Here is a 117,646-nt window from a genome sequence, read left to right as displayed (position 1 = left end):
TATCTCTCTTTTCTCCATTTGGAATAAAATTTCGGATTAAATACATCTTCGAGAAGTTACATATAATTTGCATATAAGGTAAAGTACACAGAAAAATATGCGATCAAAAATTTCTAGATATAATGAGTGAAAATTAAAAACAAATAAGATTTATTAATTTTTTCTGGATCAAATGGCATTTTTTTATTCAAGAAATTGGCTTGTTAAAAAAGCTTTAATTTAAAATATATAAACATATTAATATTCGATAAATCTATAAATTCTCTCTCTCTCTCTCTCTCTCTCTCTCTCTCTCTCTCGTTTAAAAAAAGGCTTATTTTGTAAAAGGAAATACCCTCCTCCCGAAAAGGGGTTTGTAAGAAGCTTTCCCCGGTAATCGTTGCGCAATTTTCTTTTTTTTTCTCACAGCCCCTTAACCCGACTCGTCTTTCCACCCTCGCTGTCCAGGTGCTTGCTTTTTAATTGGATATCTCGGATACGCTAGGGAGACATCCAAGAGACGATAAAGAAAACTCGAAAAGTGAGGTCGGGCGGCTCGTCAAACTGCGAATTACCAGCCTTATTATTATCGTCCGCGGTTCTAACGCGCCACTTTTTTTCCTTACAGCCTCTTCACGACTTGCCCCCTCAAACGACGAGAGATTAAAAAAAAAAAAAAGGAAGAAGGAGGAAAGTCCTCCCTCCCGGATAATAATTCGCGCCGCATTCAGTTTTTCAACCAAAAGTAGCAGTTATGAAGAGTCGGTATTATTTATCGTATTAAACCGCCGCATTCAAAGAAACGTCCCGCCTTCACTCGCTGCGAGACAATAGGGGGATATTTGAAACTAGGAAAACGGAATACGAAAATACTCGCGAAACGTGATATCAGCGGATTATATAAAGTAAGTAAATGTACGCAGAAACAAACAAATAATAACGTAGATAAGACAAATTAAGTTTTGTATAAGTTATAAAGACTCTTTCCTCTTTCTCACACATTTGTATGACGTATTTATATTCGAATCAACACCTGAAATTACTTGGTACAATTTTACAATGGCTACTACGGCACAGCTATCTATAATTATTGCAATATCCAAGAGATAAATGGACAAAATATCATGAAATGTTATGGAATGCGAAAAAAAAGTATAAAATCTAAATTGAAATGTAAAGAATTGTTTTTTCCTTAATTTGATTATAAGAAAGAAATTTTATGACCAATTCTCGTGCATTCCGCGAGATGACTTTCACGACAATTTTGCAAAATTCTACGGAAGAAAAGCGGCCGGCCATAACATTTTCATAAGGGTCCACATTTTCGTCCATTATAAATTCCCATTCGCCTCGTCTCGAGTATAACGAAGAGCTCGAAGTAATTAGCAGCGAAGCCTCGGATATGGCGGACCGCTGCCGCGGCGGGATTCATTTATATATACGAAACATCTGGAGCGACAAATGCGGACGGACACGGGATGCATGCAGTTCCGTTTATTCCGGCAATTCCGTTTAAATTAGCTGAACGCGACTGTTTTTATGATGACGCCGAGCGGTTCACACGTACTTCCCCTTCATCCGTTCCCGCGAGTAATCATCCAGATTCGTAAATTACTCGTTGGCACCCGTCCGCGCGCGTCGCTGCACGAAAATCCACTTTGCTCGCGAGAGAGTTCGCTCTCGTGCTTGATTAAAATTAAAAATTGCCGCGCGATTATATACGCCAGAAAATAAATGTCAAAAGTGGCGAATTGATCGCGTTATGACGGCGGTTTGATTAAAACTAAAAATGCGCTCTGACAATTGTGCTTTACGAGCGCAAATTTTTAAATAGCTTCGCAAAGATAATAATTGATGCGTGCTTGTCTGAGTTTTCGATTGGAGAGTCATCAAATTGATATAATTAGGTATTTTTTATGGCTCGCGCAATAATAGTTTTTCAAACTCAATTTTAATATTATACCGTATTGTAATTTTTTCGGGGTAAATGATATTCTTTGTATGTGTAAATTTTGTTTTTAAATATTTTTTCCCGATTAATTATAGGTATCATAATTTGATAATAGGTAACGGAATGAGATAAAATTAATATAAATATTTATTGGAATTTGATTTCGATATAAGGTTTGTATAAATAAAATTATCACCGCGCGATCTCAGAAAGTATCCGATACGCGTTTCGCAGCAATATGCGCAAACAATGTGGCTTCGGTACGACTTGCGGGCTGTGGATGTACGTCCGCTCGTAAAACAGACATGTCTCGGGCCACAAATTGGAGCGTGCTCCGAGAATATAAGAAAGCAGACATACATCCACTGACATACGTTCGCCCAGCAAAGAATGGACGGGACAATAGATCCACTTGGAATCTTCGTTTAAAACTCACGAATGCTGTTGTTCGCTCAAGGGAAATGTTTTGCTGCTGTACTTGTAACAATAATATATGTCTTTTCTCCCCCAATGCTGTCTTCGTTTTCCTCAATCACTTATTTGGGATTGATCAAAAACTATCGATTGATACAAAGATAACAAGAGTATCCTTGTATCGTTTGGATAAATAAAAGTAATGAAAATCTCTCCTCCAATTTTAAAGTCGACCAGACTGGCAATAATTTATTTTAAATAATTAGTTAAATTACAACGTTTCGACTGTCATTGCAGCCCTTTTCAAGTAATCAGATTAATACAATAAATCATATTTACAGCAAACCCCCGACAAAATTAACCATTGTTTTGATGAACAATGTATAACTGACAGAAGTAAGCACGAAATAAATAGATGTTGACTGTTAGCAGGAAACTTAGTCACGGGTGACTAGAAAAGGGCTGCAATGACAGCCGAAACGTTGTAATTTAACTAATTATTTAAAATAAATTATTGCCAGTCTGGTCGACTTTAAAATTGGAGGAGAGATTTTCATTATTTATTACTGGCGACTCTTAAGGATTATCATTTATTAAATAAAAGTAATTAATTACACATATGTAAATAAGCATAAAAGGAAAATCCTGTTATTTTTAAATTTCAGATAAAAATATTGAAGTAATTTATCAATCGAACAATTTTTAATTTACATCGTAATTTAAAACTCATCGAACATAACTAGAGACCATTTTTATTATTATTGAAAATTGTACGAATTGCAAGAAAAAATTCCAGCGCGAAATCCATTTTACGAGAATAGTGGAGTTTGAAAAAAATCCGAGGAAACAACTCTCGAAAGCAATTTCTCTTTGTCTCTCTCCCTCTTTCTCGAGCCGGAGCTTTTCCTGGGCGGTTCAAAATCCTCGAGCCCGGCGATAACGAGAGCAGGCGATATCATCTTGCTCGCGCTTAATTAAAACGAGGAACGAGACGCCCGGGGTATCATCGGCCACCGCATATCGCATAACGGCGGTGTTTCCATAATTCGGCCGAAAACCCAGCCCATAGACAACGGCGGTCAGCATCAGCGTTCGGTCGGTCAGCGATGGACGCCGACCACCGGGTTATTAACTGACCGGGATATGTACGAGACACCGGGGACCAAGTTGAATGGTGAACACACGAACCCGGCGGGGCAGGTATCGCATCGCGCGCGCGAGAGCTCCTACGGGCTGTGTTGCCGAAAGGATTGATGGGGACCGGTCACCCGGTTATATATCCCGGCGAAACACGCTTCGAACACGCTGCTCGCTGCACGCGGGCCCCCGCAGACACAATTGCGCTTCCCGTTCTCCCCCAATTGAATTATCGGGGATGCATGCGCCGCGCTTTTCGCGATTCATTACGCCTTGGACCGCAAATTCGTGAATTCGTAATTGACCGACGTTTTTACGTCCTCCGCGATTACGAAAAATCTTGCCGCACCCGTTTCCGCGTCTGTCTCCCGGTTTTTTCCTTTTTTCTTTTTTTTTTTTTTATGGACGGACGGTTATTAATTGGAGTACATCCATAAAGCAAACGCGTGCTGGAATATGGTTGACGCGGAAAGTAATAGCGGTGTATGTTTATGGGTATATGAAGGTTTTAGAAAAAAATTATCTGACATCTGACAGTGAATGAAATATTATCGCTGAAAAATTAATTTGCCATTTTTACAACGACTGTTAATTACAATGTTCTTCGGACTGATATACACATCCAAAAGCGAAAAAAATTCATACTTGAAAAATAAAATTCATATCTGAAAAACGGCTCGAAGCGTAACATAATTCCATAATATTCTCGGGCCAGAATCTCCCAAAAAATAATCATACTTAAATCGACGATGATCGATCCCTTCTCTAATAAACAGGAAAGAAAAAACCAGAAAAAACTGGAAAGAAAGAAAAGAAAGAGAAGCCGTAGATATAGAGTCGAGAGAGAAACCGCCCCGAGCGAAGTCAACCGAGGATCTATCGTCCTCCGGGGACTAACTGCAGGTCGGGAGATAAAGAGACTAGGAAAAAAAAAAAAAAAAAAAAAAAAAACGGGAGAGCGGCGACGGAGAAGGAGAAGACAAGCGGCGGAATTGAATCGAATTGGACCAGCTTGGCGCTGGCGTGTTCGCAGGCAGTTCGTCCAAGGATATTTGTTCCGCATACGTACGTAAACGTAGCCTTCGGAGACCCTGCTCTCGGAAGGAGAAAAGGAGGGCGGTGTAATGGCAGGCGAAGGATCGGCGGGGGAGGAAAGGCCGCATAAAGCACCGTCGTCGGGCATCGCATCGGAGCACGTGGTGCATGCGGGGCGTATTAAGTCCACGTAGAAGAGAGAGTCACGCGCGTCTCCTGGGATCGCCGGCAGAAGCCGAAGAGATGGGCGCGACCGCTCCCTGGAGAGGATGGGTGTGTGTGTACGCGTGTGTGTACACATACATACGTGCGTATATATCTACCCCCGTACGGCTAATTGTTTAAAATCTGATCGTACGTAAACGCGCGATACGGCGACTAATTAGGCAATGGTGGGCTCCGCGCTTACTCTGGATACCGGGCGCGATTTAATGATCCCACGTGAGGAGGCATTAATTACCGGCTTGCGCGCTCGCGCGGATAATTATGAATAGGTGCGGTGCAAAATTGCCATAAAGGTTCAGGTTCAGGTTAATTATTTGCGTCGCTGGGGGGTGTGCGTCGAGCTGATAAGGAATGATTGCTTCGCGACGATGAGTTAAGTAATTTGTCGCGGGTAATTGGTGGATGATGAAGGTTAGTTGGAGCTAACAATAAGTCTGTATAGGTGAACGGGTAATGTTTATAGAGTGCATGCTGTGGATCACGTTACAATATATCAATTATGTCATTGGAGGAAATTTCTTAAACATAACGTAACGCAATTCCTATCTTGAAAATAAAATAATTTTAACGTTTCTGTTATTGATATTTCTATACGTAGGTTGTGTTTAACATACTTTTTATCCAAGTACTAAATGTCTCGAATGAATTCCCACACGTGTTGCGACAGAACTTTGAGAGAAGACAACAAGGCGAATAATCGCGTAAAATCTGATCCCGTATAGGTTCGTCGACATTAATTAACCGATGGAACTAATTATGACCAACTATGCTGGTTTCAGAGATACAAACTACTGATTCCATGATGAACAGGATCTGATGACATTGGCTCATTGATCACGGCGATGAGCTCACGCGCTAGAATAGTAGTAGTAAAGATTTATGCGCAGACTTAATCGGCCGCGATTTCGTAGCTTAATTATTGGTTTCAATATCGTGGAATCGGTATCTAATATGAAAATACAATTACTGGGTAGGGAAATTATATTTTTTTCTCCCCTTCTTTCTCTCGCGGATGAAGCTTGTATAAAAGAAGTCAAGTATAGTCGTCATAAAAAATAATACTATTTTATAATGATAATGATTACAGATAAAAAGAATGTAATATATACATGTATATATATGTACATGATAAATCCACTGCCAATTGTTATCAGCAATCTAATCAAACGTTTAAATATTGCAAATACGAGTAATATTAAACCATTTGTATTTATATCAATGAATTCATTATCGATTATCATAGCAGATCAATCAAGTAAAAATTGCGACATGTCACCACACTTCTGCACTGATTAACTTATATTCAACAAATAAAAGATTTATTTGAATAAAATTTTTACAAATTTAATTGCGGCAAATTATTTTAAACAATATATAAAATATAACTATAACTAATTTACAAATTTACAATATATATCTGCAATTAATTGATCGCGATTATAATATATTCGCAGTACTTAGTCTATCGCTTTTTCTCCAAAGATAATATACAATGAGCCGCGTGATAAAAATGAAGATAAAAATATCGAAAGAGGCACAATGGGGGATCCAGCAGTTCCAGCAACGGGTAGAGCACACCCGCGAATTCCGGCGCACCCCCGCAATGTAGCCACTACCCTTCACCTTTGATTTATCCTCTTATCATATGCGGAGCTCGTAGGTGGACGGGAGTGCGAGCGCGCGCGCGAGTGCGGGGGCTGCCGACAATATCGCCAACCCCTGGTAGCGGGGGCGCGATGAAAATGGGATTGAAAACCACCAGACTAATCTTCTACCTCTCTCGCGTGTACTCGTAACATCCACGTCCGTGCACGCGCGCACGTACACACACACACACGAATACTCGCATATGCACGAAATCGTCCACCTGCACGATTAACCCCCTTTTCACCCCACCGCCCACGCGGCACTTTTCTGCGCGAGTGCGCACTCGCGTGCGATGCCCACGCGCATACACGCAACGAGCGTGTATTAAATGCCTGTACATATCGCGGCGACGGTGTGCGTGGTGCTAGTCGCGCTCAGAAACGGCGCTGCCATTTAAATAAATGTTTAATCTCGCTCGCGTACCCTCGTCCTCCCCGTCGCGTTTCCTCTTCGTTTTTTTTTTTCCCCCCGTTTCGCCCGACGAACCGGGAAAGGACGGAAAATTGCTAGACGGAATAGAGAAACGAGAGGAAGAGATAGAGAGACTGGGTCCGAAAAGCGCGAGATTGCACCGCGAGAGGATGAAGATGAAGCGAGAGGAACGACAGCCGGGAAGAGCGACAAGTAAAAAACCAATCGAGTCTGTGCAGTGCGGCGGTGCTGAATCCCTACCCAACCCCTGGACCATTCAAGAGAGACCGAGCCCCGCAGCCATTTAACCTCTGCATTGCAAATGCCACCCTCTATCCGCCGCGACCATCCGGTATAAGGGCAGGGCGCATAGGGCCGTCGACTCAGGCCGAGACTGTTATTTTAACGAAATATCTTTAAACGTCGGCACACGAGGAGCGAAACGGGGTGGACGGAAGAGTAGGAGTAGGACGAACCCCCGCCAGAGTTAGCCCGGAGGGAGCGAATGGGGTGTAACGCGGGGGTGGATGAGAGAAGAGACGAGACGGGAGAAGCGAGACGGCGCGGAGAGATGAAAGGATACCTAGTTACGGGACGAGAGAGCGCGCCCGGTTTAAAGGATTACCGGCCTGCCCATTATTCAAATGTATGCTAAACGCGCGGGGCGGTGTGCGCGATAGCCCTTATCAACCCTCTTGCGAGGCGCACCGCGCCGTGCGGATATTTCACGGCGGTTCGCCACAATAGCGCTTTCCCCAGCTACGCTCTGCCCCGACAACGCTTTTACGCCCGCTTTCGCTGCTTCCACGCTGATGACCGGAAATTCGCCCCTCGGCTAACTCTGTTTGATTTGGTAAAAGATAACACGATCGTTTCAAAAGATATATTAATACTCGTAATAATGATATTCCAGCCTTTAGATTCTTCATTCATCCGCGCAATGATTCAGGTTGCACAAAATTATCCTTTTGCTTCTTTAATTTCCTTCTTGTAATTTTAATCGCTATTTATTTAACTTTACTCGCTGTTCTAAGAATAAAGTTGGAATTTTATAAGGAGGTCTTAGACTCACGTGTGCTCCTAATTATCGAGACGGATCTCGATCAAAGTTTTTTCGTGAGTGTCAAGATGCGTTGGACTTGCCCTCGCAAGATTAATTTCCTTCTTATTTGGCTGAAGGTCGATAATACCCCTATAGACACTTGCCAGGAACTTGTCGAATTTGAAAGGAGAGCGCGATACCGCCGGCTAGCCGCAGACGCGTTGGACGTATTCGAAGAGGAGCCCTCGCGAAGATTTGCGCGAAGCGTGAATGGAATAGGGCGTGGGAAACGGCGAAGTACGCGGATAGTATGTGCTGACTTGCGACCGGTCCGGTAATTGCCGTAATTGTGCCGAGTGATTCACACATCAGGATCGACGCTCCCGCCGCGCCACCCCCGACGCGACGTCTCTCTTTCGCGCGAACATTCACGCAGCAACCAACGCGGCGGTGTCGGGAGAGCGCGAGCGCATCTGCGCGGGATTTCGGAAACAATTGCCGACAATTCTCGCCACTTGACTCGCGACCAGCGATTGACGTGAGAATCCGCTTAGACGGCCGTACAACTCCGCCGCGGAGCGTATGAGGTCATCTTCATTAAATCGTTCTCCGCTTAATGACTGATCTAATTTTTTCCTTTGTCTCTCTTTCTCCACCGCCGACGGAGACGACGCATGTCCGTCCGCTCGCGTTACACTCCCTGGATCCACCGATCGGTCTAACGTCCGCTCTTTTACCTCTCGTGCGCTTTTTCTCCACTTCTGCCAGCGGAAACGTGCTTCATGGAAAGTTCGTGGTCGCTTTCTTCTCACACGATGCTCGTCAGCAAACTCGCAAGCAAACAAGCTTCGTGGAATGCGAGTGAATTAAGGGGAGAATTTGGATTCGCGAGCGATTAGTATCAGCAGAATTATCTCTTCCGGTATACGTCAAGTATCTCGAGTACTCGCTCTTCGGGTGAAGTGTTTTTTCCTTTTTTGGAAAATAATATTGCTTATTATTTAAGATGGAATTTTAAAATATTTCTAATAAATATATGATCAATTATAATTTTTATTTATGGTCGATGCTGGATATAATCGGATTATTCTTAATTCTTTGCAGCATCGCAAGATTATTTTTAAAAGTTTATCGTGACACATATACACTCGATATATTACCTATAATTGACTATAAAAAAACAAGAAACATATATATATATATATATACATATACAGATACACAATGTTACAAATCCTTTGTGTGCACACATTAGCTCTTATCAGAGTTGGCGGCGCTTTGTAGTGCTAGAATAGCATCCCGCGAAGCCACTTTGTCTCCGCATCCGCTTCCGTGCACTTAGCCTTCCATAAACTGACAATGAGAAGACACGCTAAGTTCATGCAGCCATTCGCGTTTGCAAAATGTGATCTGCTATATCGAAACTTTTGACATGAACCAATTTGATGGCTTCCGTTAACTATCACATAATGATGCATGCAATTCAAAAATAATTAGAACTGTTAATCCATCTGCTGATTGAAAGTTATCGCATTATCAATTTAAATTTCGAATTGGAAAAAAACAATTTTTGATTTTATTTTTTATTGTGTGTGTGAGAACACATGTTTAACAAAAATTATTGTAAATTAGCACTTAATACGTATCCACAAACCATCATTTTGCAGACACCAGAAACGTCAGGCCACATTCAGCGAAATGTAATCGGGGCTGTTTTCGGAACTCATAGAGTCATATTCTTTCACAGAACTCCTGTATCCTGTATGAAAGAAATCAATTCAGATCCCTCGGTCCCGCAGGAGCTGACATTTGACACCTTGCTGGCATATTTGCCACCCCGCCAGTGATTGGCTGATTATGATCTCGCTAATCCACCGGGTGCCGGGTGGACTTGGACCACCCCGACGTGATTGCCGAGCTCAAAGACAAATACGTATCGCGCACCCTTCGGAGTCGCGAGACGAGGCACGCACGACCCCAATTTTCGTGCACGCGTTTGTGCGTGCGTGTCGCGCGTGCGGCGCGATTACACGCGATTCCGCTGGGCATACGTTCGCCAATGAAAATCGCTGCCCACTCACGCTTATAATATTTCGTTCGCGCGCTTAATTTCCGATTTCTACTCTCGTCTTTTTTTGGGACGGGATCATCTAAACATGTCTATCAGACGCAATGAAAAAAATGTCCTGACTGTTTCAGATTTTCCAAGACCAGAAATTAATTTTTCCCCTGACTTTTTAGTATTATTTTTTCCAAATATATAATTTGCATACGTCTATGTGATAAATCAATTAAATATTAACTCATGAAATCCTTGAGATAGTTTTGTCAACAATGGAAAAGTTTGGAAGTTAAAACAAAAATTTAAATCAATTATGTATACAATCTGCATTATGTACGATAATCGAAACAAACATGTCACTATAGATTATTTAAATAATCACTTTTTTGTTTATATTATATTGATTTTTTTAGTCTCTATCAAATTCAACATTGAAATAAAATATAACACGACGATAAAAACATAAATTAAGGAACATCCTGAAGATAAATCGATTTTGAACACAGAAAATTAGCGTGCTGGGAGTCAAGGAAAAGTTTATATTTATTTGATAAAAAATTTCAAATTATTGAGACAAATGTAGAATAATGTGAAAAAATCAAGATAAATAGTAAAATGCCCGGTTTTCCAGGTTTCCCTGACTGCTAGACACCTTATAAAAGCATCGGCTCTTTTTCACCACATCTCTTGTAATTATCCGAGGACAACAACTGTGACTAGAGATAGATACTATAATTTAGAATTACAGCTATTTTATATAAAGATTGATACGAAAGACTAGTCTATGTTATATAAAAAAAATCAGCATTTTATAACGAAGCGGCAGTATAAAATATGGAACATTGTAAGTGCAATATATCAAAGTATTTGAATAATTTCGTTAGGTTTTACATTTTCCTTTTTATATAAATTTTTAAAGTTTAATTATTAATATGTATTATTACAAGAACTTGTATGAAAGAGAGAGGCTGCGCGCGTTTTTAATTCTCGCGTAATACGAATATAAATTGCTCTATAAATAAAGTTTTAGTAATTTGACTTCAAAGCGGCGAAGAAATGCAATTTCAGGATTTCACCCTCCAATTGACGTCTAAAACGTCACGTTAACGAGATACGAACGATGTAACAGTTTCTACGGAAGAAAGGACATCCGGCGCGACTCTTCCGACCCTTCGTACGCGAAATACGCGAAATGTTCTCCTCTGTGGAAAATTTCAATTACTCCGCTATACCATACGAAAGTAACGGATGTAATGGAAATCAGCCGGAGTGTAATTTCGGAGCGGAAATCGCGCGATTACTTCCGCCTCTCGAGATACGCGACTTTACGGATGTTATAACGCGCCGATAAAGACGCCCGGCTCTTTCGCACAATCAAAATGCTAATCGCCTCAAGAGCAAGAGGTGTAAGTCCATAGAAATTGGATGTAAGGGACTTAATATCGAACGCGCGGATCGCTAAAGAGTATTACGGGGGATTACCGAAGTAAAGTGACACCGTTGGCCTGGGGGCTGCGGTGACGCGCCGCGCGCAGTCTTAACAAAACACCGGGGGTTGGCGGAGCCTTCCGTAAATATTGTTACTGCCACCCCGCTGGCAATTTCGCCGGCCATATGTCAAGCCACCGATGTGCTTTTTAGCGTATACGCACGTCGGTCGCTCTCGACTTGAAAAGCTCGAGCTCTATCAGAATAGGAACACTCCGAGTATCAAGATGGAAAATTAAATCAACTAAGAATTCATTAGATAAATTAGATGTTTCTAAGAAGTATTACATATTTAAATACTTGGAAAAAATTCGTAAACGTTTAAAATGTTCTCTTTTCTCATATACATATAATACATATAATATTGAGGAATTGAAAAATATTATTCGTTATATGGTACATATTCAATTGCAAAATTGCCGTTTTTCTCCGAAGGAAATCGGGCATAACGTCTGACAGATACTTCTGATTATGGTAATGTACAAAGCGGAATATAAAGCAATAAGTACGGGGGTCAGCGAGGGTGAATTGGAAAGATCGTAAATTAGAAAGCAGAGCGAGGAGACGAATTAGCATCGCTTTCAAGTAGTCGCTTTCTAATCTCGGTAACTGGACAAATTGGTACTGAATGATCAGTAACGAACCGACGGAAGGCTCAAGTGGGTTTGCGGCTGTACGTACGAAGGATGTGTCTCGAGAATCGGGGTGGGAAGAGGAGGGAGAGACGCCGGGCGTCGCGTTGCGTCACGTCGTCTCGTGTCGCTGTACTGCGGTGTATCGCGCGACCGACACGTGGCACGGATTACGCACATGTTACACGGCCAATTTCGGACGTCCGGCTAACGTGCATGCTTGGAAGGGATCCCTAATTGACGAATTAAATCCTTTACGTGACGACTTAACGCATTTCCAACTACGAGACGTTGCGCAAGGCCATATCAAATATAATACTATAATTCGAGAAAAGGAACAGCGTTATTTTATCTATCAGAATTATTGTGAGCTGTGTCGTAAGTGTAGATATCGAATAAAATATACAAAGATATAAGCAGAGTTGGATAATAGCGAATTCGATTGGATGCACCAGGATGCAATGACACGAGTAATTAAAGAAGGAAAATAATTAATAGTAAGGGCTTTATTATTATTCTTCTTCAATATGAATAATGATATTGATAGATTTTACTATTAATTTTCCTTTTTTAATTACTTGTGTCATTGTGAATTCGTATGTGATCAACCTTTATACGCACTCAGTGCGCACTGGTGCATCCAATCGAATTCGCTATAAGTTAATGATTTTTTAAAAATTGAGTTAAAGTTAGTTACTTATTAAAATAATTTAGTTAAGTTAAAAGTTGCATCAACAAAAAATTAACTCATTGTCAGTTAAAGTTAAGTTAAGTTAAGATGAAATTAATGGAAGTTAAATCAAAAGTTAATTTTTAGAAACACTATTTATATTAAATTCGAATTTTGTTTGTTCATTCTTTTAAAATTTATAATGGCAAAGAAAGTTTGATTTTTATATAGAAATATATTATTTGGTAATTACAATTAATGACAAACGAACATGAAAATTAATATAATACTCTATATTAAAAATAATACATTTATAACTTATAAAAAAACAATAATGGTATTCAGAGATTAAAAAATGTTAACAAGTTTACGGTCAAAAATAACTAGTTGAAGTTAAAAATTAATACATTTAACAAATAAACTAAGCTAAGTTAAAAGCTATTAAGTTTTTTTTAACTTTTAACTGATTAACTAGTTATTATCCAATTTCCTATCATTGTTTTTACTAATTCAAGAGATTTGTAGGAAACGAAAATGTTGCTTTCGCGAAACGGGACACAAACGGATTGTCAACTGCTCAACAATCAAGATCGATCGACAGCTGCGACGGATTTCACGTTGCCGAATCACGTTGCCGTCGAAATAGAACGAGGGAAGGGCGGCTTTTTCTCTCCTCGGCCGTGGTAAATACGCGCATGGCTCTCGCCGTAAACATAAATTCCCCGTATGTACCATAGTATATCCCATAGTAGCCACGATTTATTACCCGTGAATCGAGCCGGAGGGGGCGGTTTACAATGGGCCAGCAAATTGCGGCCCGTTTATACCGATGGAGACGTTATAGCGAGTTTCGGCGATGCGGACGAACAAGTGTGAAATCAGGTGCATCCCTAATGCAAAGGGGTGGGCGCGAGGTTCATCCCCGGGTGCTCACGCTCCCGCGTTGTAACCTTCCCCCTCCCTCGTTTTTCAACCCGCCCCTACCTCCGTCCGCATCCCCCTAGCGCACGCTGCAAATCAATTAGACACGCGGCGAAACGTTACGTTTATTGCCGATGTATCGAAAAACAGAACGCCTCCCCTCCGTCGCCGACCCTCCGGAAATATCGCGGATTTCGCAACGAACGAGCGCGCGTAGGTGGGTGGCGTGATGAAACGCCAAATCCACTCGTGGTCAATTTTTCCGAGTGTTTACGAATTAATCGACTAACGGCTCTCGCCGACTTTTATAGGGAGGAGAAAATTACTTTTATTTGGGAAACGAAAAATGACATCGAACTCTTACGAATTTACAAGAATTCAATAATTTTATATGAAGAGAGAGAGAGAGAGAGAGAGAGAGATATGCTTTTGTGTTTTTGGTGTATGTACTTTATATGTATAAGTAGAGCGGATTAAATCGAAAAAGTCCTCAACATTCTGCTGTCTTCGCTTATAGGTGGGACGATTATTACCAGGCACTCTGTATATATTTTCGTTTACAAGAGAGTGACTTTCTTATTTTATAGATATAGCGGACAACAAATCAACTTCTGAAAAGTTTGATCATACCGTAATTGTACTTTTCACGTCATCTTAACTGTAGCTGATTCTTAGTTCAATACTTAACTTTAGGCGTGGTACTGAACAAAGTGCAAAGTGGTGCAAATCGTTGGGGATGGCCTTAACTTGGTAAGAATTAAAGCGAACGGCTCGAGAGGGTAGATAAGGGTCGTAGCCTTCAACGATTATACTAATAGTCGGGGCGTAGATAAGCTAACGGGAGGTGCAGAGAACAGCTAAGACTACTAATTGTTTTACCGGAGAAACTTTGTTCAGATGATTCCCTTTTCCTCTTGCCTTTGCGTTTTAATCCATGTATATTCTAAAAATACATTAAAATCGATCATTACGAAATATTAACCTATCTTCATATTATCGCGACGACAAACAAAATAAACGTATATCAAAGTGAGATTAACTCGTTTCGTAATTAATCTTTTTCGAGAAATGTAAAGTCTTCGTTTATCAACAACGGATTGTATTGGTAGATATGCTTGATCAGTTATTTCTTACATTCTTGATTTTATTAATACCGTTGTTAAATTTTCTTTACGAAAACGTTCTCCATATTTAATTATATTTTCATATAAACGAGATGGTTAACTATTTAAATATAATGTTGTGAAACGATAAAAATATCATTTGTTGTTAATCCTTTATAGATTGCTATTCCCCAAAAAATTGTTGGAGAAAATTTAAATATCAATTTCCTGCCAGATCATTAATAAAAGCGCATCATTCTTTCGAACCGATTGAGATAAATCTATATTTTCACGGAATCGTTTTTGCATTCCCAAAAATATTCTACATATTTAACGCTCAGGCAAAGTGGCAACAAAAAGCCCTATGTATCTTGATAACCAGGTATGATGGCGTATCGTCGATGCGGAAGGAAAGCCCGAGGCGTAAGAGCGAACAATGGCCTCCTTCTTGGCAGGTTGATCCTGCTTGAGTAATGTTGAAATCTGGGGCGTTCCTGGGAAAGACCACCTGACCTCCTCATCCTTCCATCACTGCTGGACCCTCGTGAACGAGTCACGCTTATAACAAAGATCGAAGGCGCCACTAATGACGCTCTTATCATAATGACTATTAAGTCGATGTACGAATAATGGTTGTTGTTCTAAAATCTCTAATAACGATTCCTCGAAGAAATATATAGTTTACTTGGAAAAATTAAATATAAACGGTCCGGAGCAGCTGTCTTTTTTTATGCAAAAAAATATATAAAAAAAATAATTTTTTGTTGATAAAAAATTAATATTTTTTTTCTTTTGAAGTGAATTACGTTACTAGTGAGAGTTTAAGACATTTTATCGATATAATCAAGTTTTTATAAAAGTTTTTCCACTGTTAAAGGAAAAACTCATCACCAATATTGTTTTCAAAGTAACACATTACTGATCTGATGTACTATTTTTCAAAAGAGACTCTTTCTCTTCCAAGGATCGAGAGACGTATCATGCTTTATAGTAAGAAAACTACCAGCGTGAAGATGACTTACACGATTACAACGTCGTGACATCGATTCTGAGAAATTGCAGGCGTTACATCAACGCGAGCTACTCCTGAATATCATCCCCAGCTCGGTAAATTTTTCTGCGCCGGAAGTGAAATTAAACCGATAGTCACACATTTGCGAATGCGATGCCGCATTGCGCTATTCTCGCAGAATTGAGGAATGAAAAAAGGAAACCTGCAACGAAAAATGGAAAACCATAGAGAATCCACGGTTTGTTCTCTGTCCCCCTCGGTGTCCCCATTCGAAAGTCAGGGATACATATCGGAATTTCGCGCGGCAAGCGTGCGAATGGGGATCCCGGAAAAAGTCGTTCTAGGATGGACACGCGGCCGGGTAATGGAAGATGTGATAATTTAGTATGCACGGTCGGAGTTTATTTGAATTTTATTGGCGGACTCGCGCTGTCACGTGGGTCATGTGGCCGTAGGAGAGTGGCGGCGGCGATGCCGCAGGGGGTTCCTTTTTCGCTTTATCGGATCGGGGACGAGACGACGCTCCTCCCGTTTTCCCGAGGGGACACTTCCGTCCGACCAATATCGCCTCCTCTTCCTCCGTCGCTCGAGCCTTCTCGCTTCCGACCCGTTTCAACCCTCCTCCCCCCCCTCTCTCTCTCTCTCTCTATCTTTCTCCATCTTTTACTCTCTCTCCCGGGGCGCTTCCAATATCTTTCTAAGTTCTCGGAGCCGGCCATGAATAAACTATTCCCCGACTTTGAATATCTGAGCGTTTTGCGCGGGAATGGGACCGCCATCGAGGGACCGACCACAGAAAGGACGAGGATGAGCGATATCGATTGATCGACATCGTTCGTGGAAGGAGGAAACGCCGTTCCCGAAAGTGCGACCCTTCAATTTTTGGAAAACGGTTATTTTGAAGAGGGAAAAGGGAGACGCGATATGCTGGTAGCTTCAACCCTTAATAGCTCCAATTTTCCGACAACTATGTAAAAGATTAGTAACTTTCTTCAATTATTCGCTAGTTTCACAGCAATGCATTTTGCGCGTTTATAATTTATTCTTAAAGAAAATATATTTATGTTAATAGGTATTAATTTACATTTTCAGGATGTGCATCCTATATGACTATTCATATGCGGAATTGTGCATCGCCGATACGATTCAATCCCCGAAGATAATCCGGGAAAACATTTTTTATATGTAAGTATTTCTTCATATATATATAAATATATGTTCCATTCAAATATATGTTTACATATAATTATATATAAAAAATTTTGTCCCGCGGACAAAAGCTTGAAAAAAGCCCGTCGTTAACGTATTAACAAAGTATCTTGTTTATGGTTCGCGTCAGCCATCGGGCGAATGGCGTCATTAATACCCGACGGGATATCCTTTATTCTTGATCTCGATAGCGCGGCGATTAATTTTTCGTGCCGTCGAGGATGATGAAATCAAGCAGTCAGCATAATGAGTAGCGTTGTCTGCCGCGCAATTCATCGGGTGTCGCGGGAATAAGGGGGTGGCGGAGAACGGGGTTATTAATATTCAGAACGAGAAGCGGGAGAGTCGGAGAGCAGTGCCGAGTGACAAATACCTAGCGCCCTGTCCCAACCCCGGCACAGCTCAACTCTGTAATTAACGCTAATCTCCAGGCCGTTTCTGCGACACCGCACCACCCACTTCGTCTTCTCTCCTGTCTCTCTGTACTTACGGGATGGAGGGTGGCTTTAAGCGGGAGTTCGCCAGTCGATTCTCAGACAATGGCGCTATGATGCGCTTTCCTGCTAAAAACTGAGCTCACTGTTTGCTGTTTTTCCTTTATTTATATTTTATTATGCACCGCGCTTTTTCGTAAAAAAAAAAAATAATTATTATATTTTTTATAACTGTTTTCTTTGTGTATATGTTATTATTTTTAAAAAAGTTTGTACAATATTTATTGAAAGATATATTTATCTTTAACAATTTTATAACAATTAGCAAGGATTTAATAATTGTGAAATATTGTGTAAGATATATTTATATCAAAGATAAAAAAAAACTGGCTAGATAAAAATACAAGGAACACTGGATTACTTTTAAACTGGCTAGAAAAATTTACATACCACATATAGATCTCGTATTGTGTGAAGGAAAAGTCAGGGAAACTACTCTATTGTTTGCGCATTCCTTTTTCCAGTAAAACGGAAAAAAGAATGCCACATGGGCGCGGCATCTCGTCGCGGTTCCTGAATATTTTTGTGAACATTACCGTCTCTTCTGTTCATTCGTCATGTGCGGTACGTATTTAAATTTACAAAACTGTATACTGTATTATACTAAGTGCATATTTGAACATACATAAATTTCTTTCGCAGAGCTCATAGAACTTTGGAACAAATTCTCTCATGCATATGCCTTTTGTTATAAATTACAACAATAAAAAAATAATAAGAAAAGTCCATCAATATTTCTTGATATTACAAAATCTTTAGGGGTATATTTGTGTCGCATTATTTATAATAGCTTTAAATTGTTACTGCTTAAGATAAAATATACATAACATCTTTTATCGTTAATAAACAAAGTTTTAAGATTTTTTCAGAAATATATGAAAAAAGTAGTCTGTCGAATGATGTCTAATAAGCTCATTTAATTTTGCAGATCTCCAAGCGTTTCCTCAAAGCCCTGCATCACGCACAAGGAGCAAAATTTGATTGAAGTGCGGAAGTAGTTAATTAAAGATACACACATTCAACGACATAAGATCCTCAAACGAGCTAGTGTATCTCTTATCGCGAGAGATTACTTTGGACAGTATACAACAATTTACGTGAAGGGACGAGTGCGGACGCGCGTGCCCAGGTACTTCTAGCTGTCGCAAGCTGCTCTAATCGAGTCCCCCAAGTGTCCTGAAACCGCTGGTGTTTCTTCCGTCGAGCTGGAAGAGAGTAAGAGAGAGAAGAGAGAGAAGCGTAGCTAGGGGTGGGATACGAGCGAGAGAAAAGACGGCCAATCCAATTCCGTGCTCAAGCCCGACTGTCGTGATGGTGGAGGGTGGCGAAAAAACGCAGCCACCGACCGGGGCGCAAGGCGAGCGGTAGGTCTCCGGGCTTTTTTGCGTTTAATCAAGGATATTCGCGGTCGGCTGGCTCGCTATTTCAGCCCGCCGAGTGTTAACTGAGGCGCGCAACCACCACCGAGTATCATACCGCAGGAAGTGGATGAAGGAATCTTCGTCCTTTGACCTCCCAGAGACGACTCCTGCCTCGCAATCATCCATAACAGTCCTCGTTGTAAATTGCAACGTCCATGACGTTTTCGCTTACCGCGTCTTACTGTGCTATATTTTTCAGCTTCTTACGACAATCAATTAAACCAGCGTCTGCTATTTATAGACATATAGACGGCCGTAAAAAATAAGCCATTATAAGAGAAAGAGAGAGAGAGAGAGAGAGAGAGAGAGAGAAAATTATGCGCTATATCTTTATCAAAATATTATCTCATGATTTGAATAGTGTATCAAACATATCCTACTGAATTGATGTTTTAGGTGTTTAGATTCATTTTTATAACTTGCATTTATCAAAGGAGATATATAAATCATATATATGTTTAACTCATCGCACCCCCATCAGCACTATATCAATAATGAGAATCGAAATCGGATTAATTCTGATCAATTGGATAAAAATCTCGTTGTTGAAACGCCAAGGAATTATTCGTAGAATTTAATAAAATCGATTAGAGACGCAACACCTCTATCATCAAAATAGTCTAGACGTGATGTAGCAGGAGACGACAGCTCTAATTTTGTCCTTAAGTATCAAGTATTTCCGCTGTCACTCTCGTAAATTACTTCATTCCGATGACGCGTTGATCGCCGAAAACACCCTCTGAATTTCGAGTGGGTCACTCGATTGGGGTTACTGACATCTTTTCTACAAGAAAGTAGTCTTCCATATAATCGCGGTGACTGCGCAACCCATCAAAATTATCCAAAAATTTATATGTTTGTCGCGCGTAATCCAAAGAAAAGTCTACATTTTATTACATGCACATTAAAACATTATAATTAGAATTAATTATGATATATTTACACCAGCAATAATTTATGATAATTTTCAATGCATTATATTTAATTTAAAATATATTAGAATATTCATATTAAAAAATGAAAAATTACTGATTATATAAAGCTTTATTAAATAACTTAGTTGAACTTTAGTGCAACCAGAAATAAATAGCAATAATATCCGGTTCCCAGGAGTATATCAATGCTCTCTTGAATTACGGCGCAAACAGCGGAAGAGTTGTTCCTTCAAGGATTAAAGCCGTGATAATCATGAATGACGCTGGTCGAAACAATGCACCCGGCAACCGTTGCCACGACAGGGCGTGAGTTTCGTCTAACCGGTTGGGGGTGAAGAGTGGAGGCGATGTCAGAGTACGGTGATGTATGGCTAAAGCGAGCTCGGGAAATACCACGTGCCCCGCCACCTAGCATACAACAGCCCCGTAAGGATTAGGGTGGCGACCTACTATATTCTGCAACGCAGCATTTCGTGATGCAATTGGATTCCTTAGGCAGTCAGCACCCTTCCTTTCACGCATCCCCAAAATCCATCGTCACCGACCATCGCTTTAACTACAGGATCATTGATCTCATATTTATGGAATTTTTTCTATTTCTATTTATATGTGCTTTCTATGGAAAGATCTCATTAATTTGAGGAGTCAATGCAATATATAGCTTTTACGATATAATGATTTAATCGGATATTAACGCATAATATACCAAGTTTAACAATTGCAATTCTTAATATTTAAATAATTTTTAAGCAGATTATATTTAACAATTATTGTAGCAATTATAATGTAATAAAATTTATGCATGCAGAGTAGCACGTTTGCAGGGAAGTTAGAAACAAACTTATGCGACACTTAAGTCTCATTAAGAATCGCCATTTTTTTAAATTTTAAATATTTCATAGAATTAATGTAAGTAAATTTATTTTTCGACATTTTCATAAATTGCTATTTGATGCATGTCGATACATTCATAAATTATGAATGAACAAAACGTTCTATCTCTGAACTTATAATTGTATACAATATATATTTTATTGACTTCATAATTTTTTTTTAATTATGAGTTTTGCTAAAAAAAACTCTAATGGGGAGTAATGATAATTGTACAAATCGCGATTGTTTGCGTTTTAGAGTAATACATATTTAAATGTTTTTCTAACTCTCGTATTAAAGCCAAAACAAGAAAGCTACGCAAGTGGATATTACAATTTCGAGACGAGAAGAAAGGTCCTACTCAGACTTCGTTTTACGTAACTTTTATTTAATTTTTTTCTTGTACTTACCCTTCTCCATGCTGCAGTTACAACATTGAATTTTTCTGTTTACATTATATATATATATATATACATTTCTTGTGACGAAATTTATTTTTCGTGACGGAATTAATTATTCGAATATAAATAAAATAGCATATTTTTTCCTGAGTAATAATGAATTGCACAAATCGAGATAAAAAGAATATTTTACTTCGCGTAGGTATTTAATATTAAAACATTAAGTTATAACGTGAAAGTAATTTTCTTTCAAGAATTAATATTTTTTTTTATTAAATTGCTCGACAATCAGTTCCAAATTAATCAATTAAAGATAAAATTAATCTTATAATCAAAGAGATTTTAATCACATATACATATCATATACATGTCATATGTATATGATGATATTTGGATTCTTTATTTTAATAAATAAAATCGAGATGCACGAATCATCGTATGCACGAGAGAATGAATTGAAGATTCGATCTCGTATATTACTCGATTTTTGATGTCGATTTTTGATGTCGTTTTTTATGTTGTATTTCTGTGAAATTTTATTATACCACCTAAATTATAAATATAAAGTTATTATCTATGTTTAAAATTTATAAATGAATTGTCGCATGCAAAAGTGCGAGGAGTGAAAAATAGGTAGCTATTTTTTATTTATTATAATGCATTTGCATGAGGCGCGCGATTACGCTGCGCCGATGCTTAATTAATTATGATACTTTTATTTTGATTATCGATATTCCACAGAATGTCATAAATTTACCGTGTTTTTCAAATATTATAATTTTATATTTATATTATACACGAAGAGAATTTTCTCTTAGATTTTACCTTGAAAATCAGGGTAATCATGGGACAAAATAGTATTGAAAGTATTTTATAAGAGTTTTTTTAATTAATATTTATCACAATAAAAAATATTAATATATATGTACATAGTAACATTTACTATGTACATAGTACAATTAATCACATTTATTTTATATCTTATTGTGATTATTATTAGAATATTAATATTTTTATCGTGGTAAATATTAATTAGAAAAACTTATAAAATTTTTCCAATACCATATTGACTCACAATTACCATGATTTTCAGCATAAACTCTAAGAGAAAATTCTCTCTCTGTATAGTTTATATATTTATAATTCTGAATATTTACAAGACATTAATAATCGAAGCTTTTTTTTTTATTAGATGAACAATTAATTTTTGATGCAAAAATTTTTGATAAATTTTTCTACATTTTCAGTATATTTTGATCAAAAAAACACACAAAAAATTTTTTAATTGATATTTGAATAAACAATGGCGTGTATTTTTCGTAATATAAACAATGCGCACATCGAACAAATTTGTCAATTTCATTGTAACGTGCACAATTAAAATCTTTGTGTTTATCTGCTAGTGACAATAATCAGCCAGCAGTATAAGAAGTTTTTCCTTTTTTGATCTTTGTCTTAAAATCGAGTCAAAATATAGTTAAGAACAATAAAGGAATAGATCTAATATTGACCCGAAAAATAGAATAAACTTATATGTAACCAATATACTGACAATATTAGATATCAAAATTAAGATATACATACCTTCGAGAGATATTTTTCGCATTTTTTATTTTATGCATGTATAATAATATGTAATTGGGATGCTGTAAATCACAATTAGGGTACATTACAAGTATTTAAGTAATTGCATGTTGCCTGGTTGAGGTAGCAAATAGAACAGCTAATTGTAAAATTACTTGAATTACTATTAAGATATTGAAACGCAAGAAATAATTTTGTTTTAATTATAATTTTTTCTTTTGTTGAAAACTATTTTTAAAAAGAGCCAACTAATTATAAATTTAATTATACATATAGACAATTAAATCTTTGGATTTTTATTTCATAAATTATAAAAAATTGAAATTAAAATATTAAAAATTTTTAAATAAAATTTATTTGTAAAAAAATTAAAATTAAAAATCAGAAAATTAAAATTAATTACAAAAATGCCACAAATAATGTATACACATGTATATATTATACATTATTTTATAAATTAGTTTATTATATTGTTAAATTATATATATTTAACATATAAATTCAAATGTGACTGCTGTTTGTATTTAATATTTTCGTAAATATTTAAAGTAGATTTAAACAAATAAATAATTTCTTGCATTTTATATATCTAATTTAGGTAATACTGAAGGTTAAATAGGAAAAATATTACGATAGGTTCCCTCTCCTCATCTCGTAGAGAGGCTAGATTTTAATTTACATATTCGTATTCAATGCACGAAATTGCACAATATTGTAAACATATTATATTGATGAGTTTATCTTGACACGATTTTCGGTCAATACTTAGATGTATACTTTCCTGTCGTTTTATTAAAAAATGAAACAAAATAATTCGACTCACAATTTCGACTATTCTTATTCTTCTCGGTGTACTCCAGATTCCTGGCCGACACGCTGTTTTTCCTCCAGGAAGCCAACCTCTGCACCAGGAACTGTCCTCGTATATTAGAAGAAGCTTTGGAACACTTGCACTCGCGTTTTTGGATTTAGACACTACATTTCACTACGTTTTATTTTGCACTGAATATTCAACGATGAAGAACTCGCGAAAAGCGCGCGAATGTTAATACAAACAATAACTCGAAAGTATACTAGATAGCAGCATTCTGTTATAGATTGTGTACGAAAATATATTCACCAAAATGCAAAATTTGATCGACCAATCGGAGACCGAGAATCTCTCTGCCCTGATTGGTCAATCGAGCGTTTCACCTTAAGTGAATATATTTTCGAATACAATCTAGAATGCTGCTATTTAGTGCATTTTCAAGTTGTTTAGAATCAACATTTGCACGCTCTCTCCGTAATTTCTTCGTTGTTAAATATTCAGTGAAATATTCGCGAAAGTACACGTACGTAAATATTAATTAGTGTCTTTACGTCGTTAATTATCGTATGAATCTAATCGCGTCGCGCGTTTATCGACTGCTATCGATATATATCGTAATCGCAATCGCGCGCGCGAAATCGATCTCGTCGGCGCGAATCTCGTTCGTTCCCTCGAAACCGCATGACGTCACAGCTCCGGCTCGAGCCGCCGAAAGTTTGCGCGCGCGAATTTACGAGGGCGAATCGCGAAAATTACGGAGCGCCTTCGACGCGAAAATCTCCGGAGTTTTTCGACGTTGTCGATCGTATTCGAAGTAGGCGATTGCGCGTTTTCGCTCGTACTTTTGTGTCGTTACGCGACAAACCAGGTTAGTAATTCTCGTAAAAATCGCGTCGCGAACGAAAGAAAACAACGCGAGTGCAAGTATGTGTTTCGAAGCTGCTACGAGGACCGTTCCCGACACAATAAGGATCCTACAGGAAAAATAACCGGCGAGGAATCTGGAGAAGAATATTCGAAATGTGAGTCGAATTTATTAATGAAAAGTGATCGATAGAAAAATATACGCCTATATAAATATTGGCCTATTGACCGCGAATATATCGTATTCGATAAACTTAATGTTTTTTTATCCCATGGATAAAAATATTTAACTTCTTTCTATTTTCTCTCATAAAAGTCTATTCCAAAAATAATATATTAATATCCATGATTAAAATTTAAAAAATCACGACTAATATAAAATTAAATCACGGGAAGAACGTATATTTTCGTGATTCTTATAAATTACGAATGTATAGTATGGATATGCACCGAAACAGAGTATAATTTTATCGGCAGAATCAAAAAAATTGATTTAGCCATGTAATTCTAAATAGTTTCTGAAATGGATGCAGATGGTGATACCTAACAAAGTTTGATAAATTTCCTACACATATATTTTTTACGAAAAACACCAATTATTCTTAGGCTTCTCTCTCTGTTACATGTTTTTGTAGATTTAAAACATATATGTATATATATATATATATTAGCTCACAGAGAATGTTTACAGAAGAAAAATATAAATTTAACAGAGAAATTTGAACCATTTGTCGATAATGCTGAATTACATTCTTATCGGTGTGATTTGAAGATATATCTTATTTTATTTTCGCAATGTAGCGCTTCACGAAATGTATTGTGAAATATGTTATTCCTTTCTTTAGACTTTGCATTTCGCTTTCCCTCTCTTTTTATCTCAAGCATTTAATTATGTATCTGTCTCATTTTGGATACACAAAGTGTTCAGCTCGGATATATATTGTGCAGTTGTAAACAGCTGATCTCAGATTAGGAGTCAGTGTCAAAAGTAGTGCAAGAAATAATGACAAGTACAAATTCTGTGATACATATTTACTTATTTTTAATCTCTTTATTATCGTACAATGAAGCACAATCATATCACGCCGTAGTCATCATTCATGGAGTCCTTACGGGAAGTGATACCATGGATCTAATCAGTAATAGAATTCAAGAGGTAAGCTAACTAATAATAGAATAAAAGCGGACATCTCAATATATTATTTTAGTGCATAAATATAACACAATGATTTTGTATGATTATAACAATATATTTTTACAGATGCACCCTGGGACTCCAGTTTATAATACTCCCAGGTTTGCAGGCTGGAGCAGCCTGGAACCAATGTGGCAACAGGTAGACGAGATTGGTATGGATGTGCTTTCTATCGGTGCTGCATTTCCTGAAGGAATCAATTTAATAGGTTACAGTCAGGGTGGTTTACTAGCTAGAGCAATATTACAAAGATTTCCCATGCATAATGTGAGAAATTTTATTTCTCTAAGTTCGCCACAGGCAGGGCAATATGGAAGTATGTAAAATTATGATGTCCTAAAAGAGGAGAAAACAGAAATTTTACTACAATTATGAAATCTTATTTCCAGCACGTTTCCTGCGTTTGATTTTTCCAGATCTAGTTTGTGAAACTGCTTATGAACTTTTTTATTCACGAATTGGGCAACATACTAGTGTTGGAAATTACTGGAATGATCCTCACCATCAAGTAAATATTACTTATCTTAATATAATATATCTTAATATAATGTATGAATATAACTTATCTATATTTCATATATTGTAATATGTTATAATCGATTTTTTGTTTTTTCAGAAACTATATCTTAAATATAGCAGGTTCTTGCCATATGTGAATGACGAAATAAATACTTACAATAATTCTGATTACAAAACAGGTCTAATTAAATTAAAACGTATGATACTTATTGGAGGACCAGATGATGGAGTTATCACTCCTTGGCAAAGTAGCCATTTTGGATACTATGATAATAACAGCACTGTGATAGAAATGCGTGAGAGATCTATTTATAAAAATGATACAATTGGTTTGAAAACATTAGATAAACAGAAAAAATTAGAACTCATTACTGTGCCAGGAATTCCCCATGCTGAATGGCATAAAAATATCTCAATAGTAGATCATTATTTATTACCATATTTAGATTAAATTTAATTCAATGTAGATGAAATAGAATTGAAATTTGCCAAATATATTATAATAGAAAATCCAAAGAATTTATATGTATATTATTACATAATAAGAAATTATAACTTTATTTTTATCATGACTATTTTTTTCTCACATTTTATATTAATACATTCATATAAATTAAAAAAGAAAGGACACAAAACATGAACATGCATATCTATAATACTGAGATTATTTTATATCTTATATATAGATAATTTTAATTGTATATAACAAGAATGTAAATTTTTATCAGGAATTGTAAACTGTGCTATAAGGAATCAAATTATTTCAAGAAATAGAATCTATATTATGGATCTCTGTATATAAAATATTTTAAGTTATATATATAATCTGTATGATAAGAAAATTCTTTACACATAATTTTTTAAATAAATTTATTAATTTCTATTATAAATCTATTGTGTTCATTTTTTACTGTGACTTAAGCTTTTTAGAGCATTTTACATATTATTGTGATACATTGTCTTATATTTATATATTAAATGTCTAGATATATATATATATATAAAATATACATTTGCAACCTATATCACATATCTCTTATGTTATAAGTAATTATTTAAAATTTTTTATTATGAGTGAAACGGGTAATTAGGTCTAATGCCCATTTTGGTTGATCATAAGGAACCATGTGGCCTGCATTTCGTACCAGAACCTCTGTTAAATTGTCAACATTTTTTGTGTAACCTGCTAATTCTTTACCGACCATCCAGAATTTTCTCTGTGCTTTCGCATATTTATCTGCTCCAGACCATTCCATCTTTTGTATATAGTTCTCTGTGAGTGGATATGCCACAATAATATCCAATTGTCCATTATAGATAAGCACTCTATAGTGTTTCAGAAGATCCTTTAAAAGAACTATTATAGATTGCATAACGTCTTCTTTTAGATACTCTTCAACATTGGAGGCTTCGTAGTTAAAAGTATTGTTACCTACATGTATAGCATATCTTACATCGACTCTCTGAATCCACTCGGACATCCAATTAGAATCATTGTTGTCTTTAGTAGTTAAATAGTTGTAATAATAATCAAAACCAGTTAAATTGTGAAATAAAGATGGAGCATTAGTTAAATCACCATTAAGGAGTAAATCAAAAATCTCATAAGCCTTGACAAATTGTTTCTCTTTAATAAATTCGCGAGCTTTTTGTTCATATTTTTGCATTATGGCCTTTCCATTTAGATCTATTAACCCAATTTGATACAAATAATCACTATATAGCAATTGATTTTCTGGATCACATAATCCATTACCAATGGCTAGACCTTTCAAATTTATTTTTGTTTCTGCTTTGATATTATAATCTTTAATAGCATGAGACACTGCTGGCACATACTTCCCACCATATGATTCACCGGTGACAAAGAAATCATTATTTTGTAATTCTGGGAATAACAGGAAAAATTGTACCAGGGCAGTATGAAGATCTCTTCCTACGTCTGTTTCATTCCTGGCATATCCCTTCTCATTATCAGTAAAACTGTAGCCTGTACCAACTGGATTATCAATGTATATTACATTATGTGCCAAGGTCCATGAGTATTTCCGCATTTGTAAAGTTTTATTAGCAGTTACACTGAATGGGCCATTTTCCATAAAAAGACCGAACATTGAAGTTGCACCTGGTCCACCTTGTAGCCATAATATTACTGGTGCAGTCTTTGGATTATGCTGTAATATATCAAAATTATTTCTAAGTAATTTTAATCTTAATTTATAAATCATTTTAATTTATATCATAAAACAATATACATATACATATATTATAATTTGTAAAATTTTAAAAATTATTTTACACATAATTAGATAATAAGACTGTAGTAGGATAATTGCAGAAAATGCTTATAAAGATTGTATCAAATGTATAAAATTTGCATGGCAAGAGGCATTTATTATGTGCAACCAGCTGTTTCAAAAATCTTTTACAACAGCTAAACTATTTATATAGAACGATTACTTTAAAATGCTCACCGTAGCTGGGAAGAACCAGAAGAAAAGATTGGAATTGTACTTTTTATTAACTGTGAAATAACCAGAGTAACTGCTAACATCACCCATCTCTTTATGTTGGACGTTAGCCATTGTTCGTGCTTCTTCGATTTTTCCATTTTCTATCAAAGGAGTCAGGAAAAGCGGTGTGCCTGCATCCTCTCCATCAGTGAGGCTAAATTCCTTCAGTTTTGGATATACGTTCAAAAATCCTGTACTTTCGTACGGTAATACGAGGCACAATAAGCTCAGAACGAAGACACCGTTCATGTTGCTGGCTGAATCGCGATTAATTTCACTTCCTCGCGTTGCGAACTGCGAGATCGGTAAATGCGCCGAATTCTGATTTTATCGCCAATGATTTATTTATATCAAGCTTTATATCATGCGTATTCAGCATGACCATTTATTTTTTTTATTCGCTTTAGGCGTGTGTATGTTCAATCGAGCCAATAATCGTAGGCTCTTTGTTTTGTTTACCACTCTCTCCGCTGTATCTGACATCTGACTATATCGATCAGCTGATCAAACAACCTAACCGCAACGTTTTCTTATGAACTTATTTCATGCTTTCTTTCACTTTCACGCTCCAAGGACGTGTTAAGAATTAAAACAAAGTTAGTACGAGAATTGCTGTACATATTTATTTTTTTTAATTATTTACGGCATTTATAAATTTATAAATATTTATTTAGGTTTGTAACACTAACAATTTATTAAGTTTTTTTTTTAAATATGTTTTACTCATATTGTTTTTATAATAGCAAGATATTTTTTTTTAAGTATTAATATGTTAAATTATGTAAAAAAAAAAAAGAAAATTTTCTATCTGTTAGGCGTCAAAAAATGCATTATTAATATTTTATGTGTATATTTTTACAGTTGCTGTGGTACATTTATTCTATATCAAATCAAGTATTTGCACACAGCCATATAAATATTCAAAATGAATGATTCTTTCTTGGAAGAGCTAGAGATCTGGAATGGCTCTACACTAAAACAATCAAAGAAGACAACTGAGGAACAAGTGGATCGTCATGTAACTACCAGGCATGCTACTTCATCTCCGTTACTTGAATTCTCAGAGCAAGATGAGAAAGATAATATTACGCAACCAGAGAAGAAATATTCTATAACAGGTTCAACTACATCTAATATGAAGACTATAATCAGTAAAGATTCTTCAAAAATCTCTAAAAAACAAGCTGATCAAAATATAAAAAAGCTTTCTGTGAATATAAAAGAAGAGAAAATTGAGAAGATTGTAGATAATAAAGGGAAATCTGCAGATATAAAAATAAAAATTGAACCTAGCCAGAGCATTAGCGGAGAACACAAAATAAAATTGCAAGATACAAGATATCATAAGGTACCTGAAAATAAAATTGCGAATAAAGATCGTGTTCGGCGTTCCGGATCACACAAGGAAACTATTCATTCCTTAAATACTTCTAGTAAGGAGAATAGACGTTCTTCTGATTCTTCCAATTCTTGTGATACTTCCAGTAAAGAGAATAATCGTCCTTCAGATCCTTCTTCCAGAGAGGTTGGTTTTCATTTGATTAAAGAGAAAGGAAAGTTGCTTGATAAATCGAAGAAATCGACTTTTAAAATACAAGATCAAGATCCAGTTGGTTTGCTTACAGCTATTAAAGAATTAATAAGTACGTATACTAAGCAAGAAAGTACAAAGATTCTACGTGCTATGCAGGACCTACATATAAACACCCAAGCTGCCTTGATAAAAAATCTCTTGAATCAGACAGATGATCTGGTCAAAGAAATGCATCCCAGTAAAGATTCTGCTAGAATGAAAGCCTTGATTGAGGAGAATGAGCGGTTACAGCAAGAATTGATTGCTTTGCGGGTGCAAAATGAAAGTCTGCAGAATAAATTAGAAGAATTTGAATTTTTAAAACAAGAAAACACTGTCTTAAAATTGAAGTGCCATGAATTAACACAATCATAACATCAAATGGTTGCAAGAAAATAAAATATTCATTTTTTTTATTATGCACAAAGTGCCAATTGCATTTTAATTGCTTATTATTTTAAAAATCATATTTTGTATTGATAAGCTTTTGTATTGTCAGCTAAGAAAAGTATTTGTAAGATCTACTAAAAAAAAGATTTTTAATCTAATATTTATAACTATGATATTTCCATGTCTCTCTAATACAAAATAATGCATAAAAATAATAGCATTCTGCCATTTAAGTATTAATACACTACATAATGTGGTAAAATATAATAGAATCTTTACACTCTTATTAAAACATAATTTTGATTAAATCATCGTTAAAATAACTTATTTTTTATTAAAAAAATAGATATAAGATATAATGTTAGATATTAATTATTATATAATGTTAGATATTACATATATCCGTATTATTTTAAGAAAAATACAAGACTCTGATGTGCCTTTTATAATGAAACAATGTAATAAATAAATTTATATATTTGCTTATAAAAATTTGCATTTTTGATATCTTTAATTTTCATGTTTTCTATAATAAATTATTTAATTTGTAATACTTTTATTTTTATATTAATTGTTGATGAAATAATTAATCGATATATTTTAAATTTACTAATTATAGAACAGCTAAAGATATTTGATATATTAAAAACTAATAGTTTCTGATCTTTAAAAAATATTTATCTATGTATATACAAGTAAATAGTTGAAAATAATGTCTTAGAGGATTTTTTTTACATCACAATAAATATATTTTCATATATATGTATATATGTACAAACATTTTTTGCAATACATTTCTCATTTAAATATTTAAAATGTAAATTTCAAAATTATCCAAACTGCATGACGATATGCATTTATAATGAAAAAAATGTATAAAAAACTGAAATGCCATTAATATCATTAATTTGTGATTATCTCATCATAACTTTTTTTTAATACCTTTAAATTATAATCTAAAAACATGATACATATTAAACTTTGGCGACGTAAGCATTTTAAGACAATTGCACTCTCTGTTTTTTCAATTACATTTATTTTTAAGAATTTATTTATTTCTCTATATCATTGATATCATTTTCTGTATCAATGATATCAGTGTTAACATTTTGCATAAACTTTTCAAAAAAGAAAATTTTTATGCATAATAGAAATTGACTTTTATAATTAATGAATTATTTTTATACTTATTTATTAATGATCAAATATATATTTTTTTCTTTAATCTTTATAACTAAGTTATACTTATTTCCGATCGGATATATTTTAAGCACTTAAATTACTTAAATGCTAAATAATTATATTTTTATGCATTTTTTTCATACATGTAGCTACATCCAATATATAATTATTTTGATATATACTTTTGTGAAATAAGAATAATCACTTTATTACTTTTTGTTTTATAACAAATAGGCTCTATATAATTAAATTCCTGAATTCTTTTTTAGATAAAATTGTTTGTTTTTTTTTTCAAGTTTGAAAATATGTGCGTAATATATGTTACTTGAAAATATGTTCTATAACATTATTTATAATTAGAAGGTACTCTAAATTATTACAATGAGATATCTTTCTCCCTTTCTCTCTTTTTTCTAGATGTATTAATTCTTTATATATTTTTTTAACAGATAATGCGACATTTTTGCAGAATGTCAGGCTCACAAAACTTTGGTCGAATATAGTTGATTTTCTAGCAACATCTAGTAATTGAGCTTTTTTCAAATTTCATTTCCGAGAGACTTATTGTTAGTGATTTTCTAACAAAGAATATTCATGAAACAAAATTGAAAGCTATATGAAAAACAAAATGCTAGCATGCGCGAACAACAAATTTATTATAAAATAATGCAAATTTATGTATCTTTTAATATCTAATTTTTTGGCAATCTTAAACAGAAAGTGTGCGTCTATTTGTTTGTATTTTTTAATAATGCAATTTCTGGAAATAGCCCTCACGATAACTTTTTGTTGTCTTGCTTATAATTATTTTACAAAAAAATCCATTTTGCAGAAAGATCTATTTGCGAAAGATTAATTATTTAAGAATCTGTTTTTCTGACAATTCAATTGCGATGGGATGGTGCTGCTTGTCTTCTTTCTACTTCTTGTCCCTCTTCTTCTTCCTCTTGATCTTCATTATCAGTTCGCTCCCCTTCTTCAGGTGGTCTTGTCCATCTAATAAATTTATTTTTTGCAATTGTATTCTTAGTTATAGTTAAAAATAAAGTGTTTAGTAAGTCGATTAATCGATCATCAAATTAATCAATTATTAGTTATGTCGAGTCATTGCTTTATACATATATGCGTATCTTACAATTGACAAATAACTTTTACAAATAAAAAAGTGCAATAATATTATAATAATACACAAAATTTAATATTACAGTAAAATTTAAAATTAATAAACATAAGATCATGATTTTACCTGATGAGTGTTTCTGGCGATCTATAGAGGAAGATTAATTTGGCAAACAGATCTTCTTCGAGGCATAAGTCGCCACTTTCGCGAACCAAATAAATATCTAAACAGAGACGAAGGATTCTGTCGACATAGGGTAAATCGTCGAACATGATCTTGGGTGCCATATCACTGACGATTTTCCGCATCATTTGGCTTATGACTATTACTGCTGTAGTGTATAATCCGAGGATCCTGTGTGTTATACATTTATTAGATTGCAATTATACAAAATGTTATTAAATAATGACAATGACAAATTATAATGACTAATTATAATAAGCCTATTTTTTCATTATTTTCCTAAGATTACACATACATATATTATATATACATATATGTATATGCATGTACATATAAGGCTATTTTTATTTTTACTATTAAACTTACCCAAAGCCGCTTATAAAGCTTAATTCCTTGGGGAAAGCCTTGTCGTTGAATAGAAACATCATTATGTATTTATTACAATCGTTTAGTGGCACCTGGTTCAAAGTAACATTGTATAGATAGTCGGTGCATGTCTCATGAATCATCCACCATTGTTGATGAGCGCAACAATCTTTGTCTGTCGATAATTGAAGACTAATATTTCTATAGAGATAGCTGTCATCATCATCATTTTCATCTCTTTGCGCTAGAAGCATATAAATAATTAATAATTTTATTTTTCTTAATATTAATCTTCAAGTAACTTTTAATGTTATATGATCGTCTAATTAAACACCCAATTATGCTTACGTAAACGCATTAATTGTGAAACAACGTTAGTGCTTCTAGCGGTGACTTTGAGAAATTTTGGAAAAGCGCTTTGGAATAATATTGTTGCATTTATTGCATTAGGATCTTCATTTAGTATATCCACCAATGTTTGTCTTGCAGGATCTAAAGGCTGCAGTTTTACATTACGAATTGTCGTAGTGACTCCAGTAGCATCCTTGGCGTCCGTTTTTCTTGAAACTGTCCATTCCACATGTACAATCACTGTCGTAGTATTAGAAGCTAATTCTGTTTTCAATCTGAGAAAAAAATTACAATGATATATATGCTAAATATATTTTAAATGTTTTTACATCGAAAAGTAATAACACGTGAGATTTTATCTCTCAACATTATTTAACATTATAATTTTTTCAAGAAAAGTATATATAAATATTTCTAATTTTCCATTGCTCAATTTGACGTTTTTAACAATATTTCTAAATTTTTAATTAATTATTTTATAGATTTTAAACATTTATGATCTTTTTCTCAATAGAACAAACCTGTCTTTGTCGGGTGGAGAGATACTCCACAGTTTTTTCGAGAAAGTGCTGAATCTCACTGCAGCTACATCAGAATAAATATAATTTTCGAAGAAAGTGACTGCCGATCTGTCCGTCGAATTTATATTTGTAAGAGTTTTATATTGTTCTTCTGTGTATTCGATGATAGAGCTGCCTTGCGCCGACATGGAATAGATGGGCTCATATGGACCGATACGTATTTTCATAGACACATCGTAAGGTAAATTCGACATGCCAACTGTACTACCAAGCGCAAATAAGAGTAGTGGGAACCAAATTAATCCGATTATGAGGAAAAGAGCACTTCCGCCTACTAAATACTTGCTCATTTGCTTTTTCTTTTCTCCACGTGGCTGAGGAAAATCTGACTCGACTCCTCGCATGCACTATATATTTTATAGAAAATATTAGATACAATTTTTATACATATTTGCAAAATATTGACATAATTTAGTCTTTTTCCATATGCTGAGAAAAAATATTAATTAATTACGTACTTTTTACATAAAAATATACAAAAATTTTAATATAATTAAATATTTAAATTAAGATTGAAGAAGTAGTACTTTTTATACAAATATCTAATATTATATATTATAATAACATTCTTATATAGAACTTACTTTGATTTGATAAATACTAGCAAAAATATCTTCCATCTTAAACCAATCCATTATGGTCATAGATGTATCAGTCCAGATCCAATCCATGACTGCGCGAAGTTCAAAAAGAAATGGAACCAACATAAATCTGCAGGATAATTCTAGGTCAATATAAAAATAATTTTTATATACATTTTTGTAATAAATATTTTACCGACCCTTTGAATAAGACGTAATTTATAATGCTGTATTTTTTGCATAGAAAGTTACCCAGTATTCGAGTTGGGTAACCTTGTCGTAATTGATACGCTGCTAATAAAAGATAGAAGCATTTTACCATGTACCAAATTTGCGGTGCAACATTATCATTGAATTGTCTGCAATTATTATAATATGTTATACATAATATAAATATATTTAGAGAAGATATTATATATTAATATAAAATTATAATTTCACCTTTCTGTTACGCTCGGTAAAATGAAAAACATCCAGAGATGAACACCAAATACTAAGCAATATTGGAAAATTAATTTTCCTACAATATATTTTCTGAGAAAAAGGGCTCTATCGATGACAATTAGGGCAAATTGCAATAGCAACATTAATAGAAAAGGCATAGGAACTCGATTTTCCTGAAAATAAGCCGTCACTCCACCATCGCCTTGTTGAGTCTAAAATTGGAGAACATAATCTTATACATATAATACCTATTATTATTTATATAAATAGCTTTTACAAATATTATTATAAATATAAATAACTACAAATTTTGCAACTCAATATACTTACTCCAAATGCAGAGAATCCGAAGATGAGTAAAAGGAAATTGAAAAAATCGCAAAGAAACATATAAGCGTAAACATTTGTTTTCTCTTTGCCTGCCGGATTGATAATTATCTCGAAGAAATTTTTTATTGGTCCGGCATATTTAGTAACGCTGTCAAATTAAAAGAGATAATTTAATTTAATGAGACAAAGAACAACCTGAAGATAAAGTTTCTTAAAATATTATTTCTATTTAATCTATTGCGTAAATATAAGATGTCAGAAGTAAATATATATAAATTTTCACAAATTTATATATATATATATACATATAATATGTGTGCTTATATAAGATTATATATTAATTATTACTTACGTTACATCCATTGTTTTAGAAAAAGATTCACCGTGAGGATGCACTTCTTCTTGCACCATGATCCTCTGGTTATCGTCTGTTGTCGGTGGACTATCGTGTGTGTCCGTTGCATAGTTCGAAGATTGCTCTTGAAGTGTCTCTGCATGAGAACTACAACACATTAAGGTAAGTATATAATAATTAAAAATTCACATATCGTGAAATTAAAATATTTTTAGTACTAATTGTTATACGTACTCGGTTTCTTTCTTTGAGCCAGATTCTTCTGGTTCTTTGTCTGAAGAAGGTAAGTTTGACGTTACAGTTAATTGAGAAGGTATAACTTTCCGTTGTTTTAAAGATGAAGTCCATTGGCCCAAAGATTTTAACATAAATCTATAAATCAATTACATGACATTATATTTTATGAAATATTTTTATATAAGTTGTTAAGCATATCTTTTTACATATATACCTATGAAAGAATAACATAAGAAGCAGTAATAAATCCCAAAGAGCATAATTAGGTCTCTTTAAAATTCCCATAATTCTCGGCACGTATAATGGATTACTTGGTGGGACTCGTGGTGAAGAAATCAATTCCAATTGAAAAATACATTTTATTATGACAATAGCCTGAAAATTTTTATATTTTTGATTATATTAAAAATAAGTTTATTATTTAGAAATAAATTATCAAATGTATTTCTCACCTCGACGTATGCAATCAATGTTACCCAGAAAGTCTTAGAGGGTCGCGGAATTGTTAAAGAACCCCACAAAAACACCATAAGCGGGAGTGGTGTCGACAGTACAGATGCGTTCTTAATTTGATGAAGAAATACCATGAAGTAACAGAGTAAACTAGAATGAGCCAGGATTCCAAACCAGATAGATGCTGCCAGTTGTACGATGGGAGGTTGATCCACTTCTGAGAGTTCTTTAATTTCTTCGTCTTGTTGGGCTGCTAAATCTTGCGCGAAAAGTGTGCTGCATACATAAAATTGTTCAGTCAGTTATATTTTGTAATACTAAATAATTTATTTAACATAAAGAATCCATAGAAGAAAGATGATGTTATATGAAGTATGGATCTTGCGCCCTTATAGAAATTTATCACTTAAATTACTATATATCAGTAATTTAAGTTCTCGAAATAAGTGATTAATTGGACTTACTATATTTCTATAAGGGCGTAACATACAAATAAATTATTTAAAATATAGAAACCTTTAATAAAAGATAAAAAATATAAATATAAAATTTTAATTTAAATTAAAACATGTTATACATATAAAACGAAATTTAGGGAAGTATTTTTTTTTGTATTTTATATAATACATAAACATATTTTCAAATGTTAAAATTAAACAATATATAAACTAAAATATTCGCATCTTTCTTCTGTGAGAACTCGATATCAAAAGCACATTTAAAGCTCAGAAACTATCCCTGTGGAAATAGAGTTAAAGACATCAGAAATATTAAGGCGTTCACCCGCAGTGAACATTATTTGTTTCTGTCACTGTGCATAATAGTTAAAGGAATACATAGATCATTTATCTTAAGACAGTTTTCTTGCTCATTACATTATTCTCATTGCACAGTGATTTTATTTTATTTTATTTTATCTTTTTTAAGAATTTGTCACGAAAATAGGCACGCAAAATAGGTGATAGGAAAATAGATAAAAGGATTTTCACTGATGTATCGCATGCAAGGACAGGCGTGCAAATAGTGCGTTTAAAATAATAAAAAGGCCGAGCACATATCGAGGTGCCTGGATTTCACGACACACTTTCGGTACCTGGAGGAGGACATGTCCAATCCTCGCTCCAAACTCGGCGCCAGAATTCGGATATGCGGCACTGCTAGCGAGCTCTCCTTCCTGACACAAACAACACCATGCTCTTTCTACGTTTACTTCGTACGTGTGTATTTCGAACACAAAAAATTCTAATTAAGATCCAAAAATTACTACATTATCAATCATACACAATGATAGAGAAAAAATGATGATAAAGAAATTCTAATAATAAAAGAACAGATTAAAATAAATCAATATATAAATATAACATCAGAATATTTAATCAAAGAATTTGATTTGCATTTGTTATGTTATTCGTTTTGTTATTGGAATATAAGAACAAGATTCTTATAGCGACTAATTCGATTCATCATCTATAAATCGCTTCTTATATTTTTGATATTGCATAATAGCTATATATTATATGCTGTCAAGTTAGAAGAAACATTATCGATCTCGAATTTTGTGATTTTTTATAATTTTCAATAGAGCACGAATCTTTTAGTCGCGGATTAATATAGATCATATATTAATATTCGAATTTGATAATCAAATTCATAACATACATACTATTTTTTAAATTCGTATATTTTTTTTTAATTTTGTTTAATATCGGTTTATAAACCATTCTTTAAAAATAAAATAATAATTCACGAAATAATTTAATATATATAAGAGAATATAATATATAAGATTTTTTGAACTTTTTAGTAAAATTCAAACAAAATTTAGAAAGCAAAAATGCAAATGTACATACATAATCATGCGAGGAATAGACGATTCATCATATTTTCATAATATGCATGATCATATTTTTGCATAACCAAGCATGCACAGATAAGATTAAAATGCAAATTAATTGTAGTTGTCAAAAGTTAGTTACTCTATTTGAAATTACTATAAAGATAAAACTTTAAATGGAGTTAGTATTACTTTAGCCAAAAAGATCAGCTTACAATTAGTCATAGGCATTATAAACTATAATTTAATTTAAAGCATTTTACAGCAACATAAAAACCCTTACTTTTTATCTTGTGAGCGCGGTTGACTGGGACCTTCGCCAGGATCAAATGATTCCTCCGTATTCCCATTTGTAGTCAATCTGTTACAGCGAGCACACTTACTACTAGCATCTACTTTTTTTAAAATTCTGAAATCGCTAAAACTACTTTGTATACTTACAACTTCTTTAAATACCGGGTTTAAGACTTTTTATTAATTTATGCTCTAATGGGACATCAGGGAAGCATGAATTAACTACAAATTTTAACGCCAACTAATATTTTAAAGTATGCGTTGCAACATTAAAGAGCTACAAGTTAATTCTTTACCGCAGTTTTTTATTATTTATTAAAACAATTTATTGTTATAATTATAAATAAAAATATTCTTAATTACTTAATTTAGATTATAAATATATATGCGGTAAAGTATTAAAAAGATATATAAAATAAATATAAGAAAATCAAAGTGTTATATTGCATAATATATTTACAGGAAATTAGCGTCTTATAAAAATATACTTGTATCTATTTAAACAAACATATGCAAACAGCAGCTATATAAATTATAAATAATTTACGCAACTATTTACAAGCTGGCGTTTGAAAAGCCGGAAGAGCACAGTGTGAGATTAATTAATAGTCTCTATTTATGAAACCAGAATTTCATAATTATAAACAATAAGTAATATATCAATTTTCCTAAGTAGCAGAAGGATAATTTTTTAGTGGACACTAAAATTTTTATGGAGTTAATGATAATGGATATATATATTTACAGTTTCTTAATTATATAATAAACGACTATAAATGCAACTTAATTCTATAATTTGATACTATTTGATATAATATATATGAAACTTACCGTTCTTGTATTAGAGGTATTGGCTGCCACATTTGATTGATTCCTAATCGTGTTCCCATTCTAAAATCTGGTTTCGCCTAAATACATAATATAATCATCAATTATTAAAAATACTAATTCCTGCTAGCTGCTATTTTATTTGTGCAAATTAATATATTTTTCTTTTAATAATAATTTCATACCTTTAGAGTTTTTTTCTCTCTTGCTAAAACTTTGCGGATATATCTGTAATCGTAGGAGAATCGATTTAGATATTTCGTCATCGATGTTAGAGTACTGTTGATCATCACTATAAGAAACTTGAAATATGTGAAGAACGAAGTTTTCTTCTGATCTTCCTTTTCTTTGTCATCTGTTTCGTCTTCTGATTTATCTTCTTCTTCGTCCGAAGATTCCGGTGTTTTATCCGAGTCTGTAGCTTCTTTGTCTGTTTTCATTTCTACCGAAGTGAGACTAGTTCGATCGGGACCCTAATTAATTTTAACAATAAATTTTATATATCAAAAAATATTACAGTGCTTAAATTAATTGTAAACTTGAAAATAATTAAATCTGTCGAGAAAAATGCAAAAGTGCCTATAAAATATATTGAACGATGTATTAATTGAATAATTATTACATTCTTATAAAAATGTATTAACAATTTTATTTGTTAATTTTTGTGAGCTGTAACACTTTTTATTCTATAATTTTCAATTTAAATATTTGTATAATTATATACTTTTAATATCGACAGTTTTTAATCATAATCAAGATTCTAATTTTTACAGTTAATTATATTTAATATTTTTTATATAAATGTATTCATATTGTACATAATAAGAATACAATCAGTATATAATTACACGAGTGGACAATAGATTTCAAAATACAAAGTATAAGCTGATTTTTATACAAAACTTGTATACATAAACGATGAAATATTTCGTCAAAATTGTGTGTGATTACAACATACAAATTAATTAAACTTAAATACGATGTTAGACGATGTGAAGACAATAAAGACCACAGCAAGATTTTGCTTTCTATAATTTTCCGCTACGAAGCCGAGAGCTCAGGAAAGAAGAAAGAAATATCGACAAGTAAAAGCGTTGTACAAACGCTATTTAGAATATATATATACATAGATTTAGTCATTATTTTGTAGAAGAATACGCTGCGCACCGATTACTTCATATTATTGTGTGTTAAATTATATTTAGTAAAAAATATAGCATATAAATAAAAATATTACAGTGCATATAATATAAATTAAACTACAGAATATTTTATTAAACATATTGGAAAGAAAAAGAAAATTATATAGAAGAGAAAATATAATAATAATGTTAATACGATAAATTAATAATTTTTCGTAAAAATAAAACATCAATAAAATAAAAATGCACAAAGGCAGAGTAGAATAGATTGCTTTATCGACAAACGAAGAAGCAGTGATACAGAAGAATGTATTAGCACAGAAATGTGCAATAGGACTTTTCATGGAAAGCAATAGGCAGTAATTGAATCTTATTGATAAAGTGATCTGCAGTTGATTTTTCTAAAACAAGAAGATTTTAAAAGAAAAAAAATTTAGCATTTGTAATAATAAATCTAATAATATACTTTAGAATATTAATGTATATTTCTCTGTATAAAATATAAGATTCAATCTTCCTGAAGAAAGAGTCAACTGCACAATGAGATCCAATAGTGAGATCTATCTCGTCTGCTTAGCAGGCCTTTGGAGACAATATTATACAAGGATAAAAATTGACGATTATAGCCAAATGAGTGCCTGCAGCGATCATGCAGCCTTTTAAAGGGAAAAGGGATGTCTCACATCGGTAGCCATGGCAGTGTCGGTCTCGGAGCGTGCGCTCAGATAAGACATGGATGATTTCTTCCGAGTCAAGGGTACGCTTCTACGTCGGAGTCTCAGCGCGTCCTTTTCGGTCCCTCCATACATGGCGACGTGCGTCGCGATTTCAATGTCTGTCTTAATCAGCGTGTTCATCAACTGCAAGGAGACTTACGCGTCAGTTCTCACGATTCCCTATATTTACATTCGATTTCGTGCGTCGTTTTTGGCCCGGACGTATTGCGTGGTCTTTCATCCTCGAGGAGGAGAGAGAAAGAGCGAAAGGAAGAGTGGAAGTTGACAGTGCGATCGGTGGACTTACAGAGCGAAAAAAGAGTAGTAATGATGGCATACATGAGAAGATTTTGATTGCAATCTTTGTATGAGAAAAAAATTTGCTGCTTGGCTATAAAGTAATCTGTCAAATCGAAATGCTCTCTTTTACAATATTTTTCAAAAAAATTTCAAAATATTATATATTTTTATATATATAATAAAAGATTCCATATGTATGTAAATATGTAAATAATAAGATAACAATATTATTAAATATTTGGACTTTTTCAGGCTTTGATAAACTATATACAATAACTATACATAACTAATATAATTTTATTGGGAGATTAGTGAAATGTAGCATAAAAACCTTAATTGTGAATCAAAATTTCACAGCGTAATTGCACTCAATTGCTTTCATTCCAAAATTCTTGAAAAAACAAAATAATCTGATACATATATAAATTTTCTTATTTACATACCTCCGAAACAGTCATTCTCCTTCTTCGTCGTTCTTTTTCGTGCTCTTGAAAGCGTTTCTTTTCTTTGTTCTCAGCTTCACTGTCAGGAATCAAATCGGTAACATCATCGTCATCGAGATCGTCAAACATGTAATAGTCACCCGATCTGATAGCTAATTGTAAAAAAGAAATTATCGATTTTTAATCAGTTATTTGTTATACGAAGTTTTAACAAAAGCCATGCATATGGATGGTGACAATATAATTAAAAGAAAGTGCAAAAACATTTGAGGCAATTGACTATTAGATTGTAATTTTAGTATAGTCATTATACATTTCAATGCTAAGAATACAAAAATGTACACGTAAAGATGTGAATAGATAATTACAGAATTTATGGATACAATAGCCACTTTAAATTATACACAAGCTTTTATGTTTATAGACTGTACATTTTATATACAAGTTAGACTCTCTATATGGAATAAATCTAGAATCATTGGGATCGGTTAGTAGAGCAATGCACAGATAGCTGTAATATACATTTACCCTCTCTGTTAGTCTTCGGCGTACGATATTTGTATAATGGCCGTGTTCCTGGATAGAGTTCATCTAATAAAAAGACACAAAAAATAAAATAAAGATAGAAAAGCTACAAAAAGTTAGCAATATCAGTATAGAACACATAATATATTACAATATGTATATCAAGTAATTGAATTCTTCGATTCTGCTGTTGATGAGATTGCTGTATAAAAAATTGTAATTTATTAATAAAATAAAGATTTATACATATATATAAAAGCTAAGAAAAAATATATTAATAAGAATACACAATAAATCATAAATTATACATGTATGCTAAGAAATTTATTAAATTTTATTATAAGATTTATCATTATATAAATGATAACAGATACGATGGATAACTATGATAAAAGAAATAAGAAATAATAGAGAGAATGATAAAAAAAAAACAAATATGCATAAAACCTGCAAATATAAAAATTTATATACATTAATATTAATTCTGTTGAGTCATATCGTACGTCTCATCAAATAGTATGTTTGAACTACGTAAAAAAAAAAGAAGGAAATACTCCTACCGCTCCTAACAAGACGAGACCAACATCAGACAATGTAAAGTGTTTCGTGAAAGATCTAGTGCAGGCGTGAAGAAGCGTATGTATAAGACATCGTAGCACACTGGCGACGAAGAGATTGTTGCAGATGAGCGATTACAGGTATGATGCGAGTGCGGGGAACGAGAGACCGTCGAGATGATCGATTGACGCGGAGTCTGCAGCTCGTTCATCCACGGTGGACCGCTCGGGAAGCTGGATTGACGCCGATGCCGTATGGAAGACGTTAGCGATCGATCGGTCGGAGCTCGATCGTAAGGCGGGGGCGAGAAGACCGGAAACGTCTCGTCTGGCGACGGTCCCCGAGGATTCAACTCGCTACTGGGTGGTGAACCGAACGAGATACGGGTCGGTTCGAGATAGCCCTCGAGGCTGACCGTCATAACGGCGGAATTTGGCGTGGGAGCCTGCAATAGAGACGCCGCTCGTGGCGTCAGCGGAGGTGGCTCTTCGTCATCCTCGTCCAGAGGCGTCTGATATCCTTGCGGAGGCGTATGATCCGATACGCAAGAGCTCACGCTGGAAGATCTCGCCAGCGGCGCCTGTCCCTCTTTTTCACGCATCAAAGATACAGATACATTGGATATTATATTTCTGCCGCATATGTAATGAATACGTTGCAGCAACGAAAGGGAGATCATGACATTGCGGAAAGTTATAAATTTGATATTAAGGAATTATTTGTTAGCGTAGAACTGAAGATAATTGATATTTATGTAGAGAATGTTGATTCTTGAAAAATTGTTTATAACTTATCTAGTTTAAAAGTTAGAACATTTGTAATTATTAAAATAGAATATGGAGTTTAGGAGCTTTTTAAAATTAGAATTACTTCTTGATAAAATATATTTTCTATATAAATGTTATTTAAAATTATTATTAAGAAAGAATTGCCTTACCGACTTTGTGAGCCTGAAGTTCTCTGTAAGCTGGTCTCTGTATTCTTTGCTGATTAGCCTTAATCTTGTCCATTTTAAATTTCAGTTTTTCTAAAACTGTTTTCTCCACATTCTCTTGAATATGTATACGCTTCTGATGAAGCTCTTCGAGAAGTTCAGCGCCACGAGACGCTAGAATGCTCATGGCTTTTGTCTCATCGACTATATGGAAAAAATAGTAGCTTTTAAAGAGTCGTTTCTGTATTAAAAGAAAACAAAGACATAGTCCATCCCAGACCATGCCAATATCTTCTCCAGCAACGGTACACTCTGCTGGATCCAGCAGTTCGCTGGAGCTCTTGAACTTTTTCAGACACGCGATACCAAGCAACTGCACCAGCCAACAGACTGAGGTTTCGAGCTAATCATAAAATAATTTAATAATTTTTATACACTCTTTTTATGTATTTTTAATTTTTGTAAATTATATTTTCAACGATTTTAATTATTATCTTAATTGATTTCAAAATTTTCTTTGATATAAAGAAACATGCTACTTTTACAAAAATACAATTAAAATTTATACAAAAAATTTACCTCTTTGATGAGGACGCAACCCACACCTTGAAGTAAAGCTTTCAAAAAAATAACAATGACGTTGTATCCGATCAGTAGATTCCACCATTTTAAGATAGTTCTCATCGGTCTCAAATAAAAATCGCTTCCTTGCCAAAGAAATATGAATGCTCCTATGAGATAACCGAGCGAGAAAAGATTCGTTCTTTTCGTTCCAGCCAGAAACATGATCGACAACGTCACCCACATGAGACTCATCATGCAACCGCGTTTAATTATGTCCAGCCATGATTGAATATGCGACACATAATCCTTGATAGGATTGACAAAATTTGGTTTTTCCATATCTTGGAAGACTGAGTAATTGTGACCAGCTACGAAATCTCTGCCAGATTGTAAGCTTTGTTGTTCGATATAAAAGACTAGACTTTGCCGTACGATCATCATTAATAAGATAAAATCACCTGAGTGCAAAATAAAGAGAGACACATATGTAACAATGTTGCCTTTTCGATCAATTTGAAGAATAAAATTAATAAAACTTACAAATTAATTTTTTGGAATTCGGTGGATAATCTGGATCAGGAAGATACATCCATTCCTGCAACCTTCTCATTACGTCAGACTCGCTCCACGGATATTCTAAGACAAATAAAAAAATAAAATATTTACTTATTTTATTTAATTCGAAGAATTTATATTTATCATCATATATTACCTATACAAAGCCATGAAGGTGGAGCCACAACAATAGCATATTGAATAGGTAGAAGAATAATGGCAAACATTCTAAAACAAGGCCAGATACGCGCGACTGTTTTTCTCTTTAATGGGAAAAATAGTAACAGCCACACGCTATATAAAACAGAATAAAAGTCTAGTCTCGTGCCGATTAGCGTAACAATCCCGATGAGACACATCTCAAGACCGAATTTATAAAAACCGTAGTTGAAAAGGAACTTTAAGCACTCTGGCACCCCCTTATCAGCATCCGCTCTAGTAATTGTCGGAAACATTACTTGAGGAGTTTCCAATGATTCTCCCTTACTATGACGATAAAACCATTGACGAATTCTAATAATTTTTCTGAAAGTTGTCACAGTAACGATGCCAATATAGCCTTTTAATAGATCTGGAAGTCTACCCGGCCCCGCTTTTTTCATCCCGAACCATTCGGCTATGTTGTAGACAGTAGTATTATTGTTTGCATATTGCTGATTGCTCTCTTCTCCGTATCTCTAAAATTATTCAAAATAATATGTAAAATTAAACTAAAAGAAAAAAAATATCTTTTGTTGTAATAAAGTATATGTAATAGTTTTAATTTTTACAGTGCAGTTAACGTTCCAGTTATCATGATTGATGTATTTGATTTGATATAACATTTTGGTGACCACTAATAGTGATATTATCACAGACATAACATTAATTGCATTTATTTGGATGTTTCTTTTGAAATTGATCATCACAACTACGGCGACGATGAAGAAAAAATTTATTGCGCATACCTGGAACACACGCATACAAATTTATTTATGCAATAAATTTATTATTTACTTATAAATTAATATATAATTTAATCTTACAATATCGTAATAAATTATAGAAAATTTTACTTACATCATTGATACACAAGAGTACGAATGAAATAAAAATAATTTTCTGCATGTGAATTTCCAGAAAGAGCCAAGTGTAATTGTAAAAATTTTCTATATGTTCCGCTATTCTTCGAAATAGCTCAATTCTTTCTAGTTTTGACATATCTGTAAGAAATTTTGAACGCATTTGATAAAATTTCATAATGTTAAAAAGATGATAATAATCGGTAAAGAAAATAAATGATAAGCATATATACGTTTCAACTGCTTCAATGTATATATCGTATGATTTTCGTTTTCAGTAAGCGTAACATCAGACGGTGAAGTTATTGGAATATTTAAGCTAGGCGAGTGTCCTAGACTGGAACGCCTAAATGAACTTTCAGGCCTATGATGAAAAATATATTTGTAGATGTTGTCATTATATATAATCACAAATACATTATGATATAATGATATAATATTATATAATTTTATTGTTTTTTACGCGTACTGTAATCTGTCAATATTGGTGACATTGAGGAAATCCTTATGGAAATAATGAATCTGAAGTACTGTGATGATGACGAAAAACGTTGGCGTCAGCAATCTCACGAATAAGTCTTTGGTCTCGTAGATCTCCAATCCAATATCCATTTGTCTAAAATAATAACCGAATAAATGCGTTCATTGAGAAGAAGATCTAAATGAGTAATAAATGGGATAATAATTACTCACAAATCTTGATCTATACCGAGATAATCCCAATATTTCGGAAAATTTTGGAACTGATAAGTATAAACGAGAATCAGCATGGCAATCGAATATCCAATGACAGTTAACCAGAATACATACATCATTCTTCTCCACGCTATCCACGATATCTGAAATTTTACGCATCATTTATTTATAATATATCTTAATAAATTTTAAATGTATATTTATAAGCATAGGAATCAAATGAGACACCTGGAATGTGATGACAAAGATGAGGAACAGCGACATGTAAACAATTCTAAAGACCGTCATACGTTCGCCCGTTATGCCGCAAATAAATAACATAATTGCTACCACGGCAATCCAGAATTTTGTCAAGAGATTTTTCAATAATTTTCCAACATTTTTCATAAATTTGCTCTTGATTTCTGGCTCATCGTGACTCATGGCAGTTGTGGCTGTCGAAACAGACACGTGTAACGGCGCTACCATATCCCTCAGAGTGGAAGATCTCTGTTGCCGTTTTCGTTCTGCCATATATTGTCTCATAGTAATCCAAAACATGGATATAAATAGACACTATAAATGAATAAATAAAATTCTGCCTTATATATTTTACATTTTTATACGTATAATATACGACTTATAAAATATGTAAAATGTAAATTTATAAGAATTTTAATCTATATTTTATAAGATGTAAAATTTTTAAATAATTGCAAATTATTAATTAAACGAATTTTTATTTGTGGAAGATATACCTTAACTATTAGATGCCAACGACTTTGCTCATCGGCTTTGCTGAAGCCAATTTCAGAAATTTCTACACCACTTACGACTCTTGGCAATTCTTCGTCGTTTAAATCCATACTATACACATATTGTCCGAGGAGTAGAAGAGTTGCATAAAACACAATGAAGGGAGAGCACTTCATCATGGAAGCACGTTTATCAGGAACCATCCATAAAATTAATGCCCATAGAAGTAGAACGAATGTCGCCCAGCTGTGATACATTATACTCCATGTCTGAAAGACGACAAAAATGACAAGACAATTCTTCAATTTATTTTTGTTCGTAATCTTGATTTTTTGATTATTCAAAAATGCTCACCATCATTATTATGTTTGTAGCTAAATATGATGAATTGACTATTAATTGAAAGATGGAATATACTGCCATAATTATTTGTTCGACGATACCTGGCATCTCATCAGGCACTCCTAATTTATGAAATCATTAATTAATAATTTTTAATTGTTTATGCATTTTATCGTATATTTTAATATTTATATCATTACCTTCACTGAGACTTTGCATTTGTATGCTGTCGTCCTGATGACCGTCCTGGACAATGATACTTCCAGTAGTAGAATCTTGAAGAAGACCCGTTCTTCCAGATCCAAACCGCATCAACTGAATAGATAAAATCATTTTATTTCTTTTTTGAATATTTTTCAATATAACCAAAATACTATTTTATATTTCTATATCATATATTTTATATTACCATGTATATTCTCTCTTTCTTACTTCTTACACTAAACTAACATATTTTTAATAAGTTATCGTGCGAATAAATGCAGGCTCATACAAAGTGTAACAATATATGCATTTACCTTTACCAGTTTATTAAATTATTAATAATGATGATCGCGTGTGTAAAAATTAATCTCAAAAGATTAATTCGCGCAAATGTACGCTGGATTTCACGATTATTTGCACGAATAAAATCTTGAATTGTTTAACCGAGTTTATTTGTGTCACATGCACCAGAAAAGTGAATTGTTAGTAAATAATTAAGCATGCATATTCAATTGATATACGTACAGGTGTTCGCTCATCGATTGTTGGTAACGACGAATCTACGACCGGCTTCTAAAACAATGGCAAACTAAACATAGCAGCATCCAAACGGAAAAGAATTTTGCTCAGCATTAAATAACAACCGCACATCTGGAAGGCGATAGCAAATAAGAACACAAAAAGTATTTAAAAATATAGGCGAAACATTTTTTTACATAGAATAGTTTTTAGCAAAAACTTAGGCAGAGATTTTTGAAGCTACGTGAACCTGTCAGTACCTTCCCGAATCGAAATTATTTATATAAGTGCAACATTGTTGGATATATGTTCAATACAATATAAAAAATGCATTAAAAGATATGTTATATATAATTAGTAGGAATTAAATAAAAATGCATAACAGAAGTATTATAGAATCATGAAATATAAATGAAGATATTATCAAGAAAAGATTGAATAATTATACATATAAAAATGGTATCAAAAATGAATGAAATAATTAAAAAAAGAATTCAAATATACCAAACATACTTGAAAGATATATTTAAAAATTTGGCAGTGAAAATTTCGAGAAGTTAGTGACGTCCTTACAGAAATAGGCAAGATTTGGAAAAATAGATTTACAATAGAAAACTATACAATTTTGACATTCAATGTCATATCAGCGAGAACAAATCTGAAATAAAATATAGCTGACAAAAAGAAAAAGTTGCATAATCACAGATACATAGAAGCACCAATTGTATATTAAATCGATTCATGTGAGACGAATCCTTACGCGAGCCTTACGTCGCGCTGATTGCCATCTTTGGGAAGGTGTTCTGCGTCTGATGGACACGTGTCTGGACAATGCAGTGTCCAGATTTTCCAGACTGCCACTTAATTGGTTCGTTTTCTTCGCCTGTAATGCCTCGTTAGTAGAAGCAAGATACTTTCAACAAAGTTTTCCACAAATCACAATCGGCAAAATCGCCAAAATTATAATTATAAATTTGGAAACTTGCATTTTTTTTAAATATTGAATTATATCTGCTCTATGAATAAGTCATACCTTTCTTTTTTTATTTACAGAAACATTGTATCGAATTAAAATTAACCATAATTATAATAATAATTTTGATGTTATATTTATCCTGATTGTAATATTTAAATTAAATAGTTATTGTAAAGACATTAACTTTGTAAAAAATTCATATTTTGCAAAGAAAATATAAACGATTTCATATTTGGCGAATTATTATAATTAGTAAATTATTTATAATTAGTAAATTCTCAGTTACATAGACATAAGTTAGTTTAAAGTTTTGTTAGATGATCAGCTGTTATTTGCTAATGTTAATGCTAATGTTAATTATTCCTTTTCCACAAACAGGTTAATTATGTATACACGCAACAGAGAGATAACGTATAGTTTGGAACAGTAAAGGGCTTTAAATTTAAAATATACCCAAGTTGCAGAAAAAATTTTGATATAAAGAGGAAACACCACTTGACGTAATACTTCTAATAAAAGATTTAATATATTGTATAGAGAGATATTTAATCACATTGCTATTTTTCTAATTAAATATCATTAATCACAATACGAAATTTTTATTGATCTAGACTAACATTATAGCTTTTTCTATAGAAGTTATAAATTTGAATCTAAATATATGTATAACTTGTATTTATTATATTCTTTTTAATATTAAAATAAAAAAATTTGTTAATAATACATTAATTTAAATAGTTCTAATGTAATTTGCATTAAAAATACAACTATTTCGCACTAAATAACCAAAGCTCTAAGTAACAAAAAATACATTAAAAATATTGCAATCTATAATATTATCGATCTAGTAATATGATATAATAGCAATATTATGATCTTTATATACACTATATTCTAATCTTTTCTCTGATTAGCAGTATTAATAATTTAAAAGAAATAATCATTCTTTACAATATGATAATTATCTAATTAAATTGAAAAAATATTTGAACTCACCGGTTTCCTATTGAGAAACTGCGATTGCAATGCGAGGACGTAATACAGCCAGAAGAGTCTCAAAGCGTATCCATAAATTAACCAATCAGCATCATCTGTATATTTCACATCCCTCGGATCGGTAGTGCAGTTTGTGTGATAAACTGCAACAAGGGCCAAGTAACGTGACCAAGCGCTTGATACGGGAATAATTTCCTGAGGCCACTCGTTTTGATAGGCGAGTAACGCGACGATATGAATGATTACGATAACCATGATAATTCTACAAATCACGGCAAATTTTTTTTGCAATTCTTTATTGCAAGCCCAGCATGTGGCGGCGCCGAGAAACACCAGGAAGTAGAAAGCCGCTTCTATTGATGGTCTCAAGGCCGCGACACAGCACAAGGACGCCAGGACGACGTAGGTTCCGATACCTCCCAGGAAGTTGATTATCTAAATCATGGATGTGCGTAGGCGTAAGTTATCTTCGGTCAGATATTGATTTCTTTTTCGCCGAGTTCAATGTCGGAAATACAATTTAGACTAAAGGATTTAGAGTAATTTTGATTGAAAAATTTGCATAACGCAAATACAATATAACACTTTAAATATATTAATTATATTAATTAAGAAATTCTCTTTAGATTAAATATATAATTTTTCTTCCCGTCACGGGAATATAATTACCTTCGTGGTGCTATCTTCCGTTTTTTTCTGCTTATTTTCCTGGCGAAGAGAAGGATCATCTTCCTCCTCGCTAACACGTTTTTGCGTAAGAAAACGACATATAAAATATATGATGAGTACAGTCGGTAAGACTATAAATTCCGGCGTCAGCCAGTAAAATACTTCCCATACAGATGCGCTATCTAATCTGACAAAGCCTATGTGTCTGAAAATCTTCTCTAGAAATTCGCCTGAAAGTGAGAATTTATTTATAGTGTTTGGAATTTAAGATGCGTGCGTATTTTTAAATCTCATGTAATTCGATTTCTTGAGTGAAATGATGTATAGATTTATTTGTTCATTTAGGAAATTTATAGATTTATTTTCTAAATATATGTAAAGAGAGAGATAATATATTTTTGCATCAGAGTGTAGCTTACAGTTTTGCAGGAAGTGTCCGTAGGGCGGTAATGACAGGAGAACAATGTGAAAGGTGATCTGAGCTATGGCTATAATAAAAGCTAAGCAGATGCAACTCTTCAGATATATTCCCGTGTGACCTGCCATAGTTCTGTGTGTCGGTATTGGGACCATAGGAGAATATAGCATCAATCCCAGATAGATGATCGACAGTCCCACTGGTCTCCATATCGTACCTATAAAATTCAAACTTATTTCTATCAAATTTGCATTTTTTAATTGCGATATAATTAATAGAATATTTGATGCTATGATACATATACACAAACATGTAATTTAAACTAAGAGTTTCTAGAGTTGAAACAAAATCTAAAGGAGATATTAAATTTAAAAATAAGGATTTTAAAATAAATGCCAGCTTTAAGTTTTGTTATATAAAAAGAAGAGAGAAAGAAAATTAAATATTTTTTTAAATTTAATCTCAAAATAATAAAAATATTGACAAATCTTTTGTTGAAACTTATACTATCTTATTTCAATTATAGCATAATTTATTTTACATTGTTTCGCTTTCATAACTTTATAAGAGAGACCTTCCTTCGACGGATGAGATATATAACAGCACATATATAAAAACACGTGCAGCTGTTGATATGATTGTTCCACATTTACGAAAAGGTCATTTATGATGAGATAGGAATTATTCGTCACACAAGCAATAACAATGAGCTAGAAAGTGACATTTCAACCCCTCCGAGTATTTTCACATGATTTTTTCATTTTTATTTATTCGTATTTAAATCAAATTTCGTATTTTTTTAAACGATATTTGATTTAAGAAATTTATATGTTTAAGAAAATATTAAATATTTTATTATAGATATGTATTACATTAAGTTGATGAGCTAAACGAATCAGTTTTTCTAGATATAAATGTATTATATTTTTCTAGCATACATATTGTATTTATAATCTATAATTGATTTAATGAGCACCCGGTATATATCAGTATAGCAAACATATATGCGATAATTAATGCGAATCATTGTAGGGAGTTTAGTCTGCCGACGATAATTACTTTTGCATCATGGAGTGTTACAAATGTTTCACAAATGAGTGCGAGTTATTTGTTCATTCAAATGTGTTATATATTATAATATAACTTCCTGGCATTTGTGTTATCTGAATTCTTCCAAATATTTGTACGAATACCATATCATTTTCGTCAGCAGCTCTCTAGAAACTTACTCGTTCTATTCGTGGCACATGTTAAATTTGCCCGACACACCTAAATAACTACATTGTGTAGTTGCCAAGCGAAATTTTTCAACTTGTGCACAAAATTCGGCTAATTATTGCAACAACTTCACTGTGATTTTTTTTAAATCAATATTTTTATGACGTAGAAAATTCCAGTCTTTTTCTCTTTTTATAATCTATAATAATTATTCTTATATTTTTAATATTATGCGACATTTTTAAGAAAAAAATTTTTATTACTCCATCGATTTAAATATTTATTATTATCTACTTTTTAAGGAGTTAACACATATATAGAATTGCTAATATAAAAAATATACTAATTATTAATTTTTTTAGCTTACAACAATGATATATTAAACTAACAAATATAGTTTAATTCCCGATTATCAAGAAATATAAGATATTAATTTTTACTTTCAGCAGTTCGTACGTACATCATGGATAATAATCGCAGAAAAGATATTAAAATCGTTGTAGGCTACTTCTGTCATATGTATACATATAATTTATATATTTAGTGAACGAAGTCAAAGGTTTATAAGACTAATTTCTTTCACAGCACAAAACCCACTTCGGAAATAAGGCTACGTTATGTTAATAATCTTTTTGAATATTCTTATGAAACACAAAGTCATGGTTAAGTGTTATTAAAATCTGATGTTGCGTGCTTCTTTACATTATATTTAATTAGTCCGTGTAATGTTTACTTTGCACACAAATGAAGAAATAAAAATAATTTTTTTTTGTATTATTTCGATAACATTGTTAAACATTTTTTATTTTTACGCAAAAATTAAAATCTAATCTTAAAAAATAGATAAATTATAGCACATTATCTCTTTGTAATTTAATATAAATTATCATATTATTTGGATCTTTGGCATTCTTATTTTCTCTTATATTTTTATGAAATAATTAAAAATATATTAGGTATTCAATATTACAATAAATGCTATCGTGTTTTTATTAAACAATAAATTTGTTTTAATAAACTTAAATTATCGAATAATATCCTATTTTTAATAAGAAAACATACTTAGAGCTTTTTTCGTATATTTGTACTTTGATATGTCATTAAATGTTTGTTTTAACAAAATTAGAAAATCTTACTTTGGTATGATATGGGTAGACGAGTTCAAGCGCTTATCTCTAATTATAGAATACTCTTCAAGCCGCTTAGACACATATGTTCAGGATGCCAATGTGAAACAATGTAGAACGAAAATATCTCGTTTTTCTTTATCTATTTATTTTTTGAAGCATATTATATATATTTACATATTTATAGTAAGATAAAAGTGAGTTAAAATATATAATTAAAATTAGAATTTGTTTTTGTCAGTTTAAATATACATATAGGTACTCATTTCTGATAAATCTATTTTTTGTATATATCTTTTAGTTATACTTTTTAATTTATTAAAAAAATAAACCGAAAAAGTTAATAAATCTAATAAAGATAAAAGAAAATATTTCGAAGTATAAACATTTCTTAAAAATTGATAAATATTTATATAGATATTAAAATTTAAAAAGAAAAAATAAAAAATAATAAAATACGTAAAGGATATATATAGCATACACGTAATCATCAAAAGAAGTTTTATATCGTGGAATGTACAATTATTTATCTGCTGTCATATAGCTATATAACTTAATTAGCATAAAAGCAATATGATTATGCAAAATATAAATATCAATCCAAGTCAAATTCTTTGCTTCTTGTCTATTTTTTATTTTATTGCGCAATATATCAACTGGCATTTTATGTTTTTCGTTTTACTGGTTTCTATTAAATATGTTTATTAATAAAAAAATTATCATTAAACTAATTTATCAGAAATGATGATTGTTATATTATATAATATCAATGATTGCATTGTAATTTCATCATATTGTAGTTTCTTCTAAGAATGTCTAAAAACATATTTAATTACAAAGAAAAGTAATAACATTTTTCTGAGATAGCAATAAATATGCAAAAAATATAATAACTATAAAAAGTAGTGCAAACGTGTAGCAATATTTGATACTTTATTTTTATCTACTTGTATTGCTTCCTAATCACAAGTTCCAGCAAGCCATTTATCGTTTGCAAGATAAGAGAGAGAGAGAGAGAGAGAGAGAGAGAGAGAGGAAAACAAACTAGAAAAAAGAGTTATGTAAATGAGACTTACATCCGGCCAAAATAACTGGTAGAACGACCCTGAGAAGGGCCACGTTCAGCCAGTATTTCGCCATGCTTCGAACTGTCTGGATGGCCTTTCACTCTGAAACAAAGAAGCAAGAAAGGATGAGTGGCTGAGTAAAATAAATTTTTACGGGAACACTTTTAAAAAGCATTTCTGGAAATTTTATGACACAAACTCATTTGAATCGATAAAACTCTGCCGCAGTTGAACATCTTTAACTTGATTTTGCCAAGATACGCAATGCCGACATTCCGCACTACGCTCTTCGCTTTATGATCGTTCTGTCTCTTTCAGATCTGAAATCTTTTTCATAAACCGGTTTTCATCGTTACGTTTTCACGTTCGTTGACATGTTCCTCAGGCTGTCGCATCGCATTGCTAGCTGCTCTTGTATAATTCTATTGTATAGCCATGGTACGAGAACTGAATTGATACAATAAAGATCCAAAGTTATTCACAATTATTTATGCGCAATACAAAATAATCTTATAATTTTATGTGACAGTAATCATTAAGTTTTGCCTATAATTTTACGATAACTATTATAATTTTAGATTGCTCTATTATTGGTAACAATTACACATGTGTTATTTGACAGCTGCGTGCATAATTTTGTTATTAAGCTATAGGAACGAGTAGCGGCTGGAAATTCCCGAAATGATTTGCCTTCTAAGCAATTCTAGGAAAAGAAACAAGTATGTTTTTGGTTGTGAGAGGATTCAGCAAAAAGAGGCGCGCCCACATTAATTACGAGCCAATTACATAGGGACGACATTGCTGAGAGGTGCGCCGGTTACGCTTTTATCGTATAAAGATGTGAGCATAAATGTTGTAGTACGTGACAGAAAGGGAGAAAAATATGACGTTGCGTGACGATATTAGTTCCACTATGAGCGATATCAATCAATTTCGTTGTATAATTTTATGAGACTCGACAGCTGTTCTTTCAGAGTGTTATGTATGCATAAAGAAGAAAAAAAGTATAATAATATGATGAGATGAAGGATGAATGCGATAATTGAGAAAAACGTTAATCATTTTCTTTAATTACAATGTCCGATCTGATTTCTTTGCACGCAATGTGTATTCTTTGCAAGAATAATATAAAATTAATAAGAAATATTACAATGAATTTATTGTAAGATTTAAGAGTAATTTTTTGGTAAAGACGAGAAAATACATATCGAATGTCAGATAAGGCGCGTCTAATGGCTTTACTTATTGAACTGCCTGTGGAAGACAGAATGGGTGCAGCACAACGTCCCCCTTGTGATAAATAATATCTAGATTGACAACAGCATATATACCTAGTATGATTCATCTATAGATATCATTATTTCTTTTATCAAGACATTGAAGTTAAATTATTGATAACGTTATTTCTTTCTACATTTTTCAAGTAACTTTTCAGAATTTATGTACGTAATTCAAAATCAATTGCAAATAATAACAAATGTAACATAAATGCATATACCTTAATCACGTATGTGTTACACGTCATACACGTGTCGTATTTTAATTAGCTATTTAACTTGATTGTTTGCTTATTGTTAAGATTCAAAGTATTCTTTTCAAATTCTATTCAAATACGCAGAGATGTTAGAATTCTATGAATAAAAAATATGCTTTTTACTTATAAAAAAAGTTTTAAAAAATTTATATAATTATATAATATAATCAATGTCACATATAATCGCTATATATTGTACAATAAGAATTATTGAACTTATCATTATTTAAATTTAATTAATGTGATTATAATGGCTTAAAAATTATTATATAAATATAAAGAAATATATTCTAATCTAAAATAATAAGCAGATGGTAAATTATAATGTTGCTGAAGGAGAATCGCCGGCATTTGTCGTAATTGATTATGCATTACGAATAATTGATTTTGTCTGGCTATTGGCCAAGCTATAATGCGATAATGTATTTGAATCAGAATTATTTTTAATCAAGGCTGAGGAATAAATATTCATTCAAATGTATGTTATATTACGTAAAAAGATGTAAACAGCTCTTTGTGATATTATTTCACATGTTTTTTTATTTTTAATATTTTATGTTAATTTTCTTGGCGTTTATTATTCTCTTGTTAAGTATATGCCTAATATGGAATATTATGTTTAGATTTAATTGTGTAGTAACAATAAGCAAAAAATACATTTGTATATCAAGTTAATGTATTTTGTATGCACATCAACGTGTTGCATGTCACGAGGAGTTAATCAAGAGAATGCACAACCTTAAGAACTAAATTGCACTGTAAAACACACACATTAAACTAGATTTTTACATGTTTTGATTAATTATCAAGATAAATCGTTTTAATGTTCAAAAATATTCTGAAATTGACAAAATTATTCAATAATTTTAAATTGTTTAGGCTAGTTTCTACATAATTATTTCGAATAATTTAATAAATTATATTAAGTTAAAAATATACTACAAAATGACAAAGATCTATTATGTTAAAAAATATGGTTGTTTTTTTATAAAACAGACATTTATTCATTAATTATGGACTATTAATAAAATATATAAGAGAACTAATAATGATTGATATTCATTATCGTAATATAGTTACAGCATACATATATCATGTTGCAATCATTAAATAAAAGTATATATAACTAATGAATTACAAAATGCAATAACCATTTAATTTTTTAAGTAACACACACACACACACAAGATCCTTTATAATAATTATTTTATTTATTAATAATTAATTTAAAGCAAAGTAAAATGTTTGATTCGTTTCTATCACTGTGTGAAAAAATTATTTGGTAATAACGGACTTGTGTGTGCGATTAAATTACTTAATTTTTTATGAGCTTCTTATCTTACACGCAGTAATAATCTCACTTACGCGTGGGAGTCCTTGTGTATTCAGTTGTGCGATATAATTCGCAGATATCACCAAATGCAAAAGTGTATATATATTTTAAACATTGTGTTAGTTTTAATTAAAATTACAAATAACATTTCAAGTTTCAAATTACAGTAACACATTTTCTATAAAAATAATAAAATTTGATAATGTAGATAGTTCAATGCAATCTTGAATTCTGCTTATCTTTTTACTGATAATAATTGTTAATATTTAAAATTGAGAAAATTGTTTTTACATTTTATGATTTATGATTTATCTAGAAGTTTTGAGGTTTATTCTTAATATATAAGAAACGAGTGTAAATATATAAAATATACAAATCTACATCAAGATTAAAAATATTGTTTTGAGAGAGGAATTTAATAGAAATTGTTTTCACAAAGCTATTTTTACTAGGTATACGAACGGTTGAATCAGCATTGCAAATGATCTTGGCAATGACATATATTTACGATGGCTCATATTTCCGTTTACCATTATCATCAACAATGCCGGTAAGGTGCGATAATTTGCATCTGCATTGTTATTTTACTATTTTCACTGTTTTTTACTGATTTTTATTGATCTTTTTGAATTACAAAACAAATCTCGCAATCTCTTGTACAGTTATTTATCTCTACACACTTTTACTTTCTTATACATTCATTTATTACATTCTATTTATTACTCTAAAATCAGTTTGTAACCATTAGAGAAGTCTTGAGTATAAATATATATATAAGAAAACAAATACAAATTATTTTAAATAGTACAATGACAAATTTATTATGCAATCTATCAAGTTATCTTCTGTGGTATATTATTAATCCATTGTTTGAACAAAAATCTCTTTAGGACACATGCTCGTGTTATTTTCAAACAGTCTTCTTCAAACATTCCAATGTTTGGATTACCAGTATTTGTTGACTTTTGACGTTATAAAGTAGGAAGAAGACTGTTTGAAAATAACACGAGCATGTGTCCTAAAGAGATTTTTGTCTGTGGACAGATTTTCAACGTCAGCATTTTGTATAGCGACGAAGCAAACCGTTGTAGTGGGAAATGCGATGCGTACCTTATGCGAGCACACAAATGCACCTTTTCAGAGCATCCCCTTTCAAGGGCTCTCTCCCAGCTGTCCTTAGGTCGATCGAATTTCAAAGGGAGCAACATACGCTTCCCGGCACACTTTTCGTAGAAGCAACACACTGTCAATCACTGCCTCACTGATACATCTTATATGCACAAACTTAATTGCTGCTACTCCGTTATGGTTTCATGAATGACAACTCTCGTGCACACCCACGTGCTCGTCTATTACTACTCTACTACTCGTCGGAGCATCGACCAGCGGTCGCATCTGATTTTAGCCGTTCACCGATGTCTGGCAACGTCTGGTTTGCCATCGACTAACTGACCATCCAGACGCTTAGCCAAGGCTAAGCCTGATACCCGCATTTGCTGGCGTACAACGAGGTACCGGGGCCTAACGTGCATGCGCGGAATCTTATGCGTCATCGACAATCTCGTACACTAATGCGATTCTTTTTCCTCTTATCCAGCATTTTTGTTAATCATAATTCAATTAAAAAATATTTTCTTGCGTTAGTTTTAATATATTTTTAATTTATTTTTAATATATAGTATTATATAGATTAAATAAACCGTCACGTGATTCGTTCCTTATATGTTCTGTGAAATGTCTATGTATAGTTGAAATATCTATTACGAAATATAATAGACATGAGATTAAAAAATATAACATTACATATTTTCTTCTTGATATTATCAATTTATTATCAATTTATTATCAATTTATTATAAAATTTCTTACAAGATAATTGAAGCAGTCCAATGCCTACTATGATGTTGTAATCTTCACAGAGATGGCGTCTAACGCACCTTATTTTATGTTGAACTGAAGAGAAGGAATTGAGCTACCGTATATATTATGCATAATATGCATATGTAATTGTATGAAAATTATGTATAATTACATACAATGTGTACAGTTGTACATAATTTATTTATAAAAAACAAATGTAAGATCTGTATGAATACAAGGCCATGTAAATTTGTTATTTCAGATTTTAAATCAGTCTTTCATATATAAAGATATTATTGTTTAAATATCTAACTGTTTCATCATGTAATGAAAAACTGCGAGTATCGAGAAGCTGAATCCCAATGGTATGCAAGTCGCTTTAATCCATGCCCATGCACTGCAAGTATCCATTTTAATCGCATTAATGATTTCTTAATTTAAAACACTGTATCACTAAAATATTATTACTGTCTATAGTTAAATGCGAACGTGAAATACAGTTTAAAATGCTTGAATAATGCGTGAAAAATATATTTTTAAACATACATCTATAGCGCATAAGCATATATTGCAATTTTAATATCTACTTTTATATTTGTATCTACTTGGCAGTTTTTTTCTTTTGTACGCAGATGCATAGAACAATTAAAAATATATTTTTAAATGTCAAAAATATATTTTTAATTATTGTTAAACATCACGGAATATATAAATGTCAGCAAAACAAGCGTATAAAAATACAGTCGATTTTCTACATGACTCAATTAATTCATCATTGTCATGATAATTACAATTTACAAATTTTTTATAATTCAAACATTACTAATATGTAATGTAGCTTATGTAATTAACAAAGGAACATAATAATTTCATAAATCTACGGAAGGGTGGGGAAAGAGTAAATGAATTAATTACGCGCATGGAAAAAAACATTAGATTACTCGTAAGGATTATTTGAGATTGTGTAACGTTCTGTTGGGAGAGATCCACTGTCATAGATTATTACAGGTTTTAGTGGAACATCATCGCTATCTGTTTTTGTCTGCTCGATTTTGAAGACCACATCCTCACCATTGACCACCTACGACAAAAATTATTTAAAATGTCAACAAGAATATGTTTAAGCAAGAAACAAAATATATTTTTAAATAATAATAAGGTAATAATAAATTATTAATTTTATATATATATATATATATATTGTAAAATAATCATTCTTAAAACCATTAAAACCAATTGTATTACTTTTCCAAATACTGTGTGATGATCATCTAGCCAAGGTGTTGCTACGGTAGTAATGAAAAATTGGCAACCGTTGGTATTCTCCCCAGAATTTGCCATGCTGACAAACAACGGTCCGCTGTGCTTCACCTCAAAGGTCTCATCATCGAAATATTTACCGTAAATACTGATGGAGCCAGTACCGTCGCCTTTTTCAACATCGCCACCTATAATATATATGAATACAAGCACAATGATAATTTATACGCAGTATTTAGGATTTTTTATATTCACAGGCATATAGCAGTGTGACCTTGTATCATGAACTTCTTTATCACGCGATGAAATTTGGTCCCTACATACTTTTTTCCAGCTACACCGGTGGTAGCAAAAGTCATAAAATTTTTTACCGTTTTCGGTGCGATATCGCCAAACAAGCCGATAATAATTCTTCCAACTGGATTATTATCAATCATGATATCAAAATATACTTGATCGGTGACTTGGAATGTTTCCGCCTGAAACCGAATAAACTTTTTTTTTTTTTTTTTTTTTTTTTTTTTAGTATTTACATGTTTCTCTCATGCAAATGATATGCAACACATGTCAATAATTAATAAGTTACCTTGCTAGGGAAAAAAGCAATGATAAACGTAAAAAAATAAATTGGCATATTGAATAATTCAAGGAGCGGCAAGATGATATGAAAGATGATAAGATAATCGTAAGTATAGCTGACACTAACAGAAGTGATACAGAATAGACTCATCAATTTAATACATTCACAGGATCCGTGATACAGTTTAAATTGGTATTCGTAAAAAAATTGCTTGCGTGCAAATTTTTATATTATATTTTTATTTTTATATATGCGTACATGCATACGCTCGTTTACCAAAGCGTAACGATCAGGGAAACCTTATAATATATAAAGGCAACACGTTTGACCTATTACATTTCACCTATCTATTCATTTCTACTGTGCAATTTATATGTACATGTATTTCTCAGGCATTATATTAAACAAATGGAGCTTATCATAAAATAGTATCCAAGTTTCATCATTTATATGCCAATATTATTTAATTAATTGATGTTAAATCGAATTTTTTTTTTATTATTGGAATCATAAAATATCTTTTTAAAATTAATGCTTAATCTGTGCAATTTAAAATTCCATACAATCAAACAAAATCCACAATTAATTGGATTTTTTTTATTGCATTGATTGTGAGTTTTTTATTTTATAAAACATGCACGATACAAAGAAGTGTCAATTGTCAAACGTCCTTAGTTGCAATTTGATACAAAGTATATCGATATAAAAAATTAATGTGATAAATGACTAGTTTCTACTTTGTATTGTCGGATGGTTAAGGTCATGTATTAACGGTATCCGAAAAATGCAGTTACGCGATTGGAAAAGGTATAATAAAAATGTAATAAAGGTTTTAAGAGCACACACAGTAAAAACGGTACCTCAATGGTCGAGGCAGCAGTCACAAGAATAATGATCGTCAACAGGCACTTCATGGTTTTATGGTTTCGTCTCAATTATGCAATGTTCTATAATGATATGGACGTAAAGCGGCACGGTTTTTTTTTATTAATCGCGGTGCAGTCGTGTTATAAGTTGCAATCACGGTTGAGATGCGCGAGAACAAGATGCAGAGGCGGTTCTGCCCGCGTTTTGCGCCGTCGTCGGCAGCTACGTCGACGCCCTAAATTGAATAAAGTGACCAATGTAGTGTATCAATGGATCGATTACGACGACGAATTCTTGCACTGTGCGATAGCGTCTAGAATCTACAGATGGTTGCACGACGAAAATATGCAAACAAAATAACATAAAAAATCACGTTCACCACTCTTTTCAAAATTATTTTGTTTTAGATTTATATAGAATCATCAGAAAAATCAGAAAAATTTTTTAAAGAAACTAATAATATATATGTACATATGGATATAAAATTAAATATATATTATATATGTTACAATGTTTTTATAAACTGTGTCTATGTGTCTTTTAGAAACTATTGTTTTTTATTTTGTCATAAATTGTTTCATGATTTTATGAAGAGATAAAGATGAAAAAAAAAATATAATTAAGAAGAATAACAAGCATGATTAATGAAAAATTAATATCTATCAAAATTTTACTTTTACTTATCGATACTGTAGATTTATTGATCTGTTGCGTTAGAGAACATTAAACAAAATCTTTCATTCGGAGGTCAAAGATCTGCGAGGCGCGATAATAGCGGGTTCGAGAGTCTTCGGATCTTCGATCGAGGAGTCCCGTTATCCCCGATCATCGACCGTATTATAAAAGCTATGTATGCCCTTCTCTTAAAGACAGTTTTGGTGAAGATGAACAACGACGGACTGCTGCGAATAAAGTGTGCAAAATGGATGACACTGACAATGATGACAATCATCGTCGTCGTCGTCGACGCGTCTATTCTCGAACATGGAATCAGAGAATATGTGGATAGTAATATCACATACACACTCAGTGAAGGCAAAAAGGAATCAAAGGATCTTGATAAACGAATCACCTATGAAGGGGATCAAGTATGGAGGATCCACAAAGAAAATAGTTCTGTGGACGAATTGGTGCAACGTTACGACGAATATGGTTGTACGTAATAAAACTTTATGTTTCAACAGAATCTTTTATTGCCAATTTAAAAGAATTGTCAGGCTAATGGAAAAAACAATAGTTAAATACAATTATTTATTTTAACAGCATATTCTATATGGTCTAATAATGTATCGGCCTCTGATATTTTTGTGCAAAGAAATATGGTTGATAATATAGGCTCATTATTCAAAAGCTACAATGTGAAATATGAAATTTTGATCGACGATGTAGAGAGAGCAATAAAGGAAGAAAACCCTCCTCTTTCGCAAGAAGCTCAAGAGGAACTCGAAGGACGCAAAGGTTTGAATCTTTTTTTACATTTTGTATTATAATTGTAATTTATAGTTTTATCCTTAACATAATGGAAATTTTTATTGTAATTATGCTGCGAGCGAGGGGACGGAATACAATCTTGTCAATGAGAGTAATGACTTTTTAAAACTGATGGATGATTTCTCAAACAATGATGAGAGATTATTTAGACACAAAAAATTACATATTAATTTATCATATATACGTTGCTTAATATTTTAAGTAGCATTTCTATTAATAGCTTACGCAATCAATTATGACTGCTTTTATTTCTTATGCTTCACTATTTATATATCGCTTTTTACCATTTTTCTTCACCCTTTGATAATTTTATTAATAATAAATAAAAGCAATTACTATGTTGTAATTGAATTTATTCTACAGATATTAATAAAACTTATGAAGAAAGCTATATTATTTGGTTAGTTTAGTCATTGCTTCAGTTTGTAAATCGCATAAAAACATCAAAACATCAAAAAGTTCTTATTTTAAAAACGATATATTATATATAAGTAGCAATTTATTAATTGTTAATTGTGGATTAAGTTATTTATGTAAAGTTACAAATCGAATAATTGTATTGTGATGAGTTTTTTCTGATTGTGAGAATTGTGATACTATTGACAATATTCTATTTTATTCAAATTTTTAATTATTTTTTAATTATAATAAATTACACACGTAGTATCTTTAGTATTTATAATAATCGAGACATGTGTAGAATGTTGTAAATACTTGTAGATTAAACTATATATATATATATATATATTTACATATAAATTCGTTGTTGACGAAATCTTAGTCAATGATTGTAATGTAATAACAATTAAATAATTATTCTCTAATAGATTTATTATAAGAAGATAATTTTTAAAAAATTTTATTATTTTTACGTTGAGATATATCATCATTGAGGCATTTCTTATGTCTGATGCATACGTGTCTCAAGAACATGATAACATTGATAAGCGATTATAAATAACATTATCAAATTTCGAAGTTTTTTTTCCATGAGAGGAAATGATCGAATACGAATCGAGGTAATCGACCTCGAACGAATACCATCCGGTAACCCGGTTCCGCTTCAATGCTGATTAACATTAACAGTTATACTTCACGTGCATGCAAGGTGTACGTAAAGCACGAACGTAGTCTTCGCACGTACATGCGTTTTGTGGCATTTCGACGTTTTCTCGCGATCGTTTGCATACTCGATCGACCCGGTCTCGAATATCCGTTATCCAGTAAGGATACGACGAGATTCGATTAAATCGTGCTCCGTAAGAAACCGTTTCAACATTTACAACACAACGTTATTTCCTTAAGGAGGATCACTAAATCACGTTGCGACTTAAGCTATATTAGAATCAGTGTTGTGCTTACAATTAGATGATTTTTAAATTAGCTAGATAAAGATGAGATCAAAATATGTAAATTCATCTTAGATAATAAGATGAAGATAATTTTGTTTTTAATATATCTGGATAAAAGAGATAAAATTATATGGCGATTCATCTAGATAATTTTCTAGATAATAATTTTGAAGACTGCTTATGTAAGCACAGTTATAAAAAATGTAAATTATAAAAGGAGGCTATAAAAATATATATGCATTCATATTTTTATTTATAAATTTTTATTGCTTACTGCTTAAATTCTACTATTTAAGTATTTTTATGTGCTATGATTCTAAATCAAAATGATCTAAAAATTATTCTAGATAATTTAGTAAAAATAATATTTTTTTCATCTAAGATACAGATATATTGTAGATCATACATATTTTTATTATCTATATAAAGATAAGATGACGCCAAAGTTTCATCATCTGATCATCTCTATAATTTTATTTAAATAACAGCAAACACTGAATCGTTAATTCCGTTCACCAAAGTGAGGCTTTCAGTCATTTTTTAGCTCGTTATGCTTGGTGGCAGGAAGTCAGAAGTAAATATCCTCGTCCTCTTCGTTATCCCGTAGCTATTGTACACGGTGGAGGTGTTCCTTGGCATTTTAGGGGTGAGCTTCTCAAGCGCAAATAATCCGCTTCGTCGATTCAGAACGGTGCTTTATATGTAGTGTGTACGAGTATATTGAAATATTCATAATAACAAATGAAAAAATGCTTTTGCCTTATAAATCTACATACTATATCGAGCTGAATTTACGAAGCGGTTGTAAAGTAAGCGTACAAAGGGACAGAACGTACAATCTCTGAATAATCTTGAAGCTATATGCACCAGGTCATCGAATGGAGTGGACGACGTATCATCCATTGATTGATATATATGGTTATTTGGATTTTCTCGCTCAAACTTATCCTGAATTTTGCTCCGTTCAGACGATTGGAAATTCAATCGAAGGTCGGCCCCTTAAGGTATTATACTTGCGTCTAATTTAGACATTTTGGACATTTATCCCGATATTCATAGAAAATTTATAAAGATTTATTAATGCTCTAGGTCCTAAGAATTAGCAACGGTAACCCGAATGCGCCAGCAATCTGGATCGATGGTGGCATTCACGCCCGTGAATGGATATCACCGGCATCTGTGACATATATTATCGATTATTTGGTGGAAAACTGGAGTCAAACCATGGAAACTGAATATTATATTCTTCCTGTTGTTAATCCAGACGGATATGTATATAGTCAGACGGTTGATCGTTTATGGAGGAAAAATAGAAGGAAAGCGGGCTACGGCGTAGGGTGCTCTGGTGTTGACTTAAATCGCAACTTTGGATATCGATGGGGCGGCAAGGGTACGAGCAAAGATATTTGCCGTGAAACATATTCTGGTACTAAACCTTTCTCCGAACCAGAAACAAGTGCCATTCGAAACTTTTTTGAAATCAGCTCAGCAAATTTCAAGGTCGGTTAATATATTTCACATTTAATTTGCACAAGTTTTTATTTATTTTGCTTACATTGTTCTATTTATTGCTTTTAAAATATACACTAATTGATAACATAAAAATGCTATTAAACATTATTCCTAAAAAAATATAATCACATTTCACCAATTTTTAATTAAAAATAATACTTGAAGAAATAATAAAATTATTACAAACTTCTAACCGTCTACGTTCAATGTAGACAATTCAATTTTTCAATCTTACACCTTAGTGTTAATTTCATATTAAAGTTCGAAATGTATGAATAGTTATAAATATATGTATATATATATATATATATATATATATATAAATTATATTTATATATATATATATATAAATTAATTAACTCTCAATTATTTTTCTCAGGCGTATTTGACTTTTCATTCTTATGGCCAATATATTTTATATCCATGGGGCTATGATACACGTCTTCCACCCGATTACGTTGATCTTGATAAGGTCGGTCGTCAAGCAGCAACGGCTATGAAAAAGGCAGGAGGTGCTGGCAGTGTCTATACAGTTGGAAACAGCGCAACAACACTTTATCCAGCTAGCGGAGGATCTGATGACTGGGCAAAGGCACTGCTAAAGCTAAAATACACATATACAGTTGAATTAAGAGACACTGGAAAATACGGATTTATCCTCCCTGCGCGTTACATTATACCTACGGCAAAGGAGGCGCTTGCTGTGGTAGAAGTAGTTACGGAAGCTTGCAAAGCGGCGTAATTAATAATCGAATTATTAATTAAGGATGTAAAATTAATTGAAGATTTATAGACGTAAAATTGATTAAAGAAATTTGGAAAAATTCTCATTAACTATTCTCATATATTATTGCATTTTATATAATTTTATAAAAACTTATATAAAAACGAAAATCCTTTGTTTTTAAATTTTAAATTGTACAATGTATTAATATATTTTAATTGTAAAATGTATTATTAAAATGTATAAAACTTTGCTGATTTATAAAATTTTTATACTATATATTATTATACTTTGTTTATTATATTTTGTAAATAAATCACTAATTGCAAGAAAATTAATTTACAGCTATATGAAATAAAAAATAGGATTTTCAATTTTGTATATTTTCACTGTATTTTATAAAATTTATACATCAAATATAAACTTTAAAATTTTACCATACATTTTTTGTAAAGTATATATCAGCGAATGACACTTATACTCTTAAAGCGCTAATAGATTGTTACTATTATATAAAATAAAAATACATCAGTAGTAACACGTATGTTATCAATATTATTTTATTTTTAATTAAACTAGACAACACATTATCCGACTTTATGTAATATGAGTGTGATTTAACTTTTTAATCATTGTAATTTTATTTAATTTTATTTTGACAACTGACAAACTGAATAACTTCGAAATTTTACGCAGAATAGTCAAAGGATGAACTTGTAGATCTTGTCGATTTCTATAAGATTGCCTTTTGCATCTTTGCTAAGAACGCTGCTTATTCGAGATAAACATGAAAAAAGAATTAAACGGCAATATCACCGAAACGATATGTGTTCTACATAGTTGGGACATAGGATCTAAAAAATATTATTTGCGTGCAAGGTATTAACTAATATATTTTACAATATACATTATATATATATGTATATCTTCTTTTTATACAATCTAATTAATTTTTAATTTATAAGGTTTAAAATAATAACTGCACGTGGTGCATTAAGCAAATTTATTTATTTATGCAAGATATTTGGTTTATTTGGTTACATTGAATATATAAGGTACAACAATCCGTTATCAGTATTCATTAAAGTCGCCGATATAATTGTGCTTAGTTATTATTCGTTATACTTTCAATCCAATCATTAAAGGATGACACTCTAGTGTACACGGATGGCGCGCCGACAGTACCACACGGAATAATGCCCCAAGACACTATTCCAGTAATCACGTAGTTATCGCCCTGTTTCTCGAATAGTGGACCACCAGAATCACCCTAAACAATGTAATTGAGAGAGTTTGTACATTAAACTTATATATTTATAGTAGAGAGTGATCATAGAGTATAAATTTGCAACTTACATTGCATGCAGAGATTCCACCGCTCATTGGTCCAGTACAGACATTAGTCTCATGAACGGGAGAAGATCCTGTCAGATCCTCGACAGCTTTATGGCAAGTAGCGCGATCGACGTATTCCAAATCAACATGTTGAAGTTTATCTGGCATCGAGCCTCCCGTGATATAGCCCCATCCGGCAAGTATTGCATCTCCAATCGGATCGCTTTCAGGTTTTGGCAATTTGATAGGTTGTACTTCATTTGTGAACTTCAATGGAGTCTTAAGTTTGATCAAACCAATATCATATGGGCCAACACCACTGAAAATTAAGGGAAATATTTAAAATTTAAATTTAATATACTTTCTATTTATTAATGGCTATAGAAAATTTCATAAGCAATTGTGTTTAACAAAATAACATACAGTATTAATGAAAAATTAATACTTGACACAATTGATAACAATACCTATGCATGTCAATAAAAAAATATCTAAAGATTTATCATGTGCATCGTTTTTTAACTCTGATACATAATTTGTCTAATCATCGAGCGATTGTAGCGATAAATTGTAATATCTTGCAATACCTAAATTATATCTTTTTTAATAATTTCGATTGCTATATTTAATCTGATTCTGCGCGATAAGAGTTGAATACATTTTTTTCAAGAACTGTTATATTTTAGATAATCTCTATATGTAATTATAAATATATAAACACGCAATTAAATATATATATATATATATATATATATATATATATATATTTAACAAATACTGGTGCAAATAAAAGTTAAATAACTTATTAATACTTCTTGATTAATTTTATTTACCCTCCATATTGTTCATGCATAAAAGTTTTTTCAATTTCAACTGCTTGTTCGGTATCCTCAGATTTTTGAATGTTGTGCTTTCCAACTTTACAAGTAGTGGGATAATTTGCGTCGATGCAGTGCGCTGCAGTCATGATCCAGTTCTCGTCTAAAATTATTCCGGCGCAATAGTGCTGACTACCGTATGCCTGAAGAGAGGCAATGAATGGATATTCATTTGCTGGAGCCTCATCGCCTCCGACTACTTGTGGCGAGAACTGTGAGAACTGTGGCAATCGAAAACCGAGATGTGGTTTTTCTGAAATTAGAATTAAAATAAGATAATTAGAATTATTATATAACATAGTTAAGACAAGATTTGCAAATCAAATCAAATATGGTACGTTAAAGAAAATCTTATGCAATAAAATGGAAATGATTTGTAACAATACAGTGCAAGACTAAATTTTCGTACTTTCTTCGTGGAACTATAAGATAATTTAATCGATATTTGTTTAAAAAATCTAATGTTATTAAAAGGGAAACAAAAGTACATATTATTCTGTTGCCAACTTTTTATAATTACATTTATATATATATATATATATATATATATATATATATATATATACGTATTATAATTATGTATAATGTAAAATACTAACGAATTCCTGTAGGACCAGCGAAAGCCACCGTTAGGAGAGCAAAGAACACGATTGCTTTGGAAGACATCTTGTCGATTGATGCCGGTCTAGCGAATTGGCTGCATTTTATGCTCATTTCGTTCAATATCTCTATGCCATATCATGAATGATTTTGCATTGATAATCCACGCAAATCCGTATGATCTGTTTAAGATAAGAAAGATTTTGCTACGAATAAAACTTTCCCTATAATTTGATGTATCGATGTTGATATAATCATTAAATGTTATCTGGATTAATTTAGACAAAGTAAATGCTGCTATTCTTGATTCAATTTAATAACATAACATGCGTATGCAATATAAAAAGAATAATCTTCGTAATATCACAAGTCTTAATATATTCTTTGGCTCTGTTGGCCGATTTAGAAAACATCATATTTATATTGTTTATATTGAGAGCCGATAAAAATATTTATTTCTGAGTTTATTCACGCCTTGGCCTAATCACGGCGTTATTTACTAACATCTACTAAAAAGGCAAATGAAAAATATAGGATCGAAAGGGTCTGAATAGCTTACAAGGGGACACTACACCCAGTACATCGAGAATCAGGATGCCAATTTTTTTGGTGATTCTAGAGGTCAAAAAAAGGTATACGTGTTTCGGCGTTTTGTCGAATGCTCCGTAGTTTTCGAGTAAAAAATTTTTTAAAAATCGAAAAGTGCAGCAGCGATTAAGAGCTAACTCGTAGGTCGCAAGTTCGAGTCCGTGTCTTGTTACTATTTTTTTGTTTTATCTTGCTAGTTTTGAAAAAGTGTTGTTGTTTAAATATATTTATTTATTTATTTAATTAAATTATTACAATAAAAAAATTTTTTTTTCAAATATTTTGTTTTTATATCTTATTTTTATTTAAATTATATTTGTCATTACACATTATATATATTTAAATATATTTAAACAACAACACTTTTTCAAAACTAGTAAGATAAAACAAAAAGAAAGTAACAAGACACGGACTCGAACTTGCGACCTACGAGTTAGCTCTTAATCGCTGCTGCACTTTTCGATTTTTTTAAAATTTTTTACTCGAAAACTACGGAGCATTCGACAAAACGCCGAAACACGTATACCTTTTTTTGATCTCTAGAATCACCAAAAAAATTGGCATCCTGATTCTTGATGTACTGGGTGTAGTGTCCCCTTGTTAGTGATAAGAGCAGTCGCCCGGAAAGTGAAAGACGCGGGTTCGATTCTCGCTTCAGCAACTTTTCGGACCTATATTTTTCTCGCCTATTTCTCCATATGTAAGTTTCGAGATTAATTTATATATGGAACTTTGTAATCTCGTACCAAGAGATACAGTTCCGAATAATTAATTTTCGCAATTTTTCGTTCTTTGGCTCTGTTGGCCGATTTAGAAAACATCATATTTATATTGTTTATATTGAGAGCCGATAAAAATATTTATTTCTGATCTTAATATATTGTTCTCAGAAGCATAGTTTTACGAAGGTACTGTATATTATTTATTTATATTTTATATTAATAGATTTCTTTTATTCAGTAATCCAATAAATTCTGTTTTAGGAAAAACAAAATTGTTATTAAATAAAATAAAAGATAATAAAACAAAAAAATTTATGCATAAAGAATTAATTAATAAGACATGTACTTGCGAACAGTTACCAAATCTTCTTGAGATCATACAAAAAACTCCATCATCCTCGAGTAAACTCCATAATTAGGCCCAGGAACGTAATTTATTAATTAATAAGATATACTAGATTTATTTAAATATTTTAAAACACATTGAATTTAACTAGAAAGAATAATTATTATAGAAAATATTATTAATAGATTTATAATTTGTTTTTGTTGATCATTTATTTTAAAATTGTTCGAATCATTGTCTATCATGCAAATCTATATCAGATCTGCTATAGAACAATGAAGCATTCTTTAAGATCCGATTAGCTTCGTTGCAGTATAATCATGATGGATCATCCAGTCAATGCCTCGCATTATCGTTATCTGATTACGATCAATCATTAACCCTCAATGAAATAGACGTAGAAGGTTTGCGGAAAAACAATAATTAAAAAATTTGATTATATTTCAATTTATATGAAAAAAATGGTATACAGAATAATGTCTCAAGTGATATAATTCTCAGCATATTAATCAAAGAAAAAGGATAAAATCTATTTAATATAAATAATCAAAGTTTAATGGTATCGTTAATCCAGTCAAAGTAGGAAACTACGCGGATGTAGACGGAAGGAGCGTAGTTGACATCACACGGAAAGATGCCCCATGAAACGATACCGAGTTGGACAGGATTGTTGTCATCGAATTGAACTAATGGACCACCAGAGTCACCCTACAAAAAAACCTTAGTAAAAGAGATTTTGTACAAACGATTCTTTAAGCATCTAATTATCGCTTTAAATGACTGAAAGTAATTAAAAAATGGAAGAGCAAGCTGCAAAATTTGAGAATACGTCCTTTAAATGGTCCTCAGTTTGATAATAAAAAATATTGAAAAATAATGTGTCAATATACCTATCATAATGATTCGTACACTGGATCCTAAAATTTTGAAAAATTAATTATCGCTTTAAATGACTGAAACTAATTAAAAAGTGAAAGAGCAAGCTTCAAAATGTGGGAATGCATCCTTTAAATGGTCCTCAATTTGATAATAAAAAATATTGAAAAATAACGTGTCAATACCTAACATAATATGATTTGTACATTAGATTCTAAAATTTTGAAAAATTAATTATTGCTTTAAATTTAAATGACTGAAACTAATTAAAAAGTGAAAGAGCAAGCTTTAAAATGTGGGAATGCATCTTTTAAATGGTCCTCAATTTGATAATAAAAAATATTGAAAAATGACGTGTTAATACTTAACATAATGGTTCGTACACTGGGTTCTAAAATTTGGAAAAATTAATTATCGCTTTAAATGACTGAAACTAATTAAAAAATGAAAGAGCACGCTTCAAAATGTGGGAATACGTCTTTTAAATAGTCCTCAGTTTGATAATAAAAAATATTGAAAAATAACGTGTCAATATACATACCTATCATAATAATTCGTACACTGGGTCCTGAAATTTGGAAAAATTAATTAGCGCTTTAATTGACTTAAACTAATTAAAAAATAAAAGAGCAAGCTTCAAAATGTAGAAATATGTCTTTTAAATGATCCTCAGTTAGATAATAAAAAATATTGAAAAAAGGCGTAACTTTCAATCCAAGTTAGCACATTATTTCACATTTTTTCAAATTTGAACATTGAAATTTTGTAATAGTTTTTGACGAGTTCTATAGTTCTGTAGCATAGTTCCGACCCTAGGCTGTCACTAAATATATATTGAACTCAAAAAACTCGAATTTTTGAATAAATAAGCGTTGACATTTGTTTATATTTTGAAGCCTGCTTAAACATATTAATTAATTATTAATAAAGCATTTTAATAATTATATAATTTATGAATCATTTAATTATCTAATTTTAAAGTTATTTATCAATATAAAGGGCCTTACTTTAGTATTACTATTTAATTTGTATTAATAATATATTATTTAAAGATTCATATTTTTAACAGCTATTAGCTGATTTCTGTCAAAATATTAATGGAGTTCAATTTTTATTAATTTTTTAAATATTAATCTTTTTAATATACAAGAGAAGAATGGCGCGCTTGTGTTCTTCTAGTTTTATAAAATTTATATATCAAATATAAACTTTAAAATTTTACCATACATTTTTTGTAAAGTATATATCAGCGAATGTCACTTATACCCTTAAAGCGTTAATAGATTGTTACTATTATATAAAATAAAAATACATCAGTAGTAACACGTATGTTATCAATATTATTTTATTTTTAATTAAACTAGACAACACATTATCCGACTTTATGTAATATGTGTATGATTTAACTTTTTAATCATTGTACAATAATTTTATTTAATTTTATTTTGACAACTGACAAACTGAATAACTTCGAAATTTTACGCAGAATAGTCAAAGGATGAACTTGTAGATCTTGTCGATTTCTATAAGATTGCCTTTTGCATCTTTGCTGAGAACGCTGCTTATTCGAGATAAACATGAAAAAAGAATTAAACGGCGATATCTCCGAAACGATATGTGTTCTACATAGTTGGGGCATAGGATCTAAAAAATATTATTTGCGTGCAAGGTATTAACTAATATATTTTACAATATACATTATATATATATGTATATCTTCTTTTTATACAATCTAATTAATTTTTAATTTATAAGGTTTAAAATAATAACTGCACGTGGTGCATTAAGCAAATTTATTTATTTATGCAAGATATTTGGTTTATTTGGTTACATTGAATATATAAGGTACAACAATCCGTTATCAGTATTCATTAAAGTCGCCGATATAATTGTGCTTAGTTATTATTCGTTATACTTTCAATCCAGTCATTAAAGGATGATACTCTAGTGTACACGGATGGCGCGCCGACAGTACCACACGGAATAATGCCCCAAGACACTATTCCAGTAATCACGTAGTTATCGCCCTGTTTCTCGAATAGTGGACCACCAGAATCACCCTAAACAATGTAATTGAGAGAGTTTGTACATTAAACTTATATATTTATAGTAGAGAGTGATCATAGAGTATAAATTTGCAACTTACATTGCATGCAGAGATTCCACCGCTCATTGGTCCAGTACAGACATTAGTCTCATGAACGGGAGAAGATCCTGTCAGATCCTCGACAGCTTTATGGCAAGTAGCGCGATCGACGTATTCCAAATCAACATGTTGAAGTTTATCTGGCATCGAGCCTCCCGTGATATAGCCCCATCCGGCAAGTATTGCATCTCCAACCGGATCGCTTTCAGGTTTTGGCAATTTGATAGGTTGTACTTCATTTGTGAACTTCAATGGAGTCTTAAGTTTGATCAAACCAATATCATATGGGCCAACACCACTGAAAATTAAGGGAAATATTTAAAATTTAAATTTAATATACTTTCTATTTATTAATCGCTATAGAAAATTTCATAAGCAATTGTGTTTAACAAAATAACATACAGTATTAATGAAAAATTAATACTTGACACAATTGATAACAATACCTATGCATGTCAATAAAAAAATATCTAAAGATTTATCATGTGCATCGTTTTTTAACTCTGATACATAATTTGTCTAATCCTCGAGCGATTGTAGCGATAATTGTAATATCTTGCAATACCTAAATTATATCTTTTTTAATAATTTCGATTGCTATATTTAATCTGATTCTGCGCGATAAGAGTTGAATAGATTTTTTTCAAGAACTGTTATATTTTAGATAATCTGTATATGTAATTATAAATATATAAACACGCAATTAAATATATATATATATATTTAACAAATACTGGTGCAAATAAAAGTTAGATAACTTATTAATACTTCTTGATTAATTTTATTTACCCTCCATATTGTTCATGCATAAAAGTTTTTTCAATTTCAACTGCTTGTTCGGTATCCTCAGATTTTTGAATGTTGTGCTTTCCAACTTTACAAGTAGTGGGATAATTTGCGTCGATGCAGTGCGCTGCAGTCATGATCCAGTTCTCGTGTAAAATTATTCCGGCGCAATAGTGCTGACTACCGTATGCCTGAAGAGAGGCAATGAATGGATATTCATTTGCTGGAGCCTCATCGCCTCCGACTACTTGTGGCGAGAACTGTGAGAACTGTGGCAATCGAAAACCGAGATGTGGTTTTTCTGAAATTAGAATTAAAATAAGATAATTAGAATTATTATATAACATAGTTAAGACAAGATTTGCAAATCAAATCAAATATGGTACGTTAAAGAAAATCTTATGCAATAAAATGGAAATGATTTGTAACAATACAATGCAAGACTAAATTTTCGTACTTTCTTCGTGGAACTATATAAGATAATTTAATTGATATTTGTTTAAAAAATCTAATGTTATTAAAAGGGAAACAAAAGTACATATTATTCTGTTGCCAACTTTCTATAATTACATTTATATATATATATATATATATATATATATATATATATATATATACGTATTATAATTATGTATAATGTAAAATACTAACGAATTCCTGTAGGACCAGCGAAAGCCACCGTTAGGAGAGCAAAGAACACGATTGCTTTGGAAGACATCTTGTCGATTGATGCCAGTCTAGCGAATTGGCTGCATTTTATGCTCATTTCGTTCAATATCTCTATGCCATATCATGAATGATTTTGCATTGATAATCCACGCAAATCCGTATGATCTGTTTAAGATAAGAAAGATTTTGCTACGAATAAAACTTTCCCTATAATTTGATGTATCGATGTTGATATAATCATTAAATGTTATCTGGATTAATTTAGACAAAGTAAATGTTGCTATTCTTGATTCAATTTAATAACATAACATGCGTATGCAATATAAAAAGAATAACTTTTGTCATGTCACAAGTCTTAATATATTGTTCTCAGAAGCATAGTTTTATAGAATATACTGTATATTATTTATTTATATTTTATGTTAATGTTTCTTTCATTCAGTAATTGAATAAACTCTTTTTTAGAAAAAACAAAATTGTTATTAAATAAAACAAAAAAAGTTTATGCACAAAAAATTAATTAATAAGATATGCGAACAGTTACCAAATCTTCTTGAGATCATACAAAAAACTCCATCATCCTCGAGTAAAATCCATAATTAGGTCCAGGAACGTAATTTATTAATTAATAAGATATACTAGATTTATTTAAATATTTTAAAACACATTGAATCTAACTAGAAAGAATAATTATTATAGAAAATATTATTAATAGATTTATAATTTGTTTTTGTTGATCATTTATTTCAAATTTGTTCGAATCACTGTCATGCAAATCTATATCAGATCTGCTATAGAACAATGAAGCATTCTTTAAGATCCGATTAGCTTTGTTACAGTTTAATCATGATGGATCATCCAGTCAATGCCTCGCATTATCGTTATATGATTACGATCAATCATTAGCCCTCATTGAAGTAGACGTAGAAAGTATGCGGAAAAACAATATAATCTCGTTTATGATAGTGTAAATTGATTTATTTATTGAGATTTTGATGGATTTTAAATTTCGATGAAATACACATTAATAAAGATTAAAAATAAAATTATGAAGAGGATATGTATAAAAATCCGATAAATCTTTGTGTTATTTATTTATCGTCAGTTTAACGTTTGCTTTCAACGTGTCACTTTCGTGCTGTGTGAGTAGAATTTTCAGTTCTAGAATATTATGAAAATATGTAATATAAAATCTTACACTTAAGTTAATAAATATATTTGTTCTTAGTTTGAACGTTGTATATCTTTATAATAACTGTATCTTTATAAAAAATAGGACACATGTTTAATAAACTTTTTTGCTTAAATAAGTGATTTATATTTTGTATATAATCATTGTCCTAGAATGCTAATTATTCCATCTAAAATACTCATCTGTATATAAATATTTTTTTTCTCATTTTATTTAATCTAACCAAATATAATTACGTGCACGAAGCGAAGTTATGTTATTCGTTGATAATAAAATCTCTCAAAATTGCAACGCATTCATAAAAATTATTGTTGCAATGCATGCATAAAAATAATAATTAATTATGCAATGTATAAAAATTCAAATATTTAAGTCTTTAACAGAGAACATAATTAAAATTTTCTACAAGTATCTTTCGATCAAAATATCTACTTTTCTGTTAGTCTCTTTCTACCCTTCCAATTAGATTAGTACACCCCATACATCCGTCACGGTGCGCGTCTCACGCGGCACTGATTCTCGTGCGAGATATCGCGAGTGCGAGACTAATGGTCACATGACCAGTGGTCACGTGACAAGTGGATCCACTGGTCACGTGACCTCGGTTTCGCGCTCGTGATACCTTACACGAGAATCAGTTTCGCGCGAGCCGCGCAGCGTGATGGATGTATAGGGTATAGAGTCTCGCGTGAATCTAATGAAAGCATAAATAATTAATCACAAAAAATTCTTGTAGAAAATTTTATATCGCAAGTGCGAGACTGATGATCACGTGGTCAGTTTCGCGCGAGCCATGTAGCATAGCGAACGCGCACAACGCGCGAATCTAATGTAAGCGCAGATATTTTGATTGAAAGATTCTTGTAGAAAATTATATTTTTTTGTCTTTTGTTAAAAATTTATATGTTGAATTTTTATAAATCACATAATTAATAAATTTTTTTATGCGTACATTGCAATAATAATTTTTATGCATGCGTTGCAATTTTTAAGATTTTATTATCAAAGAATAATATAACTTCGATTCGTGCACGTAATTATATTCAGTTAAACGAAATAAGAAAATAATATTTATATACAAGATGCTTCAGGAGGAATGCAAGTTTTAGAACTTGATTGTACACATCATCTAAAGAAGAAAACATGTCTTTATATTCCTCCTGAAATACTCTGTATAATAAACTCAGAAATATTTCTATCGGCTCTCAATATAAACAATATAAATATGATGTTTTTTAATCGTGCAATGGCTCTTAGGCCGATTAAAAAACATCATATTTATACTCTGTATAATAGTATAATATAATATAAATCTAATGAATTAATTTGATTCTTTTTTATTAAAGAACAATAATAAAGTTTATTTATTATGCTTCTTTCTATTTATTTCGATGTTCTGATAATTCGATAAGAAATTATTATTGAACAAAGATTCTATAATTTGACAGTTTGAATATGACTTAATAGTATATAGAAGTAATTTTATTAATTTTATGCAATTAATAAACACTTTTCGAGTTTATATATTAAAAGAGTGTCATCACAGAAATTACGTACTCTGTCAGTTTTTTAAATGTAGAGTGACCAAATCTGTCTTCACAATTTAAAGTGTTTAAATCTTTTGTCGATAAGTACATGATGATCGAAGTTATTTTATAATATAGCTCGGTTTTGATAAAATATAAAACATAAATATTACTCAAACAAAAATATTTGTAGAATAGCATTTTTTAAAATTAAACGGCTACTTACATAAAATTGGAATTCTAATTGATAGCAAGTATCAAAAACGGTTCTGTATCTTCTGCATCTAACAATACAGAAGAAACTGAAGTCAGAAATACAAGAAAATAAAAAATTATTCATTTTTACTGTCATTCTTTCATATTTATTAACAGAGGTTTTAAATAAAAAATATATAAAAATGGTATTATAAAATTTTTTTATTTTTAATGTTTTCTTAATATTATATTACATATGTAGAATATAGCATCATTATCATCATTATTGGAAAATTTAAATTATTAACTATTTTTTTCTTTGATTTATAATTAAAAAATTTGATTATATTTCAATTTATGTGAAAAAAATGGTATACAGAATAATGTCTCAAGTGATATAATTCTCAGCATATTGATCAAAGAAAAAAGATAAAATCTATTTAATATAAATAATCAGAGGTTAATGATATCGTTAATCCAGTCAACGTAGGAAGCTACGCGGGTGTAGACGGAAGGAGCGTGGTTAACACCACACGGTAAGATGCCCCATGAAACGATACCGAGTTGGACAGGATTGTTGTCATCGAATTGAACTAATGGACCACCAGAGTCACCCTACAGAAAACGTTAGTAAAAGAGATTTTGTACAAACGATTCTTTAAGTATCTAATTTTTTTAATTCTCTCTTTATTATTATATTAAATATATATATTTGAAAATAAAAATTATATAGATAACATATTATAAGTTATATTTTATTTATAAGGTCATTTATTTTGCAACTTTTATAGATAAAACTAATTTAGAAATTACTTTATATTACTTTCTACATAGAATGAATTGACGAAATAATTAAATAAATCAACAATAATATTAATAATGTAAAATCGAAAAATAGCTTTGTAAAATCAAAAAAATTCTTTAATATGATAATTTAATTAATTATAGAAAAAGAAAAGAGAAAGAGACAGAAAGAAAAATATATAAAAAAATTTTAATTTGACTTACAGAGCAAGCAGATATCTCTTCAACAACATCAGTGCAGATTTGTGTATCATAGAGTTCTGGACGTTTGCCAATGGAGTTATCCGGGAATTTTTTCAGACAAGATTGATAGTCTAGCAATGGGAGAGAAACCTTTTGAAGAACATCAGGAAGTTTTGGGAGTAAGCTTTTCGAGGTAGAGCCCCATCCAGAGAGCACAGCAATTCCAGTTCGTACCTCGTCCTGTCGAGGTAGAATGACAGGAGACACTCTCTCATTAAAGGTAAGAGGAGTTTTCAATTTCAGAAGAGCGATGTCATATGGAGCAACACCTCTGAAAGAACGCAATATGATTTAATCTAAAGTATCGTGATGGTATCATGACTTCACCAGACATGTCTGTTATATTATCAGTTAAGAAAACATGAATATCGGATATACATATTGCGAGAAATTTATGAAAAAGATGTGATGAGATTATCGCAAGACATGGATTACTGATTGTCAAATAATTGCGATAAGTAATATTTAATGTTTTGAAAGAACTTGATTTCTCTATATATTGAGACTGTCTTAAAATAAAATAAAACATAATATTTTAGATGTAATTAAGCAATATATTGCAATAAACAATATTATTAAAATAATTTAATATTGAGGCAACAAATTAATTTATAATTTATAATTAAATAACGCAAAATTATAACTTCGTTTTGATAATATTTTTTACAAATATCGATATCGATAATCTATCTTTGCGCGCGCTATCATACATCTTATCATATAAATGTATTCATTATTAATATAATATTATATAATTATTCTATTTATTTAGATAAAATGTATTTTTAAGCGCCTTTGAAGTCTCTGAATTTGTAGATAAGATTATAATTTTGTAATATTTATATCACAAAATTATAACTAATATTTTATAATAAATATATTGTGACAGTAATATAAATTCTGATTACAAGATGGCTTTTGATTAAAATAAATATAATCAATGATTAGAAATTATGGAATATATCTATTTTTGACTAAAAATAATGGAAACGTACCCCGGATATTTTGGATGGACGATGGTCTTTTCGACTTCAACTTCTTGTTGAGTGTTTTCATTCTTAGAAAGATAATGCTTGCCAGCGAAAACCTTAAGCTTGCCGACCTTCAAAACACAGTGTCCGGCGGTCAAAATATAACGCTCATTCAAAATTGAACCACCGCAAGCATGTTTAGATGTGACGATACCCCAATGAATAGACACTTGATAAGGAAATTCACCCGGTGTGGCATCTTCACCGTCGGTAATTCTGGGTTTTAGACCGAAGGGGGTGGCTAGACATGCTGTAGACAATTTTAAAGAGAACTTTTAATAATAATATATAAAAAAGAATATTACTTTCGCAAAAACTTGTACATTTTGTTTTAGTTTTATTTCAAATATATAGTATATTTTATATAATGTATATTTCAAAATAATATATTTCAAATAATATAATATTATTTTAGAGTAAATTCTCCATTTAAAAATATAGTTTTCTTTTTAAATATCTATTTTATCGCATAATTATTTATAAAACTTTTAAATTATTTTTATACATATTGCATTAAATATTTGTAAGTGAATTATAGTTTATATGTATTTGATAATTTAAAAAAATATTTACGATATTTATGCCATTTGATAGATACATTACAATATTTATGCTACTAGAAACTGTAAATTTGTATATTTGATTTAAATTTTAATTTATGAAAATATAAATATTGTAATGCAAAAAGTGCGTACTTACCCTGGAACACCAGAATGGCAGCTAGAAGACACTGAATCAATGACATTGCGATATATCAGTTGAATGCAGGCTAAACGCCAAATAAGCTTACGGTTTATATACTACGAAATAACGCAATATCTTGCGATAAATACGCAAGAAATTCGTATTCATCTTGATAACATACCTTCTTAAGTGCATAGATAACATGGCGCACCGACTATTGCTTTACACCATTAATCTATCTCTTATATATAAAAAACAAACATTACCGTTTTTATCTTCTTTGAACAAAAATTACCATTAATTTATTTCATCGTATTTATATTGTAAGATAAAAATTTATTTCCGTGTTTATATCATAGTAGAATAGTAGAATCATATTTGTTATACACTCGGCATCATTGATGTCTCAAAGACCAAGTATATTATATTATGTGTCTTATAATATACGTACTAATTAAAATAACAAATATTAAAATAGTGCAATACGTAATTTAAATAAATAAAATAATATTTATTTTATTATTCGTATAAAAGAATTCAGTATAATAAATAAATAATAAATATTCACATTATATACATTATACACACATTCTCTCTCTTTTCTCTCTATTTCTCTCTATTTCTCTCTCTTTCTCTCTTTTTTGTCTACACTTAAACTATAAATAATATAATTCCAATATATGGAATACATGCTTTACCTAATTTACAAATAAAAATGTACAGAGTAAATACATCAAAATTAACACAAATTTTACAATTTTAATGTATTAAATCAAAGTATAATTTCTGTGTATATAACATGATTTTCAAAAATGATATCCAACTATAAACCAAATTTTCTAAAAATTAATTTAGGAACATAAATCGCATATACATAGAAACACGAAAATTTATTATATCTTACGCATTAATTTAATATGAGAATATCGATTAATCGATATGTCTCCAATTAAATACAGATCTATCTCTTGCCGTTATATATATATATATATATATATATATATTGCAGCTTAATTTATTTATTCTGATAACGATTGGAGTGTCGATTTCTCGATACTAATGCCCTATGTACTCTGTACGATATCTATCGCAGAGGTGATACTAATTATTATATCCATATACGCTTCATGAATCAGCTGATCCGCTCTCTATCGTAAAGAAAGCGTTAATTAATTTGATAAGCAGAACGATTTCACGTGTTACAGGTAACCATGCGAGCGATTGCGCGAATTCCCGCCCAGATCTCACGCGCGGTCGGAACTATCTGAGTCGCCGGCAACAGAAATCCGTACGTTCCACGATCACGTAATTGCACCGTATACGCATACTTTATACCGGCGACGCCTTTGGCCCAATCGTCAGATGCCCCTGAAAACATAGACGACACTTTTGCAACAATGATCTCCCATCATTCGCATATTTGTTCAAATGCATTTTCGTTTGCATTTTAAGATCTGATTATATAGATATTAGCATGTATGTTATTATATCATTCTCTTACGAGATAAACTGCAAATTAAAATTGATATTATTAGATAAAATTATATCTACCAGAAATTGGATACATCAGATCTGTCACCGGTCCAAGTTGATAATGACTGCCATGAACTTTTGCGATCGCGCTAATTGCCTTTTTCGCTACGTTTATCATATCGGAATAATCTGACGGCTTCGAACGTGTGTGACCCCAAGGTAGAAGCCACATTTGAGAATAAGAATGCAAAGTCAAATACATTCTGGAAATGTATCATTTATATTAAATATTTTTTATAAACCAAAAAATTTAGAAAAATTAAATAAAATAAGATTAAATTAAATTAGACTAAATTAATATTTATTTATAATTGCTATTTAATTAAATATAGAGAATTATATACTGAATATGTTGTTTATTTGCCATAATATAATCTGCCATGGCCTTCGTCTCTGGTTCGGAGAAGGCGAACGGTCCTGAATAAGTTTCATGACAAGGATCTGAACTGGCCCCCCTTTCCTTCTCTTCGCCCCAGTGGTATGCAAAATTACGATTCGGATCAACTCCTTCGCATTTAGCCCAGAACCACCTAGTATAATGCGTTACGAACTGTAAAAAGTTGGAAGGCGTGTACCTAGAAAAAAAAGATTACACATTACTTTATTTTACTATAGCATGAATAATTTCTCATCATAATTTTCATTATTGTTTTTATTGAATTACATAATAGGCATTATAAAAATGTTTTTAATTTAAACCGCACTTCTTTCTTTATCTGAAATCTCATCGTATAATCTGATCTAAAGATCAATCTTTTAAAAGCCTATTAACGAATAATACCTTTCTTTATACGTATATATATCTACAAAAAAAATATATATTGTACATATTTTACAAAATAATATATTTGATTTTATACATATATGTATATAATATGTAACATAATAAATTTATTATTTTGCATAAATTTATTTCTACAATCAATATATATATATATCCGAGAAATACAAATGTACATTAAACTCTAAAAAAATCAATATATATATATATCCGAGAAATACAAATGTACATTAAACTCTAAAAAAATATATATTCACATATTGCTAGCATTATTCATTTTTATTAAAATACACAATCGCGATATAGAATAAAAATTGTTTTCTCTCACCTACTATCCTCTTCACTTTCCACGTGATTACTTCTAGTTTTCCGCCAAAAGCGATCACCAATATGACTGTATTCATAACCATCGGGATTGACAACTGGCAAGATCATCCAGTCTGAATTATCCAACAATTTCGAGTAGGTCGAATTCCTCTCAACTAACTGGCTCAATATGTAGGTCGCCACGGCACTACCGATCCATTCTCGTCCGTGCATGCCTACAAATGTAACGCGAATTCACTGAAAAGATGAGGTAACGGGACGAGATACGGTCAAGACATGCAAATTTAATGTTGCCGAAAACCAGTCATTAATTCAGTAAAAAACAGGGCGATTGCTTCTTATAATACTAAGAAAAGAGATCAAATAGTTGGAGACAAAAATTCTTGGAATTCTTCTCACAATATCCATACCATATATGTAATGTATTATTCAATTACAATTATTTTTCAACTACTGTCTTGAATTTATATATTCATAGTTCTGTTCATATAAAAAAAATTAATGTTTGCTTTAGATAAAAAATTCACCAGCATCGATCCAAATCGCAGGTTTTCTTTCACCGTCTTTCTTTAATCCTGTCGAAACCTTTACCATTTTTATTGGTTGACCTTCATAACTATGGCCGATAGTTATTAACTCAATTATTTTGGGATACCTGAAAGCTAGGTATTCTAAATAGCGCATAATATCTGTAAAAATTAATATATTGATTGTAGAAATAAATTTATGCAAAATAATAAATTTATTATGTTACATATTATATACATATATGTATAAAATCAAATATATTATTTTGTAAAATATGTACAATATATATTTTTTTTGTAGAATAGTTTAGTAGAATTTACCTCCGTATCGATGATAACGTTTCCATGTCATACTATGACCTTGAGTGGTCACCAAGTCTTCGCGTTGTTCTTTCGTCATTTTAGGATTTTGATATGAAATTGTTTTCTATTAATCAAAGATCAAAATTATTTTCAAGATTTATAATTTATCACTCAATTTAATATATATAATTAATTATCTCAATTATTTATGTCAATAGTCACGGCAAGATTTCTCTTTTCAATTTCTTTCATAACATATGTATCAATTTAACTTTATAAAATAAATGATGATTTATTTATTACTGTAACGTTTCTTTTATATCTCTGCGCATTGAGAAATCATAGAAAATATTATAAGTAAAGTATGTTAGTATTATGCATAAACACCTGTTGTCATTAAAATTTCCATCTATATAGATCGTACATATACCCAGATAGCCACAGTAATTATTATGACATTATTTTGATGTCAAAATGCATCATTTTGATGGCAAATGATGCATTTTGACATTAAAATGATGTCATAATAATTACTGTGACTATCTGGGTAATGACATGCATAAATAATTTCAAAATCTTGGTTTTTGTGATTACTGACAATTTTAATGTTAGCTGATTATAGTCCTTTTTTCAATATAAACAATAATTATTCTTCAAAAAATTGTATATATTTATTTCAAAATATATTGAAATTGTTTTATGATATAATATTGATATAAAGAATATGAAACATGCATTTACTTTTTACCTGAATATCCGATATTAACACCTTGAAGTTGATTTTATTATCTCTCAAATAGTCCTTAACATCAGCTACAAGATCTGGCGCGATAACAAGATCAGAAGTCCTAAAAAGCAAATGTTGGTATGAAAAATAAGTTAAGTAATTGATTATTGTTTAATAAATCAAATCACAAAGACAAACCTGTTTAAATTTGGAAAGGACCAAAATTTGATGTTTTCAGGCTCAGCGTCTCTCAAGTCGTGCAGATCCGTAATGTGATTTACCGTATTAGGAAACACTCTGATTAATTGATAGTTTCTATAATTTATTCTACTGACATTCGATCGTAAATTTTTCTTTTCAGTACCAACAATACTGCTTACGACTGTGCTAAATCCATTTGCTACAACTGACAGCATGGATTCAAGTAAGTCAAACAAAGAAAAACCTCTGTCATAATCATCATCTCGGAATGACTCTCTGAGTGTCTCTTGAAAATAATTAGTTACTTCAAATCTTTCTTCTTTTTTATCTTTAGAATCCAAAATCGATTGCGCTTCTTGATCATTATTAGCATCCTGTAAACTATACGTTGGTTATTCGTCACATTAATGTATAAATAATATTTTCTATATTAATTCTCGAAATATTTTATGATATTTTCTGAAGATTATAAAAAAAGCAAACAATTGTGCATTTTCGCAAATAAAAAATTATAGTTTTTTAATTTTTAAATATAGATGTATTGCTTGTTACAAGTAATTTGCAAATATTATATTAATATTAATATTGCAAATATTTGCAAAAATATTCTGATTATATAGATTTATAAATATATTTGACAATATTAGCATTTATTGTATTATATGTTTTAAATGCCAAAAATGTTATTCCTACGCTTACGTAAAAATATATTTTTTTGCGTATGTTTGACATAAACTACACAATAGTAAAAAATTATAACATTTTTTTTATGCTTAATACACACATGATCCACTTCTTTATAGAAAAAACTAGAACGCGAATAAAACGCGTCAAGCGAAAAGAATGTGTTTTAATTAATATGATTAAATACTGCCAAGTAAAAGCCAAACTATATATACGAATTAATGAATACAAATCATACTAAATGATGATTAAATTAAAAGTGAATATTTTATATCAAGAATTATATTTTTATCAAGAATTATATTTTTATATATAAAAATAAAATTATAATTTTCTCAGATTTTTTATTTTTAAAATATTATATATTTATGACAGAATTTACGTATATTATAATATATTGTTTATATAAAAATTAAAATATATAATGTTAATTTTTTTAAAACTTTATTACTCTTTTAATAATCCTTTCCCGCGTAGAGAATCTTATTAATATTTTGATATTAAAATATTGAACATATAACGCAATTCACAATTTCATGAAATTGTTTATCGCACAATTTCTTGTTCAATTAATGACACCAACCCACTATTTTTTTCATCAGGATCTCTTTCCTTCTGGAATATCCGCTCTTCCGAATAATTATATTTTGAATGTGTCACCATGTAATTATCGCGATACGGATTACCGTTTACCGAATGTCGTATGAATATTCCTGAAACTACGACAATCACGCACAGGATGATCGATTCAACGCCTGTGCTCATGACGTACTTCGATCGCTTCAGGACGCTCGCCTCGAAGTTTCCTCGTTGACTGGCGAACCTGTAGCCGGAATCACGGCTACAGGTCGCTCAACACTGATTCACGTGAAACACGATGGTTTCACTGTTCTGCCTCACGAGTCTGGCTTACGGGATTTCAACTTCAGCATGGCATTTATTCTTTAGTCATGCAGCAGATCAGAGGCTTCGAGATTAATAGCATTAGGAATATTAAAATCATTAGAGACATTAAATGCATGACTATAATCATTATATATCGATTGGAACCGATGATAAATTATTCAACATGAGAAAATGCAGTTACAGATTTTGAAATGATAGAGAAATAAGAAAAAATAAAATTTTAAAAATTAATAGTAATTAATATAATATATTGTATTTTGATGTTTTATTTAGTACTAATTTTCAAAATGCAAATGTTGTTTTATTTGAATATTTAATAAAATATTTATTTGATAAAATATAAGTGATGTGTGTTTGCACAACTATGTTATCAATTCAAATTAATTTATTTGACAATGTTTAATATATTGTGATTATTATATAAAAAATTCGTTAAATAATATTATTATATGCATAAAGAAAAGATTATTTATTTACTAATAAAACCTAGTTCTCTTCTATTAACCAATGCATTAAATAATGCAATGAGATAAAGGTGTTGGTCAAACGCATTCCAGTAAATTTGTTTGGCATAGTATGACAGTGGTCACACAGTAGGTCAGTAAGTTTGCCGTTAGCAAAACACGTTTTCCGATGGAAGCATTCAAACAACTGTAACTGTATATTAAATCTACTTTTCTACGTAACTACTTTACGAAATTACTGCAATTAAATTAAAATTGGATTTAAAATAGCATTTATTTCAGAGTTCAACGTCAATACAAAGAAGATAAATTGAAAAATGAAACTCGATATATATATATATATATATATATATATATATAAATTATACATATATATCTGATACATAAGCGGCACAAAGAGTAGGCCTGGGTGGGTCCTGGACCACTTAAAAATACAGTGGCCCACACTTTAGCCCACCCTAAAATTTTAGAAAATATTACCATAATTACGATATCTTATTCTGACCAAGATCTCAGCTTCTTTATATAAAATTATTTTTATAAATAAAATTCTACAATTAATTTTAAATTTTATTATCATAGTTATAATTTTATACTATATTCGGCTTATCACAGAGACTCGATTGAAGCCATTTTTAAACAAACAATCAAACAAAAATTAAATGCATAATATAATTGACACGTCTTTTCCAAAAATTTTTTAGTATCAAACTCAAGATTATTCCATTTACATTTTCCAATATTTTGAAGACCGGTCTTGAATTTTTTAATTAGTTTCAGTCATAAGAGCAATATTGTTAAAATCTGATAAATAAGTGTTCATTAATTTTGTGATTAAGTGGTTTCGACTACAGTTTCTCAGTTAGAAAGGAAAACAGAAATTCGACGAATTAAAATTATGTATATGTCGTAGGCCAATGGTTACTTTCAGCAAGCAGCTTTTGACTAGTCAAATGCTATCTGCCATGTCAAATGTTTTTCCTCTCTTTTCAAATGCTACTTTCTTAGTCAAATCTTATTTTTCTAGTCAAATATTATTTGACTGAACCACTGTAGGCAAATTGTATTTAGCATATACTTTTCCACGCGAAGCGAGGTTCCACATTGATTTGAAACTTTTCACACGGAGTCAAAAGCTATTTGCTGAAAATAATCATTAGCCTACGACATATACACTCGCGGAATAAAAGTTTGTTTAGCGTGCGCGAAACGCGCTTGTGTTATCTAGTTTTAATCACAAAAATTTGATGTCATATAAAAGTGGATTTTTCCAAAAAATATTTTATATCGTCTACTTTGCGTTTTATATAAATATAGAACTACGTAAAAAATACATTTCATTATAATTAACAATGTATTTGTTAATTAATTTGATGCTTGCTGCAGAAGATTAAAAGCCGAGTACGACGTTTTAAAAATCTGGAAAACCAGAATAAGATAGATAATATTAAAAATTGTCTATAATTTGCTTTTTTATGTGTATAACTAACTTGAACATTTAGAACATTGCAGCAACAATGATAACTTTAAAATGTGCTTTAATTGAAAGTAAATTCTGAGTATAAATTTTACATTATGCGTACATGTATTTATTTCTAAATTTACTTACCCAGGTAAAAGTATCTAGAGATAATGAAAACATTCTATTATTGGAAAACATCAATCCTCTCTGACTATTTATCATAATAAGTATCAAAGATCTGCGCTCTCGCAACGTGGTTAATGTCCAATTGCTAAAATAAATGCTATTTGCGATGCTTTTGCTCTGTAAAATAAAGTTGTTGATTATACGTGTATGTCTTTATAATCAGATCTAATATTTTCTTTATGAAATAACATTAGCATTTTGCATTTTAAATTCTAGAAATTTTATTTAAATACTACATAATTATTTACCTTCAACTCGAGTTCGTTCCCATACCAACAGTAAAGAAATACTTGCAGCATCATACTGATAAAATATAATATCAAAGAAAGAAACTCTATGCTGAAGAGTTTTGTCTGCAAAATTATTTAATTTACAAATTACAAATAACTGCGAAACAAATGCGTATATAAATGAATTTCTCTCATATGTCTAAAGTTTTCAAGCTATAGTTTTTAGTAGGAAATTCCCTGTTAAATTATATTTTAGATTGCAATTTAGAAAATTATAACTCAAGCAAATTGAAATTAATTTATTAGTTATTTAGAAATAAAATTAATTAAAATGAATAATCGACAAAAGCATGAATTCCAACCTTTGATATCAAAAAAATGCTGGTGCAGAGAATAATCAGACTAAAAAGAAAGAGAACCATGACTGTCCAAATGAATAGCGCTCCTACTTTCTTCACAAAAGTGTGCACAAGTACGTGATGCCTGACGCATTCTTCAATCGATGTATTCGTATCCGATCCTTTCTTAAAATTTACCGAGGCCCTAATATTATCTGATAATCGACGACAAATCAGCTCGATCTGTCCGCAGGCGTGAATGGTGAAACCATAAACAAGGGAGTCAAATGAAACGTTCAGCATAACTGCATAAAACAGCGCTGCACTTTGTTGTAGATACGTCGCCACATATGGAAATACTTCCGAAACTGAATAAGGAACGTACGCTTTCGTGGGCAAGATCCATTCATCCTTGCCGAATCCCAGAATTGGTATGATCATGAAACCCATAGCAGTGACTTGCGACATGAATAAGAAGATAAGAGAACTCCATTTAGCTGTCACGAATATTTCGATTTATTTCACTAAAAGACTTGTTCGCCAGTGAATTCGTACGTGAAAGGCAATTAGTACATTGAAATGAATTTATCAAGTTTTAAATATGATAATTAAATTATTCGTATATACCGCTTAATTGAATAAAAAACCTACTTTTAATTTAGTTATTCCAATACCTTTTCGACTGTGCGTCTCTATTATCATCTTCTCCGTCAAATTTCTGGGTTGACACATTTTTACGCGCAAACAATCCAACAATTTCGATATATCGTTCTTTCGTAGCAAAAAATTTGCATACTTCAGACATAATGTTACATAAGTCGATGCCAGAAAGAGTCCTTCTGTTAACTCATTGATTTGATCACGCGTGCGAATAACTTCTATTACCTCAAATATCGTGAACTGATATATTAGAAAGAAAATTGCATATCTGCAAGTATAGAGTTTACATTTTAATATAAAATTATTTTAAACTTGAACAATTGAATGTAAAAGTATTTTTATCTTTATTTTAATTCTAAACACACTTATATGTTTTATGCGCTTATATACTTGTAGCAGGAGTGTAGGCAAGCAACAACGATGTTATCGTCTTTTCGTTCTTTCCACGCACCACAAAACCATAGAACTTTAAAGTTCACCGGCAGAATGTCCATAGCTGCACGTTATTTCTGTGTCATTTGACATGTTTCTATCTCAAGACTGTCCCCAGAAACTCTCTCTCAATAATGCATGACAAGTTGATGTTCGTTCGATCACAATAAGGAGAAATTTCCGATAACATTTTATCAATAGGAAAGCTACATTAGTAATATAATAATAACGTATAATATGATCAAACGTATTTAAATTTTAAAGACGGTCGATTTATGACATTCTCAGCTATGCAAGCTTCCTTCAATGCTGTGTATGCATATCGCTTTTATCGAAAAAAATAATATGAAGGTTGTATTTTGGCCCTAAGTTGTCATTACGGAAAAAATTTATCTAGATGACAAGTTTCGCTGATAAAATATTAAGCAGTATTACGTCTGCTTCGTGAAAAATATAGTTGTAGTAAATAAAATATATCCGCATATACAGAATCAATGCGGAAAGTCCACGCATGTTGATGATATTAGACAGAACATTTTATCTTCCAATTTTCTTATTTCTACGCTCTACAATAAGTTAATTTCTAAACGCTCAATAATATTATAGAGAGAGATAATATTGTAGAGAGAAAATAAATAGCACAAATATTTTAATGTATAGAAAATGGTAATATAAAATACTACTTATAGTGTATAAAAATATAAATAATTTCGAGAAAAATTTCTATTTAAAAAGACTTTTATATTTATGTTTGAAATACATAAACATAAAAGAGAAATATGTAATTCTGTATATACAATCTGTTCTTACTATAATTTAGGTCTAGCTATATTGACGTCTGTTGCAGAACATTAAAGGCAGAATAGGATGTTTTCAAAATCTGCATAAAAAAGATTATTAACATTGCTTTGTTATTATCATTAAAGTAATATTATCATTATACTGTTAAAGATATCGGCATAAACTTACCCAGGTGAAAGTGTCAAGGGCCAAATTAAAAATGCCATAATAAGAGAGTTTCAACCCCTTTTGACTGATGATCATCATGAACAGCAAACTTCTGCGGTCTTGTGTCGTGGCAATCGTCCAATTGCTCGAATAAATAGCTTCGCCGATGTTTTTACTCTGCACACGCGACAAAAGAATTCCTCATCATTCATTCGGTAAGTTTTTTGAGTCCTTTTCTTGAGATGACTTCTACAATTTGCACAAAAATATAAATAAATATTATAATATAACTAGAACGATTTTATGTTCCAAATGTTTCGTCGCGAATTATATATCGATTAAAGTAATTAAAATACATTATTATTATTATTATCATCACACCTTCAATTGTAACTCGTTTCCGTACCAGCAGTAAAAGAATACTTGACACAACATGCTCCCGAGATATAAAATTAGTGAGAGAAATCCAACGCTGAGAAGCCTCTTCTGCGAAGCAAATTTAATTCATTCATTGTCAGTATAATATTCGCGCGATATCGCGAATTAGACAATAAGTAGTAATGATGCTTTTTTAATGACGACTTTGCTGTCTGCCATTAAAACAAATATTTCAAATATTGTTACAAACATTTTTACAATGATTAAATTGTAAGAAATAACAGTCGATTGTATAAGAATTTAAATTTACGTAACCTTGGACATTTGGAAAATACTGGTGCATAGGGTGACCATACTGAAAATGAACAAAATCATCACGGTCCATACAAATAGTGATTGTATTCTGCGTACGATCTCGTGTACGCGTAAGTGATGTCTCACACATTCGCTAATGATCGCGCCTTTATCTGAACCGAATTGACATTGCACCATATCAGGATGATCCTTGAAGATTTCCGACAGACGATAGCACAGTAACTCGATTTGCCCGCAAACATGAAGAGTGAAGCCGTAGACGAGCGAATCGAACGAAACGTTGAGTAGGACCCCGTAAAATATGGCACCTACGTGCTGAAGATACGTAGCCAAATACGGATATAAACCGGTTATCGAGTATGGCAGATATGTCTTGAATGGTAAAGGTCTATTGGTATCCTGAGGTCCCACAATAGGAGCGAGTATAAGAGCTATACAAGTGGCTTGAGATATACTCATAAAAGCTCGGACGCACCACTTAACTGCGATAGACATATATATATTTCGTGTATATTTTTATACTTTCTTAAATGTATTATAATATATATTATTTTAAAACATTAAAAAATATTAATTTCGGATTTAAAATTAATGTCAATATATTTTTCAAAAAGTGGAATTGATGCTCTGTTATCTTCTATAAAAATTGTAATATGTAATTTTCCACTATATATTTTTCTTATTATTGTATACATAAAATTATTGTATATATAAAATTATTATAATATATTATTATGATACAATACATAATAATAATTATAATTATTAAATAAATTTTGTTTTAAAAATATTAAGATTCATTCTACATATGTGTATTTTTGAAATAATTACACCAAAATAACATACAATTATTAGCTGAATACCTTTGCGATCGTACTTAAGCAGAATCATCTCTTCTTTGGAATTTTTTGGTTGACACGTATCGCCACGAAAACAGTCTAGCAACATGGACACTTCATCTTGTCGCGCCAAAAAATTTCCATACTTAAAGCATAAAGCTACATAAGTTAACGCTAGGAAGAGTCCTTCTGTTAGATCCTCGATATGATCGTGCGTTCTTACAAGTTCAATTACTTCAGATATCGTAAATTCGTATATTAAAATTACTATGGCGTATCTAAAAATTAATTATATCTTAATAAATAGAAATCTTTAATTATACATGTCTGATCATCATCTTATCACATATCATTCTCTACTAAAAAATTTTATGTAATTTCTTATAAATTTTAATATGTAATTTTTAATGAGCTATTTGAATTTACTAGAATTAGAAACGAAATGTAAAAATAAATTCTATCTGCAACATAATCTGGCACAAACTTTTCTTAATAAATCATCGATTTGTATAAATACTGAATGATGTGTTTCTGCAGTAATAAAAATAATATTCGATAAATAAATTAAAAAATTTTTTTTTTAATAAGAGGAACAAAAAATACAATAATAAAAAATTATCTATAGACAGTGCAGACTTGTTACCAAATTAATATATAATATTTTGTGTGCATTTTAGTTACATATTTGAATCTGTAATATATTATATATCAGAGACATATATAATATAATTAAATAAATATCACATTTTTTCACTATCATACCTATAACAGAAACTTATAAAACGAATGAAAAGACTATTATTGGTTTTTTCACTCCAAGCACCGCAAAACCATAAAACTCGGAAATTTAACGGCAATACATCCATTATCACGAGATGATCGTTTCTGTATTACTTCACTTGGGCAGAGTCACCCTCTTAACGTGCCTCGCTATGTCTCGAAAATACGAAACTTATAAGAAAAATATAATAAAACATCTTACATTGTGAACATTCTTCCTCGTGAATTAATAACGAAGTCGCTAGAACGTTCTTTATATGCGTTTCTTAACATTTAATGTCGTCGAATAATGGTAGCCTTTTTCGCTGATTTCTTTTACTATATTTTCTTCCTCGTCTCTGCATTTATTTTCAATACGTTTATTAGACATTAGCGATGGTACGCGTATTATTTTTATAAATAATGAACTTGTATTATTCATCATACATTATAGTAGAGCAAGGAACATTGAAAGTAAAAAGCATATTATTACACATACTGCTTTTGATTGTGAAACATTTATCTACAAACTTGTCAGAAGAACTGATATATTGTAATTAGATGGAAAGTGAGGCAAATGACGAAAGATTATAAGTCTACAAATTCGCATAAAATAAATTGCAGGTATTTAATTCTTTTAAACTTGTATTTTTTTTAAATTATTTGGAAAAATATTCAGTGTATGAAATTTTATTTTATACAAACAGACAGAAATACAACGTGCTTACTTTAGGAGATAATCTACAAAAAATAAGTTTCTAATATAAAAATATCTAAAAATCAATATTTCTACTAATAAATATAATATGAAAATACATTTGATGCAGTAATATTACATATGCTAGATAGAAAGACTAGATATAGAGAGTACTAATTCGAAGCTTGCTGCAACAAGTTGAAAGCAGAATAGGACGTTTTCATAATCTGCGTAGATATGAAGAATAAATATGTAATTACAGAATATATATATCAAATTAAATTTGCATTACGATTTATATTTTTTTGAATTTTATTTGTTGTATATATTAGATATACTTACCCATGTAAAAGTATTAAGGTTTAATGTGCAAATTCCATGAAAAGATAGTATCATTCCTTTCTGACTCTTCATCATTACGAACAACAACTTTTTACGTTGCTCTATTGATATTGTCGTCCAGTTGCTTGCATAAAGAGCGTATGCGATATTTTTATTCTAAATAAAATAAATATTACATATGTATATATACATATACGATTTATTAAAAAAAAAGAAATATATATATATGTATATGTATATACAGGGTGTCCCATAATTCGCGAATCACCCTTCATGGGCAGATAGGCGTGTTAAACTCAATAGAAAATTCATGTATCATTTTGCGATATTCGCAATAATTATTGAGTTATTTATTAAAATATCTAAACGAATAAGCAGGTAGAAAGCATTATTTGATCGAGAGGTGGCGTCATGCAGCGAGCGGCGACCAATGTAGTGGTGCCGAAAAGTAAGATGATACTTTTGATATTAAGCGGTATATAACAAATAAGTCATCCGACATGCACATCGAATCCGGCCTACCGCTTTCTACCCGCTCATTCGTTTAGATATTTTAGTTAATAACTCAATAATTATTGCGAATATCGCAAAATGATACAGGACTTTTCTATTCAGTTTAACACGCTCTATCTGCCCATAAAAGGTGATTCGCGAATTATGGGACACCCTGTATATATTGTATAAAATGTAAAATATCAAGAAGAAATTAAAAAAAAAGAAATTATTATTAGCAACACCTTCAAATCAAGTTCATTGCCATACCAGCAATATGAGAATACTTGAAACATCATTGATCCTAAATACATGCTAAAAATAAAGAACTCCGGACTGAGTAACTCTGTCTGTAATAAGAAACATGAATTGCAACTTTCTTTATATGTTACATAAATATTAATAATTAATTTTTAAAATAATTAATATTTTTTAATTATGTTTTATTTCGATCTTTATATACATATATATTTATATACAAACAAATATATATGTAAGAAAGGCAAAATTTTTTTACTCTTGACATTTGATAGATGCTGGTACAAAGAGTAATGAGACTGACGAAGAATAATGCAGCAACAGTCCACACAAATAACGATTGTATCTTGTGTATGATATCATAAACTAAAATATGATGTTTCACGCATTCTGTGATAGCGAAATTTTCAATTGCCTTATTTGGATTCTTTTCATTATTTTCTTGAAGAGATCGAAATATTTCAGTCAGTCGATGGCACAGCAGTTCAATTTGTCCGCAGGTATGAATAATGAAACCATACACGAGGGAGTCGAAAGAGACATTCAGCAATACTCCATAAATTAAAGCTACACTTTGCTGAATATAAGTCAACACGTAAGGAAGTAATGGTGTGATGGAGTACGGTATGTATTGTATCTGAACCGGTAAAGATCTTTCGTCCTGAGTCAATAAAGGTCCCACGACAAACATTGCACCCGTCGATAGACACAAGGTCATATAGAAACAGGCAGTTCTCTTAGCTTCGTGCGTAATATATCATATATAGCAAAATATGGAATTTGTAAAATAATTAATTATTATATATGTACAAAGGAAATGTAAAGATTTTATAATTATACATATTTACTACTATCTGTAATTAGAGGAAAATTGCCTAATACATACCGGTTACCTAAATCGTATTTTTTTTCTTTCATTAATTTCTTTATTATTATTAAATACGAATCACATTTAACAGTAAATATATGAAATAAATGTGTAATATAAGCGTAATACAAGAAATATAAATAAAAGATTATCAAAATATATGTTATTTTGTACTACATTAAAAAACTACATTAAAATACTACATTAAAAAAAAACAGGTACAATTGATGTAACTTTTGATTAATTTATTTTAGCTGATAAATGACGATATAGTTTTATTTTACATTTTTGTATTTTTTTTAAATAAGTTAATCATGGAATATTTTATATTTATTTCAAGTACATATTATATTTACTATAAAACTTAAATCAATATTTTTAAATAAATTGATCATGTTTCCTAAATCTTATCATCACAAACAATTCCTTCCATAACAAAAAAAGTATTACTGTCTCAATTGTAAGTTATAAATATCTTATTTAATAATAATTATATGCTGAATATTATTTATTTGTTGTTGGTAAAAAATGAGATATTTAATATGAGATATGAATTAAACATATGAATTAAGCATTAATATAGATATGTTATTTCTTAATTATTATATTCTAAATATTTCTTTATAACAAATGTTCTTACTATGTATTAGTAAATCAATTATATTTTTCTTAAGCAAGTTTTCTATTATTTCTATTAGAAAAATTATTTTTAAAGAAGATACAATTTAGGAAACCGGTTGCTTAAATTATATCTTTTTTTACACTTCACATTATCATCATGAGAAAGTTTATAACACATTAATTTGTTCTTGACAGAAAGTTAAATGTGTAATAATAGATATCGTAACACGATAAAGCTATAATTTGCAATATTAATTTCCAATATTAAACACAATTAAATTTTTAACAAGATGTATAATTTATAAATTATTAAAATATAAAATATAACTTAAAATAAGTAATATGATTTAGGCAACTCTCTCCTCTATGTATTTATTAATTACACATTTCTGAGAAAAAACTTTATTTGATTAGCTAAGCATATATTTATATTTATACATTTTTATATTTATATATTATTTCTTGTTAACAAAACATTTAATAATAAGATTTTGTAAAGTTTAGAAAAAGTTATTATTACTTTTTAGTAAAAAAACTTAATTCGAAAATATACATTTAAAAAAATTACTACTCTAGAATTACTATATAATAGAAATACCTTTAGAATCGTATTGCTTCAGTATCGATTTCTCGATAGAATCTCTCGGCTGACAAATTTTATTGCGAAAACAATCTAACAAGGCACGCAATTCATACTCTCGCACCAAAAAATTTAGATATTTTAGACACAATGTCACGTAAGTTAAAACAAGAAATAGACCCTCCGTTAAAGCTTCTATATTGTTTTTCATACGTACGAGCTCGATTACCTCGAATATCGTGAAGTGATATAGTAAAATAGCCATGATATACCTATCATAATATATAAGTATGTGAAAAAAAAGAGAAATATGTATGCATGTGTATTGCACATGTGAACACGTTATATCAAATAATATTATACATTAATATTCAAAATTCTCTTTTTAACTGAATTAATGAATATTTTTCCTTTAAAGAATATTTCGATTTTAACGCATCAATAAAATGTTTTCAATAAAATGATTAAATTTTCTCTATTTTTGCTTGACATATATATTATAATATTACCTGTAGCAGAAGTTGGTAAAACATATTATCAAGTTGTTATCCTTATATTCTTTCCATATACCGCAGAAACGAAAAACAAAGAAATTCACTGGAAATAAATCCATATTTTTATCGTCTCATCTAACATAACAGCAAATCTTCCCCCGACAATGACAAAATATAGCGTGTCATCAGTTCAGAATTCTGAGTCTTTGACTACAATGTTCTTGCATTAATAACGACGATGTATAGCTATAGTATTATGGGGTATATATAGGGTGCATTATTTTAACTAATGTCGTCCATATTTAAATGAAACATCCGCGCTTTTTCCCATATTGCTCTTTTCGCATATTTATATGTATTCGATTTTATATTTTCGTTAGAGAAACATTCTAAAGGCAAGATATAACAATCTAATAGCTCATATGTCATGCAAGCCTTCAATATGGTAAGCTGTCTTATTTAAAAGATTCTTTCCTCTGATATCTTATAAATATGAAAAAGTCAAATCATAAATATAAAATAAAATTATAAATAAAAATTTATAAAATTGAAAGTTTATTGCGAAAAATATCTTTTTGTGGAAACAAAATATTTTATACAACCAAATCATCTTATTAAGAAAATAGATATAAAAATTTATAAAATTGTTAAAATTGATAAAATATATTTATAGAAATAACTTGTTGCAATCAGATCAAATAGTTCATAGACAATAACATAGTTCAATATAAAATAATTTTACATAAAAACTTTCGAAGAAACCTAACAGTATATGTTCGGAAAATTAGGTACTACCAATACTATCACATCGTCTTCTTTAAGACTTATGTGCTGCAAACTTCTGCCAATATAATATGTCGCATCTTTGGCTTGTGCGTACATGCATTTCTTGCCAATAATACCACATTCCTGCACAAAATGTTATAAAATTGATATTAATAATTTTCGATTTTATAATTTTTGTGCAGGAATGTATTATTAATTCTTTATACATTATATTTGCTACTTAATAATTTCAACAGTTAATTATGCTTACCTTTGATCATACTTTACGTTTTTAAACTTTTTTTAAGATTTTTTACTTGTTTAAAATTAGTTTTGTTAAATAACTCATTTATTAATAATTCGCTTGAAAGAGATGACGTGCCTATCGTTATGTCTCGAAAATAATAGGATATTTATAATAAAATTGTATAAAATAAATTGCAGATATTTAATTCCTTTAAATTTGTATTGTTTTTAATTATTTGGAAAAACATTCAGCGCATGAAATTTTATTTTATTTGTTACAAACAGACAGATACAACGTGCTTATTTTAAAAGATAATCTACAGAAAATAAGTTTCTAATATAAAAATATCTAAAAATCAATGTTTCTACTAATAAATATATTATGAAAATGCAATTCAATATTAGTTAAATTAAAGCAGTAATATTATATTTACTAGATAAAAAGACTAGATAGAGGCTACTAATTCGAAGCTTGTTGCAACAAGTTGAAAGCAGAGTAGGACGTTTTCATAATCTGTGCAGATATGAAGAATAAATATGTAATTGCAGAATATATATATTGAATAGAATTTGCATTGCGTCTTATATTTTTTTGAATTTTATTTGTTGTATATATTAGATATACTTACCCATGTGAAAGTGTTAAGGTTTAGTGTGCAAATTCCATGAAAAGATAGTATCATTCCTTTCTGGCTCTTCATCATTACCAGTAACAACTTTTTACGTTGCTCTGTTGATATTATCGTCCAGTTACTTGCATAAATAGCGTACGCGATATTTTTATTCTAAATTAAATATGTATTATATATGTATATATATACTATATATATATACAATATATATATATATATATACATATTTATTTAAAATATATATATGTATATATATTGTATAAAATATAAAATGTAAAATATCAAGAAGAAATTAAAAAGGAAGAAATTATTAGCAACACCTTTAAATCAAGTTCATTGCCATACCAGCAATATAAGAATATTTGGAACATTATTGATCCTAAGTACAAGATAAAAGTAAAGAATTCTGGACTGAGTAACTTTGTCTGTAATAAGAAACATCAATTGCGACATTATTTATATTACATAAATATCATTAATGAAATTTAAAAACATTAATATTTAGAATATTATGTTTTATTTTGATCTTTATATTTATAAACAAATATATATGAAAGGCAAAAATTTTTTACTTTTGACATTTGATAGATGCTAGTACAAAGAGTGATGAGACTGAAGAAGAATAATGCAGCAACAGTCCATACAAATAACGATTGTATCTTGTGTATGATGTTATAAACTAAAATATGATGTTTCACGCATTCTGTGATAGCGAAATTTTCAATTGTGTGTTTTGCATTTTTGTCGTTATTTTCTTGGAGAGATTGAAATATTTCAGTCAATCGATAGCACAGCAGTTCAGTTTGTCCGCAGGTATGAATAATGAAACCATACACCATGGAGTCTAAAGAAGTGTTCAACAATATTCCATAAATTAAAACTGCGGCTTGCTGAAGATAAGTCAACACGTAAGAAAGTAATGGTGTGATAGAGTACGGTATGTACATCTGAATCGGTAAAGATCTTTCGTCCTGAGTCAATAAAGGTTCCACGATCATCATTAAACCCGTTGATAGACACAAGGACATATAGAAACAGGCAGTTCTCTTAGCTTCGTGCGTAATATATCATGTATAGCGAAATGGAATTTGTAAAATAATTAATTATTATACATATATGTACAAAAGGTGTATAGATTTTATAAATATACATATTTACTACTATCTATAATTAGAGGAAAATTGCCTACGTACCGATTACTTAAATCGTATTTCTTTCGTTAATTTCTTTATTATTATTAATTATAAACAACATTTAACAGTACAAATATTTAAAAAATGAGTAATGTAAGATTAATATATAAGAATTAATATAAGAAATACAAACAAAAGATTTTCAGAATATATCTTATTTTGTGCGTTCCACATGTTAAAAAAACTGATAGGATGAATGTTACTTTGATTAATTTATTTTAGCTAATAAATCTAACAATATAGTATTTTATTTTACATTTTTTTAAAAAAGTTTATCATACAATTTTTCACATTTATATTTCAAGTGCATATTATATTTATTATAAAACTTAAATTAATATTTGTAAATAAATTGGTCATGTTTTTTAAATTTTATCATTTTTTTACAATCATACCAAAACAAAAAAATTATTTTTATCTCAATTTTAAGTTATTACACAAGCGCGCGCGTTTTGCTCGCGCCTTCGATACTATTTCTATTATATTTATTTTACAACTGTCAAATTGTTAATCTTTGCAATGACAGTTGCTTGATGTTATGACCATAATTTTAATTCGCCGAATTTCTATTATGCACATAATTTTAATTCACTGAATTTCTATTATATACATAATTTTATTTAATTCGCTGAACTTCTATTATGTATAATTTTAATTCCCGAATTTCCGTTGTGTATATAATTTTAATTTATTAAATTTCTATTATGTATAATACATAATTTTAATTTGCCGAATTTCTATTATATTATTTCATAAGTATTTTGTATAAATGTATCTCTTTATATATTGTTCTCATTTTATTTAGTTTAATCAAATATAATTACGTGCGCGAAGCGAAGTTATATTATTCTTTGATAATTAAACCTTACAAATTGCAACGAATGGATAAAATTATTATTGCAATGCATGCATAGAAATATATTTATTAATTACGTGATTAATAAAATTCAATATATACATTTTTAACAGAAAATAAAAAATATAATTTTCCATAAAAATCTTTCGATCAAGACAGCGACATCCAACTTCACAGTCAATAATAAATCGGGCCCGCGACGAAAGTAACTATTTTTTTTTATTCTTTGCATTAGATTAATACATTCCACACATCTGTCAGGCTGCGCGGTTCGCGCGAGACTGATTCTCATGCGGGGTATCGCGAGCGCGGGCCCGATGGTCACATGACCACTGGTCACATGACCGGTCATGTGACCAGTGGTCATGTGACCATCGGGCCCGCGCTCGCGATACCCCGCATGAGAATCAGTCTCGCGCGAACCGCGCAGCGTGACAAATATAGGGGGTATGGAGTTTCGCGCGAATCTCTAATGAAAATATAGATATTTAATCATAAAAGATTCTTGTAAAAAATTTTATTTCTTTATTTGTATTTTCCGTAAAAGTTTTAAGTACTTATTGAATTTTTATTTGCATAATTAATTGATATATATTTTTTATGTATTGATTGCAATAATAATTTTTGCAGGCATGCGTCGCAATTTTAAAATTTTATTATCAAAGAATAATATAACTTTGCTTTGCGTGCATATAATTATATTCGGTTAGATTAAACAAAATGATATATATATATATATATATATGCTACATAAATTTAATATTTATAAGCATATTTGTTAATACAATAATAGGAAGTTTAAGTAAAAGTAATTGTGTCGATGCATAAATCATCTCAGCTTTGTTATCAAGTTTAATTATGATAGCAAATTATTGTTAGTATAGTAAACTGATAGGGAGCCAAAGACGGCAGCGATAACGCTGACATGCCCTCCCGGATCATATGAGAAAAATCTCCGGGAGGCACGACAGAAGATGCAGGCGAAAGGCCTCAACATGGAAGGTGCAAAGGTCAGACGAGGAGCCACAGGAGCGTATATCTTTGAGATATCGGGGGCAAACAGCAACAAAAAAGCTGACATGTTTGCCCTCGAAATGAGGGAAGCCCTGAGAGGAAAGGCGGGCGTAAGGGTCCAACGACCAACTAAAATGGCCGAAATGAGACTTCGGGGGCAATACAAATTTGAGAAATACAATTCAATAATTTTCATTAAAAAATAATGCAGGTATAAATGATGCTGCAGTATGTTATATTAAACAGTTATATTTTAATTTTATATTTTATTATGTATTTTATATTTTAATTTTATATTTTATTACATATTTTATATTTTAATTTTATATTTTATTATGTATTTTATATTTTAATTTTATATTTTAATTCTCGAATGTCTATTACGTACATAATTTTAATTTGCCGAATTTTAATTATGTATATAATTTTAATTTTTGAATTTTTGTTATGTATATAATTTTAATTTTTGAATTTTTGTTATGTACTAAGACAACACACAAGCGCGTGCTTCGCGCGCGTTATTGATATTATCTTTATTTTTTATTTTACAACTGTCGAACTATTAGTTGTTTAATGCTATTAATATAACACACAATGTTAATCGAAACAACCAAACAGCATCGCGGAAAAGCAGCAACAAAATTTGTGATAATCGACTTTGCATGTCTTTTTTAGAAAGGAATAAATATCTTATTCAATAATAATTAATTAATTTGTGCTTAACAAAAAGTTAAATATGTAATAATAGATATTGTAAAGATGAAACTATAATTTTCGATATTAATATCCAATATTAAATACAAATCAGTTTCAAACAGAATATATTGTAATTTAGAGAAATTATTAAAATAAAAAATATAATAAAATATCTTAAGTGATATGATTTAGACAATTTTCCTCTATATTTAATGACTAATTACAGAAAAAAGCTTTATTTAGCTAAGCATATATATTTATGTTTATACAGGGTTTGTCCGGAAAGTAATGCGTCGCATTTTTTTGTGACGCGACTATACATCGCAGAGCGATGGGACCGGTTGGGGAGGAAGGGGGGTACCCTTAGCTTTCCAACGGTAGGTCGCTCAATTGTTTCCATGCGCTTGGAGGGTTAGGACGGCTTATTCTGTGAACCTCTGCTTAGTGGTCGCGTCGAACTTGTGATGGAGAGAACGATAGAGCAACGCTATGCGATAAAGTTTGTTATTACGGCCTACCTGACCCGGATCGGTGTGGCAACGGTGCCGCAGCCGCCCTACAGTCCCGACTTGGCCCCGGCGGACTTTTTTTTATTTCCTCGGCTGAAAAGGGAGCTCAAAGGACAACAGCTCGAGTCGGTTGACAACGTACAAGCTACTTCGACGGCCTCCCTGAACAGCATCCCAGTCAAGGAGTTCCAGAAATCTTATGACGCATGGAAATCGCGTTGGCAAAAATGTATTGACGCAGAAGGGTCATACTTCGAACAATTTTAAGTTGTTTTACTATCATGTACATTTATATATTATTTTTCTTTAAGAAAAACTTTTAATAATTATTGTATATACTATTGTATATACTAAGTATATATTATTGTATATACTAAGATTTTGTTAATTTTAGAAAAAATTATTATTACTTCTTTCTAAAAAAGTTACTTAATTCGAAAATATACATTTAATTTTTTACTCTAGATAATTACAATATAATAGAAATACCTTTGCGATCGTATTGCTTCAGTATCGATTTCTCGATCGAATCTTTCGGCTGACAGATTTTAGTGCGAAAACAATCTAATAAAGCATTCAATTCATACTGTTGCACCAAAAAATTTTGATATTTTAGGCACAATATCACGTAAGTAAAAACAAGAAATAGACCTTCTATTAAAACTTCTATATCGTTTTTCTTATATATGAGCTCGATTATTTCGAATATTGTGCAGTAATATATTAAAATAGCAATAATATACCTATCATGGTATATAAGTACGTGAAAAGAAAGAGAAATATGTATGCATGTGTATTGCACACGTGAACACATAATATTAAATAATACTATATATACATAATATATTATTTCTTATATCACTTAATTAATAAATTCCGTTAAAGAAAATTTTGATTTTAATATATCAATAAAATGTTTTCAATAAAATAATAACTAAATTTTCTCTATTTTTGCTTGATATATATGTTACAATATTACCTGTAGCAGAAATTGGCAAAACATGTTATCAAGTTGCTACTCTTATGTTCTTTCCACATACCGCAAAAACGAAAAATAAAGAAGTTCACTGGCAATAAGTCCATATTTTTATAGTCGCATCTAACAGCAAATCTTCCCTTGACAATAACAAAATGTAGTGTGGCATCAGTTCAGAATTCTAAGTCTCTGACTACAATGTTCTTGCATTAATAACGACGATGTATAGCTAGTATTATGTTAGGGTGCATTATCTTTTAATGTCGTTCATTTAGAAACATCCGCGCTTTTCTCATATTGCTCTGTTCGCATTTTTATATATTCGATTTTATATTTTCGTTAGAGAGATAACATTCTAAGGGCAAGATATAATAATCTACTAGCAATATGTCATGCAAGTCTTCAATATAATAAGTTGTCTTATTTAAAAGATTCTTTCCTCTAATATCTTATAAATATATAAAAAAAACTTCAAGTTATCATAAAAATAAAGCTGTAAAATAAAAATTCATAAAATTGAAAGTTTGCGAGTGATATTATTATTGAAACAAAATATTCTATACGGTTAAATCATCTTATTAAAAAAACTAGATATAGAGATGTATAGATAAAGTTGACAAAAATTGCATATCACAAGATATAGTTATATTCTAATTTTACAAAACACCAATTTTTTGCATTAATAATTTGTATTATTATGTTCGCTGCTATGTGATGTTCTTAAATCATATCAAAATATTATTACTATAGTTGAGGAAAAGAAATACATGTGGATTTATAAAAATGCCATTTTATTTTTAAAAAATAACACAATATATGAATTACAAAGATAAAATTAAGATACTATAATTTCCGAAAGCCTAATCTGGCATATATACACGCATATGCGATAGATTCAATAATTTTTATAAAACTCGTTCTTTTTATCCCTCTTCCTACATGTATATTTTATCAAAGTAATAACAATAATAGCTAAATCAAAACTCGACATATTCAAAAATATATTATTTTTTGATAAAAATACAATATTTGTTCTATATTATTTTATAAAAATATATATATTTTATATATTTTTTATGTACAGAATAATAATGGAAAACAATTCAAAACAATCTTTCTGAATTTAAACATATTAATATAATACAAGTGTTAAAATTTTACTAAATATTTGTACAATCTTTATAAAATAAGGTCTGTTTGTGTTGACTGCTTTCTTGCATTTGTTCAGAGGTTGTCTTTTTTCTTCCAATGTCGAGTAAAAAAAACAATCTTTGAACTAGTACAAAAGTACAGTCAGCACAAACAGACTTATTAATTATAAGCATTCTATTTTTTTTTCATAGATTTATATATGTTATGTTTGATTTCTGCTTTTTCTATAGATTCTATAGATTCTATAGGAATATTAACATGTTTTTACACTCTTCTTAAGCAGATACATATATATATATATATATATATATATATATGAGTGCATTTATGTTTACATATTAAAATTGCATATTTTCATTGAGAAAAAACTGTAAATTGCATATAAAATAATATATATCCGTAAAATTACTCCTCATTTATACTTATTTTATACAAAATTTTTTATATTATTGATTTAATTCTACACAAATTTTTATTAAAAATTCTGTTTAAGAATGATACGTGCTCTTCAATTTTGATCTTAGAATTTTTCCAGAAGGATTCTTCGGAATCTCATTAATGAATGTAACCCCGCCTGAAAAAGAAAAATGTATATGCAATCTCTAATAATAAGTCTATATTTATTAAAGTTTTTAACTGTCTTGTCTTTCTCCATATTTATATAAATTTTTATTATTACATCTTTAATTATATTATGTATCAATTAAGGATTTTTGTCCTGATATTTGCTTAACTTTTTGAACATCCACATAATAATTGTTCTACAAAGCATAATATCTCATCAATTTAATAATTAATTTTAAGCGTTACAAGGTAGTTACAAATTACACGATACTAACTTATTGGAAATTGAATTATACCTTCGAGTTCCTTGTAGTCGGAGACTTTTCCTTTCACAAAGTTCTTAATATCGTCTTCCGTAGGTGTTTTACCCTTACTCGCCACTATGAACGCTTTTGGTACCTCGCCACACCTCGGATGCGGAATTCCGATCACTGCTGCTTCATCTACATCCGGATGTGATCGCAATAAAGCTTCCAATTCCGCTGGAGGTACCTTCAGCCAAAAGAAAATAACGTTTTAAATTGAATAAAAGAGGCAATTTAAACGCCGAGAAATAAAATATCATCCGACTATAGAACTTCGGACTTATTAGATAAATTCGATGTCTGTGTGTATACATATAACTTTGAACTTTCGTAATTAGTCCAAAGTTCTATGTCATTGATATCTTATTTCTCAGCGTTCAAAGTGTTTATCTCTCTCTCTGTATATCTATATCTATATCTCTATCTATTTATCTGTATTTATCTCTATCTATTTATCTATATCTATTTCAAGAAAGATTCTTTTTATCGCGGAACCGAGTGTTTACCTGGAATCCTTTGACTTTAATAAGTTCTTTCAATCTATCCGTAATAAAAAAATCATAATCTTCGTCATAGTAAGCGATGTCGCCTGTTTTCAACCATTTATCCTCGGTTAATGTTGCTTTCGTTGCAGCTTCATTATTTAGATATCCTTTCATAACATGAGGTCCCTTAATCCATAATTCGCCTGTTTCGCCAGGAGTGGCGATATCCTGCTGAGTCTCTATATTTACTAAGCGTGCTTGGGTACCGTCTACGGTTTTTCCAATGCTAGAAAATTTCTCTCCATTTTCAACGAATGCCACTGATGAAGTTTCTGTCAATCCGTAACCTTGAAAAATTAAAGCAACTTTTTTAAATGAATCAGTATTACGATCCTGACTGATATAAACAATAGTTGCATTATAAGCATAGCATTAAATTTCATTAAGAATTAAACCTATATCGTTTATAACTCTTGTTTGTTATAAAATGTTTGTTCTGAAAACAATTAAAAACTTGCTCCTTTTCTTTTCTTTTGTTTGTTCACGGATCGAGAATTTCTCGTTAATTATTCAATTTCTTTCAACGGCGAATACTCACCTTGACGAAACCTAATGTTAGTGGAATCAATGTTGAATTTGTTAAATAATTTATCGACGTCCGTTTTCGCGAGCGGCGCGGCCCCACTTATTATTGAGTGAAGATGCTCGAGATGATGCATTTTAACAAGAGGAGAAGCTGACAGAAATAATATAATTGGTGGCACGCAAAACAGTCCGGTTGCCTAAAGAAAGCGTTAACTGTATTATCGTAAACTTGGAACGTTCATTCTTTCATGAATTTTTTTATATAAAAATAATTTAAGAAATTATGATTATTTTTAAGACAAATAGTTTGAAATAATAAGATTTAAAAAATTAATTTTTATTTTGGACTTATATATTCTAATATTTAGTCTAGTATTCTGTTAACCGAAATTCTTAATTTATCAAAAAATGTATTCTAATTTATATTCGCAAGTGAATTCACCTTGCTTTTGTGCATCACATCGAGGAATGTTTCCGGTATAAATTTTGGAACACAGACTATTTTCGCACCGTAAGCAAGACGTGAAAGTGCCACACCGTTCAGTCCGTAAATATGGAAAAAAGGTAATATTAAAGGATAGCTTTCTTGATAAGTACCTATGACAACAAATAAAAGATACAAAATTAAAACGTAATAAAAAATGATGCCAATCAATCAATTAATCATTAGCAGGGCAGAGAAACCATTTTTAAACAAAATATACATTTTACAAGTAACTATATAATATACAATTTTAACTCGCAACTCGCATAATTTGGTAACAGTAAATAAGCCGTAATTATAATTAATGATTAATTAATCGATTTAACGATTACTTATTAAATAACATCATAGATACTTGTAGTAGGACGGTATGAATCGCCAAAAGAGGCTTGAGTCATTTCGATATTAGAAACCAGATTACGATGTGTTAACATAACACCCTTTGGTAATCCAGTTGTGCCACTTGAGAATGGTAGAATTGCTACATCGTCGCAAGTTGCCTTCGTACTTACAGGTGGTAATGATTTACCTCGTGTTATGAGATCCTGAAAATTGTTTTCCTTATTCTTATTTAATGTTAGCGTCTTTGTTTATGATATTTAAATATTACTAAATATATATATATATATATATATATATTCATAAATGTATATATATGTATATTAATACTGACATCAAAAGGTATCGAACCATCTGGTATAGAACCAGCTTTATCATCAATCACAATAAAAGGTGTTCCAGGTGGAAGAGAAGCTCTTGTTGCAGCCAACACTGTTGATGCAATTGAAGCTGACGTGATAACTGCTTTTGCATTGGCTTTTGTCAGCTGATTGGACATTTCGTCTGAAAATTTTTATCACGTCTACCTATAGTGTAACAATAACTTATTTTGTCCTCTTCTTTATGTTCCGTTTTAGATATTATGCGCGCATGTATCGAATCCTATCAATCTCGAATTGTAACATCTAAAATAATAAATAAAGCAACTTACTAGCAGTACAAAACGGATTCATTGTAGTGATAATGAGTCCACTTGACGAACTCCCGAGGAAAGCTAAAATTGCGTCCGGTAAATTAGGCGCCACCAATGCTATCACATCGCCTTCTTTGAGACCTATGTGCCGCAAACTTCTGCCAATATAATATGTCGCATCTTTGGCTTGTGCGTACGTGTATTTCTTGCCACTAATACCACATTCCTACACAAAATATATTATAAAATCGGTATCGGTATCGTATTAATTTTCTATGCACTCTGTTACTTAATAAATTTAACATGCGCTTACATTTGATTATATTTTTCGATTTTAAACATTTTTTTTTACTTTTTTAAAAATTTTCCTTAATTCATTTCGTTGAATAATTCATTGAATAATATAATTTGCTTGAAAGAGATGACGCGATTAATTAGAATCGCTCCACGTAAATAGATTATTTATCATATACGAAATAATATATATAATCTACTATATTATCAAAATTACCAAAGCGATATGATCAGGATAATTTTCAATGTTGTTCCAAATAAATTCGTGGATTATGGTTTCCGGATAAGAGAGATCATTAGAAGCTATAAACGTCTTCTCGCCATTTGAGCCTGTTACAAGTCTAGTTTGTAATGATGTCGATGCACACCTTAATGAGGAATTCAGCACTTTTATGCTAGCATCTAATACTCGGTTCAACCTCTGGATACCGCGGAATGCATGAGTCGCCATATTTAGATAATGACACTACTGATTTATTGTATCAATAGATAATGAACAGCACGTAATCTGCAAATAAGCATGATGAGCAATTACTACTATATAATACAAATAAGTTTTTGAAATCCATAAAATAAATAACATTGACAAACGTAGTTGAAATTGTGTTATTGTACAATTATTATATTATCTACAACAAACCCTTATGAAAAAAATTACAAAAATGCGAAAAAATTACTGATATAATAATAGTTCTTCAATAATATATTATTGTTATAGCAGTAATTTTTTTCGTATTCTTGTAGTTTTTTTTCGTAAGGGAAACAAGCATGATTTACAAAATATGATAGATTTTGTCGTGGCTGTTTTAAAATCAATTATTATTTATATTAGGCGATATAAGTATCAATGTCTAGATCATGTCTGCCATTGTTAAATAAATTATCACGAGTAAAGTAATTATGATTGCAAGTATACTGATTTCAAATTAAGAAAAGTGTTAACTCTCATAACAAGTAATTAAAGCGCAAAAAGCGCGTATACCATATAATCAGAAAAAAATGCTTTAAATGCTGAATATAAAAGGCATCCAAAGTTCAAAGAATGCTGTTGTTTATTACTTTATTATTGTTCTATTCTAAGCTACTGACATAAATCTTTATCATTGCAGAAAGTCAAATCTTTTTAACAATTTAAGTGATGACAATATCAAAGAGAATAAAATTGATGTACATGAGAAGAAAAATTATTTGTATTTCTTTAGTGTATATATGTATGTACGATTATTTTGTTATTATTAAATGTATTATTTAAATATATTATTTAATAGTTAAATATATTATTTAAATATATGTATATAGAATGAGGCATTTACACATTATCTAAAGAAAAAATATATTTAATTATACTTATTTATTATTATTTAAATTATTATTTAACATATTATTATTTAAATTATGATTCATGACTGTTCACCCAATAAACTGGGCATAATCCTTTGAGTGAATTATCATTAGTAATGATACAATACTAAAATAATATTTAAATGTTAGTGACAAGTTTATTGGATTTAAAAAATACATATAGTAACGCAAAATTACTTAATATCGAAACAATATGGATAATAATTTTCAAAAATATTAGGCCTTAATATTTTCAATGTCAAAATTGTTACAATAACAAATAACGTTTAAAAAAGAATTATTTTTTGTTGCAAATAATGTTCTTGTGATTGTAAACCAATAATAGGCCTTAATATTTTCAATGTCAAAACTGTTACAATAACAAATAACGTTTAAAAAAGAATTATTTTTTGTTGCAAATAATGTTCTTGTGATTGTAAACCAATAATATAATCTCTCTCTCTCTCTCTCTTTCTCTTTCTCTAGAAAAAATTTGGAAGATAAATCCTAATATGTCTTATTACACAATACGTGCACATAAAAAATATCAAAATAAATTATACATTCAAATTATACATTTTCAAAAATTTACTTTTTTTATTTAAATTATTCTTACATTATTTTCCGTCCCTTTCTCTCTCTCTCTTTGCGTGCGTTGTAGGATGCACAGATATACGATTTATTTTTAGTGATGTCAGTGATGTCAGAACACTATTTCAACGACACGTTAGTACACTAATAATCAACAGAAATATAATGCCGTAGGATATATCGGTGTGTTACAACGCGAGATGCATGCACTATCTATATCCTATAAGATTCCGATGCGACGCAAAAAGACAACTCGCGAATTCTCCGATGCGAGAAAACTCGCTTTCGAACTCGATTCGGTACGGTTGCGACCGATGTGGCACTGATGACTGTGCGTGGCCGTTTTCACTAGCTAACTGCTGCGTTCTTCAGCAAACCATTTAACTTCAAGCGACGAGATATCGCTTGACTCCCCACTATCGTCTTCCTGCGTTGGGAAGGAAGAATGTGAAGAAGTAAAAAAAGAAACTAGAGAAATCATCATCGGTTAACAGCAGTTATTACGTCTTATTATGAATTTAACATAATTAATATTAATATTAAATTAAAGTTAAGAATATATTTTCAATAATATATTACGCAATTCTTATTTGCTCTTATTTTCTCTTCTAATATATTTGATTTCGAGTGACATCTTTTAATGGCTTTATTGATATCAAGCAGAATTATATTAATTAGTTTTAAATTAATATAACGAAAAAATTTTAAAATAATAGGACAAATATTTTGTGGAACAGCTAGAAAAATAAAAAATTAAAAAATGTTTTAAAAAATCCTTTGAAAAAATGTTCATAAAAAAGTATATTATTATGCAACAAATAGACATAAAATAACAATCCTGGAATAAATATAAAACTTTATATAAATATATAAAAATGATTTTTAAATTATTGCAGTTCTTGTGCACATTAAAAATTCCACAAGACAGCAAAAATAAGAAAAATAATGCCATTTCAAAAGAGAAATATGGTATATGATAAAGGAAATATTACATATATTTACATTTATTTTGTTTTCGAAATTAATTTTCCATTCTTCTTTCCATCTGAGATATAATTAATTTAATAGGAATTGAGATAGAGAAGAAAAAAATATATAAATATCTAAATAAATATATAATAACAAACAATAAGAGAACTACATAGGATTTTATTAGATGTTGTTCGATCAACACATAAAATATACATATATGCATTTGTATACTTACATATCTTCGTGTCATATCTATTTAAAAACATTATATAACAATAAGGAAATGTTCTTATCTGCATATAAGAATTTATACTTGATGATAATATAATTCCTTACGAACAAGAACTACAAAAATACGAAAAAATTATTAGTATATCAATAATATATATTATTGAAGAACTATTATTATAGTAATTTTTTGTATTCTTGTAATTTTTTCGTGCAGGATATAAGACAAAATTTTATTATTCGTTCTTTACGATTACTGTGATTCAATTGTCATCATTATATATCAGTATGTATATCAGTTGACAGTAATCTACTGTTGTTTGCTTTATTAAAAATAAAAGATAAGATATCACTTATGATATTCCACTTTTTCTAATTACTGCATTTACAATATATTCTGGATTAGTATATTTCATGCTACGTAATAATTATATAATTATATTAATTCTATAATTATTTTAATATAAAAAATTATATATCAATTATGTGATAATTATATTATTAATAATAATTATATTAATTAATGTAGACATATTTATATACATATAACAAAATATAAAATTAGACCTGTATATCTTATGGTAGTAATAATGAGTAAATGACATTTTATTATTCAATTTTTCTACTGCTTAATATTAGACTGAAAAAATGTACGTGTATGACCTTATTTCATATAGGGCGTTTGTTTTGGACGCTTTCAGCGCTATAAGGTTCTTTTATCTTTGTTTAATATTCGATGTGCAACGAAGACAGAAGATGCTTATAGCGCTGTAAGCGTCAAAGCGAACGCAGACATAAAGTAACTGCATGTTTTCGAAGATGCAAGATATTGCATCCTCTTGCCATCTAGCGTTACACTCGGAACAGAAAATATATTATGCTTAATTAATATAAGAATAGGCAAACTAAACGAGCTAGATTATTCTGGTTGTTAAACGGTTTTTATTATTTCAAATAATTTTAGAAGCACATTACATAATACTAGATGAGTAAACGTTTCGACTGTAAGTACGTACAACAGCCTTTTTTAATTCAATAAAATTTACGAATAAAATATAATAATATTAATATTATTAATATTAATATATTATATATTAATATTGTGTGTGTGTGTGTGATATTTGAAATAATAAAAACTATTTAACACCCAAAATAATCTAGCTCCTTTAATTGGCCTATTCTTATATTAATTTTGAATTTATACGAGCCTAAATATATATATCCAATATTGCATTTTTCTTTGACTGTTTCAGTTTCGCCAAATTTCTGTCTAAGCCTCTATATAATATGCGGCTTTGGTTTGTTACCTGATTTAACTTATTTTGTGACTAGTTTTTCTACGAGCTAGATTGCTCGCTTTCAAAGGCACCGGTTGGTACCTTTTTCTACCTGTTTCCTATACTGGTTTGCTACTGTTAGAATGAAAAACTGTTGGTGAGAGGATAATTCTGAAATAACTCATCCTCTTACCTGACAAAACCTTAGAGGAATTTAACTCGCGAAAAGATTGTGTTTCTTTTCTTTTCAAATAATATTTTCCCAATTTTTACTTTAAATTGTGTTCTTTTTTTTTTATAATTCACTATATATACATATATATTTCTTTTTTGTTAACTATTCAAATTTTATTATAATGTTATAATTAATTATCATAATTTCGTAACCACTAAATATTTTATTTTCTTTCATCATTAAAGACAAAATAAAAATATTTGCACATTTTTTCTGAAGTATCTTATAATAATCTTGTTATTAATTTTTTACAAGATATTATAAAAAAGTATTCGGACTGGTTCTGTAATATATGTATCTTATAACAGTATCTTACAACTTATAAGACTTATAAGACTACTTATAATATAAGACTACTTATATAAGACTACTCGTTATTAAGACAACTTGTTATTAATTTTTTACAAGATATTATAAAAAAGTATCTGGATTGGTTGTGTAATATATGTAATAAGATCGGCTTTTTGTTAAAATGTTATCTAATATTTTTTCTCTAACACAAAAAATCTGAAATCGTTAATTCATTAGTTAAAACTAATTAGTTAATTAGTTAACCAGAAAATTTTGACATCTAGACGATTCAAGCGTATATGACGGAGCATTTGAAGAACATTCCGAAAAATTATCATACAAAAAATGTTTCTAACAGTGACAGAATCACTGGCATAAATGTATAGATACGAAAGAAGAGTACTTTGAAAATTAGATGTTTATATTGAACTAATAATAAAGTTTGTTAATAATAAAATCCTTTTAGATATTTTTTTATTACACCTCGTATTAGCTCGCTTAAATAAAATTTAATTTGCAATAAAGTGCATCGTTATCTGAAATAATTACTGCGGATTTTACTGCATAGAATAATGTAGTTCTTTATATTTCTTCATAAAAATCACTAATTTTATGATTCCTACACGATAGTCAATTTGAGCTTGCGGAAACGTTAATGCGCCGACGCATCTTCATCGATGCCGACGCCGACGCCGATGACGCTTGCCAAAGCAGGATCGTCTCACGAAAAATGTCATTCGGTATCGAAAAATTAAAACATAATATGAACTTTATTTCTACAGAAAGAGAGAGAGAGAGAGAGAGAGAGAGAGAGAGAGAGATTAATAGTATATTTTTAATTGTTATATTAATTTTATACTATACTATACTAAGATATTATAAAAATATGCAAACATATAGTAATAACAAATATTAGAAATTTCAAAAAATTATATATTATACTTTACTAACGATTACGATGCACTATTTTTGCATTTTAAGTAGTATTATAAAAAATAAAGAAAAAAGTAGTAATCACAAAGTTGCACAAAAAAATCATTAATACGGAAATCATAAAATATGAAAACATACATTTAAAAAA

At 30.7% G+C, this 117,646-nt stretch overlaps 15 protein-coding genes across 26 annotated transcripts; 3 read left to right on the top strand and 12 right to left on the bottom strand.

Moving 5' to 3' along the window:
• The first annotated feature begins 25,115 nt into the window (after nucleotides 1-25,115).
• Ppt2 (palmitoyl-protein thioesterase 2) lies at nucleotides 25,116-26,595 on the top strand. The gene is made up of 4 exons (XM_029320863.2): nucleotides 25,116-25,477; nucleotides 25,583-25,832; nucleotides 25,906-26,024; nucleotides 26,133-26,595. The coding sequence occupies exons 1-4, from the start codon at nucleotides 25,325-25,327 to the stop codon at nucleotides 26,484-26,486; spliced, it is 876 nt and encodes a 291-aa protein (XP_029176696.1). The 5' UTR covers nucleotides 25,116-25,324; the 3' UTR covers nucleotides 26,487-26,595.
• A 293-nt stretch (nucleotides 26,596-26,888) lies between these two features.
• Nucleotides 26,889-29,040, bottom strand: LOC114944825 (venom serine carboxypeptidase). Its single transcript, XM_029320877.2, has 2 exons — nucleotides 28,510-29,040; nucleotides 26,889-28,209 (listed from the first exon to the last, which is right to left on the bottom strand). The coding sequence occupies exons 1-2, from the start codon at nucleotides 28,795-28,797 to the stop codon at nucleotides 27,091-27,093; spliced, it is 1,407 nt and encodes a 468-aa protein (XP_029176710.2). The 5' UTR covers nucleotides 28,798-29,040; the 3' UTR covers nucleotides 26,889-27,090.
• LOC114944826 (uncharacterized) lies at nucleotides 28,608-30,812 on the top strand. Of its 2 annotated transcripts, none has more exons than XM_029320878.2 (2): nucleotides 28,608-29,144; nucleotides 29,410-30,812. In XM_029320878.2, exon 2 carries the CDS (start codon nucleotides 29,474-29,476, stop codon nucleotides 30,494-30,496), a length of 1,023 nt encoding a protein of 340 aa, XP_029176711.1. In that variant the 5' UTR covers nucleotides 28,608-29,144; nucleotides 29,410-29,473; the 3' UTR covers nucleotides 30,497-30,812. The 2 variants fall into 2 exon arrangements, with proteins under 2 accessions (XP_029176711.1, XP_029176712.1); XM_029320879.2 differs by having other exon boundaries at nucleotides 28,608-29,222.
• Nucleotides 30,813-31,324: 512 nt separating this feature from the next.
• Nucleotides 31,325-59,792, bottom strand: Piezo (piezo type mechanosensitive ion channel component). Of its 10 annotated transcripts, none has more exons than XM_085479865.1 (40): nucleotides 59,393-59,792; nucleotides 55,425-55,517; nucleotides 52,005-52,220; nucleotides 51,586-51,815; nucleotides 50,917-51,351; nucleotides 49,705-49,836; nucleotides 48,951-48,998; nucleotides 48,422-48,536; nucleotides 48,234-48,343; nucleotides 47,882-48,148; nucleotides 47,373-47,699; nucleotides 47,142-47,287; nucleotides 46,918-47,064; nucleotides 46,682-46,812; nucleotides 46,447-46,589; nucleotides 46,158-46,334; nucleotides 45,545-46,064; nucleotides 45,373-45,468; nucleotides 44,848-45,290; nucleotides 44,272-44,671; nucleotides 42,780-42,842; nucleotides 42,252-42,403; nucleotides 41,476-41,652; nucleotides 39,836-40,123; nucleotides 39,654-39,730; nucleotides 38,812-38,889; nucleotides 37,788-37,868; nucleotides 36,694-36,970; nucleotides 36,456-36,616; nucleotides 36,239-36,376; nucleotides 36,002-36,151; nucleotides 35,650-35,797; nucleotides 35,317-35,531; nucleotides 35,076-35,234; nucleotides 34,879-35,005; nucleotides 34,235-34,641; nucleotides 33,711-33,988; nucleotides 33,363-33,606; nucleotides 32,940-33,167; nucleotides 31,325-32,689 (listed from the first exon to the last, which is right to left on the bottom strand). In XM_085479865.1, exons 2-40 carry the CDS (start codon nucleotides 55,486-55,488, stop codon nucleotides 32,578-32,580), a joined length of 7,707 nt encoding a protein of 2,568 aa, XP_085335991.1. In that variant the 5' UTR covers nucleotides 55,489-55,517; nucleotides 59,393-59,792; the 3' UTR covers nucleotides 31,325-32,577. The 10 variants fall into 10 exon arrangements, with proteins under 10 accessions (XP_085335991.1, XP_085335992.1, XP_029176728.2 ...); XM_085479866.1 differs by having other exon boundaries at nucleotides 48,951-48,995; XM_029320895.2 differs by having other exon boundaries at nucleotides 49,705-49,827.
• A 296-nt stretch (nucleotides 59,793-60,088) lies between these two features.
• Nucleotides 60,089-63,073, bottom strand: LOC114944815 (peptidyl-prolyl cis-trans isomerase, rhodopsin-specific isozyme). Its single transcript, XM_029320864.2, has 5 exons — nucleotides 62,843-63,073; nucleotides 61,677-61,881; nucleotides 61,388-61,590; nucleotides 61,084-61,223; nucleotides 60,089-60,539 (listed from the first exon to the last, which is right to left on the bottom strand). The coding sequence occupies exons 1-5, from the start codon at nucleotides 62,894-62,896 to the stop codon at nucleotides 60,443-60,445; spliced, it is 699 nt and encodes a 232-aa protein (XP_029176697.1). The 5' UTR covers nucleotides 62,897-63,073; the 3' UTR covers nucleotides 60,089-60,442.
• Nucleotides 63,074-63,661: 588 nt separating this feature from the next.
• LOC114944833 (carboxypeptidase B) lies at nucleotides 63,662-67,990 on the top strand. Its single transcript, XM_029320887.1, has 5 exons — nucleotides 63,662-64,004; nucleotides 64,113-64,307; nucleotides 66,563-66,696; nucleotides 66,782-67,192; nucleotides 67,584-67,990. The coding sequence occupies exons 1-5, from the start codon at nucleotides 63,698-63,700 to the stop codon at nucleotides 67,944-67,946; spliced, it is 1,410 nt and encodes a 469-aa protein (XP_029176720.1). The 5' UTR covers nucleotides 63,662-63,697; the 3' UTR covers nucleotides 67,947-67,990.
• A 1,043-nt stretch (nucleotides 67,991-69,033) lies between these two features.
• On the bottom strand, nucleotides 69,034-70,807 carry LOC114944830 (mite allergen Der f 3-like). Its single transcript, XM_029320884.2, has 4 exons — nucleotides 70,741-70,807; nucleotides 70,097-70,394; nucleotides 69,285-69,582; nucleotides 69,034-69,198 (listed from the first exon to the last, which is right to left on the bottom strand). Exons 1-4 carry the CDS (start codon nucleotides 70,805-70,807, stop codon nucleotides 69,034-69,036), a joined length of 828 nt encoding a protein of 275 aa, XP_029176717.2.
• Nucleotides 70,808-75,104: 4,297 nt separating this feature from the next.
• LOC146724481 (mite allergen Der f 3-like) lies at nucleotides 75,105-76,963 on the bottom strand. Its single transcript, XM_085479729.1, has 4 exons — nucleotides 76,857-76,963; nucleotides 76,209-76,506; nucleotides 75,420-75,717; nucleotides 75,105-75,333 (listed from the first exon to the last, which is right to left on the bottom strand). Exons 1-4 carry the CDS (start codon nucleotides 76,921-76,923, stop codon nucleotides 75,169-75,171), a joined length of 828 nt encoding a protein of 275 aa, XP_085335855.1. The 5' UTR covers nucleotides 76,924-76,963; the 3' UTR covers nucleotides 75,105-75,168.
• Nucleotides 76,964-80,165: 3,202 nt separating this feature from the next.
• On the bottom strand, nucleotides 80,166-82,644 carry LOC114944818 (trypsin-1-like). Its single transcript, XM_029320870.2, has 4 exons — nucleotides 82,565-82,644; nucleotides 81,830-82,115; nucleotides 80,796-81,105; nucleotides 80,166-80,402 (listed from the first exon to the last, which is right to left on the bottom strand). The coding sequence occupies exons 1-4, from the start codon at nucleotides 82,608-82,610 to the stop codon at nucleotides 80,241-80,243; spliced, it is 804 nt and encodes a 267-aa protein (XP_029176703.2). The 5' UTR covers nucleotides 82,611-82,644; the 3' UTR covers nucleotides 80,166-80,240.
• Nucleotides 82,645-83,741: 1,097 nt separating this feature from the next.
• On the bottom strand, nucleotides 83,742-88,406 carry LOC114944832 (carboxypeptidase B). The gene is made up of 9 exons (XM_029320886.2): nucleotides 88,216-88,406; nucleotides 86,946-87,329; nucleotides 86,769-86,868; nucleotides 86,039-86,144; nucleotides 85,718-85,879; nucleotides 85,192-85,405; nucleotides 84,427-84,657; nucleotides 84,101-84,285; nucleotides 83,742-83,917 (listed from the first exon to the last, which is right to left on the bottom strand). Exons 1-9 carry the CDS (start codon nucleotides 88,395-88,397, stop codon nucleotides 83,742-83,744), a joined length of 1,740 nt encoding a protein of 579 aa, XP_029176719.2. The 5' UTR covers nucleotides 88,398-88,406.
• A 1,961-nt stretch (nucleotides 88,407-90,367) lies between these two features.
• On the bottom strand, nucleotides 90,368-92,428 carry LOC114944827 (4-vinylanisole receptor-like). 2 transcript variants are annotated; one of them, XM_085479864.1, is made up of 6 exons: nucleotides 92,257-92,428; nucleotides 91,893-92,152; nucleotides 91,243-91,715; nucleotides 90,899-91,003; nucleotides 90,612-90,767; nucleotides 90,368-90,421 (listed from the first exon to the last, which is right to left on the bottom strand). In XM_085479864.1, exons 1-6 carry the CDS (start codon nucleotides 92,370-92,372, stop codon nucleotides 90,368-90,370), a joined length of 1,164 nt encoding a protein of 387 aa, XP_085335990.1. In that variant the 5' UTR covers nucleotides 92,373-92,428. The 2 variants fall into 2 exon arrangements, with proteins under 2 accessions (XP_085335990.1, XP_029176713.1); XM_029320880.1 differs by having other exon boundaries at nucleotides 91,893-92,146; nucleotides 92,269-92,428.
• Nucleotides 92,429-93,118: 690 nt separating this feature from the next.
• LOC114944828 (4-vinylanisole receptor-like) lies at nucleotides 93,119-95,706 on the bottom strand. Its single transcript, XM_029320882.2, has 6 exons — nucleotides 95,553-95,706; nucleotides 94,815-95,068; nucleotides 93,952-94,433; nucleotides 93,640-93,744; nucleotides 93,280-93,435; nucleotides 93,119-93,190 (listed from the first exon to the last, which is right to left on the bottom strand). Exons 1-6 carry the CDS (start codon nucleotides 95,654-95,656, stop codon nucleotides 93,137-93,139), a joined length of 1,155 nt encoding a protein of 384 aa, XP_029176715.1. The 5' UTR covers nucleotides 95,657-95,706; the 3' UTR covers nucleotides 93,119-93,136.
• A 665-nt stretch (nucleotides 95,707-96,371) lies between these two features.
• On the bottom strand, nucleotides 96,372-100,053 carry LOC114944829 (4-vinylanisole receptor-like). Its single transcript, XM_029320883.1, has 6 exons — nucleotides 99,917-100,053; nucleotides 99,426-99,679; nucleotides 97,598-98,079; nucleotides 97,326-97,430; nucleotides 96,589-96,744; nucleotides 96,372-96,473 (listed from the first exon to the last, which is right to left on the bottom strand). The coding sequence occupies exons 1-6, from the start codon at nucleotides 100,018-100,020 to the stop codon at nucleotides 96,420-96,422; spliced, it is 1,155 nt and encodes a 384-aa protein (XP_029176716.1). The 5' UTR covers nucleotides 100,021-100,053; the 3' UTR covers nucleotides 96,372-96,419.
• Nucleotides 100,054-101,335: 1,282 nt separating this feature from the next.
• Nucleotides 101,336-106,928, bottom strand: LOC114944836 (odorant receptor 82a-like). Its single transcript, XM_029320892.1, has 6 exons — nucleotides 106,792-106,928; nucleotides 106,302-106,555; nucleotides 102,117-102,595; nucleotides 101,865-101,969; nucleotides 101,542-101,697; nucleotides 101,336-101,426 (listed from the first exon to the last, which is right to left on the bottom strand). Exons 1-6 carry the CDS (start codon nucleotides 106,893-106,895, stop codon nucleotides 101,373-101,375), a joined length of 1,152 nt encoding a protein of 383 aa, XP_029176725.1. The 5' UTR covers nucleotides 106,896-106,928; the 3' UTR covers nucleotides 101,336-101,372.
• A 634-nt stretch (nucleotides 106,929-107,562) lies between these two features.
• Nucleotides 107,563-113,935, bottom strand: LOC114944841 (uncharacterized). Its single transcript, XM_029320896.2, has 10 exons — nucleotides 113,588-113,935; nucleotides 111,848-112,138; nucleotides 111,355-111,562; nucleotides 111,037-111,206; nucleotides 110,719-110,908; nucleotides 110,322-110,476; nucleotides 109,893-110,076; nucleotides 109,316-109,641; nucleotides 108,801-108,996; nucleotides 107,563-108,514 (listed from the first exon to the last, which is right to left on the bottom strand). Exons 2-10 carry the CDS (start codon nucleotides 112,079-112,081, stop codon nucleotides 108,429-108,431), a joined length of 1,749 nt encoding a protein of 582 aa, XP_029176729.2. The 5' UTR covers nucleotides 112,082-112,138; nucleotides 113,588-113,935; the 3' UTR covers nucleotides 107,563-108,428.
• Nucleotides 113,936-117,646: the final 3,711 nt, after the last annotated feature.

The sequence above is a fragment of the Nylanderia fulva genome, unplaced genomic scaffold (genome assembly GCF_048542155.1).
Source record: "Nylanderia fulva isolate GAGA-0341 unplaced genomic scaffold, ASM4854215v1 Scaffold13, whole genome shotgun sequence".
Taxonomy (NCBI): domain Eukaryota; kingdom Metazoa; phylum Arthropoda; class Insecta; order Hymenoptera; family Formicidae; genus Nylanderia; species Nylanderia fulva.
Note: the sequence above shows the minus strand (reverse complement) of the source record. Positions and strands in the feature narration are given on the sequence as shown.

What these genes read in the sequence shown, in the direction of transcription:
- LOC114944818 (XM_029320870.2), bottom strand. Translation starts at nt 82,610, where the DNA reads ATGTCATTGATTCAGTGTCTTCTAGCTGCCATTCTGGTGTTCCAGG. An exon ending in TGCCATTCTGGTGTTCCAGG is followed by an intron (nt 82,116 to 82,564) that starts GTAAGTACGCAC and finishes AATTGTCTACAG; the next exon opens with CATGTCTAGCCACCCCCTTC. An exon ending in GTCCATCCAAAATATCCGGG is followed by an intron (nt 81,106 to 81,829) that starts GTACGTTTCCAT and finishes GCGTTCTTTCAG; the next exon opens with AGGTGTTGCTCCATATGACA.
- LOC114944828 (XM_029320882.2), bottom strand. Translation starts at nt 95,656, where the DNA reads ATGGATGTATTGCCGTTAAATTTCCGAGTTTTATGGTTTTGCGGTGCT. An exon ending in TTTATAAGTTTCTGTTATAG is followed by an intron (nt 95,069 to 95,552) that starts GTATGATAGTGA and finishes ATTAATTTTTAG; the next exon opens with ATACGCCATAGTAATTTTAA. An exon ending in CCCTTGACACTTTCACCTGG is followed by an intron (nt 93,191 to 93,279) that starts GTAAGTTTATGC and finishes TTTTTTATGCAG; the next exon opens with ATTTTGAAAACATCCTATTC.
- LOC114944841 (XM_029320896.2), bottom strand. Translation starts at nt 112,081, where the DNA reads ATGGCGACTCATGCATTCCGCGGTATCCAGAGGTTGAACCGAGTATTA. An exon ending in ATGTGATGCACAAAAGCAAG is followed by an intron (nt 110,077 to 110,321) that starts GTGAATTCACTT and finishes CGCTTTCTTTAG; the next exon opens with GCAACCGGACTGTTTTGCGT. An exon ending in CGACTACAAGGAACTCGAAG is followed by an intron (nt 108,515 to 108,800) that starts GTATAATTCAAT and finishes TTTCTTTTTCAG; the next exon opens with GCGGGGTTACATTCATTAAT.
- LOC114944826 (XM_029320878.2), top strand. Translation starts at nt 29,474, where the DNA reads ATGAATGATTCTTTCTTGGAAGAGCTAGAGATCTGGAATGGCTCTACA.
- LOC146724481 (XM_085479729.1), bottom strand. Translation starts at nt 76,923, where the DNA reads ATGTCTTCCAAAGCAATCGTGTTCTTTGCTCTCCTAACGGTGGCTTTC. An exon ending in CGCTGGTCCTACAGGAATTC is followed by an intron (nt 76,507 to 76,856) that starts GTTAGTATTTTA and finishes TTCTAATTTCAG; the next exon opens with AAAAACCACATCTCGGTTTT. An exon ending in GTGGAATCTCTGCATGCAAT is followed by an intron (nt 75,334 to 75,419) that starts GTAAGTTGCAAA and finishes TACATTGTTTAG; the next exon opens with GGTGATTCTGGTGGTCCACT.
- LOC114944827 (XM_085479864.1), bottom strand. Translation starts at nt 92,372, where the DNA reads ATGGACATTCTGCCGGTGAACTTTAAAGTTCTATGGTTTTGTGGTGCG. An exon ending in TGCTACAAGTATATAAGCGC is followed by an intron (nt 92,153 to 92,256) that starts ATAAAACATATA and finishes TAAACTCTATAC; the next exon opens with TTGCAGATATGCAATTTTCT. An exon ending in AGAGACGCACAGTCGAAAAG is followed by an intron (nt 91,716 to 91,892) that starts GTATTGGAATAA and finishes TATTCGTGACAG; the next exon opens with CTAAATGGAGTTCTCTTATC.
- Ppt2 (XM_029320863.2), top strand. Translation starts at nt 25,325, where the DNA reads ATGACAAGTACAAATTCTGTGATACATATTTACTTATTTTTAATCTCT. An exon ending in ACAGGCAGGGCAATATGGAA is followed by an intron (nt 25,833 to 25,905) that starts GTATGTAAAATT and finishes TCTTATTTCCAG; the next exon opens with CACGTTTCCTGCGTTTGATT. An exon ending in GGAATGATCCTCACCATCAA is followed by an intron (nt 26,025 to 26,132) that starts GTAAATATTACT and finishes TTGTTTTTTCAG; the next exon opens with AAACTATATCTTAAATATAG.
- LOC114944829 (XM_029320883.1), bottom strand. Translation starts at nt 100,020, where the DNA reads ATGGATTTATTTCCAGTGAATTTCTTTGTTTTTCGTTTCTGCGGTATA. An exon ending in GCATCTATCAAATGTCAAGA is followed by an intron (nt 97,431 to 97,597) that starts GTAAAAAAATTT and finishes TTCTTATTACAG; the next exon opens with ACAGAGTTACTCAGTCCGGA. An exon ending in GCAATGAACTTGATTTGAAG is followed by an intron (nt 96,745 to 97,325) that starts GTGTTGCTAATA and finishes TATTTTATTTAG; the next exon opens with AATAAAAATATCGCATACGC.
- LOC114944815 (XM_029320864.2), bottom strand. Translation starts at nt 62,896, where the DNA reads ATGAAGTGCCTGTTGACGATCATTATTCTTGTGACTGCTGCCTCGACC. An exon ending in ATCACACAGTATTTGGAAAA is followed by an intron (nt 61,224 to 61,387) that starts GTAATACAATTG and finishes TTTTTGTCGTAG; the next exon opens with GTGGTCAATGGTGAGGATGT. An exon ending in ATCTCAAATAATCCTTACGA is followed by an intron (nt 60,540 to 61,083) that starts GTAATCTAATGT and finishes GGATACTTGCAG; the next exon opens with TGCATGGGCATGGATTAAAG.
- Piezo (XM_085479865.1), bottom strand. Translation starts at nt 55,488, where the DNA reads ATGGCGAAATACTGGCTGAACGTGGCCCTTCTCAGGGTCGTTCTACCA. An exon ending in GCCGAAGACTAACAGAGAGG is followed by an intron (nt 42,404 to 42,779) that starts GTAAATGTATAT and finishes TTTTACAATTAG; the next exon opens with CTATCAGATCGGGTGACTAT. An exon ending in TCGGATTCTCTGCATTTGGA is followed by an intron (nt 35,532 to 35,649) that starts GTAAGTATATTG and finishes CTCCAATTTTAG; the next exon opens with ACTCAACAAGGCGATGGTGG.
- LOC114944833 (XM_029320887.1), top strand. Translation starts at nt 63,698, where the DNA reads ATGTATGCCCTTCTCTTAAAGACAGTTTTGGTGAAGATGAACAACGAC. An exon ending in GGAACTCGAAGGACGCAAAG is followed by an intron (nt 64,308 to 66,562) that starts GTTTGAATCTTT and finishes TATATGCACCAG; the next exon opens with GTCATCGAATGGAGTGGACG. An exon ending in TCAGCTCAGCAAATTTCAAG is followed by an intron (nt 67,193 to 67,583) that starts GTCGGTTAATAT and finishes TATTTTTCTCAG; the next exon opens with GCGTATTTGACTTTTCATTC.
- LOC114944836 (XM_029320892.1), bottom strand. Translation starts at nt 106,895, where the DNA reads ATGGACTTATTGCCAGTGAACTTCTTTATTTTTCGTTTTTGCGGTATG. An exon ending in GCATCTATCAAATGTCAAAA is followed by an intron (nt 101,970 to 102,116) that starts GTAAAAAATTTT and finishes TTCTTATTACAG; the next exon opens with ACAAAGTTACTCAGTCCAGA. An exon ending in ACCTTAACACTTTCACATGG is followed by an intron (nt 101,427 to 101,541) that starts GTAAGTATATCT and finishes ATATCTGCACAG; the next exon opens with ATTATGAAAACGTCCTACTC.
- LOC114944825 (XM_029320877.2), bottom strand. Translation starts at nt 28,797, where the DNA reads ATGAACGGTGTCTTCGTTCTGAGCTTATTGTGCCTCGTATTACCGTAC. An exon ending in TCTGGTTCTTCCCAGCTACG is followed by an intron (nt 28,210 to 28,509) that starts GTGAGCATTTTA and finishes GATATATTACAG; the next exon opens with CATAATCCAAAGACTGCACC.
- LOC114944830 (XM_029320884.2), bottom strand. Translation starts at nt 70,807, where the DNA reads ATGTCTTCCAAAGCAATCGTGTTCTTTGCTCTCCTAACGGTGGCTTTC. An exon ending in CGCTGGTCCTACAGGAATTC is followed by an intron (nt 70,395 to 70,740) that starts GTTAGTATTTTA and finishes TTCTAATTTCAG; the next exon opens with AAAAACCACATCTCGGTTTT. An exon ending in ATGCATGAACAATATGGAGG is followed by an intron (nt 69,583 to 70,096) that starts GTAAATAAAATT and finishes CTTAATTTTCAG; the next exon opens with TGGTGTTGGCCCATATGATA.
- LOC114944832 (XM_029320886.2), bottom strand. Translation starts at nt 88,397, where the DNA reads ATGAGCACAGGCGTTGAATCGATCATCCTGTGCGTGATTGTCGTAGTT. An exon ending in CCTGATGAAAAAAATAGTGG is followed by an intron (nt 87,330 to 88,215) that starts GTTGGTGTCATT and finishes ACCAACGTATAG; the next exon opens with TTTACAGGATGCTAATAATG. An exon ending in GCAAATAAACAACATATTCA is followed by an intron (nt 84,286 to 84,426) that starts GTATATAATTCT and finishes ATACATTTCCAG; the next exon opens with AATGTATTTGACTTTGCATT.